Here is a 144,179-nt window from a genome sequence, read left to right as displayed (position 1 = left end):
GAGGTAATTCTTGCAAACCCATCCATTCATATTGTGTAAGGTTAGGTCAACCTGTAACACTTCTAAAGTTTCCCAGCAGTCGCTAATTACCAAGGCGGTTGCGGCAACCCTTGTCGACCCTGAGTTATGGGGTTTCCTAGACTACGATCCAATCCCAAACACTCCAACATGGTGGCCACTTTGGTGCCGGTCCATTCAGAGAGAACTATGGAAACAAACAAAGGAGCACCTACTTAATTCTGTCGCGTATATGGTGACACGTCTAATATTGTTGAAACAACGGCGGACCAGTGTTACCTCAAAACATACACGTGGCCATTGTAATGCCTTTTCTGTCCCGTTTTGTCCACATCTAAACATCTTTGCTTCATCAAACTCCTGCTAAGTTTGTTCAGAAATAGGATGTATTCTTTTTTTCATCTCCTTCGGATCCTTAGCCAGAGAGAGAGTACGCCATATTGTTTTTGGATTATAACTCAACATGACTATTAGTAGCTGCTAGCATTTATACGTTAAGCCTTCTGCTTTACGATTTTTGTGCCAATTATGATACTGATTCTTAGGCTTTTTGAGCCTTAGCCTAAGGCGCTTTGCACAGAATGTGTACACCGTTTTCTAGATCTCACATCTCTGCGCAACTTGCGCTTGGCCAATTGTATTTCCATATAAAAAGGCATTGGCTTTTTATTCTCCAGCAGGGGTTGGGGCATTCCCTTCTTGCCCACATTCCAAGTTGGGATACCAGGGATGTCATTCGGTAAGTGGCCATTAATTTCTATGTTTTCCCACCCAGTGAGAATTGTTTTGCTCGCCAATTGATTCGAGGATTGTGAGCTACCAACCATGGCATTCCCAAAATCAACCGGAACAGTGGTGCCTTAATGAGGTCGAAAATGATAGATTCTTGGTGTCCATCCTGGCACAGAAGGGTTAAAGCTGCAGTGCATTGGGATACTGGACCAGAAGCTATTTCCGTGCTGTCGACAGTGGTAACAGTGTCGGTGGTTGATTTAGGGCGTAACGGAAACCCCATCTTTGCCGCAAGATCCTGGTCGATGTAATTCCCAACGGCTCCACTGTCTATGTACGCTCTTACTGCGTGCATCCGAGATGGTTGTTGGTTATTGATCAAGACCACAGATAGTGCAAAATGGGAGGTCTGTAGTTCACTTTCTTTGCTCGACAAGTGGACCTCTATACCTGCCGGGCTGGGGAGTTTTCCGATTCCTTGATGCGATCTTCCTTGTCCGTGGCCCCTACCGTCCTCCTCGGTGGCTTCACAGGGCACTCTTTAAGGAAATGACCTGACCTTCCACAGTACAGACATAACTGTTTGCATTGAACTGAGTTCTTTATCTGTGTCTTTTAGGTGCCATGACGTTTTCAGCGTGGATGCCGGGTAATGAAAAACAAATGCGGTGGGTAAGTGTGGTATGCGGCGCCTCTAGCTGTTTCCACGCTAACCTGGAGTGTCTTTTCCCTCTTGCAGATGGATGAGAAGTTCCGGAGACAGAGTTCCCCCAGAGCGGTTGGGATTCAGGTAAGCGTTTGAAGCTCGTACAGTATTTAAGAAATAAGCGAAGATTTGCAGAATGCTTACTAATGCCTTTTTTCTGTTCTTTTCCCTTTTCCTTAGGAAGCGGCATTCCGGGATGGGAATGACACCGCCGAAGATGCCCGCAGAACAGAAGGAGCGATGAATGATGGGTAGAAGCGCTGCAAGGTAAGGCTGTTCCTAACGGTGTTCTTGTTCTTGCAGGAGCTGAGCGCAGAAGAAAGATGCAGGCCTACTGGAGACCGATCTGAACATGGTGAGTGTCACGCTGCAGGTGCAGAAAATGCAAAGCATTTTTCTCAGCCTGGGTGTGGCTTAAATAGTCTCTGGGTATCCCAGGTGTCTCTGGGCTGAACCACACCCAAAAGACTAGACCGCACATCCAGTTCTGGGAATCGAAATATGTGGGGCCATCCATCTTGTCCCCATCAATGCACTACAAGTCCAATCCCCAATGTTATCCTATGGGAGTGGGTGAGTCTGGTGCCACAAGCGCCAAGTCTGACTCCAAGTGGGTCTTTGGAGGGATGGAGAGGCCCTTGAGGGCCATGTAGGTGATTGTGGCCTGGCTCCAGCCTGACATCTTGAAGGGCTGGGGACATGAGTGGCAGGAATCATGACACCTTGGGGTATAGTAGATGCATACTATTAACATCTTTTTGCGAATATCCCCCTGTTATAAGCCAACTTTCACTGCCAGAACATTACCACCTACGTCTATAGGATTAATGAGTGTTGAGGGGAAGCCTTGTGTTACCCCTATTAGGAAACCCCCAGAGGGACGGCCTAATGATCCCTTCTTTGCAAGAGCCAGATATATCACATATCCATCTAAGTAAATAGGCTGACATAACCATGTTTCCTGCAACAGAAATATGTAAGAGTTCACAAGGGAGGCAAAGGATCCGCCGTCCGTTGTAAAATGGGAATGACCAGGCGTGTTCCAGGAAATTATATTGATTCAATCATGAGGCAACACAGCACCCGGTATAAGCCTCCTTAGCCAGTCCCATCCCTGTGTATTATCAATATTGGGGCTGCAGTTTTCTTTGGCAGTGATGCAGATTGTTGTATGTCCCTTTTTGAACCATTTTTACATTGGTCACAAACTTTAAGATTGGTCCTCAACAATGGTGAAGCATCTGATTTATATCTCAGAAATTCCAGTGAGTCTGTTTGTGCTTGTATCAAAGATGCCATAGATGGTAGTGAAGAGTGAATTTTGGTCATATCATCATAGATCTGACCCAATGGCTTCACAAAATCAATATCATTAGAAATTAGAATATGAAGAGAAGGAACTTTTACAAATAATTTCAAAATTAGAGTGCACCTGAGTAATAGTTACTATTCGAATGTCAAGTACCAAGTTGGAAGGCATCAGAGTTTGTTGGGCTATAACCCCGATTTCTCGCATTTGCCTATTTATTGTTTGTTTTTTTTGTTCTGATGTAATGCCAATAGAAGTGGACAATGCACATTGCTCACGTGCAGTACAATTCAGTACTTGCTCAAGTTGCAGAGGAGCCTAGCTGATGTTATTGTCTTTCAGTAGCCAACTAGTTAAAGTGCCTCCACTTAGGATTTAATTGTTGAATTTAAGAGTTGAGTATCTAAGCACAGTGTTCGAGTTTGAGGTTTATTGGGAACATTTAGCCGTAGCATTTGGCGTTTTTTAAGCGTCTTTCCTTACATGTGGGGTAATTTAGGGGTGATAAGGCCTCTTCGGTGGGGCCATTTGTAATACCCAATTCCTAGGAATCAATGGTTATGGGTTCCAGTTAAGCCATACCGTTAGCCCCCCTCCCCCGACGGATTTGACGACTTCTTCAATTGTGTTCCTTCAAGTAGTGTACCCATTATATTGCCCAGCCTTGTTACCTCCTCATGGATACACCCACATAATTTCAGTAAAATCTGTATTAAGTGTACAACATCATTATTCAATGCCAATGTTGAATTTGAGGAATTATGCTGTCTATTAATATGGTTGTTCGAGCAAGAGGGAAGCGTATGCAACAATGGTGGTGTGTCGTCCAGGACCATATTTGGTGAAGCTAAAAGACGCTGTGTTAAAAACCCAGAGCCAGGTTTTAGATTTCAAGAAGTAGCTGAGTAATTCATTAGGACCCCAGGGGGCCCAATTGCTTCATGATTTTTAATAACGCCATCTACCTCAGCTGCTGGGCGCATGGAGTTACTAACTTGGTATCACAATTCTAATAGTGAATTATTATCAATCCCACCAAATGTGGAGTGGGGATAAGATTTATTCATATTTTGTGCCTCATGAACTTGTACATTAGTCTCTGCATGCTCCACATTGTTCAAACACACAGTAATGTCCTGTTGTTTGGTAAAAATGAAGAGATTTCCTTTGAGAGCAAATTTGAGAGTTTATTTGAGAGTTTTGGCAGAGACAAGGGGCCCGGTGGAATTTGTTATCTCAGTAGTTTCCTCTAATGACAGGCCTCAACCCCAACATTGGGGCATGCTTGTAGCCGTTGCATTTACCCTATGGTTTTTGTCATTTCTAGGCTTTGGGGGAGCCTTCACCGGCATACTGGTTGGTTATTGTCTGGAAAAGGCGGACCAAATCCCATGTGGCGGCCTCTGTTCAATGTATTTTACCAGATGTGCAAGCAGCCTTATATGCAGAGAAAACAAGAATTCCAAGGTGTATTAAAAGTAGTCTCTTTTCTAAAGATCGTGGCTCAAAGGGACTTTGCCCCACAAGAAAAATGTTTTACACAGTACGATGACAATTTGGTAAAGGTAACTCTCTTTACTAAAATTGTGTCTCAAAGGGACCAGTCCCACAGTAACCATGAAAAAAGTCAGTGTTACTTTGTATAGATGGTTCAAAGAACACACAAGTCTCCAAATAGCTTTGTTTGCCCCACCAGAAGCACATACAGTACTAAGGTTAATACTTCAAAAACTGAGATGTCATGCCAAAAAAGGGAAGGTATTTCATGAGTCACTTACTTATTTTATGCTCTTTCACTTAGGCACCATACCCCTAACATACATAAAAGCTTGTTGATGGCCACACATAAAAAAACCAGGAGAGATCCAATTGCAAAAACACCAAAATTCCAGCAGGGCAGGTTGAAGACAACGCTCCTTTTCCGCACAAAGACATGGAACACTGATCACTCTACAACATACTGCTGTGGCATGCAGTGTAAGAGTGATTTGCTCTGCCTCCCCTTAATAGAAACAGGAGATAGACTCTCCATTGGTGAGAAAACTAAAGTTCCTCGTGCTGCACTGCTCACCACTGAACACTCTACAACACTCCGCCATGCTCTGCTGTGGCTTGGGGCGTAAGAGTGATCTGCACCACCTCTGCTCAATAGAAACAGGAGATAGACTCTCCATGGGTCAGAAAACGAAGGTTCCTCTTGCCGCACTGCTCACCACTGAACACTCTACAACACTCCGCCATCTACTTTGGTGAGAGAAGTGTTCCCCAGATGGGGTGTGTGTGAGATGCTCAAAAGTGACAATGACACTCACTTCTTTAATTAGCTGTTTATAGAACTTGTGGCTCTTTCGGGAATAAAACACAAATGGCTTCATTTATGACCTTCAAGCCAATGGTGTTGTGGAGAGGATGAACAGTCTGTTAAAAACGAAGTTTTCTAAATTATGTGTGGCATTAAAAAACTATTGGGTCCATGGCCTGGCCCTGGTCCTATTTAGCCTAAGGACTCAGCCCTGTAAAGATCATCACCTCTGCCCACATAAAATAGTAACGGGGAGACACATGCACATGCCATTCTCTCCTTTCCATAGTGCATCTCATGCTCACAGAGCTGCGTCAATTTTTGGGGACAAATTTCATTCATATTTGAGTCCTTTAACAAAAGGTGTATAATACCTTTCTCAACAGACTGCTCTACGTTGAAGGGAAGACGGTGAAAACAATGCTGCACCGGAATCTGCATGCTCGCCACCATTACAATTGTTTCCTGGGGACAGGGTTTATGTGAAAAACATTGTCCGCGGGTGGAGCGAGCTATGCTACAATGGACCTTACATGGTGGTGTATGCTACTCCGCTGGTGTCAAACTGAAGGAATTATGGTACTGGGTGCACCTGTCTGATGTTAGGAAGGTACCACAAACATTGCCTCCTACAGTAAGTATCTTATCTGATTGCTTTTAATTCAGCATTTTTTATGTGAACATTTTTTAAAGCATTTTTGATGATTGATTTATTTTTATTTTTTAACATTTTTTGGGAGTGCAATTGTTTTTTTGGGACATTTGTATAGTGTTTTTATTTGTTCAAATGTTCATTTTGCCGGTTTTCTCGCTTTTTTATGTTTAAGGTCTTTTTGCAGTAGGATATTTTTTCCTCTTATGTGCAGATTTGTCCTTGGTTTATTTTTATATGTGTCTAGTGAGTTTATATAGATGGGAAATATAAATGGGGGCTGGGGTGTAACATAAGGGGGGGTGAAAATGAAAACAGTTAATTTATTGATGCTACAACAACAATTGATGATCGTAGGACTATCGTTGTGAATTTTAAAAGAACGCAAATACAGGACACAGTAATATTGCAATTGAAGTTGCTGGTTAAGGGGGGACTAGATGAGGAAAACAAGTACAACCAGTATAAAGGTGTGGTTTTTGATACAATGTCTGATTTGCACTATCCAGAATTCAGTAATATGTGGTACAGACATATACCTCTGTTTCGCTATCAAATTCATAACAGGAGTTGATATGTCTGCTCCATCATCCCCTATGCGTCAGGAGCACCCAAATGTTGTATCCCAGGAAAGTTGCCTTTGGAAGCCCAGTGTTTTGTTCATTTAGCACTAAGTCAGGTTCACAGTTTGTTCCAGGGGCAACAAGTACAAGTTGTACTGAAGGAGAAAAATGTGCCAAAGATGATAGTACACCTCAATGCAAGCCATGGCCCATGTTAAAATTGGATGGAGTATTGTTTGTGTTGAACAGATGGGAAAAGGTGGTGTTGAGCTGTGCGGCAGCGGGGGTTGGCAGGGTTGGAGTAGAAGTAATATGGAATATCAATAAGAACTGTTTCACAACATGGATCGCATTTCTATCGAAACTGACATGGATTGAAGCACGTGAAGCTCCAGTAAATGTTCAACCCATTGAAGAATATCAATTTTGTTTTCGAGGGCATGGGGCTGTTCCTGTTTGTAAGCGCAATAAGACAATGTTGATTCCAGATCTTGCAAATGGAACAGCAGCTCTGATGGATCTGTATTTGGTGTGCGATCATCAGGCCTACCTGCATCTTCCTTCTTTCTGGTGAGGCAAGTATGCACTAACAACATTACACTCAGCTATCCTTGCAGTGCCTAAAGATCATCCGTCCATAGCATCTCAGCATGGTGCACACAATCCATCCCAGCTAAAAGCCAACCCCCCGGGTGAAGAAGAAGAAGCGGTCATTGACGCTGTGAAGGAAGAGATCGAATTATTTGTCAGAAGATTCATCTAAACTGCTCAAAGCAATTCCATACAAATACCGGCTGCACACCAAGATGCAGGTTTTCCTTGCATCCCTCCTAAAGTCAGGGGTCCAGGCTGCAGCCAACGGCTACAGATCATTCGATGGGAAGTGATCCTGTTGGCAAATGATACCGAACAAGGCCTAAATGCCATCAAGAGTGAGTTGAGAGCGATCTGGTTGATGACAATCCAAAACCGGTATGACCTAGATCTTCTGCTGGTGATGGAAGGGAGCGTGTGCAAAAAGATAGGGTGTGCAAGGCCCCATGTAATGTACATCATAGACCCATTCTCTGTGTTATTTGTGGGGCTGTATGTACAACAGGAAAGTTAGATTTGTGATACCAAGTTACTAACTTGGTATCACAATTCTAATAGTGAATTGTGTAGAGGGAGTGCAGGCCGAAGATTGGTTTGGCATGTTTCCATGTGTGCCATCCTAGCTTGGGGCAGTGGTGAAGATATTGGTTCTGAACGTGGTGCTTCTGTTAGTGTTGTTCTGTATGTGCCATATGATGCTTCCATGCTGTACAAAGACTATTACGAACAGTGCAATGATGATGGTGACCATTGGGACAAGAATGGCTTTCCCAGGTACATAGGATACGCAGGCTCAAACCGAAGACCCAAATAAGCCACATATGGTCAGGACTGAAAGGCCCATATATCCCCCATGGGCATTGACCTCTCCCCATAAGTTCCAGAAAACCACACCGAACATTGGGTTGATTTAGTGGGAGATGGGGACTGTATATATCTTACTTGTACTCTGGAGAAATATGCTCGGGCAGGGTGCAGTTTGCATGGGTCCCCAAGGATGAAGCGGATGGGGCGAGGGAAAGGGAAAAGTTAGTTAATGGACGATTAACTAAAGGGGGGAATGTTGGAATGCATGTTAAAATCACAGCCCCTCTCAAACGATTTAGATTGCAGAAAATATATCAACACGTGGGGAACGTGTAGAGGGTGGTGTGGGGGATAGAAACCTCATGGGTGGAGGTGACTGGCTGGAGACACACGTATTGTGGACACTTATACAAGGGAAACTACCGCTTTGCAACAGTGTCATGTAGAATACATTGCATGCACATAAAATCTATAACATTAATTAACACTATAATTGAGAGTAGTCCTGAATCCTCGCAGGCTGTGTTAGAAACATAGAACAATGAGGCCCCCTCTCCTGCTCGACTATTATATTATAATGGCCAGGCCTGGCAGGGAACATGCATGTACACACACATAAAAAAGTATCCAGCTAGAACCTTGTATATTAAGGCGGGAATGCAAGCAGCCAAATGGGAATAGAGCTGCGGCCAAGTATAAAGGCCATACTCATGGGAGCCAGGCAAGAGCTCCTGGGTGCTGCCAAAACATGAGTTAAGATTAAGGACACCAGTGCACCCAGCAGAATAATGGTTATCCTATTAGAACTTCCAGATGCCTAGGAATAATCCTTCATAAATTTGATGGATTAGTGGGACATGTACAGTTTTCAGGCCTACCCATTGCGAGTGGTAGCTGATAAATGGGGGGAGCAGAGAACAACATGGTCCATGATTTATACCAGGGAGAGCAAAGAGTGGTGCCAATGCTTATAAATTGCAGCGAGGAGGCATGATGGGGCGTCTGCGTGTCTGGGATGAGAAAAGAGTGGCTTTGTTTGCAAGGACCAGGTTGACCTCCGAGTTATCTGCCGAGTACATGTTGACGACCAAGTTCACATCACATGGTTAGGCCTCAAGACAGGGTGGTACATTTTAAAATCTAACCAATCATTTTTCAGTGACCCAAAGTCAGGAGGCTGTTACCCATGTGTGATGATGATGGAGGAGAAGATAAGGCCAATGGAAGAAGGTTCTTTATGTGAATATTAGCATGTAAATAGGCGTTAGCCAATGAGGGCGGGGGATGAACACTGTATATTGAATGCTTCATGAAATGACAATTTTTACGTTTATAATGTGATGTTCACTTTGATGAAGACAGAAAGCTCTGCGGCAGGGACTTATAATGTACCCTGTCACTATTTTCCTTTATGTATACAAAATAAAGTTCTTGTTCTTCTCAAAAAAGGGTGCACCAAACCTTTTTCACTAGCGGGTTGTTTCTTCTATGTCTGGTTGTTGTGCAGTTACCCTACACCCGCCTCGACCTGGAATCTTCTTGCCACCCAATAGGTATGATGCAAAGGCAGGACTCCGAGTTTAGCAGCTTCTTGATTTTCAGTGGCTTGGTGAATTGCCCTGAACATGTTTTTATGTTCATTGCTTTTCTGGCACTTCTGTAGCAAGTTGCAGTGGGTGCGTCAAAGAGAGCAATATAGGTGCTATTATGGAAGGTGCAGTCCACAATCCTGCCTTCCGTAGTTAAAGATAAGCAAAATAATAGTTACTGTAACGTTCAGTCGACTTAAGCGCTTATGTACAAATCTGACTCCTCTGAAAAATAAAATGCCATTGTATGCATGACCACTACCTTTATGTGTTATCAGGGTAACTATTATTTTGCACACTTACGAGAGCTAAGAAACAGTTTGTGGCTGGTGCTTGGCAGTTTGGCAACCACAAAACGACTTTGATTCTAGCAAGAGCATCACAACCAAAGTTGCTGTACACAGTGTTTACTCATGATGGGGTCAGGCTAAAATCAGATTATTGAAATGGTCTCATGGGGCGGGCATTGGTTAATGTGATTGGGACAGTGCTAAACGACACACTGCAGATGTTTTTAAAATGTTTATATTACATGTATTTAAAAGCTGGGGCACAGGTTAATAAGTGATTTTCCAAACATCACATGATTTTTTGGTCCAGCAAAGTATACAATTGGGTTCTCCAGATTCCAATATCATCAAATTGGCCACTAGGCCCAATCTTCTCAGATCATTTGTGTACTGCTATATTGGATTTGGAACAAATAATTTCACAGTGTTATAATCATAGCAAAATGTAGGTTATGACTTCTGACACATGTTATTGCTCATATATTGTGTTGTGGACACATATGTAGTGTTATGGAGAACACGGCAACTTGGAAATGGTTACTGGTGCTAATTTATTTCCAAATGTTTCTGTTATTTTGCCATTAGAGGACGACTTTTCTTTCTTATAAAAAGCTATATTCTAATTTCCAACAACCCATATGCACCAACAACCCTGGTTGTACTTTCCCAAAGATGATCCACGGGCTCCCATTAATCTTCCAGTGAGACTCCCACAAATCTGCCTTACAACATTAATTAGCCATATTCTCCCTGTACCTGCCAACATCTCCTTTTAGAGCCACAGATCTTCTGGTAAATTCGGAACAAGTTTGCATAGGCTTCAGCTGATTATTAGGAAACAAATGTACACAAAAAAAGTTTAAAAGGCTGCAGGAAGGGAGAACAAGATTTGAGGAAATAGAGGTATGGGATGATGCTGAGTAGGAGTGTTAGCAAGAGGAAAGTGTGTCATGTGCCTCTATTAATGTTATACGTATAGGACAGCTCATTACACTGTGCAGTAAGCTATCTCAGAGGGTCAATGCACCTACGGCAGATATCTATATCTAACCTGCAGGTCCCAGGTTTGAATCTGGGTAAGAACAACTCAGCCTCTCATCCTTCGAATATTGATTCATTTTGTGAAGGTGAAGTGGGTAACTAAGATTTCATGATACACCAGCAGAGTAAGACGCACGTAGTCATGCCTGCGTCTTCTTATTATCATTCAGAGGTTGATACATTGAGTATTATTAAAGGTTTATAAGGTTACAATTTATAGTACTCATAGCAGAAATGGGGCATTTAATATGCTACCAGGCTGGTCAGAGTCAGTCAAAAATTAGGTGTTCATGAAATTGCATTCTGTCCAGTTTGCTATCATGAGGACTTTCCATTATAACAGGTAAGAGCCCACGGCTGCTGGCCAATGAACTCAGAAATTGCAGAGGGCTGAGGAAGAGTCAGCAAAGCATGTCATGCATGGATGGAACATATTCACGATGCAGACTTTCATCCATCTGAAGCTGCTTAAACTAGTTATTTCTGTTCTGCTAATATTGAGATGTTATGAACTCATTAACACATAATATTGCTGTACAGTAAGAGTTCAATTTCCAAAGCATTTTTAGCACTATTGATGAAAATTGCTAGCTAAGGTAGCGCAATGCATTACAGGGTCCTTTCTGGCCCTTTCATATATTTGCTTTTACGTGGAAAAGCAGAATTAGAACTGCTGCTGTCAAATGTTCATGGCTATCCCACAATCAGGGATAGAAATTTGATTTTCTTTTTTACACATTTCACAATGACAGGCCCATTATGGTAAAATGGGCTTCCAGCAACCACGCTGGGAAGGGCTGGGAGAGCATTGGATGCTGCGGGCCAGTAGTACATTAGTGCCAGGTGTGCACTGCTGACAATCATGTTTGCAAGGCGGCTAGCCAGTGATTCATTTGTGCTGTATCACAGACACTTGGAAATATGCAATTCACCTTTGTGAATAAGGCACCATGTACATTTCTTCACGTAACACAAATAAAAAAAGCATATCCATTGTAATTCTTTTATTTGCAGTGCTCTATGGACTAAAGCTCTCTCGTGAGCTACTCTTACTCCACTCCTTTTCTCGGTATGCCTACCTCAAAAAGAATCCAGTAATCAGAACTTTTTGTGAGAGGTGGCCATTGTATTACCTTTGAAGTACCGGTTCCCAGCTGAACATCCGGGGAGTGTTCTTGTTTCCTGGAGTATGTGATAAGCTTTCTAAGGGAGATCAAAGGGGGGACTTCCTAGGTGGGACCCACATGTTTGTTGTGGGTAGAGCTAGTACAGAAATCCTAATACACACCAAGCCCTGACATGAATGAGTCTCGGTCCACCAGGCTGACAAAAATGACTTCAATTTCTTGTGGTTTCATAATTAAGTTTCCCCAGTAGCACCATGTCAAAACTAGACATGGCTTATATTTAGTTTTTACCAACTGCCACCGAGCTTCTGGGGCACCCAATTGTGATCTTTGAACCAGCCCTGTTGCCAGTGCAAGACAGCTGCTGGTGGAGACTGTCAGACCATCTCAGCCAGATAGATGGGTGCAATATGCGTTTTGTGCATTATGCAAGCAGGGTCGGAGTGGCAGAACCCACATTCAGAAACAACTGATCTAAATATGTTTTGGACTAAGAAAAGGGTCTAAATTTAAAGACACTCCCGTTCCCTGCACACCATTTAAGCTGAAATAAATCAGTCAGTATACTACTTAGATTTTTACAAATAGATTAAAAATAGGTAAACCCTCAGTCCCCTAAGTATGCATTCCCTAGAACCCGCACTAAGGAATATGTCCTTTTCAAAAATTAATGAGATTACCGATAAACACGCCACGACTTTTGCATTTACAAATGAAGAAGCTAAACACATTTTAGCTTTAATTGGCCAAACTGAGAAGCTTCCAGATACACAAGATAATCTGGATCGTCTCATCTCGAAACTTGAATGAATTATTAGACGCGAGATCTCACAAAAACTGCATGCCTCCACTCTTGTCGAGCATTATAAATCACAACGCATACCTAGGGGTCTGAGGGTTTACCTCAGGCCAACCCTATGCAAAGAAAATAAGGATGTTATCATTACATGGGACCAGATATTGAACAAGTGTTCATTAGATCTCATACTCCTGACCATACAAGAGTTAGCAAAATCTTTACATACAATTGATAAGGAGATTGCTGATTTAACGAGTCAATTATCTAAGTTAAAATCTGAACAGAACCTAAAGAGTATCCTAGAGGACATTAATCAAAAGCTTGCTTCATATAAACAAGATATCGAACAACGCAAATTCTGCAAATTTAGGAGGGACACCTTCGACTTTCATGATGATATAGTATATTCCTGGCAGGAATTCTACGCCCTACCTCATCAGGCTCTGATAACACTAGTGAGGGCAGCATAGGTGACCCTATACCAGGGAAAAATATACCTACACGGAAACCAACTGTGAGTGGTCATTCAGAGAAGGCAGGAGCTTCTCGGCCTGTAGCCCCAGGATCACCACCGGCAGTACCTTTTTTAGAAAAAAGACCCGACGTGGGCACAAGATCCAAAAAGAAAAACAAATAAGAGAGTCAATTATGGTGAATATTTCCAATAAATCTCTTACAGAGAATCAGCTTAATATTCTTAACAAAGGACTTTCATTTGTTCCAACAAGTAATTCTACGTTGTTCGAAGAGAAAGTGAATCTCCATCTACTGTGCGTAAAATCAAACTTAAACTATTCTTTGCCACACAAACAATGGATTCAATAGGAGAGGACTTTGATGATGAGTTTGAGATGAAACCCAAAAGTTTGTTTGATCCACTAATTGACAATCCGGTGATCAACATGTTCAAATTCAAAGTTGAAAATGATTTGAAAAAGATCAAGTTCAACTCAAGAGTTCCATTCAATCTTAAGGACACTCAACTTAAGGAATTTGAATCCATGGCGAAAGATCTTGAGCTCACAATTAAACCAGCGGACAAGGGGGGTGCAGTGGTTCTGATGGACTCTAGCTTCTACGACACCCGTAGGGACATGCTTAATGACAACAGTACCTACCTTCGGTTGGATAGAGATCCAACTACACAAATTAGGCGGTAATTGAAGACTGGGTGAACAGAGCATTCGACAATGAGTGGATCAATGTTAAGGCAAGGTCCTTTCTACTGAAAAATACCCTATAATTCCTGTCCTATATGGACTGCCTAAGATTCATAAAAATCAATCCCACCCCCGTTAAGACCAATTGTTGCTGGTACTGACAGCATTTTAGATCCACTGTCGAAATTTGTGGACTGGATTCTTCAACCCCTGGTTCAACTGAATAGAAGAGTCATTGATCCATTGGAATAGAAGATTGTTATTGGAATAGAAGATTGTTATTGAAACTGTAAGTACAAGGGCTGAAGCCTGACTTGTAGGTATATTGAAATCTATCTAATATTGGGCTATTGTTGTTCAACCTATTGAAATGGGCATTTTTTTGGTACATATCCCCTTTGAATTGAACAGCACGTGATTAGGAGTTTTCAAGTAGCCATACACTTTGCTTGAGTACTGGAGCCACATATCCATGACGCCATGAACAATAGATGTTGGTAGATTTGGAGATGTCGCATGGCAAACAGACGACATGACAAGACATTGAGGTAAATGTTACCCTTACTGTGACATTGTCATGTCTGAGTAGACAGACATTGACACCTATACTAATCACAGGTTTAATGTTTTTTTAGGATCTCTTTCATACTAATGGCGCAAGATATCAGGCTTCTCTATTTTTGATCTACACCGTGGGTCCCACATTCTTGTTGGTCCTCAAATTGAGGATTTTTGGAATTGTTCTTTAACTATCAAAGAAGTTGGGTAAGCATCTGGTTCTTTGCCTTACATCTATTCCTGCTGGAGTTGAGTTAGAAGATTTCTCTAAAATCAAGTATCTTTTTGATTTCCAATGGAATACCCCTAGATTTGATTGAGCAGTGGATACTTTTGAACTGCAGGAAATGTGTTCGTTGTGCATAGATTGCACTGTCATTTGCAAATCGTCCATTCTTTTCTATATAGTGTTGAAATCATCCTAACTGGAAGGCACATTAGAGGTATTCATTTTTTTATTACATTACACTTTTAGTTACACTTTTTGGAGTCACACCAGTTTGAAATTAGGGTAAACCATTTATGAAGTAAATTTAAATTATCATGTTTAGAAGAGAGCTAGTTCTTTGCATTGGGTTCAAAGAGATTGTTGGTAATTATGCGTTCAAATCATATTGCAAATGTATTACATTATGAGGTGATTAATGATTTTGTGTATATATGTGATTGCAGATTTTTGTTGCTCCTGAAGAAGGGGAGTTTCCCCGAAACACGTAGAGCTGGAAATCTCATCTCAGTACAAGAACTTTGTTTTCTTTCCTTTTGCTTTTTAGGATGGCCATATGTGAAGTTTACTATTGTTTTTGTACATTTAATTGTTAAATCAAAACTATCTATGCTTGTATTTGTGGTGTATTATTTAAGATTATTAATAATTATATATTTGTAAAAATCTAAGTAGTATACTGACTGATTTATTTCAGCTTAAATGGTGTGCAGGGGACGGGAGTGTCTTTAAATTTAGACACTTTTCTTAGTTCATGTTTTACACAGGTTCCAGTGTCAGGGCTTGTATTCCTCCCCAGCATCCGAAGTTTTCAAAAGTGGTTATGTAATTACTTTATGTATTGACAGATAAATAAGGTGTGCTCCTATTGATAATTGTTCTGCTAAATATGTTTTGGGCCATGCATGAAGATGAATCCTTTTATAACACTCTAGTTAGTGGCCACTTTATCAGTTCATAACACCACCTCTTCCAGTGGTACAAACATAGCTGTCTTGTCTATGTCACAAGAAGTGGTGATTTTATAAAACTGTCAATATAGGCAGGTACATACTCCATAGTAGGGGATCGCATTGTTAGATGAAAACAGTGAATTTTAATGTATTGTATCATTCGGAATTCAAATTATATGAGTGTTGGTAAAATGTAGTTAGTACCTGAAAATCTGTGGTTTCTCAAAAGTAGATTCGTTCATATTCAGACAGTGGAGTTGGTTTTGTTGTAGAGATGTTTATGTATCCTGGCTACCTTTGTCTCGCTGATGAATAGGACACGGATTCTGCTTATTTGACACTCAGTATTAATGTGTATATACAACAAAGAGTTGTACTTCACATATATTCAATTAAATGTTTCTTAAAAATTGATAAAATGATTAGAAGTCGACAAGCTTTCAGGCGAAAACACATTCCTGTAAGCTTACACAAAAAGAGATTTACCAGTGACTGGCGAGTAGGTAATTTAAGACATGCTATGGAAACCAGAAAAACAGGAAAAGAGGAAGAATGCAGCTACCAGCATGCGACCGAAACAAAACACCGTTGCAAAATAACACTAAAGTTGACCTTCAATTGTTTTGAGCTCACACAGATATTGTAACTTGAGAGTAGAAACTCCGTCTGAGCGCACTCGTATTTTCCACAACAAATATGGCGCAGTCCAAGGATTGGTAATTGAAGATAATGGTTGCTGTTCACATGCACGGCCTGAGATAGCCCGCTTTCAAGTACAGCATCAGCAAAGTGCCTTCAATATTGATTTGCAAAATGAATGCCCCTCATGATGGTACTTGAGGCTGTGGCAATATTCCACATCTGGAACACCCCTAGGTACCCCTGTTCAGAACAGGGGTACCTTTTCACTGCATGAAATTCGGCTCCTACCCCTTCACTGGCTTTCATTACCCAGCACCCAACACTATTCACAAAGCTACAGTGGACCGGCTTATGCCACGTTGGTGTAAAAAGAAACATGCAAAATAAAACCTGTGAAATGTAGTCAGTCTTTGTAAAGAACTTCAAAAAGAGGCAGCGCTAACGAACCTTATAGTGAAAATTCGTTTCACTGACTAGGCAGAAATGTATATTACGATTCAAAATAACGATATTATTATTATTATTAGCCTAAGAATTAGCATTGCCATTAACCGTAAACATGACAATAATAACAGTAAGAACGATGCAAAGGGCCTGATTTACAAAGCACTTTCCAATGGGATTGCGTCATTGGAGAACAGCTTTTTTAAATAAGGCCCTAGGAGGATTTACCATGACCGGGAGGCCCTATCACGACTGCGTGTGGAAGGTGTACCACAGCTTGGCTACTTGAGTGATCTCGGAAAAAGCTCAGCGCTCTGAGGCAGCTACTGTCAGGCCGGACCTTGGGGGGTGGATAGGGCGGGCGACTGCCTGGGGCACCACGCTCCCCAGGGCGCCATTAGCCCACGCCACGCCAGATGGGGGGAGTCTTTCAAGGGCTCCCCCGAGCTGGCGTTCCGGGAAAAGGCGCAGCAGGCGGGCGCATTCAATGTCAATCGGGTGCTCAGCACCCCATTGTCACCAAATGCGCCCCTCCGCCATGGGAGCCTTCAGTCGCCAGCTCGGGGGAGTCTTTCAAGGGCTCCCCCGAGCTGGCATAGTGGCAGAAGGCGTGGCAGGCTCCTCATTGTTAGTCAATGTGCCCGTGGCAGCGGGGCGCATTTAGGAACATAGGGTGCTAATGCACTCTATTCATAGAATTACCTCCTTGTGGAAGCAAGGAGGTTTCAAAAAATAAAATAAAAATAAGTGACACTTTGTGGCCACGCCCCTTGTTCACCAGGGGCACGCGGGTAAAGGGGGTGGGGGCGCCAATTCGCCTAGGGCGCTGCTGCCCCTAAGGCCAGCCATAGCTACTGTGGTGATTTGTCACAGAATACACAAATATTAAGAGAACATATGAAATGAACACCATCCTTTCGAGATATGTTTTTAAAAAGTCGCTACACATGAACATCAACGAAATGAAGTACAATTTTTCAGGAAAGTGAGTAGTCTCTAAATATATTTGTTTCTGTTTACTGCATATGAGAGCAAGTAAAGGAACACTTTCTGAGGCACCATAAACCAAGATGGAAAAAAATATATATATTTTTAAAATTGTGGTACTGCTTGTACTCAGACAACCTTACACAAAATAGATGATATGTATACACAAAATTAGAAAAAATGATTAAAAAACAATACATCAAAATGAAACACTCCCAATATATACAGTACAAGTAAGCATTTCATCATACGAATATTAATATGTTCACCACTTAGTTTATAACAAACCACGTAGCTAAGATGTTTCACTGCAGCAATTGTTAAAACCGCCTCTTCGCCACTCGAAATTCTGTTATAAAATTCTATTGTAAATAGCCATTGTGCACATACCTTTCCAGAAATATGTTTTATTTTTATTGAACATTTGTTTGGTCCCTATACAACAAAGTGTTTCTAGGCACCACAAAACAAAAGGGGGTGGGGAGATTGGAGAAAAAAAAGGATAACGGCCCTCGTGCAAGTGCAGTCTCAATAAGGGGGCAGGTCGGGGAAGAAGGGGGAGGGGAGAAGGAGAAGTGCTAAGTTTGGGGCCCAAGGGGCTAGGCAAGTGCAAGGAGGTGCCCAGGAGGACAAGTGCCAGGGGAAGCTAGGGTAGGGTAATAGTGCGAGGGGATGGAGAGGACCAGCTTCATAAGGTTACCCGGGAAGGGTACCTGGGGGAAAGTGCTGGTAGGGGACTGGACGAAGGAGGGCCTGAACCTAGGGAAATTCATAAGGGACACAGGCATCCAGTCATAGCAGAGGAGGAGACAAGCAGGGTAGTGGGGGAGGGAAGGAGTAGGATAAAAGGAAGGTCTTGAGGAGCTTCCGGAACTTAAGGAGATCGGGCTCAAGACATAGAGGGCCTGGGAGGCCGTTCCAGAGGGAAGCTCTAGTCAATGAGAGAGATAGTGTCCTCACTCTCTGCTTTGAGAAACACCTGACCTGCAGAGAGTTGGAGCTAGAGGGCTGAAGGACTCTAGCAGGGAGGTATTTAGGGAGAGAGAGTTGAATGTAGCCAGGTCCCAGCCCCCAGAAAGTCTTGTGGATGAGGCAGAGGGTCTTGATTTTGATCCTTGCAACCACCGGGGGCCAGTGGACAGATTTTAGGGCTGGAGAGATATGGTCCCTGGGCTTGAGGCCAAGGATAAATCTTGCAGTCCTATTCTGGATTAGTTGAAGAAGGCGGATTGAGGAGAAAGGTAGATTAAGGAAGAGGCTGTTGCAATAATCAAGCCTTGAGAGAACCAGAGCTTTGGAGACATTGCGTTCCTGGGGGAAGCTGAGGAAAGGGAGAATGCCTCTGAGGAGATGCAGCTGATAGTGAGCCTTCTTGGCAAAGTCTACAATGTGAGGTAAGAAGGAGAGAGAGCGGTCAAAGATGACATCCAAGTTTTTAGCATCACATGAGGGGGAGTGGAGGGGGTCCAAGGAGGGAGGCCAAAGATTAGGAAGGAAGGAGGGAGTAGGGGTCCCAATGAGAAGGATCTTTGTCTTACTGGCATGAATTGTTACGCTCACCTGGTTCCCACAGGGGCGTCGATCGGACCCGGACAGCTGCGGTCTCCACCAACGGGATGCGTAGTGAAGAGATGACTGTCTGGACTGGCCCGCCTAATCTTGTCTGCTGGACTCGTAGAAGTATTCTCCTGCAAGTGGAGAAAGGGATTTAGCCACCCGTGGACTTTAGTGATGGCCCCCTCAACTGTTCTCGTTCTCCCCACTAATCACCTCCGATATCCCCTCTTGGTAACCTCACCTTATGTTTTTAAATGATGAGCTCTCCATCCTGCATGGCATGCAGGGGCGCGTAGATACCAGTTACTTCACTGGTTTGAAGGTACTGGAGGAGTTCCGGAGGAATATTGACTCCAGTGTCTATAAAGTTCAAAGAGTTCAATATGTCCGATGTTCACTCTTGTTCCATTCCCTCGTTAGGTTGCAGCTGGGTCCAAAAGAATATTGCCTGGAGGCAGCTGATGGCGTTCAGGTAAGAGTCTGTATTACCAAACACTGTCCGGTAAAAGTTGCATGAGTTTAACTTGCTGTTTTCTCTCCCTTTATAGGTGCGGCATAGAAAGATGCGGCGAATTAAAGGATAATACCTCCGGTGGTAAAGCAGGTAAGCCTATGGTGGCAAAGAGATTGTCTTTGTCGGTTTTCTCGGCTCACCTTGTTATTCCTTTTGTTTTCCCCCCAGGTGCTGGGTTTCGACGAAGAAAATGATGGAGGCAGCGCCGAGTTCAAAGATGCGGTGGACTGGTGAGTATAACGCGGTGCTGCTGCTGGCTAAGCGACGCGTGCTGAAATAATGTCCTTTCCAGGCTCGGAGATGTGCTGGGTCTGGAATCAGATAAGGAATCAAATAATGTCCGTGATCTAACCTCTTCTCCTTTCTTTTCCTTTTGTCTAGGAGCTCCGGATTTGAGGCGGGCGTGGCAGAAGACTGGATGCTGACTTGCAGACACGGTGAGCGTTACGCTGCTGGATGCAGAATAACACGAAGCATGAGCTGCTGTTCGGGCGTGGTTTAAATAGCCTGCAAAGTAGTCCCAGGTAAGAACCACACCCGAGTAAAAAATAGTCCCTGTAATAAAATAGTCCCATCCAGGCCTCACGTTGGCTTGGACTCATTTGCAGCATGGTCTGCATAAGGTAAGTAAAGTCTATGAGCCTGGCGCCTATGGCGCCAGGACTGATTTCTATGATGAGCCTAAGGCGCCAGGACTGAATCCAAACAGCCCCCAGCCGGGGCTGTTGGGGTTTTAATGAGTATCTAGATGCCACTCCCGGGGCTGATGGACTCGATCCGGATGCCCGGGGGTAGGCATCATGACATTAATGTAGAGATCGTTAGCAGAACACCATGCCTGAACAGCAGTCAGTTCTATGCACCTGTAACGGCCTACAGTCAATTAATATATGCTCTCTCATTTGAACCAGGCCTTCCACTTTACAGATGTCACATTTACCTTCATCCTTCTTCTGAGGCCTTGACCTAATATGGCAGATCTGCCCGTTGGTAGGACATTCAATCTGTACTGAAGGAATTGATTCCACCAGGAGGCACTCAGGACATTTTTCAGATATGCTGGCATGGTTCTAAACCTGCATGGTTCCAGAAGGTTTGTCCAAAATAGACTCAGGGGTTATTCACCCAAGAACAGGTCATTGGGTTGTGTTCTGCTGTTAGAGAGATTCCCAGACTCCCCTTTGTTTTGCATAAATTAACTTTGGGTCTCACCCTAAATTACCAGGGCGATCCAGATGTGGACCCCTTGCTCATTATTCTAAGAGAGGCACAGCTTCACCTCACTGATGATGCCCAACAAGGCTAAAACACGTGTATGGGGTTGCTGTTGGTACTCTTGTTCAGAGGAGAATTGCCTAGCATTTCAGTGCTGGAATGCCCCTGGGCAAGACAAAGCCTGATATGCGGGGACATTTCTTCTCTGTGAAAGGGACAGTGAGCTAAAGACTTGGTAGAATCTCTCCCAGGGGTTATTCACCCAAGAACAGATCACTGGGCTGTGTTTGTGCTGGTAGAGAGATTCCCAGACCCCCCTTTGTTTTGCAAAATAGACTCTTGTACAGTTTATAGGACCTGACTTTCCCCATGGTCTTTTCCCAATCTTTTTCAAACATAATCTTTTTCACAAGGAGCGGGTTAGTAATTAATTACCCCACAGATTGTCCACTTTCCAATAGAATGAAATCTGACTTATAACATCCTCATCATTATATTTAGTAGATCAACAAATAATGATTTCTCAGGAGGATCCAATATCATTCTATAAAAAAAACCAGGATCCTCTACTTGAACCAGCAATCCATTGAGACAACACCTAGTTCAACACGTAGGGCGGAAATAGGCAAATATGCAGACCAAGGACTCTTTTCCATATTCTGGATTCAACCCTCTCCCATTTTATTGCTCTAGTTGTTAAATTAATCTCCTTACCATACTATAGGGCTGGAATTACTTTAATTTTGTAAAAGTGTTTTAACAGTATTATGGAGAATCTGCAGAATTTAGTCTTAATTATTTCCGTCTGCACTGCCAACTGGTCAGCTTTATCCATAACAATGGCAAAAGCTTGCCCTTTGTACATAATTAAGTCCAGGTAAGTAATACTCCTCACAGGGTCTAACACCCGCTTGCCCATTTCTCCATAAAGCTCATCGGCTTCTTAACATTTTTACAGAAACGTATTATATTGGTGTTCTATTCTTTGACCAACAATTCATTTTTTTGCACGTACAGCCTCATGGAATTTATAAGACGCTGTAGGCCAATCTGAGTTTGATTCAATACTAGGACTTTGTCCACGATTGTAAGCCACAAGATGGGCACATTATGAACTCTAGGCGGAGCAAAGATAGATTGATGCAGTCCAACATATTTCTCATGGAGCAAGGACGCAGCCTTGCCAGAGTTATCTATGCATTAGTAACGTATCTGTTAATGTTCCATGCCTGTTCAATCTAACCCGTAACAAACTCCCCTCGTGCAAGTAGACCAAAATTGCTAGCAATGCACTCGGTAGTTTCCACTCCCTAAGCTTTGCCCAGAGTAATGATTGGTTTACTGAATCGAAAGCCTGGGAGAAATCAACTGCCACAATGTAAGCCGGTGTTGAATCAGACTCCAATGCTTTTTCCTGGAGGCAGCTAACTATGAATCCATTTAGTATAGTAGACAATTTCCGTCTAGAGCCTATTTCAAACTTTTGCAAACGCCCAACCGACAAGGCCCAGGACTCTACTTCCCTCTATTAATGCTGCAAAGATTTTACTATCACAGTCAGTAGGCAAATCGGTCGATGATTTCTTAAAAATAGGTGTGACTATGGACTGTTTCAAGGTTACAGGAGTGGTGTTAGAAGCAATTACTGCAGAAAAGAGCAGGAATAGTACTTTGGCCAATAGTAGGGGGGATGGGCAATTTTTAAAAGTGCATTTCTCATGCCATTTCAACCTAGTGCATGTGAACTCCTTAATGATTTCAATCCATAAGATGAGAAATCAAGGACTTGCACGGCCCAGGCTAGAGATCCGTCACTCAGACTCTCTGCATAGTATCTTAAAGTGACGATCTCCAAATTCCTTCCGCAATCAGGTTATTTTGTAGGTGATCCTGAGGTTTTATGGCATCATTTATTAGTGCCCCAAATTACGAGAATATTTTTCTAGAAACTCCTTGAGCATTTTGTCTCCCTCCATTTGACGTTGGAGGTGTCTATAACATTTAATCCAGTTCTTTAATGTTTGTCTCAGCTTTCCTATCTTTCCCTGTTGCTCACTACCACTAGCACCCATTTTAGCTGGGCCCTGAATAACTTTCTGTAGCTCTTTCTTCGTAGACTGAACCACCATTCATTTCCCAAAAAAACATAAAGGAATTTGTGTCAATAAGATATAACTTTTCCTCTGAAGTGGTATTTATATATAAATTGTAAAGGCTGCAGTTTAACTTCTGTAGGTTGGTTATTCTGTTTACAATCCTATTTCCTCCAGCCTGTACCGTTAGGTTACAAAGATCCCTGTTTATTTCAGCTTTAACGCCAAAGCAAAGTTTTAATGACAACAAATTATGGTCAATCAGTGTTGTGTCGACTACCTTAAACTGTACACAAGAGTCTAAGAGTGATGTGTTCACGACTGTAAAATCTAAACACTTCTTTGTCCCGCTTTTCCAAGTTGGCTGTGCAGGCACGTCTCACTCAACGCAGCCATTTTAAATTCCATGTGTCTAAAAGGTTGCCAATCCTCCGACCATCAACATTTGTTATTTTCTTAATATCGGCCCATTTCTCTCTAGAGGAGAGACCATCTAATGTAGTAGGAAAACATTCTGCTAGAACACAGAGGATTCCAATATATACTCAACTAGCAAAAAGAACCTGTTCTCTGACAGACATGACAACACTCTCATCACAATGATCTTAGGTCGGTGTTATGATTCGCCTATCGCTTGCTATGCTTTGCACTCTGAAGTAAACTGCACTAAGAATGGGCGCATGTGGCTGGCTGACATACCCCAAAGCAGACGTTAGGGGGCGGTGAGAGTTGGTGTACTGCTGCTTACTGGGACCTGTTGTGCTCTCTCCCTATATCTCACCTCACCCTGGCGTGGTGCGGTGCATTGCGGTGGAAATATCTTGGAAACGGTGCATCCTAGTTTCTTGAAACATGGTTTTCTGGGACCTCGAATATTGTTCCTTGTGTTGAGACCAGTCCTTCTGTGACCACATTGATGCTTCACCAATTTGAGGCAACGTCTCATGTGTGAGGGTGTTGAAATACAGGGAAAGGGATGGGGTATCCAAATCTCATTTAGCCACTAGCGTCTGAAGGTTCCTAACAGGTAACTCTCCAAAATGTGGTGCAGATTGGAGAAACAGTGTGGAATTGTATAAGGAACAACATTTCGCCTAACCACAAAGCCACAAACAAATTGTGACTTTTATAAATATAGATAGATAAGACAAAGGGTGATTATACAATATTATTTTTAAGAGCATTTTTACAGCAAGAATACTGTAAATATTATCTGAAATTATTACATATTTCATCAATATTGTATTATTAATTGTGGTAATTAGGTCCTCTGCTGATCTACCCGCTTTAAAAAAAAATATATTGTGAATTGGTCATGCCAGGAACTTCTTACACATGTTTCCTTTTGTTTATCACATTAAAACATAAAAATAAGTAAAATGAATATAACCAATACAATCATACAATGACAAAGAAAAAGAGAAAATCAGATTTAAGTAACTAAATACTCATGATGGATGTGAATTAGCATCTGAACACTATTTTTCAATCACAACGATATTTTAATAAAGTTTAGTTTGTTTAAGAACTTGAGTAAAGCAATGCATAACGGAATCTCTTTCCAAGATGAGATTCGATAACAAAAGGCTTGAGTATAGAGCCAAGAGGGGTCATGGACAAAATGTGCAAAGTATTTGACTCTCAGGGGGAAGGTGGCAAAATGGGATATTAACAAATGTCGACAATCCTGTATAAGCCCCTCACAACAGAGAGAACATTCGTCAGCAGAAGGATCTAAATTCTGTCAAATACGTTGCATTTCATTGGTCTCAATCAGATTGAGTTGAATCGGCAACAGTTCGGCCCCCCAAGCTGGAATTGGAACGTGTCTAATATACGGAAGAACATAATGGCTGGATTTCTAACAAGGTGGATAGCTTTCAGTATACTTCAGATTACAGAGCAAGGCTCTAGCATGAATCCAGTTAGTACGCATTAATGCGTGCTTCACCTTATCTGGATTTTTCTTTGAAAGTATCATTAGTACACTCCCAATTATTGAGAATCCTTTCAGCATCATTATGTAACGTTGTCAAGTAAGAATTCTGGTATGTGGAAACCTTATTATGGATATCCACATACATAGAGGGATATTTGGGCATTGGAATGAGTCTGTATAGGGAAATAACCTTCCATTGGTAGTATGACTGCAACAAATGGAGACCCAGCTCATACCTTAGTTTTGCAATTGGTAAAGATAATGATAGAGATAAGGATTTCTTCCAAATCTGGCTGATCTACCACCAAATCCAGGAACGGCCAACTGCTGGATCACCGGATATCCATCTATACAAATATGCTTAGTTAGCCACACCTCCTGACGGTGGATCAAATCATGGTCCCTTAATATTGCACTTCTGCCATTCGATCCTGTAGCCCCATGTGTTGCAGCTTAGGACAGACAGCCAATGATGATTCAGGGTTTCCACGAAAGCCTCGTCGCTCTGTCCTAGAGTTTGTAAAACTGCCCACCAGAGATTGTAGTAGCCACCACCAAGCATTTAATTCACTTTCCTTTACAACTATGTCAGTGTTCAGCACCTACACTACCCGTTTCTTCTGTGGGCTGGGAGGGGTCAGTAATGTGAGGTGGACAACTGTTTTATGATTTGTTAATAAATGCCATTTTATTCTGAAAGGAAGTGGATTAAAAATGCCTCACTATTCCTGCTATGCTGAGTATATCCCTGCCTAACCACAGCTTAGGGGAAACAATCTAACACTGGATAACTGGCCCTCACACTAAGTAACAAATACACAAAGAAAATATATGGCAATGTATCATCACATGAACAACATTCACACTCTCTGAATATCCTTCTAATGTCCTGTGTGATTTGCCTTCCCCAAGATTCAAAGTCAGGTCTGTTGGTGTTCAACCAAAGAAAGAAGTGTCTCAAATGAGTTCCTGATATTTCAAAGTCAATGTAATGGTTTGTTAACCAAAGGTTCCACTAGCAAATCTCTTCTTCTTGGTGAAATATTCACTTTGCACATTATCCAAATAGCACCAATGGTAATCCCAGCCACAATGCTTTATCACCTTCCTCAAGAAGACTTGCCACAGTTCAAAAGAAATGCAATATCCACAACTACCAGCGATACACAGTTCTTGGTTAACAATTCTTATTCGCTTGGCTACTGATTTGGGCTTCACAATGGTACATTTGCAAGGATGAATTCTTAGTGCTGCTGCTTCAACTTTAACAACGGCACTTCTACTTCATTCAATATGAGAACAGTCACCTTTGTCTCACAGTGCTCCTCTTTGTTTGGACTACTACAATAATGCATCCACTAACAACCAGATAAACCACCCAAGCTTGAGTACTTTGGATTACTATCACAGCTTCAATGATTTGTACTTTTTGACAAGATATACTTCAGAGAACTTAAACAACTTTAAGTGACAAGGAATACTTCCTCTGAATAACTCAAAGGGGCAGTCTCTTTGCCGCTCTTGTCTGTCTGTCTGCCACAACAACAACCTGGGGTTGCTTTTGAGACTCACTTCTCTCTGTCTTCCACAGTCTCTGGCACTACAGCTTGTGTCAACTTCAAAATAATCTTTACAAGGAGCCAGTTTCCCTTCCCCAATGTTACCTAACAGTTGGTTTCAGTGGTTTCAGTGTGAATATGGGGAGGATCTTGGCTTGGGTAATGCTTGTTTTCTTCTTCAACTGTTTTGCACTTGAACTCCTTTAAATGAAAGGTATATTGCGATAGGATAAATAATTGAATTCAGTTTTTCTTTGAAAATCAGAATTAGGCACACGCGACCACTTGATGTAGTTTTCGAGGTTTAAAGATTGGTATATAATTATGCAAATATGACCATTCTTTGATGTAGTTTTCACAAGTTGCAGATTGTAACTCTTGTATTGTCAAGGTTACATATTCTGTAATGGTCTTATCAGCGTTCCTTCTCCTTAATTAGGGACACGCGACCACTCCTTCAAGCAATAACAATTATTAAATAATGGAACAATGGATTTTAATGATAATGATGTGTTATTTATATAGCGCCTTAATCCAAAGCACTTTACAGAGCTCATATTTACATACAATATCACCCAACCAAAGTGGGTACTCATTTATCGACCTTGGAAGGATGAAAGGCTGAGTTGGCCTTGTCGGGATTCAAATCTGCAACCTGCAGATCACCCTCAGATCGCAGCAGCGAGCGCTCAACCCGCTGAGCTTTCTTACCGGCCTTAGTAACACTAGCTTCTCACACGAGTAAAAGACCTTTCACATTATACACGAATGCTACATATCCATTGTTTATGGTATTTTATATACAACAAACAGCTTCTACACACTTAAAGTCTTATACAAGTTAACAGGGAGATGGATACTGTTGCTGGCAATGCTCGCGGAATGTGTTTGAATGCAGTGCTTCACTCACTGCTGGCTTCTTAGCCACTTGTTCTGCGGATCACACTGCTTTCTCGACTTCTATGACAACTTATACTGCTTCTGGCTTGCTGGGGACCCACACCCTTCTCCTGAAAAAATGTCTCCATTCTGGCCACACATTTTGGGAGCTCCTCTCGCTCCTGGGACCCATGGCTTGACAATTGCTTCTTGCCTTAGCCTCCTGCACGTCTGGAGCTCGGCAACCACAGCAATCAGGCTGACATGGAGAAAGACAGCTCTACTGCATGTCTTCCGCTATGTGCAGCCTCTGCACTTCAGAGTTTGGGGGAACAGGACCCTATCAGAACAAGCAGGTGAAATCTGCTAGCCCCACATTCCGGCATCCCTATTGTTCTCCCACTTCTGCCTGGTCTGACAGCCTTGTGCCTTCTTCCTTCTGCTACTACTGCTACAGCTCGCATTCCAGTCACAGTTCCATCTCCTTTCACTCCTTCTAATTGCCTGCACCGGAGGGGGTATTTTATGCTCCCCGGTTCCTTCAGGTGTGGGCTGTTAGGCTTAATATTGGATTTAATACATTTTCACTAGATCCTTTTATATTATAGCTTAGGTAGTAAGGAAGGTATTTATTCTTAAAAGATCCTTCTATTGACAAGGTTTGCTCAGATTTAACAGAGCTTGTACCCCGCGTCACTGATCTTATATGTGTGTCAGGGATACTATAATGGCAATAGGCCATTGCCTGTTTTGGCAACCCAGAAAGGGACCTCCCTTCAGAGGACAAATACTGTGTCTCCTCCTAGGTGATCCTCCCACAGTACACCACCCACAATGTCAGGATCAGGAAGCTTTTGCCTTTTCCTGGCCACCTGGGAGGAGATTTAAGGCAGGGTTTTAGTGAGGGATCTGTAGGATTCTTAATAAGACCCATAGGACAGGTCGTCTTCATAGATTCACAGACCCCTTTTAACCATCTCCCCTTCGACATAAGACTCTGGTTATCAATCGTCCCGTTGTCCACATTATACCATGGTATTAAGTCATAACCTATTAGACGTGGTGAATCTATTTCAGTCATCGGCACGTTGATTTTCACTTTCGACACAAAATCTAACTTGACAATATTTGTTTGACTATCATCTAAAAAGAACACCCTATCACTATCCTTAGAAGTAAGTAAACACAGCTGCAGAATTTCATGAAATAGTCTGAGAGTGTTCGATCAGTTCAACAAAATATCACCATCCGATTAAACAATCCATTTTAATATAAATCTTTTAGGTAACTGCAATATTGAGTGTGGTTGAAGCTCCGTTGAGACACAGTTAATGAAGCTGGACTTGGGCCCGTTGCACTACTGGGACCATTTGCTGCTCTCTCTCCAAACCTAGTCTTGTCATACCCACAGGGGCCACGCACCTAGGTCAAGGCGACACTAATGGATCGTTATTGGTCCATGTATCCTTTTCTAGTGCAGTATTAGACAGAGAACAAGATAGTGCATGTATTACAGGGTCCCTCTGAATACTCCTCTCAAATACCAGTCTTCTTGTATTCCCGCAGATGAAAGCCTGTGACGTCGCTGCCGACTGCTGCATCCGGATTGGATGGCCAGCACGATATGATTGCCCTGCCGGAGCCATGAGGCGCAAGCCGTCCCACTTCATAAGGACCACAAACAAGGACAAATCCTGTCCTGTGCCTGTCTCCCCTAGACAGGGTAGCTGCCCACATGGAGAATGCTCCCCTGGATGCTGCCGGAGCAGTGACGCCTGCACGAAGCCTCCTGAAACATATGCAGTCCATTCTGCTGTTTTAGGAATAGCGTTGTGCATGCATTTCCTTTTCGGTTGCACCCACGAAATTGGATGCTGCCTACTCTCTTTTTGAAAATCTCAGAGCTTTGACTCGCTCCTTCACCCCAGCTGCCTGCTGGAATACTGATGCTCGTGGACTCTTGATGCCGCCATAGGCACCCATGTGGTAAATACCACGCCAAGATGGCTGCTCCACTGAAGTGAGCTGCCTACACATCGCCGAGGCCACCCCGTGACATCGCCGCCGACTGCTGCATCCGTATTGGATGGCCAGCACCATATGATTGCCCTGCCGGAGGCGTGAGGCGCAAGCCGTCCCACTTCATAAGGACCTCAAACAAGGACGAATCCTGTCCTGTGCCTGTCCAGTGACTCTAGTGTCTGTGGCCAGACCCTTTTCGCCTATCAATGCGAACCCATGCGCCCACTGTCCGGTAAGTCTCCTCTCCATTGGAGATGCCCTCGCAATGCCTGCCACCCATACTTACTCACCCCTACAATATCTAACTGTATGCCGGCACTATTCAAACTTACTGCCAGTTTTACCAGTAACCCATGCGTGAACCTCTGAACATTTGCCTTCCCGCGACCTTGCCTGGGGCACTCGTGGGTCCATGTCCACAATATCGTAACTTCACCATTACCCTGCTATCTGATTTGTCTGAACTCGCCTATGACTTCCATATATGACACTTTATAAACTTTGGCTGCTAATGCAATCTGTACTCGAGCCTGACTATTTGCACTGTATGTTGACTATGTATAGGTCCTCATTGATTGCTAATGTGCTATTATCTGCCCCACTTTGACTTGGTCATATTACATGTCAGCCTATGCCTGCCCTGCTGCTGCATATCTGAAACTGCCCTTTTTGCACCTTATCAGCTATTTCGATATTAGCCTATGCCTGCCTTGCTGCTGCATATCTGAAACTGCCCGTTGTGCACCTTATCAGCTATTTCGATTCTAGCCTATGCCTGCCTTGCTGCTGCATTATGCCTGCCTTGCTGCTGCATATGTGAAACTGCCCGTTTTGCACCTTATCAGCTATTTCGATTCTAGCCTATGCCTGCCTTGCTGCTGCATATCTGAAACTGCCCGTTTTGCACCTTATCAGCTATTTCGATTCTAGCCTATGCCTGCCTTGCTGCTGCATATCTGAAACTGCCCGTTGTGCACCTTATCAGCTATTTCGATTCTAGCCTATGCCTGCTTTGCTGCTGCATATCTGAAACTGCCCTTTTTGCACCTTATCAGCTATTTCGATATTAGCCTATGCCTGCCTTGCTGCTGCATATCTGAAACTGCCCATTGTGCACCTTATCAGCTATTTCGATTCTAGCCTATGCCTGCCTTGCTGCTGCATATCTGAAACTGCCCGTTTTGCACCTATCAGCTTTGCATGTGCTCGCTCTGCCTAGCTAAATGAGTGCCTGCAACTCTAACTTGTGACCGCACTACTAACGTTGTGCCCCTCCCCTCTTTAATCTCGGTAACATGTTACTACACCTGGCCTCCCTACAGTCACTGCTTCCCTTACTACAAGTACCACTCTTAGTGTGGGCAATTACCTGGACGTTATACCTACCACCACCCAACTTAGCTGCACTCAGCGCCGTGCACACCACACCCATGGACTCCACACTTAGACTCGTTGATTCCTACCTAAGTATTGCACCGCAAAACAGCAACATCTACCTTAACGATCCGGCTTTATGGCTTGCCCATTTCGCCAAAAAGCCTTCTCCTAACCTACCGTGCTCCATCGCTCTCAGGAACGAAAGACTAGGCTCCAGACTCATGGGCAAGAAGGGTCACCCTATGTACCCGAACGTACATTCAAAAACAATGACGCTTAGCCCGCCCCTACAAACACCCACTTCACCTATGCCCTCTCACCCTCAGACCAACACAGCGTCAAAAAGCAACGCTGGTTTAATCAAAGCTGCCTTGATCAACGCTAGGTCCTTAGCTGCCCATGCTCTGGACATCGCTGATCACATCAATACTCAGGAACTTGACTTCATCGCCATTTCTGAGACTTGGTTACACGCGGCATCTGGCCGTGCACTCTCTCTAGCCATCCCCACACATTACTCTATTATCAGATGTGATTGCACCTCGAGAGGTGGAGGAATTGCATTTATCTCTAGAAACTCATTAGGACTCAGAACCATCCCAAGCACTAAGGTGGAATCCACAGAGGTACTCTCTGTCAAACTCGGACTGTCAGCCAACCAAATGGTCACCATCCACCTCATATACAGACCCCCTGGTCCACCCACATCCTTTGTGGATGACATCGCTGCTTTAGCACTCGACAATGCAAAATCTAACTCGCAAACCATCATTCTTGGCGACCTCAACCTAGGACACCAAGACCCTAATGATACTGCGGCCCTCGACTTTGCTAATACCTTATCAGATTTTGGATTTTCACACCACATACAGAAACCTACCCACATTAAAGAGTGGTCCTTGACTGGCTCAGTGACACCAATTGCAATATTAGCGTACTTTCCAACGCCCCTTGCATCTGGTCTGACCACCACGTCATCACCTTCAGTATTGAAGCAGCCTTACTACCTATGCCTCCGGTCGCCCCAGCCACCCTCACTAGAAATAAAAAGAACATTACTTCGGAAAAATTACTCCCACTCATCCTTCCCACCCTAAACAATGCTCCTGACACTTGTACAGACCCTACCATCTTAGCCGACATGTACAACCAGTCTGTGCTTGCAGCCATCAACTCTATTGCCCCACTCAAACTGAGGAAACCCAAACAACGAGTTCAACTCAATTCGTGGTTCACTCTCCAACTCAGAGCGCTACGCAAAGAGAAACTGACGGCAGAGTCACGTTGGAGAAGTCACCATTCCGACGCCCATAAGGACGGTCTCCTGATAGCTACCCTTAACTAAAAAGTAGCTCTACTTCAGGCAAAAAAGATTCCTACAACAACCGCATTATGTCTGCCCAGTCTAACACCAAGGAACTCTTTCATATTCTCAAGGAACTTGAGACACCTGCAGCCCCCCCCCCCAACTCCTGTACTGAAGATAGCTCTTGGTGCACAAATATTCAGTCAGCTCTCCTGGGTAAAATTGCCACCCTCCAATCTAAAATTAGAGACAAACAGAATGCCTTACAGTTGGACCAACCACTGACCACACCCACACTCAATACTCACCAAGTGAATCCTTCTCATAAACCTTTCACTTTCTCCCCACTCACCACCGTTGAAGTAGAGGGAATCATAAACAACTTAAAACCATCCAATTGCCAAGGTGACCCTTGCCCAGCATCCATTATCAAGGAAGCACCTCATGAATTAGCCCCTTTCATTACAGCTTTCATAAATGCTTCTTTCAAGACAGGTATTGTCCCGGATAACCTAAAGGATGCCTGGGTTATCCCACTCCTCAAAAAACCTACCCTTGACCCTAACATCCCAACTAACCTCAGACCAATCACAACAGTCCCATTCCTACTTAAGATCTTGGACCGTGCAGCTTACCTGCAGATTCAGGATTACCTCGAACTAAACAATCTTCTAGGCTTGAGACAATCAGGATTCCGCCCTAAACACGGCACGGAATCAGCCTTGATTGATTTAAAATCGCAGGTGGATTCACTAAAGGACAATGGGAAGTTAGCCCTGCTCCTTCTCCTCGATCTTTCTGTGGCTTTTGATTTGCTCAACCACCAAATACTATGCCAACATCTTAAATCCGCAGCCCATTTCTCTGACTCTGCCAATGCCTGGATCCACTCATTCCTGAGCAATAGATCTATGAGGGTCTTCTCTCCTATGGCATCAGCTGACCCCTCCCCCATTCATTGTGGCGTTCCTCAAGGATCATGTGTATCCCCTACGTTGTACAACGTATTCACTAAGCCCCTCTTCGACGTGCTTGACTATCTGGGTGTCTCCTATACTAACTATGCGGACGACACCCAGATACTCATCCCTATCACGGGAGACTACACAGCTGACACCAAAGCCCTCAATGATGTCTACTCGGTCATTCAGGTTTGGATGGCAATTCACGAACTCTGCGTTAATGATGATAAGACCGAGCTCCTACTTCTAGGTTCCAACCATCGGCTTTACAAATTAGACCAGACCTACAAGTCATTCACCATCGACGACAACAATATTAAGGTTTCCAAAGACACCAAGACCCTAGGCGTCTATCTTGACACCACGCTTTCCTTGAACAGACAAACAAATGCAGTTAGGTCAGCATCTGCCTATACTTGCAAACTCATCACCGCTTGTAGACCCTTCCTTAACTCGACCAACTGCATCACCCTTGCCAGAACTCTCGTCATGGCCAAAATTGACTACTGCACTGCTCTTTACCTAGGGACCAGCCAGTCTAACCTCAATAAACTGCAAACTGTACAAAATAATGCCTTGAGGGCAGCCTTAAAAATCCCGAGACGTTCCCATATCCCCTCTGTCAGATCGGACTTACGTTGGCTCCCGGTAAAACAAAGAATTGCCCTGAAAACGCTAGCGTTGACTCACAAATGTCTTAACAACAATGCCACACCTTACCTGTCTGCCCGCCTCACACTACACACATCATCTCGCCCAATTAGAGCAGCCCAAACTCACAGCCTCACGTTGCCTAGATTTAAACTCCAAAAAGCGAGCGGGGTGAGCTTCCCTGTCCTAGCCTCCAAACTTTGGAACAAGCTTCCCACTCCCATCAGAACTGAACCTTCGTTCCAATCCTTCAAGAACAACGCCAAAACTTGGCTGTTCTCCCATGATCTATGAGACCCTCACTCTATCTAGTACTCTTGTGTGTTTTAGGTCATGCTTATACACCTCACTGTACTTACACTACAATCTGCTATGGTACTCTTTCTGTATATTTCTGTATGTTACCGTATATTGTGTGTAATTTCCTTGGAATTAATTAATTCTGTAATTAATGTACTTAATGTAATGTAATTATTTGCTGTAACATGTTTTCAAGAGTATGCGCCCGGTTGCCCCTGGGCCTGGTTCTTTGCGCTTTATAAATAAATAAAATACAAATACAAATACAAAGGGATTCCCTCTTGTGACAATGGGGTGCAGGCATTTCTCTTATTGTTTACTATATTGGAAGATGAGGCCCCCTGCTCCGATATCAAACATGGGTCAGCTAGAGCAGATACTGACTCCTCCGTTTGTACAGCAGTTTCAAAGGATTCTCTGTTCCCTGATATTTTGGGGACATATCACTTGTTAGATGCGTTTTGTCCACCCATGCATCGCACACACTGCTGCTGAGACAGCCTCTTCTGTTGTATGTACATTTAGGAGAAATTTCGTTGAACTGGTCTTCTGTCCCTTTTTCTTCCCTTCCCTTTTTTGTTTTAGATACCCCTACTCCAGATGGACTAGCGAGCAACATGGGAGTCGTGGGCAAACTGACAGGGTTAGGGATTTCTTTACCCTTCTCTGGTAGTTTAGAAGGGGGAGAACCTGCTGCAGTTAGGCCTTTCATAGTAACATGAATGTTCTCCAGGTTCATTTTTATATCGCTTAGTTGCAGATTGTGGGCAGTCAGCTCTAATTTAATGTTGTTGTATAAAGTTGCAAAGGAGCTCAAAACCATGCTCAATGCAGGTATTTCCAGGGCCGTTAGTCTAATACGACTATCTAGCTTTCTCAAGATATGGTGTAAGCCAGAGTGTGGAGTTGATGAGTTTGATAAGTTCAACCCATTCAAGGCACTGCTTATATTGGAAGGGGGCTCTGTTAGGCACAATGATTTAGCCTCAAAATCAATCGGGGCATTTAAATCTACACAATCATCACCAACACACTTGTCTATCTGTGTGGGCACTTCCAACACCCACTGTAAATCCAGGCCCAACAAGTTCTGATCATTAATGAAGTTATGGCCTTTCAAATTTCCAGTTCTTATTTTACATGCCGGTCTTATATCTGTGCTTGTACTCTGGCATTCGCGTAAAAGTCTTTTATTTACCTTGGGGGTAGCGACCAGCCTTAGGTACCCCCTCTCCTTCACTCGCAGCATTAAACACCCAGACCCCCGTGATGTTTGGATACGGTCTGCGCCGTTGTTACCATCCTCCAATACTTGATAAGGGACCTTGTGTCACGGCTATTCGCTTTACCCACAGTGCGATGCCTGACTCCAACATGGCGGGTTGCACTGACATGCCTGATTCCAACATGACGGGCCTCGCGGACTGCTACAGTGTGTGTAGCAGTCTAGTCGTTGCGCCCCATCATGCTTTGCGATGTTTCCGGGATGGAACGCCGACGGCTTATCAACCTGCACATCCCAGACAAGGACGCGTTGCTACTCTCCAAGGAGCTGGCGAACGCTACGTGAGTTCGTGTTAGGGAATCTCTTACTCCCTCTCTTCAGACTTGCCTTTGTTAATTTCTAATAATTATGACTGTGCTCCTTTGATCCTTACAGAACCTTGTTGTTGATGTGTGTTTATTGTTTAGGACGTCTCGGTGCCTTTCAGTCTCGTGGGTTCTCTGAGCTTTTCTAAGCTACTCGCCTTTGAAGAATGTGTTTCCTGCCACCGCATCCTACCGTCTTGGTTCCCTTGTGGTAGGCACTTGTTTAGTTTGGAGCATTGAGAGGGGTTTTTGTCTCGTTACTTGTGGATTCTTAGTTTAGTTTTTATTTACAACACAGATCCACCACCCTTTGACTTCATTCCTTCTGGACATCTGTTACCCCTAAATATTGAGAGGGTTTCTGGTCATTCTCGGTAAGATTGCCTTCAGGTCTTCTCCTTGATTATAGGTGGCTCCTAGTTTTCATTTCATTTGTTTGTTTACCATTCTGTGCCTTGCTCTGCTTTGTCTAGCGTGCCCAGTCTCTTAGTCCATCCCTGGTCTTCTACTATTCTCGTTGCAAGGCCGTGTTACCAACTGATCCTTTGGTAAGATTCCTGCTTCAGGGGTTATCTATCTGATTTCTAGGCAGTTTTAAGACTTATCACTCTGTCTCTCTATCTTTCATCAGCCGGCCTGGCATTACTGCTCTGGCCCCGATCTTCTAAAGACACGACCAGTCATCTCCAAAACTCCCGGGATAGCGTAACCTACATCCACGGGACTTCTCAAGGAGTCTACGTTCCCTAGCAGCTCCACAGGGTTTTATTCCCCAAGAGGGTTTCCAGTGCTTTAAGTGGGGTAAGAAATTGAGGGGGGGCCCTCGTTTGGGGGCGTGATATCCGCTGTGGGCGTGGCCTAAAAGTGCACAAATCATAGTAGGGTGCGCAAACAAATATATAAATGTGGTAGAGCATTTATATATTTGTATGCGTACTGGTATGGTTTGTGTATTTTTCAAGCGTTCTTTTATAAACATAGCAACGTTACATATTTCTATGTTTATAAAAGGTGGCTTGAAAGTGTACAAACCATAGTCAGTTACGCACACTTGTGTGCTTACCTTACTATGGTTTGTGTACTTTTCAAGCCGCCTTTTATAAACAGACATTTGTAACATATTTCTATGTTCATAAAAGACGGCTTGAAACGTACAAGCCATCTTTTATAAAGCGTTGAGTTTGTCCGTCGACAAAGCTTTATAAAAGATGCCTTGAATTGTGTACGTTTCAAGCCGTCTGTTATAAACGTAGAAATATTTCTACGTTTATAAAAGATGGCTTGAAACGTACACATTTCAAGGCATCTTTTATAAAGATTTGCCAAAGGAGACAGGCACCTCGGGCTCAGTGATCGCTGCTCTGAGCAGCGATCACAGAGCCCAAGGCGTCTTTCACCCCCTGGGAACCCGCGGGCTCCGTGATCTAATCTACATATTAGATCATGGAGCCTGCAGGTTCACAGAGGGTCAGTGACCTGGCGAAGGCAAACAAAGGAACTGTAAATTCCCTGATGACCCCTCAGATGGGGGGTCATCAGGGAAGTTACAGTGACTGACAGAAGTGCCAGCCAGCCTCAGCGACGCTGTGGCTGGCTGGCACTTCTGTCCACTTGCCTAACGTTACACTGGCGGGCGCATCTCCCGTCGCGGCTGCGGCCGTGGCGGGATAATGCGTCCTGCCATGGCGTGGTGGGACCGGGGGGCCCCGGCAGGGCCCCGGCTCAGCCCCACTTTTTGGAGACTGGCGGGGCCCGGCCCCGGCAGGCCCCGGCCCACTTAAAGCACTGAGGGTTTCCCTGGGAACCTTCCTCTGCCCTGGCCTTTGTGCCGGTTCACTGGGAGTTTCTCGGGGGGAATTCTAATTGTCATCGGAAGATCGAAATAGACATCAATCTCCACCTGGATATTTGTTGTCTTCTAATCCTCATCAATCCTTGTTCCATTTCCCAGGTGAGAGACCCTTTTGTTTCTATGTAATCCTCACACGGGGTCGCTCTGAAAGAGATACAGTGAAGTTTTGTTTAAAGTCATAACAGTTAGCAACGCCCGAAAGAAGAAGAGTCGCTGTTTTCACTTTCAGTTGCCCCTGGTGGGGAATACATTTTGACTTTAAGGCTAGGATGGATCCACAGCAGCAACAGATTCAACAATTGATTGCTGCAGTGCAATCCCTAACTAATGAAGTTCAGCAATTGAAACAAGACAATACCTCCTTGAGACAGCAGCAGCAGCATGCGTCTCAACAGATTGCACAACAAGCTAATATATCTCGCATCCCCCATTGTTCCGAGGTTCCTCCCGGACCTCTTCCGGGTGGGCAATTTGATGGGAACCCGCATAGGGTGAAGGAGTTCCTTGAGGCATGTGCTGTGCAATTCGCATTTAAAGAACATTTTTTTCACACGGACCGGGATCGGGTTGGCTACATGGTATCTCAGATGGTAGGACCCGCATTGGCCTGGGTTACTCCTTTAGTTACAAATAATAACCCATTATTGGACTCCTACACAGCCTTCTGCAATAGCATTCGTACTATGTTTGGGCGACAGGAGATTAAGGTTGCTTCACAAGAACATCTCTTGGATCTCAAGCAGGGCAATCTAGACATACTGGCATATATCACCAAATTTAAACAAATGGCCAGTGAGACCACATGGTCGGATGATGCGCAGGTCACAATATTTAGGAGGGGTTTATCAGAAGATCTCAAGGATGAGGTCTCAAGAGTTCCACGTCCCACCTCTCTCACAGAGTTCATCGCCCTAGTGATGCAGATCGATTATCGTATGAAGAAGAGGATGGCTGAAAGGAGGAAGGGTAGGATCACAAGAACATCCTTTGTCCCTTCAAACTCTAAACCCCCGCCAACAGATGAACCTATGCAACTGGGATCTGCATCTCGTGGACCTTTGAGTCCCGAGGAGAAAAATCGCAGACGAAGCCTGGGACTGCGTATGTACTGTGGCGCCAACTCCCACTCTGTTCAAGAATGTCCTATAGCTCCAGTTCGGCGGTCGGGAAACGCCAACGCCCGGTCGTAAGAGGAACCACGATCCGGGAACCTAAGTCTGATCAAGGTTCCTCACATACTTCACATTCTTTCTATTGCACCAACCTTTCAACCACCAATATGTTGGTATTAAAGGTTTCCTTCACGATAGGAAGTCTCATCTTACAAGATGTTCCGGCCCTAATTGATAGTGGGGCTGCGGGAAATTTCATGGACGACCACTGGGCTGCTTCTTTAAAGATTCCACGTTCCCCTAAAGAGGAACCGATTCCTGTTGAAAGTGTGGATGGAAGCCCTCTGATCTCGGGTCCCATCAAAGATCAGATCGCAGCAATCCAAATGTCCATTTCTACCCATCAGGAGATTCTAACTCTAGATATAATACGAGCAGCTCATCATCCGGTAATCTTAGGATTACCTTGGCTCAGGAAACATAATCCATTTATCAACTGGACCGCTGGGTCCTTCTTTCTTGGTTCGGAGTTCTGTCTGACACACTGCATAGGAAATCACCAAAGGGTCGCCATAGAATCTTCTCCTTCCTCAAGTAATACTAAAGGGGTACATTCTCTCAATCAGATTGCGGGCCTCCCTGAAGTTTACGAGAGTTTTCAGGACGTATTTCTGTCCTCAGAGTTTAACCAGTTGCCACCCCACAGGAGAGACGACTGTGCTATAGATTTGATACCTGATCAACCGCTTCCCTTTGGACGTATGTATATTCTGTCTAACATGGAAAAAGAGGTGCTGCGTGAATATCTTCGCTCCAATTTGATGAATGGACTGATAACAGAATCTACATCCCCAGCTGCCGCCTCTTTGTTCTTTGTAGCCAAGAAGAATTCTAAGGAATTACGTCCCTGTATAGACTTCCGCGGTTTGAACAAGATCACTGTGCCCGACAAATACCCCATGCCACTTATCCCTGACATTCTTGAAGCAGTTAAAGGGGCTACTATATATACAAAGTTGGACTTAAAAGGAGCATACCACCTGATACGGATAAGGCCCGGGGACGAATGGAAGACGGCTTTTAGAACGCCGTTTGGGCATTATCAGTACAGGGTCATGCCTTTTGGGCTATCTAACGCCCCTGCTATTTTCCAACGCTTTATGGACCATCTCTTTTCTGACCTTCTCTTACACAGTATGGTGGTGTACTTAGATGACATTTTGATTTTTTCCTCCTCCATACAAGACCACATACCACACGTTCAAAAGGTGCTTCGACGTCTACAACAAAATCATTTGTTCTGCAACCCCGAGAAGTGTTTATTTCATCAATCCAAAGTTACTTACTTGGGTTACGTTTTATCCGCCAAGGGGATAGCAATGGACCCAGAAAAGGTCTTGGCTGTACGAGACTGGCCGACACCCACGTCTGTTAAAGAAATTCAACGCTTTATAGGGTTCGCGAATTTCTATCGGAGATTCATACCTGAATTCTCAAAACTTACTCAGCCACTTACCAATCTTCTTAAGAAAGGAGTCATGTTTGTCTGGTCGGCAGCTACTGATCAAGCCTTTGACAGACTTAAGAAGTTATTTACATCAGCACCGATTCTTCTAACGCCTAATCAGAACCGAAGATTCATCGTGGAGACTGATGCCTCCCAACATGCTTTAGGCGCCGTCCTACTACAACCGGACGACCTTGATCAGGAGAGACCTGTTGCATTTCTTTCCAAATCTCTTTTGCCCTCTGAGATCAACTACACGGTCCTGGAGAAGGAACTTCTCGCCATCAAGCGTGCCTTTGAGGAATGGCGGCATTTACTTTTAGGAGCCAAATTCTCGGTCGAAGTAAGGACAGACCATCATAATCTCCGAATTCTTCAATATGCTCAAACTTGTAACAGCCGTCAGGCAAGATGGGCTCACTTTTTCTCTCCCTTCAGGATTACGTTTTCATTTATTCCTGGAAGGGAAAATCTAAGAGCAGATGCCCTGTCTCGCAAGGACCATCCTACTGACAATCCTTTCAGATCAGAACCTATATTTCCACCATTAACCATGGGATTGGTGGCAGCTCCAGATTTTCTGTCTCGCCTTAGAGCTCAGTCTGATTCCATTGCAAAGAAGTCACTTTCATTATCTAACCGATCAGTTCTGGTAGAGGAGGATGGATGTTATTTCATGGGACAAAGGGCATACATTCCGACTCGTCCTCTTCAGAAGGAGGTTTTGGACATGTGCCATAAATCCAAGATAGCAGGACATCGAGGCTTCACCTCCACATTGGATCTTGTTTCACGTTTCTTTTGGTGGCCTGCTGTTCGAAGGGACACCAAGGAATATGTGAGTTCATGTCCCACGTGCTTTCAAAATAAGATACCTAGACAAGCACCATTGGGAGAACTGGTCAGAATGCCCTTGCCTTCCCGTCCATGGCAAATAATATCCACGGACTTCATCGTAGATCTGCCCCAATCTCAGGGCTATTCTACTATTATGGTTACAATTGACACCTTGACAAAACTGGCACATTTTGTTCCTTTGGTTGGGATACCCTCTGCATCTCAAATGGCACGTATTTTCATCAGACATGTTTTTACCCTTCATGGCTTACCTGAAACAATCATTTCGGACAGAGGTCCACAGTACACGTCCCAATATTGGAAACTAGTTTGTCGAATTCTGGGGATATCCAGGGCTCTTAGTTCTGGGTACCACCCCCAATCAAATGGTCAAACAGAAAGGCTAAATCAAACATTAGAAGGATACCTCAGAAGTTACATCTCGGCGGCTCAGGGCGATTGGAAGGACCTCCTGCCTCTAGCTGAGTTTGCGTATAATAACTCTTACCATTCGGCCATTCATACATCTCCTTTTCAGTGCACATTTGGGTTCAGTCCAACATCTTTTCCCACTATGAAGAGGTCTGAAACTAAATTCCCAGACCTAAATAAACTGACGGAACAAATCCGTCAAAGACACCGCTCCGCGGTTATCGCTCTACGACATTCCCAGGACAGGAGAAAACACTTCGCTGATCGTCATCGCACACCAGCACCTGTCATCAAACCCGGAGATTGGGTATGGCTTTCTTCAAGGTTTCTACCTAGACATCTTGTTCCGTCTAAACTCTCTCCTCGATATTTTGGTCCCTTCCGAGTAATCGCCGCCATAGGATCCGCGGCCTTCAAACTCTGTTTACCTAATTCCTGGTCAAGAATACACCCAGTTTTTCATGTGTCACAATTGAAGCCCGATAATCACAGTACATTCCATCCCACGGTTACAGACTGTCCTGCGCCCATAATTTCCAATTCAGGGCCTGAATTTGAAGTCAAAGAAATTTGCGACTCCCGATATCACCGGGGTCGTCTTCAGTACTTAATAGATTGGAAGGGGTACTCGCCTGCTGATCGTACCTGGGAACCAGTATCTGCCATCCACGCTCCTCGGCTGATTAAAAGATTTCATACGAGACATCCAGGCAAGCCGGGAGGTGCCAACCCTAAGGGGGGGCATACTGTCACGGCTATTCGCTTTACCCACAGTGCGATGCCTGACTCCAACATGGCGGGTTGCACTGACATGCCTGATTCCAACATGGCGGGCCTCGCGGACCGCTACAGTGTGTGTAGCAGTCTAGTCGTTGCGCCCCATCATGCTTTGCGATGTTTCCGGGATGGAACGCCGACGGCTTATCAACCTGCACATCCCAGACAAGGACGCGTTGCTACTCTCCAAGGAGCTGGCGAACGCTACGTGAGTTCGTGTTAGGGAATCTCTTACTCCCTCTCTTCAGACTTGCCTTTGTTAATTTCTAATAATTATGACTGTGCTCCTTTGATCCTTACAGAACCTTGTTGTTGATGTGTGTTTATTGTTTAGGACGTCTCGGTGCCTTTCAGTCTCGTGGGTTCTCTGAGCTTTTCTAAGCTACTCGCCTTTGAAGAATGTGTTTCCTGCCACCGCATCCTACCGTCTTGGTTCCCTTGTGGTAGGCACTTGTTTAGTTTGGAGCATTGAGAGGGGTTTTTGTCTCGTTACTTGTGGATTCTTAGTTTAGTTTTTATTTACAACACAGATCCACCACCCTTTGACTTCATTCCTTCTGGACATCTGTTACCCCTAAATATTGAGAGGGTTTCTGGTCATTCTCGGTAAGATTGCCTTCAGGTCTTCTCCTTGATTATAGGTGGCTCCTAGTTTTCATTTCATTTGTTTGTTTACCATTCTTGTGCCTTGCTCTGCTTTGTCTAGCGTGCCCAGTCTCTTAGTCCATCCCTGGTCTTCTACTATTCTCGTTGCAAGGCCGTGTTACCAACTGATCCTTTGGTAAGATTCCTGCTTCAGGGGTTATCTATCTGATTTCTAGGCAGTTTTAAGACTTATCACACTGTCTCTCTATCTTTCATCAGCCGGCCTGGCATTACTGCTCTGGCCCCGATCTTCTAAAGACACGACCAGTCATCTCCAAAACTCCCGGGATAGCGTAACCTACATCCACGGGACTTCTCAAGGAGTCTACGTTCCCTAGCAGCTCCACAGGGTTTTATTCCCCAAGAGGGTTTCCCTGGGAACCTTCCTCTGCCCTGGCCTTTGTGCCGGTTCACTGGGAGTTTCTCGGGGGGAATTCTAATTGTCATCGGAAGATCGAAATAGACATCAATCTCCACCTGGATATTTGTTGTCTTCTAATCCTCATCAATCCTTGTTCCATTTCCCAGGTGAGAGACCTTTTTGTTTCTATGTAATCCTCACACGGGGTCGCTCTGAAAGAGATACAGTGAAGTTTTGTTTAAAGTCATAACACCTTGCCGATGTAGTTCCATGTGATAATGTCTGCAAAAATGTCGTCTGACAAAAATGGCGCCCAAAAATGGCAGTGGTTTGCAAGGACATTATAACATTGAACACGAAGGGGACACTCCCGCAACCACCAAAACCTTGGAGGAACACACCCACAACCCATGCTCCCCTTGACCCCATATATATAGTCACCATATATAAAGCTGCCACTGCATTTTCCCGGTGACCATATGTATCGCAACCATATATATGGGAATAATATAACCGCTGATGTTACCATCTTCTAGTATTACAACATCCTGCAATACTTGATTAGGGACCTCACCATAGATACCATCCTCCAATAACTACAACCTCCTGAGTCAATACCTGTACCACTGGCATTGACATTTCTTCTGGAAGGTTAAATCACGTTCCAGCCTTCGGGGTATCATGGTCCACTGCTGTTGTCGTGCAAGCGTCAATTATAACAGAGGGGATAGCATCTTGCTGTTTGCCAGACTCCAAAAGATCTTCTGAGGTCTGAGTAAACTGTCTAACATCCATAGCCCCCCTATCAGCCACCGCCTGGAATTGACCATCACTGGTCGCCTCCCTCAGTCCAATCTCATCTGAGCAATTAGGCTGATTACTAACATTCGTGGGGGAATACCTCAGAGTTGTGTGCATTATTAGGTTTTTTACCAGCATAGCAGTCTCTAACCCCCTGCGTATCACACAATACAACCTCTGGGGTTGATTTACTCTGTACGTTATACATTCTATCAGGAGTGCAAAGGTGTCAAAAAGGGCTTCAGAAGTGTTATCGATAGACCAAACGCGTGATTTGAATCTGTAATTACAAATTTAAATTGGCAGCTTTACAAATTACATTAAACCATATCATGCTGATACAGTTTCATTCACTCATAATCCAATATAATAATACAATTCTCTCAGTATCTAATGAAAATGAGTCTTTAATTCTGATATCGGAACCTTCGACGCGTGTTTCGACCCCCTGGTCGTCCTCAAGGCTGTAATGTTTATAGTAAAGATGGTACAAGTATTGCAATGCGAAGTAACATTGATAGCACGTTAATAAACAGTGAGTGTTCACAAAAGTGTATTTGACCAGTGTGAAATAAATGAAAATGGTTCCATATACATACCCATAGTATAGTGCGTTATCAAGTGAATGGGAAAAGAAAGAACGGAGACAAAAATCATAAATTATTAAACAAATTCTGTTCTGGCCGATATGTGTGCCTGTACTGGTCTAAAACCAGTTTCAGAAAAAAACCCATGCAGTACATCAAAATGTTTAATTCTACTGTTGATACAATTGGACAATATATCACCCAGGGTGTCCATTATCTAGCATAATGCTTCTCTATTAGGTGATCTGCCAGTTCATATCTCTTATTCATACAAGTGATGTGTCAATTCGTTTAAATCTTCTGGCACTGGCGGCAAGCTTCACCTCAAAGTGCCTCACTATATTAGTGAATGTATTCATTATATGTGTGTGATCCTCAACCTCTAAATGGTCATGCGTGCATATGTGCCTAATTAATCTGATGCATCAACTCACCAATTTCATCTGTAATCTGAGTATCTGATTGGATGCAAATATTATGTTAATTATATAAACCCTACATTCATCTAGTCATTCTGTTGAACACCAAAGTGGGGTCAATTTACCCCTGCTGTATGCGTGTATGTTCCCTTTGGAGTATTTAATCTCAAATAATGGGACTCCGTTGGTCCTGTGGTCACTGCTGGAAAACCATAAATTAGAAACTTCTTGGATTATCCGTGCTCGATTGGCACTTAATTTGCCACCTAACCAATAATGGAAGTCATCAATTTATAATAGATTCAATATCTAGAACAAAGTTGGGAAATTGGAATAAAGCATGTGCTGTGTGGTGTTGGCCATCACGTTCCCTAAAAAGAGTGCTAGGTTCTAGATTGAGTTCAGGTCGGCTGATAAATACGGATTTACCAAACAGTCTCATTCTCTTAGTGTAGAATCACGTAAGGGACTGCAATAGTGCATGCAGCATTATGGTGCAAGTATTATGATGGTGACTTTTTGAGAATGTGCAGGCAAACGACATTCATGATTTCATTTCATAATCCATGTTTTGGGCATGCAATGGGAACATTTAGGTCAGAGACGAGGCACATGTTATGCTTGAGCTAAAACATGGCGTTGGTGCGCAGTGTATTCTGGGAGCACTCTGAGCCATGATGGATATTTACTTCATGTCGCAGTGAAAAGCTGTACTCATTTTGCTGAGAGCTAGATTCACGATGCTGAAGAAAACATGCTTTCCAAACCTGGTATGCAGTCAAGGACATTTCTGCTGGGAAAGCTAACTTTGTTATGTCTTGTTATGAGTTACGGGACTGTTTTCCGTGGTGCTTGTTTTTAGAGGAGGGAAGCACTTGCTCCTTGAGCTTACTGTCGGTTGACCCAGCTGGCAACCAACTGCTGCTCATCAATGCGCAAGTGCATTGCCAGAAGGTTCAAGAAATTGCCACCCCTTTTTGAGGAGTGCATATATGCGGAACCCCTTAGCGGTCAGGTGAGACCTCAGCCGGAGGGAGGATGCTTTTGTCCGGCATACCTGTGGGCTGTTGTGCTCTCGGCCTGGCTGTCATTGGGGTCTTCCAGCCGCTTCTGGGGAGATGAGGGATCCAGTTACGCCCACGGTGATTCTTTTGAACTCTCTGTTTCTTCTGTGATTTATTTCTATGTTATCACTTGTTGCTTCCAAGCTTTGAATAAGTAGGCATATAAGGGCTCATTATTTTCTAAGAGTGTGTGTGGTTGCAAGTTAATGCATCTACCTGCGTTTAAAGTATTGGCTCCGTAATTGCACTGGTGATTAATGACTGTCCGTGCACTCTGGACGAGCAACACATTTTGGCGCTGTAAGCAGGATATTTGTGATGGATTGTCCCAAATACTAAAGAATCTGTTTGAACGTAGATAGGCTTTGTATACCTTGCAAGCGAAAGTAATTTGGCAGTGAGTGTTGAACTGTGTTAAGCTGTTTTTTTTTTTTTCTCTCTTTGCTGGTGTGTGCGTGCTTGCGTGAGTGATTGCAGTGTGGAAAGAAAAATAAATATAGATATAAAGAGGTTTTGTACCATTTTGCAGTAATGAATAGTTTGTTCAGGAAAAAGAGCGTTCCCGCTGGCGGTAAATGTTCTGATGTTATCATTCCAGGCTGGACTAAGAGCCCATATGATAAATTGGCCCAGGTGTGGGCATGCAGCGCGGGGCTAAGTGAAACATGGGATCAGGGATTGGGAGATGCTGATTCGTCTGTTGTAATGTTGTGCTTACAACAAGTTCCAGTGGAACTGGGCAGAGAATGCGCTGCACTAGGTAGGCGAGGTTGGGTGCATGCCTATAGGAAAATACATCAAAGGAATTTGGAAATGAAAAATTAGGTTTTGCGATTGGAAAGCGAGCTGGCTGCAGAAAGGCAGACTGCGTTAATGCAGCAGATTCAAATGAAACTTTTTAAAGATAAGGCTAACACATACCAGGCCGTGGCCGAGTGGGCAGCAGTCAGAGTAGCCCGGTATAAGTATAGGAAAAGACGGTGAGGGGTGAACCAAAGAAAGGTGGCAGCTGTAATCACTACCGCCGGTGTGGACTGCGACCCAGATAATTGGGATGGTGATATTTTTGACTCAACCAGTCCAGAGAGTAGTTCCGCAAATGAGTCAGACCCCAAAATGGAAATTAAGCAAAAGACAGTGGCTGCTAAGCCAGTTAGAAGACAGAGAGCCGGGCCCCACCCGCAGAATCCTGCAGGCGGGGTTGTGGATTTAACCACGCTGGAGGATTACACCCAGCAGGAGGTTGGGGAAATTATTACCCGTTTGAGGCAAAAATCAGGGGAACTTTTATTGACATGGATGGTGAAGTTGCTAGATGGGGGTGCTGCAGGGTTATTGGTAGATTCCACGGACTCACCGCGTTTTCTACCCTTGTCAACTGAAACCAACTGATGAGAATGGTCATGATTCACAGGTGTCTTTGTTGCACCTAGCAGCCCATGCATGTAACCGTAAATACCCCATTACCACAGACTGGCCTAGTGAGGAAACAAAGTGGTATACTTTGAAAGAGGCAATTCAAAAGGTCAGAGAGCATGCTATGAAAGAGGCAATTCATGTAGATGCTCCAGGACACAAGGGGGCCGTGCCGCTCTCAGTTTCAACTAGAAACATGGTGATCAGAACTGCACCACCTGCATACAAAAGTGTCATTATGACTTTGCTCGTAGGTATGACGGGCAAACCCACTGATGAGGTAGTGGATGCCATTCGGCAACTGGCAGATTTAGGGGAGTGGGACAAGAGTGATGACAAGCCACGGGAGAGAGAGGGGTGTAGTGAGAGAAGAACTGAAGGCAGGAGGCAAGATAGTAGAGACTTCCAAGTGTCCAGAAAGGACATGTTTCTGGCTTTGTTAAAAGATGGTGTGCTACGAGAAGAAATTGATGGCATTGAAACTAGGGTAATGTATGAATTATACAAAAAAAGAGGACTTGCAGCCAAAGAGCGCTATAAACAGGTTAAGAAACAGGTAGTAACCAAGCCACAGGGGGACACCTCACCTTCCGCTCCTCCTGAGGAAGAACAAGAAGAAAGGTCTATGGGGACACCTTCCCCGTACCAGCCAACATACGCTGATTTGAGGAAGGTGGTGAGTGCAATGCTAGAGGCAGAGTCAGGTCACACTCATTTGAAATTTGACTAGGGCTACGGCCAAGCTCCGGCGGCGCCTGCTCGCATAAAAGTTGATAGGTCGGCCCCATGTTAATGTTAAGATTTTTTGGGGGCCAGGAAATACGCAAGGGGTGCGAGCATTGATAGACACCGGGGCGGAGGCCTCTCTGATTCATGGCAATCCAGCACGATTCAAAGGCAGACAATTTACTATTACGGAGCCAATACTTTAAACCTGCGTTTAAAGTATTGGCTCCGTAATTGCACTGGTGATTAATGACTGTCCGTGCACTCTGGACGAGCAACACATTTTGGCGCTGTAAGCAGGATATTTGTGATGGATTGTCCCAAATACTAAAGAATCTGTTTGAACGTAGATAGGCTTTGTATACCTTGCAAGCGAAAGTAATTTGGCAGTGAGTGTTGAACTGTGTTAAGCTGTTTTTTTTTTTTTTCTCTCTTTGCTGGTGTGTGCGTGCTTGCGTGAGTGATTGCAGTGTGGAAAGAAAAATAAATATAGATATAAAGAGGTTTTGTACCATTTTGCAGTAATGAATAGTTTGTTCAGGAAAAAGAGCGTTCCCGCTGGCGGTAAATGTTCTGATGTTATCATTCCAGGCTGGACTAAGAGCCCATATGATAAATTGGCCCAGGTGTGGGCATGCAGCGCGGGGCTAAGTGAAACATGGGATCAGGGATTGGGAGATGCTGATTCGTCTGTTGTAATGTTGTGCTTACAACAAGTTCCAGTGGAACTGGGCAGAGAATGCGCTGCACTAGGTAGGCGAGGTTGGGTGCATGCCTATAGGAAAATACATCAAAGGAATTTGGAAATGAAAAATTAGGTTTTGCGATTGGAAAGCGAGCTGGCTGCAGAAAGGCAGACTGCGTTAATGCAGCAGATTCAAATGAAACTTTTTAAAGATAAGGCTAACACATACCAGGCCGTGGCCGAGTGGGCAGCAGTCAGAGTAGCCCGGTATAAGTATAGGAAAAGACGGTGAGGGGTGAACCAAAGAAAGGTGGCAGCTGTAATCACTACCGCCGGTGTGGACTGCGACCCAGATAATTGGGATGGTGATATTTTTGACTCAACCAGTCCAGAGAGTAGTTCCGCAAATGAGTCAGACCCCAAAATGGAAATTAAGCAAAAGACAGTGGCTGCTAAGCCAGTTAGAAGACAGAGAGCCGGGCCCCACCCGCAGAATCCTGCAGGCGGGGTTGTGGATTTAACCACGCTGGAGGATTACACCCAGCAGGAGGTTGGGGAAATTATTACCCGTTTGAGGCAAAAATCAGGGGAACTTTTATTGACATGGATGGTGAAGTTGCTAGATGGGGGTGCTGCAGGGTTATTGGTAGATTCCACGGACTCACCGCGTTTTCTACCCTTGTCAACTGAAACCAACTGATGAGAATGGTCATGATTCACAGGTGTCTTTGTTGCACCTAGCAGCCCATGCATGTAACCGTAAATACCCCATTACCACAGACTGGCCTAGTGAGGAAACAAAGTGGTATACTTTGAAAGAGGCAATTCAAAAGGTCAGAGAGCATGCTATGAAAGAGGCAATTCATGTAGATGCTCCAGGACACAAGGGGGCCGTGCCGCTCTCAGTTTCAACTAGAAACATGGTGATCAGAACTGCACCACCTGCATACAAAAGTGTCATTATGACTTTGCTCGTAGGTATGACGGGCAAACCCACTGATGAGGTAGTGGATGCCATTCGGCAACTGGCAGATTTAGGGGAGTGGGACAAGAGTGATGACAAGCCACGGGAGAGAGAGGGGTGTAGTGAGAGAAGAACTGAAGGCAGGAGGCAAGATAGTAGAGACTTCCAAGTGTCCAGAAAGGACATGTTTCTGGCTTTGTTAAAAGATGGTGTGCTACGAGAAGAAATTGATGGCATTGAAACTAGGGTAATGTATGAATTATACAAAAAAAGAGGACTTGCAGCCAAAGAGCGCTATAAACAGGTTAAGAAACAGGTAGTAACCAAGCCACAGGGGGACACCTCACCTTCCGCTCCTCCTGAGGAAGAACAAGAAGAAAGGTCTATGGGGACACCTTCCCCGTACCAGCCAACATACGCTGATTTGAGGAAGGTGGTGAGTGCAATGCTAGAGGCAGAGTCAGGTCACACTCATTTGAAATTTGACTAGGGCTACGGCCAAGCTCCGGCGGCGCCTGCTCGCATAAAAGTTGATAGGTCGGCCCCATGTTAATGTTAAGATTTTTTGGGGGCCAGGAAATACGCAAGGGGTGCGAGCATTGATAGACACCGGGGCGGAGGCCTCTCTGATTCATGGCAATCCAGCACGATTCAAAGGCAGACAATTTACTATTACAGGTCTCGGGGGAAAGGAGACCCCCGCAGTACAAACATAAGTGGAGATGAAAATAGGCAATTTGAATAGGCAGAAATACCAAGTGTTGATTGTCCCGAGACCTGAGTATATAATTGGCTTTGACATTTTGGAAGGGTTGACTTTGGGACTTGGAGGTAAAACGTACCAGTTTGGGGTGAGTGCATTGACCTGCACACCCATTACCGTAGGCAAATTAAAGATGCCCCCAGTGCAAGTGCTTGTGGCAACCAAGCGGGTAGCAATGAAGCAATACCGCATTCCTGGGGGGCACAAGGAAATTTCAGACACCATCAAAGAGTATGTGGAGGTGGGTGTGTTACGCCCTATCACCACCGCATGGAACAATCCTCTCTGGCCTATTAAAAAGGGGGGTGGGTCTTGGAGGATGACGGTGGATTACCGTGAGTTGAATAAACACACTCCTCCCTTAGTGCACGCGGTCCCAGATGCCATTACCTTGATTGAGAATGTCCAAAAGTTTGAGGGGACTTGGTATGCAGTGGTAGATTTAGCCAATGCCTTTTTCTCTGTGCCAATTGCTGAAGAGTGTCAAGAGCAGTTTGCATTTTCTTGGAGCGGGCGTCCGTACACGTTTACAAGGTTAACTATGGGGTACATACATAGCCCGACTATCTGTCACCGGCTGGTGGCAGAGCACTTAGACAAGATACCGTGTAAACCTGACATACAAATCTCTCACTATATTGATGATATTTTGATTCAGGGCAAGGATGAGCACAGTGTGCAAAACCAGTTAGATGTCATTATGGAAGGATTGAAGAAGAAAGGGTGGGAGATTAACCGCAATAAAATTCAAGGCCTAGCTGAAACAGTGATATCCCTAGGGATTCAGTGGCATAATGGGCATCGAGAAATGGTGCTGAAGGCCCGACAGAAAATACTTGAGTTCACCACTCCAATGAACAAAAAGCAAGCTCAGCAGTTTATAGGGCTGTTTGGGTTCTGGAGACAGCACATTCCCCATTTAGGGCAGATATTGTCCCCCCTCTACAAAGTGACATGAAAGAAATATGAGTTTCAGTGGGGGGAAGAGCAGCAGAAAGCATTTGATTTGACGAAAGACACCGTGCAGCAGGTGCTTGATTTATGGCTATTGAAGGAAGGCGAAGTGGAATTGAATGTGTCTGTACAAGACAATTATGCTAACTGGAGTGTGTGGCAGAAACAGGACAGGAAACGTGTGCCATTGGGGTTCTGGAGTCGTAAGTTACCCGATGCTGGTAACTCATACACTCCGTTTGAGAAGCAGTTGCTAGCATGTTATTGGGCCCTTGTTGATACCGAGCAGATGATGGTGGGTCATGATTTCTTAATGAGGCCAGAAATACCAATTATGCAATGGGTATTGAGCTCTCCTAAAACACATAGAATAGGACATGCTCAAGAAGCCAGCATAATTAAATGGAAATGGTACATTCAAGACAGAGCCAAATCAGGGAAGGGTGGAGTTGCGAAATTACATGAGTAAGTAGCCAACATACCGCCCTGAGATTACATACCACCGGAAGTGCCTGAAAATCACGAGTCTCCTGTGAAAAGGGGAGTACCGTACGGCGATTTAACCGTGGAGCAGACAGAGCATGCCTGGTTCACGGATGGCTCAGCCCAATATGTGGGAACTGAGCGATACTGGAAAGCAGTGTCGTACAATCCCAAGACTTAAATGATTTTGACAACGTCAGGGAAAGGGAAGAGCAGTCAGTTTGCAGAGCTTTACGCAGTTTACCAGGCATTGAAACATGAGACCCCTGGTCGATGTCAAGTGTACACGGATTCATGGTCAGTGGCGAATGCGTTGGCGGTGTGGTTGCCAACCTGCCAAAAGAATGGGTGGAAGATTCATTAAAAAGAGTTGTGGGGAAAGGAACTGTGGCAAGATATTGTAGAAATGTTATCACAAAGTGAAGTCACTGTGTATCATGTGGACGCGCATTGTGCCACAGACTCATTAGAACGTTGGTTTAATTCTGTTGCAGATGAACCCACCAAGATTTCATCTGTGGATGCGGAGGCTCAGGAAGATGATTTGGAGGGTTTGACCAAGTGGGCTCACCAGAAATGTGGGCACCTTGGAGAAAAGGCTACTAACAGGTGGGCACAAGCTCGAGGAATCAGTATTCCTTTAGAGGTAGTGAAAATGATCATTTTGCAATGTCCAGTGTGCCAACACCAACAGCATAGGCCTATCCCTCAGATTGTTCGGGGTACATTGCGAAGAGGAAAACTACCAGGTCAAATTTGGCAGATTGATTATATCGGTCCCCTGCCAATCAGTAAAGGTTGTCAGTATGCATGCACTATTGTGGATACATACTCAGGATATATGATGGTTTTGCCGTGCAAGCGTGCCACACAACTGAACACCATTAGGTTGTTAGATCAGATCATATTGCATTACGGAGTGCCCTTGCAGATTCAAAGTGACAATAAGTCACACTTCAAAGGCAAATTAATACAGGAATATTGTCAGGAAAAGAGCATTGAGTGGCTCTACCGTGTGCCTTATTACCCTGCCACTTCAGGACTGATTGAACAAATGAATGGGTTGTTGAAAGAACAGCTGCGCAAATCTGGAGATGGCAATTTGGCAGGCTGGCTTGATCGTGTGTTTGATGCGGTGCAAGTCCTAAACAATAGGCCTGTGAATGAGCATGAAACTCCTTTGATGCGGCTAATTACTCCTGCTTTACAGATTCAACCCAATGCAGTCAGAGAAAACCTATTGTACTGGGAAATTACCCCAGGTTCTTTAGCTCCCTATCGGGCGACTCCAGAGTCAGCAGGGGTAGACTTGCATTCCCATGAGGAAATCAGATTAGACCCAAGAGGGATTGTTGTAATTGAAACAGGGATTGGAGTACAAATGCCCCCAGAGCATATGGGATGGATTGCCCCTAGATCTGGCCTAGCATTGAAGGGAGTTCAAGTATTGGGAGGGGTAATTGATGCCGATTACCAAGGCGAGATCAAAGTCATCCTGATGAATAGTGGGGACCAATTGTTACCGATCCACAAGGGTGATCGGGTGGCCCAATTGATTATCATTCCTGTTAAGTTGTCCATGATTAAGAAGGGGGAGCCTCCTACAGTGTTAACTACCCGTGGGGATCGTGGTTTTGGCTCTTCAGACAGTATGGTACCGGGTGCAAAGGTGTGGGTGGAAAGGCCAAGTGGCCCACCAGTGCCCGCAGATGTCATTGCATCAGGCAAAGACCAAGTCGTTTTAGTAATGGAGCCCGGTAGAAAGAAATGGCAATATGTGCCCACAGACAAATGTTACCTGAGAGAGTGATGTACAACACTGATATCTCTTTTCTGGGTTTGCCTTGTAGATCCTGTGTCTGGCTGGTGTAATTGTGGGACTAAATATACTCTGTTTGGGAGAGTTAAGCGGCATGCTGCTACCAACGTAAAATGTTACATCTGGGCCAGCGATCAAGGGGAAACTGATAATGATGAGTAATGATGTCCAAAAGCAGCCTTATACCGATGCCGAAAAGCCAGCCAGACCGAAGACATGGATTCGTGAAATGCGGCAAACACGTCAGGCGCAAGTGAAAACAACATTGATGCCAGTCATGCGAGAGGCATCTGCAGGACGGCGAAAACATTCTTCCATAATCACCCAAACGGAGAATATGTGGTTATACCTGGCACAACAGGTGCTCAACATTACGCACTTTTGCCTTACTGACGGGCATCACGCATAATGATTCTTTGGTTCAAGATTCCGATATCAGGCAATCTTTTTCCGTCTATGAGTACTGCAGGTTTTGCCAGGAAACAGATTGCAAATGGAGAAATGTAACACATATTATAACCTATAATATAACCCAAGGCGATGTGTGTTACCTTATGACATGCAATGCAAAAGAAATTGGCAAATGCCAACAGCTCAATTTAACCAAACAGCAAAATCACAATTGTGTTCGCGAGTTCCACGCACATGTACTAGCGTGAATAACACTATGTCTTGTAATCATACAGTGATAGCTGCCAGTCATCTGAATCATGTGAAACTTCCAACAGGATGGCTCTTTTCATGTGGCAATATCACATACACTTATATTCCAGCGAACATTTCCGGAGGTCCATATGCCTTAACTCGATTAGGACTAATGATGTTCCCTTTACACCCAGCGATATCTCGAGGCAAAAGGTCAACTTTTGAGTCTGTGGGTCTATCCCCCGATTGTGATTCACATGTGCATTTGCTATCAGAAGCTGAGGTTCTAGCATTAACTCTTTCATTAGTGGGTGTTTGGGGTTTAGCTGCTGGGGGTTACAAAACTTTGATCAATTTAGCATGTTTAGTAGTCAAAGGACTTAATCATACTTCTCAAGCATTAGAGGAGTTACTCCTTAATAGCAAAGTTATTAGAAAAGCAACTTTGCAAAACAGAGCTGCTGTTGATTATCTATTGCTAAAGCATAATTTAGGTTGTAACGTAGTTGAAGGTATGTGTTGTTTCAATCTAAGTGACCATTCACGATCCATTAAAAGTCATATTCGAGGTTTGAGGGATCTCATTTGTCAAGTGTCCCAAGATCATACTGGGAATTGGTGGGATTGGTTATTTTCCTGAGGTTGGGGGTACACTGTGTTATGCTTTTGCTTGCATTTGCATTATATTAGCTATCATAATAGCTTGTTGTTGTTGTATTCAATGCATTCCCAACTTAGTTTTAATATTTCGTCGGTTTCAGAGACCGGCTCCTCTGCCACTGGGCTATGGAAGATAAATATCCAAGGGTGGAATTGTTATGCTTGAGCTAAAACATGGCGCTGGTGCGCAGTGTATTCTCGGAGCACTCAGAGCCATGATGGATATTTACTTCATGCCGCAGTAAAAAGCTTACTCATTTTGCTGAGTGCTAGATTCACGATGCTGAAGAAAACATGCTTTCCAAACCTGGTATGCAGTCAAGGACATTTCTGCTGGGAAAGCTAGCTTTGTTTTGTCTTGTTATGAGTTACGGGACTGTTTTCCGTGGTGCTTGTTTTTAGAGGAGGGAAACACTTTGCTCCTTGAGGCTACTGTCGGTTGACCCAGCTGGCAACCAACAGCTGCTCATCAATGCGCAAGTGCGTTGCCAGAAGGTTCGAGAAATTGCCACCCCTTTTGGAGCAGTGCATATATGCGGAACCCCTTAGCGGTCAGGTGAGACCTCAGCCGGAGGGAGGACGCTTTCGTCCAGCATACCTGTGGGCTGTTGTGCTCTCGGCCTGGCTGTCATTGGGGTCTTCCAGCCGCTTCTGGCGAGATTAGGGATCCAGTTACACCCACGGTGATGTATTTTCTTTTGAACTCTCTGTTTCTTCTGTGATTTATTTCTATGTTATCACTTGTTGCTTCCAAGCTTTGAATAAATAGCCCCGTATAAGTGCTCATTATTTTCTAAGAGTGTGTGTGGTTGCAAGTTATTGCGTCTACCTGCGTTTAAAGTATTGGCTCCGTAATTGCCCTGGTGATTAATGACTGTCCGTGCACTCTGGGTGAGCAATACAGCACATCAGGATTGGCCTCTAGCAGACAGTGTATTAAGCAGCGTTAAATACAGAAAGCCAACCGGCTAGCAAATGGTCAATGTATTTGGGGGCATCCTGAGATGTGGCATTCATCTCATATGATGCTAACAGGTATGGAGCAGGTGCAAAGGTAAGTTGATCATGGTATGTGGAATACAGTTAGACATTGATTTATGGTACAGGTGTCAACACTATCAGTAATGGAATTTCAGGTGAAAATAATTGGTTAATATAGCTGAGAGGAACTGATTTATAGGTGAGGAGGTCTAGTGAGCTACAATAAAAAAAAATAACTTCCTTGCAGGTATCAGAACCAGGAAGTTCTAACTGAACTGTCAATATGCGGAGGCCTAACAGATGGGGACCAGTGACCAGGAAGCTTAGCATTAAGAGAACGAGACTGTTTGGTAAGTCCTTATTTATCGGCCAATCTGAACTCCACTCTTTTTAGGGGAGTGAGTGAAATGTGTGTGTGTGGAGGTCAGAGTGTCCCAGAAGCTCCTTCGTGCCAGTCTTAAAGCCTGCCAGGTGCACAGTATAATGATGAAGTAGCATTGTGTTAGAAGTGTAGTTAATTTGGTCTTCAACCTTTGGCAATGAGAAGAAGCTTATCTCTGCAGCACCCACGTGATGGAAGACAGACAGACTGGGCTGGAACCAATGACCTGGCATCCCTTATGGGGCAGGTGGATCCTGTATAGGTGCACACCAACCAGCCACGCAGGTTTTTACTGTATATATTGCGTCACAATGACCTCTGCTTGTACCCTTTTTCAGTAGAACGTTCTTAGCAACAGAATGTTTTGTTGTTGCTCTCATCTTTGTGTGAGATTAAAACTTTTTATCCTTACAAGATTGACTTGGGCCTTTCTTCCCTGAGACGCAGAGGAGGGTACCCCGGAGGCTGGCAATACGCCCTGTCAACAGGGGCAACTGGCACCATTAAGTGAATTTAATATATATCGGGGGACCCATCCAGCCTTGGGCCTCGTGGACCTCATGGGTTGAAAGACTGGAACTGTGTTTTGAGGCTGTCGAGGTCAGTGATAATGCGAAACAACTGACAATGCTGTACTCTGCGGGCCCAGCAGTCCAAAAGCTGTTTACGGCACTTTGGGCCAGAGTTCTCTCCTATGCAGCTGCCATTGAGGTACTACATGAATACATCATGCCCATGGGCATCCTCGATTATGAGCATTTCATGTTGATGTCTGCAAGACAGAGCGAGGGTGAGAGCCTTGACGCATTTCATGGGAGGCTGAGGCATCCTGCATTGTCCTGTGCTTTGGGAAACAATGAGGATGATGAAATCAGGCAACAGGTCATCTTAGCCTGTAGTTCTGCCAAATTGAGGAGGCAGGCATTGGCCAAAGAGGACGGGAGCGGTTGGGAGTGGTGCTCCTTTACTTCTTTTTAATTTAGTTTTACTCTTTCTATACTTTTTTATTTTAAAGAAAGCAGTCCGCAATTGTTTTGTATAAAAAAAAGTGTAGAAGCAGTTGAAACTTGTACTTAAGTGCACTGCAATGAGTATTCCCTTAAACAGCAGGCACATTTGTTTGGGGGGTTTGTATTGTGCATGGGAGGGGACGTGGCGATGGGATTTGTGGGGAATGGGGCAGGCCAACAGGGAACATAGTTCCATTACCTATACACTTTGACCACTGGAGGTAGGTCCTCAGGAAACCAGGCATAACGCTGGCTAGAATCCTATAGATGGGGCAATCTCATGAACTTGCAGAGGTTAGAGCATCTGCCATGGATGTGTCAATGCAGAGGGTGAAGCTGGAGGAGGTCTGTGAGGTGGGGAAAGCGCAGGGAGGCAAGACATTCAGGAAGGGTGAATGGCACAGAAAAGAGGCTGGCAGAGGACGTTTCCTATCCTGCCCACAGTGTGGATGGGACCTACCACATGTACATGAGTGTCCATCCAAAGACCACACATGTGGAAGGTGGGGGATAGCTGACCATTTCTCAAGGGTCTGTCGAGCCCCATCACCAGCCATCCCCTCAAGGGAGTATGCCAAACCGAGAGCTCGAGGACCACCTCCTAAACAGTCTGTGGCTCAGCTCACGCCAACAGCAGAAGGAAGTACTAAGTGGGAAGAAAAAGAGGATGAGGATATATTCTTCATGTTCACTTACCTGGGAGGATCAACCCAGAGCCGAAACATCCAGCAGAGAACTGGTCACCCAGCCCGGACCACTGGTGAGCTTTCCCAGAGGAGAAAGAAAAGGAGTAGGGAGAAGGTCAATGGCAACAGCAACCCCAACCCTCCAACCAGGCCTGCCTCAAGCCCTCAAAGCTAGGCGGCATGCCTTCTCTAGGGAAGAAAATGGAGAACACAACCACCATGGCCTGGGTGATGGGCCGGAATATTCGTTGGGCAAAGAGCAACTTGATCCAGGCATCTAGGATCACCATTTAATTAGAGGACTGTTGTGCCAGATAGTTAGTGGAATGGGTACAAAGACTTTAATGCATCCACTGCTGGGATGTTAGTTCACATAGTTTATGTATATGGTTACTGTTCATTTGTTTGTTGCGGAAAATAAGCCCGTCTGACCACAGCACTCTCATTTGCTGCGTGCCCGCAGACCTGGTTCCGCTTGCCTGTGCGATTACAGTTCCGGCCACACAACATGTACTAAGAACTCATCCTCCTAACGTCACTTGGAGTTCTTCATTTTATGTAAAGCTTTCACCTCAGACGCTATGGCTACAAAATGGAGTCCTCTCTGAGTTCTTAACAGCGTGCCTGCTTCACTGTTCTCTGTTCTCATTGAACCCGTTCGAATTCTGAACCTGAAAACCATTTTGTTCGCCAGTCCTTTCATCCAAAGGTAAAAAAGTCTGAGGTTCACAACCTATTTATTATACTCGGTGCCCTTTTCTTTGATTATTCACCTGTGATAGATAGTGGCCAGAAAAACGCGGTACTCTGCGTGCCAAGTGCTTACAGCAGCAGGAAGCCTCTGAAAATGTATGACCCTGCCCTCTCCTGATTGAATGCTCCCACAGCAGCCAGGAACCGCACAATCCGCTCTGCTTCCCCGTTCCCGCATCGAACCAGGGCTTCAAAAGGAAAACACGAGGCCTAGGGACAAACACCCAGTCCCACCAATTCTCCCACCCCCTCCAACGCAGCAAACGAGCAGCCGGCACTGCCATATCAGTGACTGCAATTCTGTGCTCCTCGCCCTCGGTATAACACCCTTTCTCGGACCATATGAAAGTAACACCACTTGCAAATGTGGGCATAGGCGTCACTAGAAAGGGCAACGAGTGTCAATTGCCGCTACCTCTATTTGCTGCTTTGCCGCCCCTAATCAGTGCAATGACCCCCTCACAGCCACCCCCACCCCCACCAGCAAATAACTCTATCCAGGAGTCATAAAGATGCTCCTTTGCCTCCAGACGTCATTCGTGCGTTTGGAGGCTCTGTGCTCCACGAGAATCAATGGGCCATGAATATCACTGCGGTGGGGGCATTACTGGTAAAAACAGGCTTCCAACATGCTGGACACAGTGTTGTTTTCCAAATGTGCAACTTACACTGTAAAAAAAAACGAAAAAAGGCATTTACAAACTGAAACATGCTTCTTAAACTTGCTTCCACTAGTTTTCTTTAAACTGTGTTTACTAGTTTGACTATCACACAGATAACCTAGTATGTGTGTGCCTCTTCCTTTGGTTTATCACATGATATATTGCTAAAGATATTCTATGCTTATCAAACTGCTTAATCACAAATAAAGGCTTCTATTGTGCTCACAGCAGTTATTAGGAAACTAAACTGGTAGCTCATGGGTGACAACTTTTGATTTTCACTACGGGAGCAGAAGTCCTTCGCCCCACACCCTGAATATAAATAAGCAAACAACCACCCTAACCCATTCCCTGGCCGAAAAGATTTTCAGCTCTGTTTTCTTTCAGAAGGAATTACAAAACGTCATAAAATTAACAGACAGTTTTAAAAATACCATCTCAGCAATAGTTGCTCAACCTGCTGAGCTACCCGGGTAGCCTTCTACTGTAGGGCAGGTCTACGGCTCCCTTAATGTGCTGCTCAAACCACTGCATTACCAACAGTGAATTTATTGTACATGACTTCAAAGTCAACAGTATTTCTTCTCCAGCCAACCTGACCCTGTGCATCGATTCACTGAGGATAAACCAGTGGCAGCTCATCCATATTGGGTGAAGGGGCACCAATCTACCTGTACCCTCGCCCATTATGGAGGAGCCGACCAGTCAGTCCAGTGTAAAGCGAGGGAGCGCTTTTGGGCTGGCTTGAGCTGTCAAAGGGAAACACGGTTTCCGTTTGACCTTTCTGTTCCTCAACCGCGCATTGTCCAATAGGCCATGCAAAGCCAGGGGTATTTTGCTTCCTCAGACTTGTATGTCCCATTGGAGATGATGGCTGTGGAACCGTTCTTACATGGGGTACTACCACATTTTGGAAGAACAAGCATGGATATGTTTTCGTATAGTATCATGACTCACATTATGTGCAAAGCAAACATCAGTATGTATGTGGTAATACTGGCATATATTGGTACAGCCAGTATGAAAATGTATGGGCACAGCGAGCATGAAAATGTGGTTATACTGGGATATATTGTGGGTAAAGACATTGATTGATTGATTTGTTTATTTATAGAGCGCCTTACACCAAGGCACTGTACAATGGAACAACCAATACAAAGAACAACAACAAACATTGGGAGCAAAAATTATATCATGAATCATTCTACAACAAAACAGTGCAAAGAGCAATTAACTGAGGGGGAGGGGAAGTGGAGTGGGAATAGGATTGGTGAGGGGGGACATGAGAAGGATAGAACGAGTGAAAATGGAAGGGAGAGAGAGTGAAATAGGAGTGGGGAGCGAGGGATTAGAAGAGGGAAAGAAGGGGGGAAGAAGAGAGGACGGGGGGCCTTCAAGGTGGAGAATGGAGGAGGAGGGATTTAAGGGAAGTGCGAAATGAGGGGAGGGTCGTGGAAGAGCGGATTGAGAGGGGGAGTGAGTTCCAGTGCAGAGGAGCAAGGAGTTGGAAGGAGCGGATTCCGGGAGGAAGCACAGGGGGAAGGAGGTACAGTGAGGAGGAAATGGTCAGCGGAACGAAGGGAGCGAGAGGGGGAGTAAAAGGTGAGAAGGGAAGAGAGATAAGGAGGAGCAAGACCATGTAGGGATTTCAAAACAAGGCAGAGAAAGCAAAATTTTAGCTGTAAGTTGGAAGGTAGCCAGCGAAGGTGAGAGAGCGAGGAGGAGATGGAGTCACGGGAGGTAAGGAGACAAAGGGTACAAACAGCGGAGTGGTAAATGGATTTAAGGGGGGCAAGCTGAGATGCAGGAAGTCCAAAGATTATGGAGGAGCAGTAGAAGAGTCGGTAAAAGATGAGAGAGGAGATAAGGAGTTTGGTAGCGTGGAATGTGAGGGAGGGACGGATTTTGCGAATATTGTAGAGGTGGTTTCGGCAGGAGCGGGAGGTAAGTGAAATGTGTTGTGAAAAGGTGAGAGAGGAGTCAAATAGAATGCCTAGATTACGAGCATGGGAGGAGATAGGGAGGTTGGAGGGAGGAAAGTGGATGAAAGGGGGAGGAGAGGGAGGAGGAAGTGTGCTAGAAGGGAAGAAAAGGACTTCAGTTTTATCAGTGTTAAGAGAGAGGAAGCGGGAGGACATCCAGTTCTTGATAGCTGTGAGACAAGAGGAGCGTTTAAGATGGAGGTCAGGTGTGAAGGAGGAGAAAGAGAGAAAGAGTTGAGTATCATCGGCATAGAAGTGATGGGAGATACCAAAGGAGGATATAACAGGGGCAATGAGGGAGGTGTAAAGAGAGAAGAGGAAAGGACCAAGTACAGAGCCTTGACGAACACCATAGATAAGAGGGAAGGAAGGAGAGGTCTGGCCTCCCCATGAGAGGGCAAAGGAACGAGAAGAGAGGTAAGAAGATAACCATTTCAGAACAGGGCCTTTGAATCCGAAGGAGGAGAGAGTGTGTAGCAGGAGTGGGTGATCGACGGTGTCAAAAGCTGCAGAGAGATCAAGGAGAATAAGGATGGAAGATTGCTTGGCATGTCGAGCAGAGAGGAGAGAATTGAGAATAGAGGTGAGAGCAGTTTCAGTAGAGTGTTTGGGTCGACAGCCAGATTGGAAGGGAGGATGGAGAGTGGAAGAAGAGACGAAGGAAGTGAGTTGAGAGTAGGCGAGACGCTCAAGGAGTTTAGAAAGGAAAGGTATAAGGGAGATAGGTCTGTAGTTAGTGGTGAGAAGTGGATCAGCAGAGGGTTTCTTTAGGATAGGAATAATCATTGCATGTTTGAAAGCTGAGGGAAAGGTAGATGAAGAGAGGCAGGAGTTGAAGAAAGTGGTAAGGTAAGGGATAAGAAGAGGGTAGATCTTGGGGATGAGAACGGAGGGGAGAGGGTCAGAGGGGGCGGATGTGGGGTGGGCTTTGGCAAGAAGGGAGGAGACATCCAAAGTAGAAACAGATGAGAAGACAGACATAGTGGGTGAGGGAGGAGAGGGGGAGGAGAAGAGAGGGAGCTAGTGGGGGAGTTAATTTTTTGGCGGAGTGAGATGATTTTGGAGGAAAAGAAGTTAGCAAAGTCAGAGGGAGAAAGCGTGGAGTTGGATGAGGGATCGGGAGTAGGAGGAGAAAGAAGGCGGCTAAGAGTTTGAAAAATCCGACGAGGATGAGAGGCTTGAGACTGGAGAAGGTTAGAGTAGTAAGAGGACTTGGTGGTTGCAAGACAAGAGTTGCAAAGTGCGTGGTAAGAGAAGTAAGAGGTTTGATTAGAAAGCGAGGGAGTTTTGAGCCAGAGTCTCTCTAATCGCCTGAGAAGGCATTGCATAGAGCGGAGATGGGAGGTAAGCCAGGGTTGAGAAGGTTTCCGAGTAGGGCGAAAGAGAGAAAGGGTGTAAAGTTGGTCAAGGGCAGTGGGGATAGAAGATGAAAGGGAAGAGAGAGCATCGTCAGCAGAGAGTAATGTAAAGTCTTGGTGAGATAGGAGAGAAGAAGAGCAAGTGTCAAAGAAGAGGGTAGCGTCAAAGTCCCGGAGGTCACAATGTGAGTAGATTGTGGGAGAGGGATTAGTATTAGTAGGTGGTGAGAGAGGGGAAAGGGAGAAAGAGAGTAAGTCATGGTCAGAGAGATAACCAGGGAGAGAAGAGACAGGGGAGGAGGGGCAGGAGGAGTTAAAGATGAGGTCAAGAGTGGAACCAGAGGAGTGAGTAGAGGGTGAAGGAAGGAGGGAGAGGAGGTAGGAATCAAGGATGGAGAGGAGAGGAGAAGATTGGGGGGGAGAAGGCAGGTGGATATTAAAGTCGCCAAGGACCACTAGAGGAGAGGTAGGGGGAGAAATAAGTGAGAGGAGGTGATCCAGAACTTCAAGGAAGGAAGAGAGAGGGCCAGGGGGATAGACGACCAGGAAGGAAATAGGGTGGGGAGAAGAGAAGGACTTGTAGAGGAATTCAAAAGTAGGGAAAGAGGGGAGAGTTGGAGATGAAGAGGAGGAAATGAATTTGGGGTGGAACAGGAGACCAACGCCGCCACCACGACCAGAGGTACAAGGGGTATGGATAAAAGAGGAAGACAAGGTCGTTAAGGAAGCAGGGACAGAGGTGTTATGAGGTGGAATCTATGTTTCGGTTAGGCAGAGGAAATGAAGGTTAAGGCGAAAGAATAGATCAAGGGTAGCTGCGGTTTTGTTGCAGATAGATCTGGCGTTCCAGAGAGCAGTGTTTATGAGGGCAGAGTGGTTGGCTGTGGGGGGGGGTAGAGAAGGTTAGGGCGGTGAGAGAAAGAAGGAGGTTGGCTAGAGGAGTGGGGGGGAGAATAGTGGAGAGGACTAGGCATCAGGAGGAACGAGTAGAATAGGAGGGAGAGGAGGAGATGGTAGGGAGGGGAGAGGGGGGAGAGTGAGGTGGGAAGGAGATATGGAGGATTGCATACCAAGGACTTAGGTACGGACAGGTAGGTAGGAGCAGTAATAGTAGGAATGGCAATGTAGAGGGTAGAGACCAACGTGTTAGTTATATAAAGGGGGGGATGTAGAGGGCAATGTGGAATCGGGAGTGAGGAGAATTGGCAGAAAGAAACAATTGGAGGAGACCAGGTGAGGATGGCGTTGACGGTGGATTCAAGTCAGAGGTGAGAGGGAGCCAGAAGGAACCAAAAGAGTCAGAGGGTGCAGGATCTTGAGACTGTGGATGGAGGAGTCCAGTGATGCCTGAGGCAGGGCAAAGTAGGTACTCAAAGTTATCACCACAGGAAAGTGAGTACCAGTTAACGGGTGCTGCACCTCAGCCTGAGCAAATAGGCACCGGTTGGCTGGATCGCTGAGGGTGGTGACAGGGTAGAGTTGAGAAAGCAACCACAGTACAGGGCTGCTGTAAGAACACTTAATGACAAAGTGGGCTGAGGAGGGGGGAGAAGTAGCACACAAATCACAGTCAGAGCCGGGTGAGCCGAGAACCGTGGGAGTAGAGTTGGAGCAGAGCCAGTGGAGCAGTAGAATGATCAGGTGCCAGAGGCAAGTAGTGGGCATCATGAACATGTGTTGGGGAAAGGCTCCTGTGCTCTTTTGGTGATTTGCATCTATTGGATTTTTTTCTGTATACCGTCCTTTTGCAGACAGTCATTTTTTCAATGAAATCCATCGAAACACCTCATTGAAATGTATATCTGGTGGGTAAGGTATAAAACGGGTGGGGAGAGGGTTGGGGTTGGGGTAACGATATAGGGAAATGGAGGGTTTGGAGGGACCCCCCAAATTAAAAACCTTTTGATGATTTTTTTGGATGTATTTTTTGTCAGCAAATCATTCATCGAAAAAACGAATGGCAGTAAAATGACATAAAACAATTTTTTCATGAGCTACCCGACAAAACCAATTGCAAACTGCCTGGCTTTTTACCCAATTTTTCAAAGAAAGTATGCAGTAAAATGCACCATTTTAAGCAATTTTAAAAAAAGAATTCTCAGTGGGGGAATACTCCGCACCCCTCCCCGCACTCCTCTTGATCGGTCCAGGCCCCCTCGCTATGCTTGGTCGCTCTGGGATATTTAGGGGAAATATTTACACACTTCCAATTAAAAAATTCACCAGCCACTAATGGGATGTACAGCTACAAAGTCAAAACTGTAAACAATTCTGTAGGGCCAACGTGAGATTCCTGCAAGCATTGCTAAAGAAAGAAGGGATTAATTGCCTGCTTTCTGCTTGTTCGCTGCGCCTGTTGGTGAAATGTCATCACTTTAACAGACTGTCCTTGACTATCATTTGAAAGTAAGTTATGAGTGATAGCCAGTCCAAAAGCGGTTGTTTAACAGAAGAGGTATTAATCAAAGCTGAGCTGGAAGTAGTGTCTCTTCTGCTAAATACCACCTCTATCTACACAATCATTGAAGCTATGTTGGGAGTGATGTCTGCTTGAGTTAAAAGAATGCAGTCTCTTGCTGAGTGCATAATGCGGTTTTGCAACTGCTTAACGTGAGTTAAACTTTTAGGATGTATATTAACTTGACGCAAAACATTGTTTTAAATCTACTCCAAACACGCTTAATGTCAATTTCTTTTAACCAGTTGGTAAAATATAGGTATATTTAAGTCAATTTGCCGCGTTGACCCTCACTTCATATGCCACCACCCCATGCCCCCTTGTTGTATTTTTGTCCCCTGGATTGCACCCCTAATACTGATTTCCAGTGATGCCACTGCAGTGCCAGAAAGTAGCTCAAATATAGCCCAACACCCTCTAACTGCAAAAAGAAAGATCACTACGCTACCTAGCTATCAAAGTGACACAGACACGTGACATGATACAGTACTCCTGATTGGGAAAAATTAAACAAGTGACTATTGGGTTACATTTGCGTAATGGTACAATAAATAGCATTTAGTGTGTAGGCTGATTATGCCACAGCTTTCTGGCGCCCCTTTGCACTCGCTCTTCTCTGTGGCAATGGTGTTGGTGATATTTTGGTGGCTGCACCAAAACCACAAATGAAGGGCGACTCATTAACAGTTTTAAAGGCAAGTGACAAATAAACAGATGGTAAAGAGAAATGTGCATGTTTTATTCAATTGCTCTTTGCCAATGGAAGAAAGAGCCAATGACAAATGTACATCTGTCTCTCAGAAGACTAATCATTAACACCCGGAAAAAAAAACAAAAGAGTATTGTTTCCTATAATTTTGCTGCAAAAGTATAAAAGGAGAGCACCTTTTAGACCTTAAACGCCTAATTCAAATATTCCCTGCACAGGCAAAACCTAAGAATATACTTCAAGGGGTTCTCTAAGCAGACGTCAACTGATGGTATGGTTGTCTCACCTCTAATCTTGACAATCTTGGGTTGAATCCAAGATTCAGCACCAGTTGTAACAGAACCTAACACACTAAATTACGGGAGGAAACTATTTTTTAAATTCCTCAAACACCCGAAAACAAGCATTGGCAACGCCAATAGTTTTGTCTTTTGATTAACCACTGTGATTAATCATATGCTCAGATACTTGTACCTTTTGTCTGCTGTTGGCCACATATATTGAAGCACTTGCATCATGGGATTGACTTCAAATGTCTAGGTAAAGAAACGATTGGCATGAATTTCTCTGAAATGACCAGGTATCCTGCGTGTTTGTCTCAGTGCACGGTGTTGGTGCGTGCAGTGTGTGTTGGGGAATTGTGTGCATGACAGGGTGTGCTAGTGTGTGTGTGTGTGTGTGTTTGTGGGCAGTGTGTGTGTGTTGGCAGTGTTATTGTGTGTGCATGTATGTGCGCTGTATGTGTGTATGTGCTTTTGAGATATGAGTGTGTGTATATGTGTGTACAGCCAGTGTGCATGTGAGGGGCAGTGTGTGGGATACAGTGGGCAAGATGGTTTTGTTGGTGGGGGCTGTGTGTCCGTGTGTGTGAGAGCAGTAGATGTGTGGGAGCAGCATGTGGGGGCAGAGATTTGAGTGGGAGATGCAGTGTGTGTGTGTGGAGGCAGTGTCTTTGTTGAGGGATTTGTCTATGGGGGTACAGTGTGTCTGGTGGTGGTGGTGCCTGTGTGTGTGGGTGCGTGGTTGGGTGGGTGGGTGTTTGTGTGAGAGTATAGTATTTGTGTGGGGGTGAGCAGATTGTGAGTGATGGGGTAGTGTATGCGCGCACCAGGCAGTGTGTTTTGGGGCAGTGTTTGTATGGTGAAGTGTGTGGGGTCAATTGGCGTGAGAGGAGAGTGTCTGTGGAGACAGTGTGTTCATGCGTACAGTGTGTCTGTGTTTAATGGCAGTGCGCCTAGGTGTGTGTGTATGTCTGAGGGGAAGTGTATAGGAGGGGCACAGTGTGAGTGTGGAGGGCAGTGTGCATGTGTCGTGTGCATTGGCAGCGTGTGTGTGTAGGACAGTGTTAATTTGAAGGGGCAGAGTTTGTGTGGGAGCAGTGTTAGTTTGTGAGCAGGGCAGTGTTTCTGAACAGTGTGTGTGTGGGGGCGGTTTTAGTGTGTGTGATGCTAGTCAATTTATTTATTTTATTTATTTATTTATTTGTAACGCGCCGAAGCTCGCAAGCATCAGGGCGCGACAAGGACACAAGGACGAAGAAGAACGGGACAACACATAGAGAGCATAGAGAGGGAGGAAGCAGAACGATGGCAACTAGAAGCGGTGTGGAGGTTGTCTAATTATATGAAGAGAAAGGTCTTCAATTGTTTCCTAAAGCGTTGGAGATTGTTTTCCAATCTGAGGCTGCAAGGCAGTTTGTTCCAGTGGAAAGTCGCCAGGTTCGGAAAGGCTCGGCCGAGACCAGTGGCTTTACCTGGAGGGCTGGGATTGATCAATCCTTGTTTTGCAGATCTCAAGCTACGGCTCGGCTCGTACCAGCTGAATTTATTCTTAAGGTATGCAGGTGCCGTGCCATATAGGCATCGGTGGGTTAGGATCAGTGATTTAGGATTTAGGATGTGTGTGAGGGGAACTCTTTGTATTGGGAAATGTGCACAGGTCAGTATGAGTGAGGGGGCAGTTTGGAGGCAGTGTGTAAAGGGCTCTGTGTGGGGGCAGTGGTAATATCTGTGGGTAGTGGGTATGCATGGGAAGTGATTGGGGCAGTGTGTGGGTTTTGTGTAGGTGTGAAGGGAGGGATTGTGCAGGTGCGAGGACAGTGTGTTATGGGCAGTGTGCATGGGAGCAGTGTGCATGAGGCAGGGTAGTTGTGTGTGGTGGGGCAATGTGGGAGGCAGTGTGTAGCATCAGTATGTTTTGGGCAGTGTGTATAGGAGAGAACTGTGGCTGTGGGAGGCAATGTGTATTGTGTGGGCAGTTTGTGTTAGTGGACAGCGAGAGCAATCATGTGTGTGTGTGTGCCGGCAAAGTGTGTTTGGAGGTCAGTGTGTTTGGTGGGCAGTGGGATATGTATATATATGCTGATTGTGAGTGTGGGGGGAAATGTGTAGTGGGCAGTGCATGTGTGGGGAAGTGTGTGTGGAAGTCGAAGAGTGTGTGAGGGTATTGCTACATGTGTGTGGGGGGGAGTGACAGTGTCGGTGAGGGCAGTCGCAGTGTGTGTGGAGGCAGACAGTTGGTGTGAGTGGGTAGAGTGTGGGGGAAGAATGTGTGTGGTGGCACTGTGTATGCAATGTGTGCTGGGATAAATGTGTGTGGGTCAGTGGGCAGGGGGAGTATATTTGGAGGCTAGCGTGCATTGGGGCGGTTTGTATGGGGGTAGAATATGGTTAGGGGTAGTTTAAAGTGTGTGTGCAAAGCATGTGGTGCAGTGTGTGGGCAGGCAGCACGTGTGGGCAGCAGTGTGTGAGGAGGCAGTTTGTGTGGGACGAATTGTATGTGGGGGAAGTGTATGGGTAGGGCAGTGCATGTGTGGGATAAGTGTAGAGGAGGCAATGTGTGGGTCTGTGGGAGCAGTGTGAGGGGACAATGTGTGTGTGTGTGTGGGCAATGTGGTTGGTCGGCAGTGTTTGTGTGTGTGGAAAGTGTTTGTGGGAAGCATGTGAAGGCAGTGTATGAGGGCATTGTATGTGTGTGTAGTGGGCAGCAGTGAATCTCTGGGGCTATGTGTGTGGAGGGAGTGGCAGTATGCGTGTGGAGCAGTATGTGTAAGGGTATTGCTAACTGTGGCATTGTGCACCAGTGTGTGTGGAGGCAATGTCTGTGTGTACCCATGTGTGCACAGTGGTTTTGGGCTGTCAGTGCGAGTGGGGGCATCTTGTGTGTGGACATTTTGCGTGGGAGGCAGTGTGGGTGTTCAATGTGTGAGAGCAGTGCATTTGTGGGATGAGTGTGGAGGAGGAAGTGTATGGGTGTGTGTGAGTGTGTGTGTGTGTGTGTGTGTGTTAAAAGTTAGTGCTTGGAGGGCAGTGTGTATTTGGGGCCAACCTGTGTGTGAGTGGGCAGTGTGTATGGGGGAGTATTAGTGTGCATGCAGTGGGTGTTGGTGTGGCCAGTGTGTGTAGCAGTGTGCATGGGGGAGTGTTTTGGGCAGTGAGTGTGTAATGGGCAGTATGAGTGTGGCTATTATGTGTTGGGGCAGTTTGTGCAGGGGCAGCATTTGCTTAGTGGTAGCTTACAGAGTGTGGGGCAAAGTATAACAACAGTGTGGGACAGTCAGTGTGTGGTGGTACTGTGTGTGGGGAGAACTGTGTGTGTGAGGCAGTGGGTCGGATGATTCTGGAGGTGGCAGTGTGTGGGTATGTGAGAGCAGTGTGTGAGGTAGAAGTAGTGTGTCTTTTTTTTATAGTACCTTTATCTAATTAATATGGCTTCAACGCAATTGTAGTGGGAACGCCATTAGGGGGCCGAAGTCAAAGATGTGGGAAAGTTGTCAGGAGAATTAGAATTCGTGTATGCATGTGGCCAAGAGAAGGAGTTAGGTGGGCTGGCCAAATTCCAGTAAACTACACATGAAGACCAGGCATGTGGATGGGTACTGAGGTGGCCAGGAGAGAGCGCAAGTGCAAGGGACTCGTTATGTGTCCAGCTAGCCCATGTTTTGTTGTGGGTCGTCACTGCATTCTACTGGCAGAGGTGTTGTGCTGCGTGTTTTAGTCTGTTGAATGGTAGCGAATCATTAGGTGTCCAGCAATACCAAATGTATTGTCATAGGTCATTGCTGTATTCTGATGCATGTGGGTGCGTAGCCATGGCTGCGGCAGATGTCCACCAAACTGTTGCGTGAATACGTACCTGAGGATCGGGTGGAGCATTGTCTTTGCTGTAGCTGTGCAATCAGATCATCTGTGGCATTGTATGGCAGTGTGTGTGGGGGCAGTGTATGTGTGTGATCAGTGTGTTTGGGTTGTCATTGCAAGTGGGGGCAGTATGTGTGAGGGATGTGTGTGTGGGAGCAGTGCATGTGTGGAAAGAGTGTGGAGGGGGAGTGTGTGGGAGTAGTGTAGGGGACATGTGTGTGTATGTGGAAAGGGTCAGTGCTTGGAGGGCAACACTGTGTGACACCACTCAGTGTGTGAATGGGAAGTGTGTTGGGGGAATGTTACTGTACGGGCAGTGGGTGCTGGTGTGCCCAGTGTGTGTTCAAAACGTATGTCAAGGCAGTGTGTGTGGTGGGATGTGTGTGTGTGTATGAGGAGTGGCAGTGTATGGGGGCATTATTAATGGTGACATTTTGTGTCAGCTTTTGTTAGGGCATTGTGTGTGTGTGTGTGTGTGTGTGAGCAGTGTGTTGGAGCAGTCAGTGTTGGTGAGATCAGTGTGTGATGAGGCAGTGTGTGTGGGGTCATTTGGTGTTTGGAGGGGCAGTGTGTGTATGTGTGTGAGAGAGAGAGAACAGTGTGAATATGTATGTGATAGAAATCCAAACTGCTAAATGCTCCCATTAGCTTCTAGAGATTTTCTACACACTTCCCAATTGTGGTAAATATAGCTTCATCCGTGTCGAAAAAGAGCCCAAATAGAACCAGCACCACAAAAAAAGCAAATAGGTTACACAAATTGAAAACTCTAACCGGACCTTTCCTGCCAGTGCAGACTTCCATGGATGGATAGAGACGTGCAGGGACTTCACAGACGGGTTAATGATTGACCTCCTTTGAGACCATATTTCAGGTCCTGCTTCTCGTAATGTCAATCAGTTCTACATCACAGGCTTGCTGATGAGCCCGTGAGATATGCAGCTGATCAGTAACATGGTAAGAGGTCTGCAATGGGCGTTGTTTGGGTGGAGAGGGGAAGGGAAGTCACATAGGCCTTAGCATGGCCATGGGTATTAAGGGGAAGACAATGAACTTAACATCTGCAGTTTGTATGTCCCTCCTCACATGCCTGAAATCTCCCTTGTATCTTCTATTCCCATGTAAATAGTTTCAGCGTGTTAAGTGGTTTCTGATATGATAGGTTATTTATAACCTGCTTAATACCCAGAGGTTTCTAAGCTCAGACACGTTGCCCCTGAGCTATCCTCCCGAGACACCTAATGGCCCCAGCTCAAAACATGGGAAGACGACGTGTTAACTTGACTTGAGCCCTGCTTTCAATGTAGTGTTATTCACAATTCTAACATTATCGTTTGTTTGTTTATTAATTATAATGCGCATACTACCCGGGGGTAACAGGGCGCAGCAGTTACAAGTATATGCGAAGCTTGGTTACACCACAATTATACAGCATACATACAAGTAAAAAAGTTATATACAGAGAAGGCATATTTACAAGCATGGTGTGCAGTAGGAGAGTATACGGACACAGGGATATATATACAAAATAGAGTCTAGAGGAGCGTTAATAACACGCTGTTGTGGTCATAACACTAATGAAGAGGGAAAATCGAGATCAAACCCATGCCCCCTCACCCCAGGCGCATATACAGAAGAACAGCAGGAAGAACAAGGAGCGCACTTATCATTTGAACCAGGCCCCAGCGCACCCATGGGTGACAAATATGCTGAAACACACCCACTTCACCAACAGTGCAATTTCCATGCTACATTAGAATCAATGCTGCAATATCAGAATCTACAAACACAAAAATCCCTGTTTAAAGGCTTGCAAATGCCTATATGAATTAACATGGTCTAAATGCACAGTGTAAAGCCATGTTTCAGGAAAATTACAGCCAAGTTCATTTCTCTCACTGAACACTGGCTGCGGGAGCCTTCAGCAATGTTCCTCGCAAAACCTCTGAGGCTGCCAAGGCCGCACATTCAAGATAAGATTGCTTTCTGCAGACAAACATTTTTTAATTATCCACAAATGCGAATAAATCACGGCAACCCAGTGTGCTTTTTTTTTCTTTCTGGGAAAGAAAGACATTTTCTCAAGGACTCGCACAACATTTGAAACATAAATTGTAACAAGAATGGCGCAGCCCAGCGCCCAGAGCCCAGGTGCGAACTGCTTGTTCAGCTAAAAAGTTATGGGAACAAGGTCATATTGCAACAAGTTAGAATTAGGTAATGGGGGCTGGCACAGCTAAACCAACCCACTGACGCAAAAGGCTAATATCCAATTATCAGGCTCTCTATAAGGGCTACATAGGTAACCTATCACTTAGCAGCCAATAGCAGGAGGAGATAGGTTTCTGGGAGCTGATCCAATTCTGTGAGGTCAGCCTGCAGTGTGATTACAAAGCTGGCTTGCAAGCCAGCCCCGGGGGAGACGGTGCCTGAACTCTCGATGTGCACGATGCTCTGCGTGTTTTTTTCTTTTTTGCTGCCCAGAAATAAACGCAGTTTGGAACATGCTGCTGCCTGCTTGGGACTCTGTTGCATTTCTGGGGGCCATATGGGAGGTGTTGGGGTCTCCCATAGATGGTGAGGGTATGGCTGCTGGCCCCCACTGCCCTGGTGGGGGTCCAGCTTCTCCCCAACAAGTTGGTGCCCTCTGTGAGGCTCATTGCTCATTGTAACATGGGTAAATGAGCACTGCCTGCGCAAGACCTGCGTTGAACTGAACTCCCTGCCACCGACTCAAGGAAGCTGTGGGACCCTCGCCTGCACCTCAAGACCACTGGAAAACGCGTAACCGGCTAAAGGCTTCGGGGGCCACTTGGAAATACCCCGCTTGAGGGCAGGTGAGAGCCCTGCAGGAGAAGGGGTCCGGTGAAGCGCCTTGAGGGGATGTCCAGCAGCGGAGCAACTGCCAGTGCAGCATAGGAAAATGTAAGTCAACCAGCAACATGGGCTTTGAGGGGGGGAAACGTTTAAAGTATTATGATGCATTGTTGATCAGTATGTTGCAGAAATGTTAAGTTCTTTTGTTTGGGTAGAAACTGAGGGAGGCATTGTAAATCGGGTGGTGGGTGATTGTACATTGTCGCAAAATTCAGCGCATTGGTGGTGATCGGCACGTGAATTGTAGTTGGGGCTGGGGCGTTGGCAGTGGTCCCTTCTTGTGTTTTTAGCCTATTGGGTGGGGGAGTGACTCCCCACATATAGGACAGGAGTGTCGCACTGGTTGGTCTGGAAGGCGATTTCATGTACGGGGGTCTGGATTTCCTATGAATTGACGTTATAGATCAATGAGTAGATGAGGTTCCCTGCTAATTGAGCGTTTTATTTCAGTGAGTGGATGATGTTTCCCCGCAGGAGGTAGCTAGATTGTTCCCGAGTGCGGAAGATAGTTGGCTGGTTAAGGTCCCCTGGTGAGGAGCGTATCACACGTGAGGCGACGCAGCGTGTGCAGTCCAATTATAAGAGTTTTTATTATAGTTTACCTTGTTCCAGTTGAGACAGGAAGACAGCTGTGGGGATTGTGGGGTTTTATTTTGGGATTTTTGTGGGGTTGGGAGAAATGGGTTATTGTTCTGTGTATGCACATTTGTCTGTTCATTTGCACTGTGTTTTTAGTTTGGTGACGTCACCTTCAGATTGATGCATAGGACACAGAGTTTTGATGGTGAGGAGATAGTGGTGTGGTTTTGGATTTGGAGACTAGGTGACCCAGAGGCGGTGTGTGGAAGACACATGCGCAAGATTGTGGGGGTGTGCCGGAGAAGGCAATGGTTTGGTGAAGATGGGCTGCACGTGGAGTGCACTGGCTAAGGTGCGGAGCCAAGAAGGCTCACAGAAGTTGAAAAATGTTCAATTATCTTCTAACTTTTGCTCCCTGAACAGCGGACTATTGAAATTTTCGAATTGAATAGAGGTAAAATGTATCACACAATACAGAAATGACTCCCCTTCACCTGTTGTGTAGCACACAGCTTCCATGCCGAAATAAGTAAGTAAAACATAGTGTGCAAAGATTCAAAAGTACTGAAGGTAAATTAAAAAAAGACCATGGCTGCTCATAGGCGGCTTCTCCAGAAGCGTGCAGCAATCGCTAAGGACACACATACACAGCACTTACACGAGAATAGCTTCAAAAGCACATGGCTACAGTTGAACTGTGTGCACGAAGGAAAGGGAAGATGCGAGGGGTCAGCTGATGCTGAACCAGCGCGAGCAGAGGGAAGAGGGGACTCACCCTTCTGAACCTCCGGGAGTGTAATATTTGATGACACAGATGGTAAGCAAGGAATACATTGCATGAGAGAACTGAAAACAGCAGAAGGACATTTAAACACCACACACAGACAATCACAATACACAAACAGGAAGGTGCAGAACAACCCACTAGCAGCACAGGAGTGAGCAAAGGAGGGCTGCAGTGCATGGAAGCAGATTTGAAGGCACAGGTACAGAGGAATTAAATTTAAAGGGAAGATAACGGGGGAGGTGCAAGGAGTAACAATAGCAACAAAGAGGGGGAACTGGAAAGGGAAGAAAGGGATTGGAGGAGGAGAGAAGGACTGAACGAGACAGCACAGCCAAACATGATAGAGGATCAGTAAGGGGTGGTGCAGCATGCATGGGGTTATGGAAGGGAGGAAGGAATGATAGCGCGCTAGACATTGACTGTGTGCATTGTAGATTGTGGCAAGAAAACGCAGGGGCAGAGAAAGGCAGATGAGGACAAGTAGGCACAAAATAAATTATTAAAGTATGCAATGGGAGGGGCAGTTAAAAACAGCCTCAACACACACGCACAAGAATCACAATAGCAGTGTCAACAACCACCACAATATGCACCGCCCATGTGGGGAGGATACATGGGGCAGGATGGGATCATTTCAGCAGACACCACAAGCACCAACGCAGGTACTGTCACCACTACATGTACAGACACAACAAATGACAGCACCACTACCCCGGGACTGACTAGAATCACAACACAGGGGCACTGCACAGCAGCCAGCACCCATACAGAAAACTGACACAATAGCAATGGTACCTGTTACATGACTGGGTGGGGTCTTCCTGATGGGGAACAAACCTTTCAAAGGACATAGATTGACATTCTACCGCTAATAGGACAGCCCAAGACAAACTTGATTTGACTCACTCTGCCACACACACTCATGCTCCACCTCCCTGAAAGAGCAGGCGAAACGCACACTGACACACACACTCACGCACACTCAATAATGCAGAGGACAATTGCATAGGGGTGGTGATAGGTATCAAAACATTTTCTTTTCTGGGTGACAGTGGGGCGACTAGGCCATGCATTAGGGAAGAGACATTTGTGACATCATGAGCGATGTGGACATGACCACCTTATTAACAGAGAAATCCATAACTTGTTAAACACCAGGCATACACATGTTGAAAGTAAGGAAGATTGTTTAAGGATGATGGGGGTAAACGGTACAGAGGGGGGTGCATAATGATAGCGCATCACAAGAGAGTACATTTAGCTACATTTTGAGCACACATCTTTCAGTGAGGAGACTGGGCTCATGAATACACGATTAACACAGAACAATTAAATAAGACACACAAGGTGGAAGAAGGTGCACCTCAGGGGGGAGGCCTACATTTCATTGACAGTTCACCACAGGAGGAGAGAAATAGGGGTAAAGGGTGGATGATCCATGTTCCCAACAGAATTAATTTGGCGACAAAATGACAGTGCAAGTGGTAATGCCACTAGCGCTTTTGAAAATAGCACTGGCACAAATGCATTAGCCAACACACATAGGGAAAGAGGTCATTGCTGCACGAACTGGAGAATGATGGTTGTATTAAAATTTGAGAGCAGATAATGGGGGGATAAATATATTGTTTAAATGTAACAGTAATTAAAGTAGTGGAGCAATAAAATACTAGACTAAATGAGTAATTAACAGAGTAGGTAGGGTTTAAAAAGTGGACATGGGGTGGGATAGAGAGAATGGGAGTAAATTGTGACGGTTGGGTTTGAAAGAAAAGAGGAAGTAAATAAATAACTTAATAAATACAAAAGAGGGGGGAGAGACAGGTAGCGAATAATTGGTAGCGAATTTCATTAGTACCAGTTTAAAGTGCCTGCAGTTCACTGCGAGGCACGCCCTGAAAAGTTGAGAGAGGAGCCATAGAAAAAAAAAGATTTAAAAACCCTGCGATTATCTTAACTAAGTAACATGGTGCACTTAATTTAGAAACACAGCCACTCTATATGACAAATTTACCACCCTGATGTTTCCCTACTTAGCTTGTCAGTGCCTGATGCCCCACGGGACAAAGACACGCACTATAAATAGCTTACAACAAAAGCACAGTAAATATAAAGATCCAAAGGCCCATTTGTACACTAGCACCTAAATTGCATATATATGATCCAAGTGTGTAATGAGTATCTTCACATAAATTAAGTGCCTACCCATTTTCTGGGTACATTTCGAATTGTGTAACAATGTACAGTCAGACCGCCATTGAACGCTTCCAGGTGGTGACAGGATGGTGCATAGGTGTACCATTGGCTCCTCCACTAGGACACTGAATAGTGTGAGAGTAGTGCAGAGAGGTTAGGTCAAGAAATTGAAGAATATGTAAATGCTCAGGTCTCAAGCGCTTCCATTTCATTTCTCGCCAGATATAAAGGACCCAGGGCAGGCCTGAAGACAACGGACAACCAACACCCAATGGCTATGGACTACAGTGGGACATTTTCCCCTCCTGACAGACTTTGTTAGATGTGTGAGGCGTCAAGCCCTACAAAGCGGTGGCCACCCTGGCAACGAGGGAGCAACGATCAACAGGGCCAACGCAAGAGATTTTCATGAACTGCAAAAAGCACGAACACTCCCGAGTTAGGGAAACATGGCCATCCTATGGTCCAACGCACACTAGCAACTAGAATAGGGACCGACACACGCATTTCCAAAGTTTAATTGAGTTTCATATTACATTTTGTGCACCTACAGCTGTAACACTGTTTTGTTCCTTCTCTTTTCCCCGCACATGCAGGTTGTTGCGTATGTATGCTGTTAGAAATGTGTAGGAAATTTCCTTAATGTTATCTTCCATTAGAAACTGTGAGGCCTACTGATTAAAACATCGTGTAGCATTCCCCACTCAATTGCCCACCCTATCAAGAACCTCAGACCCCTAAGAGCATGTTTCCCTGAAGTATATTTCCTTGCTTCCATTGAATAAACAGCCCAAGATTTTCCCTACCCATATTGAGAAATTTTGAAAACACGAAATGTCCAGGGGGAGGTTTGATTTTTGCCCTTAGTGATTGTTTAGTTCGCGGAGCTTGAGGTTACTAACAAGTACTAACTATTAACGCCTTTCTTGCGATTTTCAGGCGGGCAACTTTATCATCTCATCAGCTGCAAGGACCCAGCAGCGTAAGTGGTTATGGGCAAGCAAATAAGGACTTTTACCTTCACGATGGGACTATTAATGATGAACGAAATAATGGGGTGGTAATTTGAAAATTATTTGTAATAGTGAGCATAACCGCTGTATCCCCTGCTAACATTCCCTAACCTAAGCAGGAAGAGCTACGGCGTCAGTGGGTGAGGAAAAGCTGCTGCTAAAGTAAGGAGAGTTAAGGGCAGACACAAAGGGAGTAAAACATACACATAACACACATAGTAGAAGTGACCAACAACATGCACACATGTACAAAATTGGTAGGGACACCGCTGGAGAGAGCTGTCCTGACTGTTCTTTAACATATGCTGGAAGAGAATTGATTACAACATACATTACTACAGCAGAGCACGACGCCCATGTATGCCAAGGTGCGAAGAAGATTGCAAGGGAAGCCAGCAATATTGAGATTGATAAGAAAAAAAAAAAAAAAGGGGTGTAATCCCCTATGGAAGATGATTACATAAAGCAGCTAATTGGAGAACAACTGTATGTGGAAAGTGACCAGAGAGAGAAGAAACAACGAGCAAATGCACCAGTGAGCAAGCTGCAAGAGAAAAAAAAAAAAAAAAAAATCAAGAAAAAATAAATAATAAAAGAAGAAAGAAAAACAAAAAGAGAAGAAAAAAATAAAATAAAAGAGACAAAAATATGATAAGTGCCTAACGGAGTGAGACAAAAGAGCACAGATGGTCACTTGGGTGGAGAATGAAGAAGGATGTATACTGTTTAGGTACCAGCGTTATGGTACCAGCACAACAGTGACAAGAAGTGGACAATCATTCTGGATGCAAGAAGGTTGAGAGAAGTTGCGAGATGAGAGCAGGAACATCACTGCCTATGGACTACTATTGAGCACATGCATCCAAAGATCAAGAGAAACTACCACTGAATTGGGGAGGAGAGTGTTCATTGGTGCGCATCAGCATGTCCTTGTTGGTGATGACCAAGGAAGATGTGAAGAGTGACACATTCACCAAGATGGAAAACAACGGAAGAAGAGAAACAGACAGAGGAGTAAAAAGAGGGGGGAATTACTTCTCGAGCGAGGCAGAAGAATAATTGGATGAAGTACCAGCATACTAAAGAATGATCAGCAAAACTGCACCTGAAAAGAGAAAGCAAAGAACTAGCTAGTGGTAATGGAGGACATCTTGACTGCCTGGTTAATTGAAGGTGATAACGGAAGGACTAGTACCGAGCACAGCATCATTGTGCAAGATAGAGATACATTGCAAGAGAACAACAGAAGAAGTTATCGGAATGCAAATAAGAGACATGGTGAAAGGAAGAGCCGGACTAAGGGAGAAGATAGCGGTGTGCAACATGGTTCCAGCAGTAATAAAGGTGCCCACTCCCTGTGATCAGAGGAAGTACGAAGGGAAGTGAGTGTGGTGGAACACAGAAGGAGAACACTCCTATATGTACTGTTCATCAACAACAATGCAAAAAATTATGGACACTTCAAGGAATTGACAAAGATATGCAGAGCGGAAGGAGGTGAATGTTGGTTGGTGGTGTGGTCGACAAAGTTGACCAGAGGGGGGACTGAAGAGGGAAAATCGAGATCAAACCCATGCCCCCTCACCCCAGGCGCATATACAGAAGAACAGCAGGAAGAACAAGGAGCGCACTTATCATTTGAACCAGGCCCCAGCGCACCCATGGGTGACAAATATGCTGAAACACACCCACTTCACCAACAGTGCAACTTCCATGCTACATTAGAATCAATGCTGCAATATCAGAATCTACAAACACAAAAATCCCTGTTTAAAGGCTTGCAAATGCCTATATGAATTAACATGGTCTAAATGCACAGTGTAAAGCCATGTTTCAGGAAAATTACAGCCAAGTTCATTTCTCTCACTGAACACTGGCTGCGGGAGCCTTCAGCAATGTTCCTCGCAAAACCTCCGAGGCTGCCAAGGCCGCACATTCAAGATAAGATTGCTTTCTGCAGACAAACATTTTTTAATTATCCACAAAGCGAATAAATCACGGCAACCCAGTGTGCTTTTTTTTTCTTTCTGGGAAAGAAAGACATTTTCTCAAGGACTCGCACAACATTTGAAACATAAATTGTAACAAGAATGGCGCAGCCCAGCGCCCAGAGCCCAGGTGCGAACTGCTTGTTCAGCTAAAAAGTTATGGGAACAAGGTCATATTGCAACAAGTTAGAATTAGGTAATGGGGGCTGGCACAGCTAAACCAACCCACTGACGCAAAAGGCTAATATCCAATTATCAGGCTCTCGATAAGGGCTACATAGGTAACCTATCACTTAGCAGCCAATAGCAGGAGGAGATAGGTTTCTGGGAGCTGATCCAATTCTGTGAGGTCAGCCTGCAGTGTGATTACAAAGCTGGCTTGCAAGCCAGCCCCGGGGGAGACGGCGCCTGAACTCTCGATGTGCACGATGCTCTGCGTGTTTGTTTCTTTTTTGCTGCCCAGAAATAAACGCAGTTTGGAACATGCTGCTGCCTGCTTGGGACTCTGTTGCATTTCTGGGGGCCATATGGGAGGTGTTGGGGTCTCCCATAGATGGTGAGGGTATGGCTGCTGGCCCCCACTGCCCTGGTGGGGGTCCAGCTTCTCCCCAACACTAAGGCAAGTGGTTAGGAGTGCTGGTTGTTGGATTTTAGCCATATGATGGTGTTGGCTCTAAACTTGTGGTAAGTTTGGTCTGTTCTAAGGCTGGGAGGCAAGGTGTTCCATAATTTGAACGCTTTCACCGGGAAGCTGTTACCTCCAATTGTGGACTGTTAAACTAGGTATAACAAGACGATCTTTATTGACAAGTCTTACTGGTCTAGTAGAGGTTTGCTTGTGAAATCTCTCAGGCAGGTAAATGGGTGCGGCATTGTTGAGGGATTTGTATGTCAGCGATAAAGTTTTTAGGGTGACTTTGTCGTGGGTTGGGAGCCAGTTATTCGGTCGGCTTGTCTCGGAGATATGGTCTCTTCTAGAGATGGCTAGACTGCTCGAAGGGCATTATTTTGTAGGATTTGGATTCTTTTAATGATGGCTTTGGATGATCCTAGGTAGAGGGCATTACAATAGTCCAGGCGTGACAGGATGAGGGCTCTGGCTAGGGTAATACAGCTGCATTCAGAGAGGAATGGCTTGCCAGTGCGAATCAGTTTGCATGTGTAGGCTGTGGAAGATGCTATGGAGTTGACCTGTTTAGTGAATGAGAGGTGATAGTCGAGGTGGAAACGAAGTGTTTTTACCTCATGCTCTACTTTTATGGTATTACCATCAATTATAAATGAAGAGTATTTGGGACCTAGTTTTTTTTTAGTTAGGCTTTGTGCCCAGGATAATGAGTTCGGTTTTATCATCATTCAGGCATAGACCGTGTGTGGCCATCCATGCCTGGATGATGATATGCACTCTATTCGCCAAGGCCAAATCCTTTTCATAATCCGCAGAAATCTGGAGGAGGATCTGAATATCATCTGCATAATTAGTGTAGGTGATACCGAGATGATCCAGATCATCGAAGAGGGGCTTAGTGAAAATGTTGTAGAGTGTAGGCGTGACACATGATCCCTGGGGCACACCGTAGGTAATGGGTATGGGGTCTGCGGCAGCTAGCGGCGAGAAGACCCTCATTGTTCTGCCATTTAAAAAGGATCTAATCCAAGTAAATGCTTCCTCAGAGAAGTGTGCTGCAGTGTTTAGATAGTTGCAGAGGATGGTGTGGTCGACTAAATCGAAGGCAGCTGAGAGATCTAGGAGGAGGAGTAGTGCTGATTTCCCGCTGTCTTTCAGCTCGTCGATTTGGGTCTTGAAATCAATGAGGGCAGTTTATGTGTCGTGCTGTGGGCGGAAACCTGATTGCCTAGCTCCTAACAGATGTTGTTGTTCCAGATGTTTTTGAATTTGTATGTATGCTACCTTATCCAAGATTTTTAGAAGGAAGGGCACAGTAGTAATAGGTCTATAATTAGTGGGTGTGGATGGGTCGAGGGTAGGTTTTTTTAAGAGTGGGAGTGCCCATGATTGTTTAAGGTTAGTGGGAATGATGCCCGTCGTGAAGGATGCATTAATGAGTTTGGTGATGAATGGAGATAGATCACGGGCAGCATCCTTGATAAGCTGCGCAGGGCATAGGTCTCCCTGACAATTCGAGGGTTTAAGAGACCGAATGATTCTTTCCACTTCAAGGATGGAGACCTTGGTGAAATTGAATTGCGTAGATTCGTCCCTGCTATCCTTATCAGTGGTGCTGGGGTCAGGGGGATCATTTAAGCTAATTATTTTGCATGAAATCCTATTTTGTTGAGTGGCTATTTTATTGGCTAGGGCGAATTGGATATCCTCACACCATTTTCTATCTTTCGTGCAAGTGTCGGGTGGTGCTATTGGAGTTTCTATTTCTTTAAGAATGGTGAACAGTTCCTTTATGTTAGATTTGGCATTGGATATGTGTGAGTCATAGGATGTTCGTTTTGCTAGGCAAATTTCTTTTTTGTATAGGGGTGAAATTTTAGTAAGTTTGAGTTTATTGGCTTCAGAGGGATGTTTAAGCCAAGTAGCCTCGCAGTTTCTTTTCTGTTGTCTTAAATTTTTTAAGAGCGGTGTGTACCAGTAATTCAGATGGGTTTTCTGCTTACTTGATCTTAGTTTCACAGGTGCAATCTGATCCAAGGAAGTGGTCATGATTTTATTAAATTCTTCGACCAATCTCTCAGGGTCCGTGTTGTCATGGAGAGAATTGAGAGTGGGGAGTAGCATCGGGATGAGTTTTTCCACAGTAATGCTCTTTTTATTTCTAGTTAGTGTGGGTGGAGCCCTGACGGCAGTGGTCGGTGGAGGTTTATTGGTGGAGAGCAAGAAGGACATGAGGTGATGGTCCGTCAGGAGCTTTTGAGGTTATTAGTTAGGGTGGAATTAATGTCATCCACGAAGGATCCAGAGAGCCTGGTGGGCGGTATGTCAAATGGATGTTTAATGTTTGGGCATTAGTTATAGGAACTTTGACTGATAGTGATTCGCACGACTGGAGGTCAATCTGGGTAGCAGATCTCATGGCGAGACCTCATTTGTAGATAAAATCGATACCTCCTCCTATAGCATTGGGTCTGTCATGTCTCAAGATGGAATTCCCCTCGGGGACTGCTAGCATGATCATATGGCCTGCAGCAGGGTGTAGCCATGTTTCAGCATTGGCAAGAAAGTCTAGATCCTCTTTCAGGATCAGTTCGGCAACTTCTGTAACATGTGCTACCAGCAATCTAGGGTTTATTAATCCGCCTTTTATCTGGGTACTCAAAGATGTTGGTATGGTAGGCAGGGGGGCAAGTGGGGTTTTAGGTTTGCTGTACTTAGTTGAACTTATTTTAGAAGGCTTGGAGCCGCAATGGGGGACAAAGGGCATGTTAGGGGTCCTAGAATTAGGGGATATGTTTAGTAATCTCGTGAGAGGCTCGTATATTTTGGCTAGTCTCGTTCTGATACGTAGATTTCTATCCGTGGCCGGGCATGGCTTGCATGGGAGGTAGTTTAAGGCATCTGCCATGTCTTGGAGAGACGTGGTAGACGGTTTGGGTAGGGTGGTAGATGTCACGGCTGGCAGTCTCCTATAGGCAGGGGTAGTAGGTGCCATGACGTAGAACGTGGTCCTCAGAACAAGGATTGTTATGTAAAGGGTCTGGTTGGAGACTAGAGGGGGCATGCTGATGCTAATGTAGTGAAGGATTGGTAGTTTGCCTAAGGCTGAGTAACCATGGAGGTGTAATAAGCTGTCTGTAAGTTTGAAATTAATGTCTCTCCTAGATTCAACATAGAATGTGCCGACTAGATGTTGCTAGGCAAGTTGGGATATAGTGTGCAGGTAGGGATATACAATTCAGTAAAAATAGTTTACCTGGATTCTCGTAGTTCTAGATTTAACTATGTATGCTAGTGTGTAGTGTGCAGACGCTGAATGCATAATCAGTGTCCACATTATCATTGAAACACACAGACCAGAAGACGACCAGAAGATTTGTGTGACTTAATACCAAAAAATCTTGGATGCACATTTATTGCACCATACTCCCGTTTTCAACACTTCTGTGCAAGGTGGACTTCCTGCCAGGCAATGCACACATGCTTAATCCCTCAACCACAAAGACAAAGAGACAAATAGAAACACATAAATAAAAACATCAGTTTATATGCACTACGCATTGCTCACTGAACCCTGGTCCAGTGTCTGCCCAAACAAACCTAAGCTCAGCATCTGCGCTCGGGATATTACCATAATAATATTAAATAATAATAATAATAATTTAGCATTTATATAGCGCTACGAATCCTCAGGTATCTGAGTGCTGTTTATTATTACCCACGGTGTGTGGTGCTCATTTATCGACCTCGGAAAGATGAAAGACTGAGTTTGGCCTTGATGGGATTTGAGCCTGCTTCAGCAGGCTCTGCACAGATGTCAAAGCGAGCGCTCTACTCGATGTGCTATCCGACCATGCTTTTTTAGGGGGCATCTGGGCCCAGGGTTGCATCTCCACCGAAAGGCAGGCTGCTAAGGATTTCAATCAGGCACACACCCAGATCTCGCATAGCATGTAGTGCGCAATGAAACCCTTATTTATTTGATGTCTATAAGTTCAATATTGCGGTGCCAATTGCAGTTTGAGGCAGGAAACCCTGATTCTGCCTTCGCTGTTGTTTGGTTGCGGGAGGACCCACTTTTAGCCTTCAAAGAATGATCTTCCTGCAGAGCGAATTGCGGTGCCAATTGCAGTCTGAGGCAGGAAACCCTGTGTCTGCCTTCACTGTTGTTTGGTTGTGAGAGGACCCACTTTCTGCCTTCAAAGAGTGATCTTCCCGCGGAGCGAATTGCAGTGCCAATTGCAGTCTGAGGCAGTCCGCAGCATCCAGGCTCCGGGCTGAGGTGCCGCTATGGAGGACAACTCCAGAACTTTCAGAAGCGGCCATCCCCAGATTACGGAGGCTGGCGGACGCGGCCGAGTAAGGGAAAATGAAAGTGACAGCTTGTCGCCCGGCACCCTGCCTGCAGCCAGAGTGGAAAATACCTGCTCGTTTGAGGACACGGGTTCATTTGAGGACACAGGTAAGAACCCCATTGGACAAACGAGTGGGAGAAAGGGGGGGAAGCAGCAATGTTGATCTGTGTCCCCCCTATGCTGATAATGTTGACAGCGTGTTCCCTTCAGCGCTCATCGGCCAAACGGACGGGAGGAAGAGGGGGGGAAGCACAACTGTAGATCTGAGTACCCCCTCTGCCGACCACGCTGTCAGTGTGCTCCCTTCAGCGCTCATTGAAACAGGAAGTATGCCCTCTACCGGAACTGTCCCCCCACTTAACGACTATTTATACCAACTAAGTCACCAACACAATGTGGGGTGAGACGGGCGGCGTATCCAGGACGCTCGAATACATTGATGCTGAAATTTTGCAGGAGAGAGGGAGTGAGGGGAGGAGAGGGGCTAAGACCCCTGGGGTTCCCATCTCGCTACAGAGAACTGGGTGGGGTGCTCAGCAAGGAGCAGCTGCCACCTGGGCGACCCCCTCGCTACCCTCACAGCACTCCCCGTTGCACAGGGGAACAACATCACTGAGTATGCCGGCTACCAAACTGGTAGTGGACTTCGTGATCCACCGTGGGAGGGAGGGAGGGGAAACCCCTATGTTGACTGAGCAAAATCTGGGGGTGCCTCTGGGGTGCAATCCCCTGGAGAAGGTGGGAGCTCTATTCCCTGAAGCGACGTGCCCTCAGAACAAGGGCAATGAGGAGTCTGTGACAACGGACTCGACAAAGGACATGAATGCGGCACAGAGCCCGCTAGCACAGGCCCTTAGCCCTAAGCCCTAAGAAAAGCCAGCAAGAGAAAATTGAGATGCCATCAGACAAACCAGGAGATTGTGAGAAAATGGAAATGTTACAAATCACAAAAAAATAACTCAAAAGAAATTCTCATCAAAAACTCGTAATGCCACCAACGCACTACAAAGGAAGGGGAAAGAATCGACAAAACAGATGGATGGACCAAAATTGAATCAAACTAAATCCCAGAAGGCCAAACCAATGTCCTTCACTTCAGAACAGAAAAAATTATTAACAACCTCACTTAAACTCTTCTTTCAAAAAAGAAATCATACAGGGGCATCAGGAGTTGATCTCACAGATGCAGAACTAATTGCCGGAACAGAAACCCTTGAAACAACCATCTATCCTCTAACATCAAAAAACAGCGAAAAGACAACAAATGAAAATACAAATCAGAATTCCCAGGAGTTGTAAAAGCCGATTTTAGATAAAGAGATAGTCACTACCCATAAGAGTGCAGGTGTTGGCTATGGGAAACCACGTGAATCCCTTCCTAATGGGAGGACTCCCCGAGATTGAGTAAGTTCCCAGGACCGTGAAGTGGCGCCCACCACCCAAAAATAGTTGGAGGGCAGTCACAAACAAAGAGAGGGGGTTGTTAAGCAGTATGAAGAAATAGGACATAAAAGAATCCACAATGTGGGTGATGAGTTCAAGACCGGACCACCGCCTCCGCAAGGATCAAATGACCCATTAAGGGAACCGTCAGGGGAAAAAGAGAACGACCAGAGGCTGGAAAATACAGACTTAAGGACCCCAGGGCCATTTGCAAAATCTAAGAAGGATGAAAGGAAAAGAGATAGGGAAAAGGACAAAAGTGGTGACCCGAGTCTCCTATTGCCTAGAACACCTTCAACACCTAACGGAAGACGGCACTGCGAAACTTCATCACTACCACAAAGAGACACACCATCACAGAAGATTGACTTAATGTCAATTATGTCTACCATAACAATTGCCTTGAACCCATTTTGCAAACTTTACGAGACACTAGGTGATACCCTGAAAGACCAAACATCCCTAATAGCAGCAATGAACTTAAAATTAATCCTCCTAGAGGGGTAAGTGCTGGCTAATTTGGGTGAAAAGCCCAAGCCGACGACACCCTTGAAGTCAACGAACATGGCATTTCAAACGGAGGATTATCAAGGCCAGCGTGCAAAGGGCAGGGTTTCATCAGTGTCTACAGAAACAGATACCCCCATTTTTATAATTTCTCCACAGAAGTGGGTGCTGGGAACAGGCACGCACCCGAAGGGGGTTTCGGCTCAACAAACAAATGGTTCAAGAGCACTTTCTCAGGTGGATGACACCACAATGGCAAATAACTCCCGACAGAAGCAAAATGCTACGGGTGTAGGAACACGTGTGCCTAAGTACAGAGGAAACGGCTCGATTGTCCTAAACCCCACCATTGTGCATAAGATTGCCTCCTTGCCACCGACTGAACAGGAACGAAACTCTAGAGACCCATGGACTAAGGACAAGCAACCGTCTTATGGTATTTTCTCACAGTAACTCGGTGGCAGTATAAAATACCAGCCGGACAAGGAAGCTATTTTTGATTTCGGAGCAAGGGGCGGCAAATGTAGTAGAAACTTTGGAAAAAGGGAGAGTAAAGTAGTACAACTTGAAATAGGAAAGTCAGAAAGGCGGGAGGCAAAAAAATCCACTGACTTGGAGGAGGAGGAACGTGACTTGGTTGATTTCATGGACCTAAGTCAATATCCATATCAGGACTCAGACATAGAGGACTTTCCAGCAATTCAACTGAAAAGAAAAGCTACACCTCCTCTAGAAATGGACCAAATATGTGAACCAAAAAGAAAGATCATAAGAAGCGACAGAAGGGTCACATATCCGCGAAGGGATCAACAGAGATCAACATCCTCTATTAACGCAACAAACGGAGTCTGGAGAGAATGAAGAGGAAAAAGTAGAGATAGAGTCCTAATTCCCAAGGAAACCCTCAGAGACAAGGGAAGAAGAAGAGAAGAGAGAGAGCTGCGAAGACTCCCCTCAAGGCCAAATCAGAACGAATCAAAAAAGGCTCTGGGGGAGTACTTGGACTATAGATGCAAGGACCTAAATGAAAGAGAAAGGGAAGGAAAAATGGAACCACAAAGTCGTAAATCAGCAATAAAAAGGGCTTTCTCCTTTAAGACCAAATGAAGACAAAAAGAGAGATAATAAGGTGGAATTGCAAGCCTCTCGAGCATTTAAATTAATGAAAAACATCAACAAAAACTAGAATTTGATCTTGAATCGACGGACAGTAATGAAACTTTGCACTCAAATTCCAACCTTAAGCAGTCTTCGCTCTGAAGATCTAATTATTGTGGAACCTATGCATGAAGGAAGAAAAGCTTGTTCATACTGCACATATGTTCAGTAAGAACAATAGACTTAATACGATCCTCCAGTCGAAACTTCTCAAAACTAGGATTCAGCTTAATAGATCTAACCACAGTTACATCACAAGACCATGAGGTAGATCTTAGTGATCGTACACAGACCTGGGAATCACGTCGTCAATTTTCTACACCATTATCAAAAAAGGATACTCCTGGTGATCCTCCACAGTCTTGGAAACCGCGTTGTGACCTTTCAACACCAGTCTTAAAAAAGGATACCCCAAAAGTCTCAAGGAAAGAGTGCGCCTGGGCAGAAACCCCAGGGGTCTATGTAAAAAAGTAAAGAAACTATGTAAGAGAAATAGTATAGAGGCGTTGGATAAGAAGGGACTATGAAGACCAGGAGGAGGACAAATACAGTTGTCATGCAAATAGAGTGGAAGAAGATGAGGGCCTCCACAACGATCACAACAGACATCCAAAAGGCCCGTAATTAAGTAGAAGGACGGCAAAAGAAAGTGATGACATGAGAAGACCTAATCCAGCCATATCTATTAAGAGAAGAAAAGCGGAGACAAAAAATCGAACGACCGACCCAAGAAATTGGACCTGGGTCTCTAAGGCAGTCCAAAAGAAGCCTGCGTTTTAGCCACCAAAACATGATCTGACCATGTCTTAGCTCTTGCACTATCTGAAATGTTGTCAGGCCGAGTACGATAGTTAATTTCCCATCCTTGCGGTTCATGGCCTGTAAGAATGTGGTTGTATTTTCCCTTGTTCCCTCCCTTGCCTTGAAGCACTTTGAAACACATTGTGTATAGGTGCAATATAAATAAACAATCATATCATATCATATCATATATCATATCATCCTCATCCAAACACCCAGTCCTAATAGGAACTGCCAGAGCCAAAAGGACCAGATAGTGATGGGCTCATGGGACACCCGGGGATTTGGCCATCTTACACGGACCTCGGACGTGAATTTTGGAGACTATGACATTCTATGTCTCCAGGAGACATGGCTGACGACAAGACCAAGTATGGATGGCTATGAAATTACGTTCTCTTCAGCTAAAAAAGGGCACAAGGGAAGACCCTTTGCTGGCCTATTGATTGCCATCTGTTCTGGAAGCGGGCTACTTCTAAAATCAACACTGATATCAACAGTTCTGACCCAAGCAGTCCTTATTGAATGGTCAAAATGGACAACTGAAGGAGACCAGGAAACACCCGTTTTGATTTTGATCATCAACTCCTACTGGAATCCTGCTGCAATCAACTACGAAGTTTTCATTCATACAATAAGAAATATTCTGGAAGGCTCAACTTTAACTCAAAAAATCGACCATATCATCGTTACTGGTGACTTGAATGCACAAATTGAGGAAAAGGACTACCCATTGAAAGAAAGTACAAAAACCTTACCCTCCTACAAAAGAGGAGTAAAATGGAAACAACTAATGGAGGCTTTCGATCTTCATAATCTACACACTACAAGACAGCACCAACATCCTATAGTTCCATCTTTGGAACAAAATGGTCAAGGGATGATGATTGACCATACGTTTGTCTCACGGGAGCTGCTACTAATCATCGATAAGTCCGAAGTTATAAGAACGAAAAACAGCGATCATAATATGTTGCAAACAAGGTGTAAAACTACCCAGAAGCTGATGGAAAAAAATGTCATCAGTCTTGGAACTGCATAACGGTAACACTCGACTTCGTTTAAATGAAAAAGCCATTCAAAAGCTAACCCAAAATTATCAAATCCAGTTGGAAAAGGACACACACCAGCAAACAACAGTCCTGGATTATCATCCCCTTTTAGACATTTTAAAATCAAGTAAGAAAAAAGGAACGGAGACCGAATCAATGAAAGTACACGTCTACAATGCCCCATTAGTGGCAAAAAGACGAATAGTCAGAATGCTTAAACGGAAAGCCAATAAGACGGGAGATCCAGTGATCATGGAGAAACTGGAGTAGGAAGTGCGAAGCTACAAAGCATGGGTACAAAACTACAGGTACATTTTGTACCAAAAAGACTCTGAAGATATGCTCCGCTCACTGCCTGGAAAATAATATAGAGATTTCTGCTCACTGATTCGAGCAACAGGAGGTGACCCCAGTGGGAGGCTACAAAATGGTGACGGAAAAGAAACGTGGGTGACCCACTTTAAGGAATTGTATAAAATCGAAGCCGCCACAGTCAACATCAACGCCAAAAAAGAAGATAAATGGAAGATCACATGGGCGACAGAGGAAATAGAATCTAGGATAAGAAAATTGAACAACTCGCGGGCCGCAGGCCCCGACGGAATTATGAACCTTGAACTGAAGAGGCACCTGGAGCCCTGGGCTCCCCTTATAAGTACAATCTTTAAGGAAACAGTAAAGGCCAGTCGTATTCCAACTTCATGGAGAAGGGCACACATCGTACCAATTTTAAAATAAAGCGGTGATAAAGCGGACCCATGCCAGTATCGACCGATTGCTTTGCTCGATACAATAGGGACAATCTTTGGCTCAATTGCCCTGGAAAACCTGCAAGGCTGGATAAATCAATCAGAAAATGTTGACCTATTACAAACAGGCTTCGTGAGAGTTCTGGGTACAACAATTAACATTCTATTATTAAGTGCACTGAAAGCGAAAGTAAAGGATGGGAAACCATGAATGCACTTAATATTTATTGATTTAGTGCAAGCCTTTGACCGGATAGACCGGGAAATCCTGTGGGAGAAGATGGAAAATCGAAACTGTCCAAATACAATCATGGGTCCTATAAGAGCCTTGTATACCGAAACAGCAATAAAGGTGAGACTCAACAGAGCAGGAGACTTATCACGAGAAGTTCCCACCACTCGGGGTGTCAAACCGGGCTGCCCTTTGGCTCGTGTGCTTTACATATTATATACGTCAGACTTTATGGACACCCAGACTTCGATTAGATCCTTTCCTCCAACACTAGTTAATGAGAACATTCTGAGACTGATCTATGCCGATAATATTATCCTAATAGACCAAACACAAGTCGGCCTGCAGAGGCAGTTGAACAACCTTCTCGTTTACCTGGAAAAGAACAAATAAGAACTAAACAAATCAAAAACAAAAGTAATGTCTTTTGAAAAAGGAGAAAACACAAAAAAGAACATCACGATGTCTGCAGAAGGAACACAACTTGAAAAGGTAACAAACTTCAAATACCTAGGAATTATATTGAACAATAGCCGGTTGAACTCCCGATGCAGGAACATCTGTTCAATAAACTTAAAGCCCTGACCAGCCAGTCGAAAATGATTAATCGAAAGTTCGGGCGCTTCTCAATTCTTCCGATGGTGAACCATCATAAGGCAAAAGTTGTGCCAACATTGATTTATGATGTAGAAGTAATGCTGGTATTGCCACCAAATCTATGGCCAAAACTGGAAGGACGTTTTTGGCGCAAAGTCCTAAACCTTCCAAATTCAACTCCCGGTGGCGATAAGGAGAGAACTAGGCCTAAGCTCAATGAAAGTTCTGGTGGAACGAAATCCTTGATGCTATTTAAAAAAGTAACAGACCCATCAGCTAAAACCATTCTGAGAATCATCAAAAAAGAAATGGAAAATTAAGAAAATGGGATGTTACTTACGTGGAGGTCTCAAAACCGCTTGTTGTTAGAGAACATTGGTAGCACAGGAGAGGACCTGCTATCAAATCCCTCATCAATTTGTACAAAACTTCTAGAAATGGACTGGATTGAGACCAGTGCTACAGCAGACCAATGCAAACTGCTCGCTGACCTCGCACGGAACTCAAAAAAATTAAACGAGGTGGTTCCATATTTACTGAAATCCCCCGACCAACGAACAAGGCAAGCCTTTCTGCGGATTAGACTGAACTTAGTCAACACTAATGAAATCCTAGCAGTCAGAGAGAAGGTCCTCTCAAATAAATGCAGATTTTGCCCTCCTTCTACCCACGTTGTCATGGGCAGACCTGGGGGGGCACGCAAAAAGCATGCAGCGAAGCATGCAGCGAAACCTAACGTGAAGAAACTGGTGGGTGCCCAGCACTATGGGCCACGTGTTGTGGATGTGTGTAGTGTTCAGGTAGGATGGGGAAGGGTGCTGCCATACAGGAGACTGCTTTGTCCTCCCTGTAGGCTGCAGGCACTGCAAGTGCATCGAGACTACACTTCCCAGCATGCCTCGCGCACAGACAGCCAATCAGGGATGGATTGGGCGTGGTATGCCCCAACGCGCATGCGCGAAAACACCGGCACGGGGCTTGTGCTCGAGATCGCTGGGGAGAAGGATGTGAGACACCGAGCTCTGCAGGAAAACTCGTGCGAGGGGCCCCGCCCCGCCTGATTGAGAATCCGGCCCCTCGCCTATACTCAGATAAGTTGGGGACGCATATCCAGGGAATCGAAGCCGCGCAAAACTCAGTCCTGAGAAAGCCCGTAGAGAGAGGTTTGGGAAGCGCATGGGGCACAGTCTCCCAGTCCATATCGCTCGCCCCTGCGCCGGCATACGATATAAGTACAAGCCCTGGGATAACAGTGTTTAGCAGCGCGAGTCATGCAGATATGAGGAACGCGACATTGGCATTGTGACACGGAGATTACCTGCGCCCCAAGCCACGCGCGGCGAAGCTCGCGCTGGCATTTTTACTAGCGACTTGTTTGCTAAAAAGACAAACACGGCGAGCGGCATAGTCCGTGGGGAGCCGTATCATTAAGCCTGGGAAGAAAGTATGAGTGCGGCATGGAGTGAATGACCGTGTGTATGTGTGACCAAGAATAACACATATTCTTTCTTTGTAGCGGAAGACGTGACCAGTCTACACCGTTTTCAGAGACGCAGCACAGACTGACAGCTTTCCAAGGACCGAGCACTAGGACCGGACAATGAACCCAAGCTAAGTGTTGCATGCTAGTTAACTGTGACAGTGGTTGCCCACTGCCAATTGCACTGCTCAGAGGGGTCAAATGTTATTTATGTGATTCATACTTCAGAAGGCGTACAGTTTGGCCCAGCCTGTAGGCACTGCAGGAATTATCATGTGGTGTGCTATGAGATGACGATGAAGGTGTGCAGCAGTTGAACCTCACCCAATTTCCCTCTACCTACCCATTACCTCGCCCTACTCCTTTTCCTGGTTTTCCCACAACCCCCCAACCTATCCAATCAACGAGACCCTAACCCTCTTTCCCTGCCCTGGTCGCGAAGGCCTGCGTAAGCTTTGTCTTGCAGGTATCAAGACCAGTGTGGGGGTAGTTGGTTCATCCACTCCTGCGCCAGGTACCGGTGTGCAACCCTCACAGAAGCACAAGCCCACGAATAATTACGGCGCCTGAGTGGGTTTGATACCCTCCCCCGTTTCTCGCAACATGGAGGAGATTGCTAAAGTCCTGCAGGATCTGCAGAACGAATTGGCAGCATCTCGACAGGAATATGCTGCCTTATCGGTTCAAGTCCGAAGTCTGGCAGCGCAGACCTCGCCCTTACCTGGTTCAGCCCCGGTCCCCGTCCAAGTGCAAGTGTCACCAGAACCCACAGTTCCTCTTGCACCCCCAGAGCGTTATGCTGGGGACCCTCAGAAGTTTACTACCTTCATCACTCAGTGCCGCCTCCAGTTTCTTACTAAACCCACGGCCTTCGGGTCCACCCAGTCTAGGACGGCCTTCGTCATTTCGTATCTCACGGGGGATGCTGCGGCATGGGCCAATCCTTTGGTGCATAAGGACGACCCACTACTCTATGACTGGGATAGGTTTCTGGGTGAGTTTGAGAAGGTATTCAATCGACGGGCAGCCACCCTGTATAAGGATAGAGAGCTTTTGACGCTCAGGCAGGGCAACAAGGAACTGGTAACTTACGTTACACACTTCAACCGCTTAGTAGCGGAAGCTGAGTGGCCTGCCGACAAGCGAATATCTCTATTCTATCAAGGCCTGCGGGACGATCTGAAAGATCTAATTGCCCAGGTTGATCCACAGCCGGTGGAATGTTCCAACATGATCGATCTTGCCTTACGGTTGGATCATCGCCAGGCTGAGAGACGGGGCGATAAAAGAAAAGGTGAACCTCGCCCAATGGTCCGGTTAGACCAGTCTCGTGGACCTCGTGGGCCGGTAGAAAGGTCTGGTGGGGATGAACCGATGCAAATAGGTTCTGTCCGAGGACCCTTATCCAAGGAAGAGAAGGAGCGACGGAGGAAAGAAGGTGTTTGCCTTTATTGTGGTTTAGCCGGGCATTTCGTGCGAGAATGCCCCACAAAGCCTAAGAGTCAGGGAAACGTATCCGCTCGGCGGTAGTGGGGGTCACCCGACCGAGCTTTCCGGAGATTAGGGCCCCAGTCACGGACAATCCCGATTATGCTCCCCATATTAAGATATCGGGTCAATTGAGCTATTCAGGGCACCAGAGGATGGTATCCATGCTGGTGGACTCGGGAGCAACGGGAAATTTTATTGATACCAAGTGTGTTGTAGCATTAGGGATCTCCATTTACCCGAAAGAAACACCAGAGCCAGTTCAGGCGGTTGATGGCTCCCCTCTCAGTTCAGGTCCTATTACTCATTGTACCCAAAAATTGACCCTACAATGTGGGGAATCACATTGGGAAGAGATCATCTTTGACGTGATTGCCGCCCCACAGTTCGGGATTATTCTTGGACTACCTTGGTTACGTAAACATGATCCAGATATTCGGTGGCTTACTGGTCGGGTCGCATTGAACTCCACTTATTGCCAAACACATTGTAGACCAAAACCCCTCATAGCTTCGTGCACCATTGGTACTGTAGAGGACCAGCCGGCCAAGACGTGCTTCACAGATCTACCCAAAGAATACTCCGACTTTGCGGATGTGTTCAATAAAAAGGCTGCAGAGACTCTGCCTCCGCACAGATCGTTCGACTGCAGAATAGATCTTGAACCGGGAGCTGTTCTCCCGTGCAGTCGTATCTATGCACTGACAGAGGCAGAAAATGAGCATCTTCGTGAGTATATTGCTACAAACTTGCAGAGCGGTTTTATTCGCCATTCCAACGCGCCTGTCTCTTCCCTCTTATTCTTTGTTCCCAAGAAGTCCGGGGAGCTCCGGACTTGTATCGATTACTGTGGGGTAAACCGGATTACCATCAAAAACCGTTACCCCCTTCCTCTCATACCGGTTCTGTTGGACCAGGTACGAGATGCGGTCATCTACACCAAGTTGGACCTTAGAGGCGCTTACCATCTAGTGCGGGTGCGTGAGGGGGACGAATGGAAAACCGCCTTCCGTACAAAATTCGGATTGTATGAATACCAGATTATGCCATTCGGCCTCTGTAATGCACCCGCAGCCTTCCAACACTTCTTGGACGAAGTCCTCCGAGAGTTTCTAGACATATGTGCAGTTGTCTATATAGATGACATTTTAATTTACTCTCGTAGTCCTCAGGAACACGTCCAGCACGTTCGCGCCATATTATCTAAATTGCGGGAACATCAACTCTACGCTAAGTTAGAGAAGTGCGAGTTTCATCGTACCACCGTTGAATTTTTGGGGTATTTCCTGACACCCACCGGGGTCCAAATGGACCAGAAAAAGGTGCAAGCGATACTAAGTTGGCCATCCCCTACTAACGTGAAAGAGGTACAATCCTTCCTGGGATTTGCCAACTTCTATCGGCGCTTCGTAAAGAATTTTTCGGAATTGGTAACACCAATCACCAAATTACTACGTAAAGGATGCACCTTTGTGTGGGATCAAACTGCTGAACAAGGTTTTTGACTACTGAAGAGCGCTTTTACTAACGCACCTGTTCTGAGGCACCCTGACCTAGCTCAACCATTTATAGTGGAGACCGATGCCTCCAGCTATGCACTAGGGGCCATATTGTCTCAAAGGAATCCAGAATCAGGCTTACTCCATCCAGTGGCCTACTATTCGCGAAGACTGTTACCAGCTGAGGCAAATTACACCATTGCGGACCGTGAATTACTTGCCATCAAAGCCGCCTTTGATGAGTGGCGACATTATCTGATGGGGGCTCGGCACACAGTAACTGTGATAACCGATCAGCGGAACTTGCAATTTATCCGGACTGCTAAAAACTTGAGCCCGCGGCAATTGCGTTGGGCCCTGTTCTTCGCGGAATTTGATTTTATAATTACATATAGGGCGGGCACTAATAACCGCAAGGCCGACATTCTGTCACGATATCCTGATCCTGTCAATAAGACAGAAAGTGTTCCACAGACCATAGTTCCACTGGCACGCATAGTTGGTGCTACGACTGGACTATTTGAGATGATTCAGCAAGAATTATCCATGCAGGATTTGCACAAGTGGTGTGCAGAAGACCCGCAACATCAGGTAGTTGCTGGACTCCCGTATCACGGCCAGCAACTCTTCTTACCCGCTACCAAACTACAGAAAAAAGCCAAGCCTTGGTGCCACGATTCCCCTCTAGCGGGCCATCCAGGTAGGACAAAGACCCAAGAACTGGTATCACGGTATTTCTGGTGGCCTAATTGGCGGCGAGACGTACAACAGTATGTGAGTGACTGCGATACGTGTGCACGTAATAAATCCGACCACGGTAAACCAGCAGGGTTGTTGTGCCCATTACCAACGCCTTCTGCACCCTGGCGCTCCATCACTATGGATCTCATAGTAGATCTACCTGCAGTCCAGGGGTTTACCTCCATCATGGTGGTGGTTGATACGTTTTCTAAAATGGCACACTTTATCCCTTGTATGGGAGTACCAACTGCAGGTCAAGTCGCAGAGCTATTTCTTCAGCATATAGTACGCCTCCATGGACTGCCCTCTCACATAATTACGGATAGGGGACCACAATTCACCTCTCGCTTCTCGCGTGAATTCTGCAAAATCATAGGAATGGATGTGGGCCTGACATCGGGCTATCATCCGGAAACAGACGGCCAAACAGAGAGAGTCAATCAGGGGCTAGAACAGTACCTATGCTGTTTTATTGCCAGTCGGGAAGCAACTTGGTTGCAAAATGTGTGGTTGGCGGAGCTAGCGTATAACAACGCAAAACATACTTCCACGAAGCAATCACCCTTTTACTGCCTTTATGGCTACCATCCCATGGTACTCCCTGTTGCATTGGCAGAATCCAAGCCGACCCTTCCAACCATAATAGGATGGAGGAAGTGCATGGAACAAGTGTGGAAAGAGGCGCAGGAAAATCTTGTACAATCCAAGACCATCTACAAAAAGTATGCTGACAAACATCGTCAAGCCTGCCCTCAATATCAAGTGGGAGACATGGTTTGGCTCTCCACTCGAAATATAACTTTACACAGACCACGTAAATTACAACCACGATATCTGGGCCCATTCCCCATAGAACGAATCATCAATCTAGTAGCCGTGCGTTTGAAATTGCCCCCTCAAATGAGAGTACATCCAACGTTCCATAACTCATTATTGAAGCCAGCCCCCAAGACCCAAAAACCACCACCCGTCCTAGTACAAGGAGAACCTGAATATGAGGTCCAAGCAATCCTAAATTCTAAACGGGATAGGGCAGGACGGGTTTTGTATCTGGTAGATTGGGTCGGGTATGGGCCTGAAGACCGCTCTTGGGAGCCATCCGCTCATGTACATGCCCCAAGACTGCTGCGCACCTTCCATCGTAACTTCCCAGATAAACCCCGGCCTCCACCGGCCTTCTGTGGGGGGGGGGGAGTGATGTCAGGGGCAGACCTGGGGGGGCACACAAAAAGCATGCAGCGAAGCATGCAGCGAAACCTAAAGTGAAGAAACTGGTGGGTGCCCAGCACTATGGGCCACGTGTTGTGGATGTGTGTAGTGTTCAGGTAGGATGGGGAAGGGTGCTGCCATACAGGAGACTGCTTTGTCCTCCCTGTAGGCTGCAGGCACTGCAAGTGCATCGAGACTACACTTCCCAGCATGCCTCGCGCACAGACAGCCAATCAGGGATCGGGCGTGGTATGCCCCAACGCGCATGCGCGAAAACACCGGCACGGGGCTTGTGCTCGAGATCGCTGGGGAGAAGGACGTGAGACAACGAGCTCCGCAGGAAAACTCGTGCGAGGGGCCCCGTCCCGCCTGATTGAGAATCCGGCCCCTCGCCTATACTCAGATAAGTTGGGGACGCATATCCAGGGAATCGAAGCTGTGCAAAACTTAGTCCTGAGAAAGCCCGTAGAGAGAGGTTTGGGAAGCGCAGGGGGCACAGTCTCCCAGTCCATATCGCTCGCCCCTGCGCCGGCATACGAGATAAGTACAAGCCCTGGGATAACAGTGTTTAGCAGCGCGAGTCATGCAGATATGAGGAACGCGATATTGGCATTGTGACACGGAGATTACCCGCGCCCCAAGCCACGCGCGGCGAAGCTCGCGCTGGCATTTTTACTAGCGACTTGTTTGCTAAAAAGACAAACACGGCGAGCGGCATAGTCTGTGGGGAGCCGTATCATTAAGCCTGGGAAGAAAGTATGAGTGCGGCATGGAGTGAATGACCGTGTGTATGTGTGACCAAGAATAACACATATTCTTTCTTTGTAGCGGAAGACGTGACCAGTCTACACCGTTTTCAGAGACGCAGCACAGACTGACAGCTTTCCAAGGACCGAGCACTAGGACCGGACAATGAACCCAAGCTAAGTGTTGCATGCTAGTTAACTGTGACAGTGGTTGCCCACTGCCAATTGCACTGCTCAGAGAGGTCAAATGTTATTTATGTGATTCATACTTCAGAAGGCGTACAGTTTGGCCCAGCCTGTAGGCACTGCAGGAATTATCATGTGGTGTGCTATGAGATGACGATGAAGGTGTGCAGCAGTTGAACCTCACCCAATTTCCCTCTACCTACCCATTACCTCGCCCTACTCCTTTTCCCGGTTTTCCCACAACCCCCCAACCTATTCAAACAACGAGACCCTAACCCTCTTTCCCTGCCCTGGTCGCGAAGGCCTGCGTAAGCTTTGTCTTGCAGGTATCAAGACCAGTGTGGGGGTAGTTGGTACATCCACTCCTGTGCCAGGTACCGGTGTGCAACCCTGACACACGTAGAGACGAGAAGGCATTTACTCCTGGAATGCGTGGGTCTGGTGAAGAAAAGACACATCTGGCTAGGCCACTTCTTCAGGGATCGTCACGTTTGCAGTGAGGACGACTGGTGGGCTCGCCTAATGAGCGGGAAGAGAAAACCAGCTGGCTAATCGCTGTGGTGGGATTCTTTGGACATTTGGGTTTGGAGGAGCAAGAAGGCTTGGCCGTGAAAGTACTATGAAAACTCATTCACCTCGATACCGATGAAACTGCAACTGCCTTTTCTCGCCTCCTACAGGATATTTTTTTTGTACAATTATAAATAAATTAATAAATAAGTTCAATATTCTGAATGATATACCACACATATCACACCTGTCACAAAACACCCACCAGGTCACACTGAACCAGGAGTCAGGCTAGTTTATAAAGGTACATATTTAGTTATTTATTTAATATTCAAATCACACATAAGTTTAATATATATATATATATATATATATATATATATATATATATATATATATATATATATATATATATATATATGGGACAGCAATCACCAAGCGGTGACAATACAATTCAGTCAAGCAATTGAATTCACTTATAATGATGCAGAATAGAACACACAGGAAAAAGAACAATTTTGGGTTGTGAACCTATAGCGTTTAGGTTAATATTCCCCCTGCAAAGTGGTTTAGATACAAATGAGCAATCCTACACAGATGTAAGTAATCAGCAGGTATTCAGGAATGAAAGACAATGTTTAGAGTTTAAATAAATCTTCCCTCCCCAAACAACAGAGAAAACCGTTTTGTAAAATTACACTTTTAAACTGACAGATGAAAATGGCTTTGTAAAATACTGTAAAAGGGTGCAAAAATGCTTAAATGGAGAAAAATTCAGAGGAAAGCAACACTAAACAGGTCCTAACACACATGAACTATAATATAAACAACAGTACCCACTGTAGATCAGAATGGAATTGAAGAAGCATTTTGAACTGGGAAAAAGACACGTGTAAACATTTGAAAACTGCAAATTCGCGGCAAACTTTTACTATGCGATATTTGAGAAAAATGGGTCAAATACACTGTTCAGCGATGCAGTTTTTAGTTGTGGATGTAGCTAAGGGTCTTAGGTATCAATGAGAGTTGAAATGTCTTCAATTTTATTGATAGAAAAGAAGTTATATAGGATTTAGAGAGAGGCGTCTACAAAATAGGCGTGAAAATGAAGCAGAATGTCATGATTCCTGCCCCTCATGTCCCCAGCCCTCCAAGATGTTAGGTTGGAGCCAGGCCACGATCACCTACATGGCCCTCAAAGGCCTCTCCATCCCTCCAAAGACCCACTTGGAGTCAGACTTGGCGCTTCTGGCACCAGACTCACTCACTCCCATAGGATAACATTGGGGATTGGACTTGTAGTGCATTGATGGGGACAAGATGGATGCCCCCACATATTTCGGGTTCCCAGAACTGCATGTGCGGTCTAGTCTTTTGGGTGTGGTTCAGCCCAGAGACACCTGGGATACCCAGAGACTATTTAAGCCACGCCCAGGCTGAGAAACATGCTTTGTGTTTTCTGCACCTGCAGCGTGACACTCACCGCGTTCGGATCGATCTCCAGTAGGCCTGCATCTTTCTTCTGCGCTCAGCTCCTGCAAGAACAAGAACACCGTTAGGAACAGCCTTACCTTGCGGCGCTTCTGCCCATCATACATCACTCCTTCAGTTCTGCGGGCATCTTCGGCAGTGTCATTCCCATCCCGGCATGCTGCTTCCTAAGGAAAAGGGAAAAGAACAGAAAAAAGGCATTAGTAAGCATTGAGCAAATCTTTGCTTATTTTTAAACACTGTACGAGCTTCAAATGCTTACCTGAATCCCAGCCGCTCTGGGGGAACTCTGTCTCCGGAACTTCTCATCCATCTGCAAGAGGGAAAAGAAACTCCAGGTTAGCGTGGAAACATCTAGCGGTGCCGCACACCGCGCTTACTCACTGCATTTCTTTTTCATAACCGGCATCCACACTGAAAACGTCGCGGCACCTAAAAGACACAGAAAAATAACTCAATTCAATACAAATACGAAAGGGTCGCATTGCGCATCGCGCTCTCACTCACCTTCAGCGCTACTCATCTCAGCAGCACGTCGCCATCCCCAGACGCCGGCCATCATCTAAGGAAGCAAAGGAACGAAGTTAGAGAACTGTTCAAAAGACTCATTATACTTACCTGTCGGACTCTTGCCAGTGAAGTAACTAGGCAGCAACGAGCCTGCATCATTCAATGCACCCCTGCGCTGAAAGCAGGACAGAGAGCACACTTTCCAAGAAAACAAGGTGAGCTGTGGATCAAAGGGAAGGGTTGGACCCAGGGGAAGAAGGGATTCAAGCACACAGAGACAATGGGCCTCATTACGACCCAGGCGGTAAGTTACCGCCTGGGTCGTACCTTTACCACCATGGCGTAAACTATGTTTACGCCATGGTGGTTGGCGGACTTACCGCCCCATTCCGAGGTTGGCGGGGCGGTAAGTCCCCAATCCCCATTTACCCTTCCCCATTCCCATTTTTGCCCCATAGGGCATAATGGGAGTGGGGAAGGCGTTAATTATGCCACCGTAAATTACGGTGGCGTAATTAACAACAAGGTCCCTTAGCGCCATGGATTTTAACACCTGCTAAAAGCAGGTGTTAAATCCTCCATGGCGCTAAGGGACCTCGGAATCAGGCGGTAAGGGTCGGCGCTGTTTACGCCGCCGTAAACCCCTTACCGCCTGGGTCCTAATGAGGCCCAATAGGGAGTTAAACTCTACCAATCCTGTGTTTCAGGCCCAGTCTCCAGTCGAGTAAACTCCAGGGAAGGGTTCGAGGTCTTAAGAGGTCAGAACAGGCTAAGTGACGTCCCTGTGGATACCAGGTGAGCGTTACACAGAAGTTCAGTTTTGAAAGTGACACTATTACACTATATTAATGACTATGAAAAAGAGGAGGCCACACATGACTCTTCACAGTTACATGGCCAGCGCAATCATTCATATGGTGGATATTCAATTTCTTTCTGGGATTTACTTTAGTTACTCAAAATCACTAAAGAGTTATGGTTTTGTAAAACAGATGAGAAAAATCAGCGCAAGAAGGATTCTAACAATACTAGGGTTCTAAATTTAAAGATGGGATGCGTTGAGATTGGGATACAATGCAGATATACTATGGGTCACTTCTTCCTATTAATACTTACAGTCCTTTATAATTAAATTGGACTGTCAGCTCTGGTCATTTGATCGGGACAGGTCTACCGATAGCAGGGCACTTCTGGAGGAATTGGATCCGCGGCACAGTTCTGGTCAATTTTGGACTGCACCTCAGACTGGATTTGGATGGGCCCTTCTGGTCACTGGACATGGCAGATTACAGAATGCAAGTTTCAGCGGGCAAGCCTTAATGGTAGCAAGCCAAGCGGAATCAGAATTATTCTTTTACATTCTGGATGTTTGAAAGTGGGTCTAGCTAACAAGAGTTCAGCAATGCTAAAGGCTGGATTCTGCAAGGAACTCTGGATCTTCAAAGAAGTCTGGAGCCAGCTACAAGATGAAGAGTTCTGGAACAAGGTGCTGCGTGGAAATCTGGAGGGGTTCTGGAAGCAATGTCTCCATGTGAAGTGAAGTTCCTATATTTATACTATCAAAGGTCATCACAAAGTTTTACGGTGTGGGCAGAATTTCAAAACACACCCCCACGGCTGAGAGTGGCTGCAGGCATGTGCTTTGTTTCGGTTGGCAGTCAGAAAGAGCTGTCATCTTTACGATGGGATTTAGGAACTCCCACATTGATTTTTACCAAACATAACTTTTGCACAAATGTACGTTTCTAAAATTATGTACCCTAATAAAATTGGACACATACATTTCATATTTGATTGTCTATATTCACATTCAATCCTCATCTTTGTGACAGCTGTGTTTGTCATTCTATGGATTTTTATCAATTTTAACCATAACAGTTTGGATTAATCATTTTTAATTCGATACATCTCTGGGCGCTTATCAGTGGATCATGTACATACAATCTTAGTTTTGCAACATTAATCATTCTGCTACAATGAGAATTTTTTCACAACTTTGGTTCCTTAAATGGTGCAGGTGTCTTCAAATCAAAAGCCTGAAATTAGGTTAATGTCTAGCAATTTTCAGATTTATGCCTCATTAGGTTGCTCAGTAAAAGAATTTCAACTTTAATTCAAATAAGGATTTAAAATAAGGATTTAAAATGTCCCAGCAGCTTTTATTTCTTTGTACCTCCCCTTCAAGGCAACAGCTGTCCAGTACTTTGATCAGGGAGGTGTGTCCCCTTCCTGGAGAGGGAAGCCTCCTGCCCCTCCCAGCAGAGGTCAATGCTCAGCCTGTCCCTTGTTCTTGGCTCAGCCAGAGACGAATATCTGATGCTCTCTTTGTTGTCAATATGCGGGAACCATTAGGCTTCCTGTTTTCAAGGGAGTGTCAAGCTGAGATGTCAACTTTCCCAGCCAGGCACTGCCCAATCAGAATTAAGCAGTTACTTCCACTGGGCTACTGTAAGATTCACAATAAAGTCTTTTCTTTAACACATATAAAAATAAGCATAGTTTATAAGGGATTTGGACATTTAAAAGAATTAAGCCCTTCACAAACATGCTTTAAATAGGTGCATTTTGTAATTTCTTCCAGAAAAAGAAACACATTCAAACTGGGTTTGACAGCTAATTTCCTTAAGTAGCTGTCAGGCAGTGAGACCTGGATTCCTCTGACTGCCTGGAGAATCTATGATTTCAGCACACTTTTCCTTCCAATAATTTAGCACCAAAGCAGCACTTTGGAGTTTGCCATTGATTAGAAAGCTGTGTTTAAGGGCATTTTCGGATTTTAGCCCTTCTGTGGCCTTGCTTCAGGTGACAGGTGACATTCAGTGATTCCTGTTTTCCACCAACTTTGCCTGTGTGTGGCAGGGTGTGCAGCTCTTTTGTGGTTTATGAACCATGCAGTTTTGCAGATTTGGCACGCACAGGGGTTATCGCCTCAATTTTTGGCAGTTTTCTTTCACCATTGGCAAAGGGGTGTAGTAGGGTGCATTGGCATGGATAAAATAATTCCACACATCTCCCCCTGACTCCAGCGTGTTGTCCAGTCATGGGGGAGTCGGGCACTTGGGATTATTTTTCCTTCTGTCCATATGAAGAAATCTGGTTGCTTCTCCTGTCAGCGATGGATGCGACACGCTCTCTTTGCTGGTTCTGGTTGAAAGTGTGGAGCAACACTCGGGGCTCTTGTTTTTTTTTCTTTCCGGTCCCCGAGGAGTCCTCCTTGGTGATTAGGTGTTTTTTAAAAAAATGTATTTGTGTTTAATCAAAAATAGATTTTTACAAAATATGAGTCTGCTGTTTTTGGTAATGTCCATCTAAGAAATGTCTCTGAAGGTCTCTCTAAAGTGGGCCTTCTTGATTGGCTAAGGTTGCGGCAGTTTTGTAGGTTGCTAGTAACCACTGTGTCTTGTCGCCACCAATCAGTCGGGCCCAACACGTTGGTTCATCTGAGAGAATAAAGTCCGAGAAGATGTGTTTTTAGATATCGTTCTCTTATATGTTGGTTGCTGGCACATTTTAAAAGTAGGTGTCGGATGGTTTCTTTTTCTGTTGTGTTGCAGAAGCGGCACTGGTTAGAAGGGGACTTGCCTCTGATGGCCAAGATCTCATTGGTTGGAAGCAGCTCATTTAGTTTCTTTGTGTTTGGCGGGAGATGTGATGTCAGTTTGTTTTTCTCTGCTTCTTTCAGCGTGGCTATCCAGTCTTGGTGTTTCTGTTTTTTTAGAATTTTTCCCGGGTTACCAATTAGTGTATCTTCATCACACTCTATTGATTCCAGTGCTTCAATGTTCTCTCTTTTCCAGAGTGATAAGCTTTTGCTGCCATTCCTCTCCATTTCTTGGTTTATTAGGCTGTAGATTGACGGGGGTTTGCCATCCGACACTTCCTATACAACATCAATGTAGACTGTTTTACTGCTCCTTTTAAGGAGGGCATGCTTATTTCTCGGCGGATGGAAGCGGCTGGAGTGGAATTTGGCAAACTGAGGACTTTCCTCCAAAATGTTGCTTCCAATTTTGGCCAGATGTTCGGTGGTAGGTTTAACATGGCGTCACCTCCGTATATTAATGTAGGCGTCACCTTCTTTTTATAGAATTCCCATACTGGGACCATAGAGTATCTGCCAAATTTCTTGTCTATGGCTCTGCCTTGTGTTGACAGTTTGTTGACTTTGGATCTTAATGATTCTTGCATTGCACGATCTTGCTTTGTGGAATCCAGGATAACCCCCAAGTATTTGAAGTCTAGAATGTTTTCAATCGGAGTTCCTTCGAGGGTTAAACAAGTTTTTTCTCTTTCTTGTAGTTACTTCAAACGTCAAGAACTTTGTTTTTCTTTCATTAATTTCCAGGTTGTTTTCCTGGATATAGCTTTGTAGGTTAGTTAGTTGGCGTTGTAGCCCAATCGATGTGTGATCTAGCAGAACTAAATTGTCTGAATAGAGTAGTCTTGTGATCGCTGTTTTACATAGCTTTGGTGGAAATGCTCTTATTTCTGCATCTGAGCCTTTAATATCACCCATAAATGACAGAAAGAGGGCCGGAGCCAATGGGCACCCTTGCTTTACACCTCGAGATGTCGGAATCGCAGCTGACAATAGGCTGTTTTGGTCCAGGTGAATTCGCATACTAGTATCGGTATGCAGGGCCTTGATTGGGTCCAACAGGGCAGTAGGGCAGTCCCAGGCCTCAAGCTTTGACCATAGTCTTGATCTTTCTACCGGATCAAAGGCCTGAGTGAGATCGATGAATGCAATGAAAATTCGAGGCCCCTCTTCCAAAACTTTGTTCTTTAGGACGTTCAGTAGTAGAATATTTGCCGCTGTGCCTACGTTCTTCTTGAATCCCATTTGAAATGGGTCTTCACAGGGTGTGTTTTGTGCCCAGCTCTTAAATCGATCTAGTAGCAGGAAGCCAAAACTTCCCCCATTACGTCTAGTAACGAAATTAGTCGATAATTCGCCGGGTCTTTTTTGTTGCCTTTCTTAAATATTGGGACCACCGTTGCTGACCTCCACGATGGCGGGATGGTTTTCAAATCAACACATCTCCCAAAGATTTTACTAAGGAGACTCTCCCATTCGTTTGGTCGCATTTTTAGGTCCACATTGGTGATCCCATCTGGTCCCGGAGCTCTAGAGTTCATCAAAGACTTGATCCGGTCTAATATCACACTTTGGTCGTCCACTCTTACCCATGGTGAAGGTTTCACCCTGGCGCTGAAAGTTGTTGTAATTGTTGGAGTTAGGTATAAAGCCGCTAATGACATTTGTCACAGAGTTTTCGGAACCCTTAGCTGTTGTTCTCAAAAGGCTCCAAAATTCTCTTGCTTTGTTGCCGCTTATGGCGTTTATGATGTTTTCGGAGTCCTGTTGGTAAAGATGCAACCGATGAGTTTTAACCCAGGATTTGTATTGCTTTGAGGCAGCTTCTGCCTCTTTGGACGATGACGGAGTGGCAATGATTTTTGCCGTACGTTGAATTTTTCTCAGGTCTCGTCGTTTGTCTTCCAAGGTTTTATCGAACACATGTCTCGGTTGTCCTCTGAAGGTCTGCTTCGAGGTCGAGGACTTTTTGTACTTTGTTAATAATGGTAAATAGTCTGTTTTATTTGGGCAGTTGGTGTAGGTCATCACCTATGTTAAATCTACTTTCCAGCTCTTTAATTGATGTGGCTGACAGTTTTACTCTGTTTCCCTGGGTGTTGGAATCGATCTGAGCTTTCATGTGGTCCGTAGGTGGGGGTGTTGCCCACCAAGTGGTTGAGAGGGGGTTATGGTCGCTGGCGTTGGCTCTCGCGACTTCAAAAGATTTAGTCACTGACAGTATTGATTCTGATACGAATATGTAGTCGAGCGTGGCCTTGGCGTTGTTTCTCTCCCACGACGGTGGGCGATTTAAGTCTGGAAAGGCCTTGTCCAAGTTGTGTAGGTTTCTTGAATCCATCAGCTGCATACACTGTTTCCCACGCTGCCCTGCAGCAGTTTTGTTAAATTGACCATAATCGGCTCCTTTTGTTGGTGGACAAGTGGCATTGAGGCGCGGCATATCAAAAAGTGCTGTGCCAGGTGGCCTGCAAGTGCCTCATCTATTGCTTCTTCTGCCATTTTTAAATAGACTTGAGTATTCATGGTAGCTGGGTTCCAGTACGTATTTGCTATTATTAGTGTTGTTTTTTCGTACGTAGGCTTCTTCTTTCCTTGGTATGTCCATGATGCTATGACCATCAGAATGGCTTGGTTGCTGATTAGTGTCTGTTCCAGTTGGATCCCACATTCGTTCCGACAGGTGATCAACAGTCCAGATGACGGCCGTCCTAACAGGCCTTTTTTTGCCAGGGCCAGGACTAGCTCGTACCCTCGCATTGAAGGGTGCTCTGTCAGCCAGATCTCCTGGAGACATATTATATCATAAGTCCCGGTCTGCTGTTGTTGTTTCATTGGTTATTTGTTAGCCGATTTGTCAGAACTGGCACTGGTACCTCACATTCCTTGTTTTTTGACATGGGGCAGTTGTTGTTTATCTTTTTATATTCTGGTGGCCTATCACTTTCCTTACCGCATTACTGTGGTTTTTGGTTGTCGCGTCCCCCCAACAACTAGGTGTCTCATAAGGATGTTTACTAGACCTGTGGTTGGGCGGCCCCTGCCGCTTCTTTTCCTCGTGGCTAACTGATCTCTTTGTCATACTGCCTTCTGGGTATACACTTAGCTCGTATCCCATCCCTAGTAGTTAATTTGTATTGTCTCTGATGGTACACTTTAATGTTTTTGAAGCAATGCATAGGTGAGTTCTTGCCTTGCTATGTTTTGGCTGGGCTCCACCACTAGGAGATCTTCTGACTTAATGTGGGCCAAGTTTCGGATGTGTCATAATGCCCGCTCCCGGGGAGCCGGTTCAAGCCCTGCGTCCCCGAAAGCAGACATCCAGTCCCCAAGGAACGACCCAGCAACCCCATATAGGGGCCCTTTGGACAGTGTCCTGGCGTCTATGGCGTCAGGCTCATAAAAGACATCAGTCCTGGCACCATAGGCGCCAGGCTCATTATGGAAATGCTTGGGTGCACTTACCTGATGCAGACCATGCTGCAGGATCCCGGCCTCCTTGAGGCCTGAAAGGAACTACTTTACCTGTGGGACTAATTTACCATCCGGGCGTGGTCGGGGAAGGATACATATCTGATTGAAGGAAGGATACATACCTGGAACTTCTTCCAAGGCTATTTAAACCCCACCCGAACAGCCACACGTGCTTCGCGTTGTTCTGCATCTAGCAGCTGGACGCTCACCGTGTCTGCTCCTGCATTCTGACTTCTGCCACGCCTGCCAGCATCCTGGATCACCTGCAAAGGAAGAGAAGAAGAGAACAGAAGAAGGAAAAGTCCTTACCTACTAAATCCGCATCCCGGAGACAGCTCGCCGACAATCCTGAAAAGAAAGACTTTTATTTAAAAGCTCATCGCATCGATCGCTGCAGCGCCGCATTCCACTCACCTTTACAGGGCCCCTCCATGTTCAGCAGCGATCATCCGGATTTGCAGTCACGCCCCAGCGCCTAGGGAGAAAAAGACCAGAACCAAAGATGAGAGAGAGAAGGGAATAAGGAAAGCTAATTCTCCATGTTAAGACTTACCTGTTGATTCATTCCCTCTTCATTTCGGGTCCGCGCCGCATCCTGGCATTTCCGGACCCCGGCCCCTAAGGGGAAAAAAAGACATCCGCGTTAATGAGCGAATGAAAAGACATTAACAAAAAACGCTCATTAAAGACTTACCTGATTTCTACAAGGATTTCACCTCTCATCTCGGGTCGGTGCCTGTTCCCCGGCATTCCGTACCCGGCCCCTATGGGGAAAAAGACACTAGCATTAGTACATTAATGCATGGACACAAGGGGAACCTATTATCAAAAAATGTACCTGAAAGCCAAGCAAGTTTGGTTCTCACCAATCCGAAAATCCAGTGAAGTAACTGGATACCAACGCGCCCCTGCATCAGAAGCAGGATGGAGAGCTCGTCCTTCCAGACCCTATGGTGAGACGCTACGAGGAATCACAGAAGGGTTTCGAGGAGGGTGAGAGGGGAAAGTGGGAGGCTGATTGCATTACCCCGCAGACAGTTAATCCCCTATTTTCGCCTACAGAAGGATACTTCTGCGAGCCAGACAAGCCAGATTTGGGGGCCTGGTCCAGTCCATCTTCTGAACCCTGTGCATCACCTTTGAAGAGGTCACAGCAGCGCGAACTAGGCCAGCGCCTCTGTGGGAGTCAGGTGAGCGTTACATGATGTGTTTAAAGAGTGTTAACACTGAACTCCTATTCAGTGTAATCCTGTCATTTTTTCTTCCAATTGTGTCAGTTTAATTATCCATTTAGACTGTTCCCATTTTCTTGGTTTTTCATTGTAGATTTGAGTTCTGGATCTGTAATGCAGGCCCGTCTCTCTCATTTCCCTAAGTGTGTGGCGGAACGCCGACTCATTCTCTTTGCTCCTGTTGATCTTATCTTTACTGTGGTTACGAGGGGGCGATGGGTTGTATGGGCTATCTCGTTTGCCAAATCGGCCTTTGTGCTTTGGAGGAGTTTCATGTCTCTGTCTCTTCTTAGTTTTTTCTTTTGAGTGGTCGTGGTGCCTTGGCGTATTACGTTGTTTCTCCCTTACAATGATCTGTTCGTCGAGTGCCCTCTTTGTTTAACTTTCGGTTTCTTTTTCAATTACTTGCAACAGATGTTTTTGTTTCGCTTGCCTCGAAGTTTCTTGGTTCCAATGTACTCCTTTGTTTGTTCTTCTACACCTGTCCTCAAGTGTTTGATGGTATCTTTCCCAGTTCTCATCCTTCTCACCTGAGTTGACCTCTGGTGTGTTAGTAGTTGGTTTAGTCGATACCGTGGGGTTTTGTTCCACAGTTGGTTGTGTCAGCGATTGATCTAATAAATGCTGACTCAGGTTCATCAGAGGCTCGTTTTCAAGGAAGTCGTTGATGGTTTTGGGTGACGAACCCTTGTCCCTTTTCGCATTCCCCGCTGTTTCATTTGGCCAGAGGTTTACAAGAGACACCGGAGTTGATTTTTGCTCTTTATTGCTTGGCAGCTGGTTGAAAAGTTGGAAAATCGGTTCTGTCGTTAGAGTGCCTGGTTTTTCCATCGGAAGCATAGTTGTTTTCTTCCTAGTGGTTATGGACGTGGTCAATGCCTTTAGCGACCCACTCTGGGGATCTGCTGTATAATCGGCTATGTGTGATTTCCCTAGGTTTCCGCTTGATCCCCTTGTTGTTTCAGTGGCCAGTTGCGGAGTAGGTCCATCGTTGTCTGTTTTATTGACTGTTATATCAGTCATTGTAATGGTTTGTGTTCCTGTCATATTACAGACCACCCCTGTTTCTTAGCCTGTTGGGGCTCTTGGGGATTGGTGAGAAGCTGTTCCTGGCAGGACGCCAAGGTCTTTTGTCTTGATTCCAATGCCATGATGTAAGCTTCCAAGAAGATTACCTTACTATGGATCATTGCTTGCAAAGTCGTATGGTCAGTTAAGGAGTCAGCCACTGCTTCGTATAGCTTCATGAATGGCGCTAAAGCTATCGTCATGGCAGACATAGTTGAAAGTAAATCTGTCTTTTTGTTGGGAGTCCCCAACGGAATCGCTGATTGTTGCTGGACTGAGGGTCTCCTCGTTGAGGAGTCAGTTCTGGACATTGTCACGCTTGGGTGATGGCTTTTGGCGAGCTGATTTGTGTCCAAAGAACTTCTTCTATTCCTAGTCACATCTGGAAAGGACGGGAAGTAGTCGGTCCCCCCGAGGCTTTGATGAGAGTGCTGAGGATGCCTCATACTTTCCACTGCGCGTTTAGCTGGCGAGATAAGTGGAGTTAATGAGTTCTCTAAGTTTGCGTCGTGGTCCAGCTCTCTCAGATGGAGTGCAGACAGAGGAGAACCTCTTTTCTTGGACTCCGTCATGAGGGAGGTGTTTTTGGGTATACCATTTCCCGCATCTGGCGACAAGTCCTGCTCCATCTGGGGTGACAGTAGATTTTCTTCAGTTGTGGGCAATGATCCTGGTTTCCCACAACCATTCCCCTCATTTAGATCTGGCTGGGTATTTGGCAGGAGAGGTATGTTTTTGGGTATGTCTTTTTCCGCATCTGGTATCAAGTCCTGCTCCCTCTGGGGTGACAATGGGTTTTCTTCAGTTGTAGCCGATGAGCCTGGTTTCCCATGATCATTTCCCTCGTTTCGATCTGGCTGTTTATTTGGTAGGGGATGTGGATCGTTCGGTTCTACCAATGCCTTTGCTAGAGGCGGGGGCTGCTTGAGCGCCGTTTCCCCCTCTTGAAGTTCTTGTTGTTTTGTCACATACTCCCTTTCTTTGGAGCTCGGGAGCGGTATTGAATTCTGCAGGTTAGTTGTGTTAAGGTCCAGCCTACGATGTTTCGAGAAAGGTAAGCATTCTCTAATGGCCTCGAGTATTTCCGTGTTGGATAGCTCCAGTGAGCGTTGTCTGTTTTCCGATCTGGAACTTGCTCGTGTATGAAAGCAATTTATCACAAAGTTCCTCGGAGGTGGCTCCTCAGTTCTTTTTGCCTGTTTTTCAGCAACCAAAGGTGTGGTCGAATTCATTACCAGTGGTTTTTTAGAACACTGGATGTTTATCTTAAGTGTTGTTTTTTCATTTGTTTTTCATATTAGTCCTTAATGTTTTCTTTATTTTCAGGGATACTGAATCAGGCAATCTTTGTCTTTTCCTCAGGTTCGGGGCTATGATGGCAACCTCAGAGGTTGGTGCTCTGTCTAGCTCTCCTGTGTTGTTCAAAGCCGTTTCTGCAGCCACGTGGATCAGTGCCTCCACTCGTATTGAGATTTGCCAAGGGGGCATAGCCAGTTCCTCCAGAGCGTCCAGAGCAAGCTTCTCACTTCCGGCCGCTCCCTCCTCCGGTGCAACATGAGCGTGTTCACCCTCGTTCTCCACGCTCCACCCACACCCTGGACCCCCCTCTGCTCCCCACATGGGCAGCGGCCCCCCTCCGAGAGCCGCCGGTGTGTGGCATGGGTCGCACAGATGCTCTGTGCAGGGTGGGTCCAATCGAGCCCCAGGAGGTCGTTGCGGCTTGCCTGACGGTAAGGTAAGTGGAAGCTGATGATTTTGTTGTTTCTTGTTTTTTCCGCCAATGACGGCGGCGGAACATGGGCGCTGATCGCTGATTCATATGTGTGTGCTAGAAATGATGGAACTGAGTCAGCCTTGTTGGGATTACCGAGGGCAGGTCTCAGCTCCGGCATATTTGCAAGAACGTTGGAGTGGGCAGTAGGTGTGTTTATACAAGGCCAAGAACTTCTTAAACGGCGGCCTTCCTCGTCTTCCTTAGTCGACACAAAAAGTCCACTGGCCAGGGCCTAATGGCCCTGGCAGTCCTGACAGCCATGACTGCAGGACTGCCACTCGTCGTCCACTCTGACTTCCAGTACTAGAAAACAGAACATAGCACGGTTATGGAAAATGTACCCACTACTGTTCCCCGAGGGGTGTAGTGGGGCGGATGCATGCATTGAATACAATTTACAATATTCCCTGACTATATTTAATAAGGGTCCTAAGGCTCTCCCTGCACGTACTCAATGATCATTTAATAATTCTTTTTAGATCTCCGGATTTTCCCCCTCTGGGTTTCCGGTAGGCTCTTCTATTTGCTGCAACGTAGGCCTGGGATGGCAACTCTTTAGCTGATGTAGGGGGATCCACTTGTCTTTCAGCCAGCAAGTCACCTCTGGGAAGGTGGATTCTGTAGGTGAGGCCTGGGATGGTGACCATCCATTTCTGAAATTCCATTTCCTACCATAGCACTAGTGCTGACCGGAAGGCTTTCTTTAGGTCTGCCAGGACCCTGAGATTTACTCTCCAGTTGGGACCGGGCTTGGCAATAACGGGGGTCCAAATTAATCTCCAGTTGGTTGAGGAGGTGACTGCTCATATAAAAGGCGGAAGGAACAGCTCGCACAACCCAACAAGTATGTATTATGCTTTTGTCATCCCTAGAAAATTTGAACATACAACTGCTAAACAGAGGATGTTTGGAGCGGGACATTTCCAGGCTCTATACCCATTGCTGTACTGACTCTACGGTGGGTAGGGTCTGGTCTTTTGGGAGTTTTTTGAATAATTCTTTGCTGATGAAGCTTTCTTCGCTATTCAAGTCAACTCGGACGAGGACAGACTCCTTCCCATCATTTAACTGTATCCGGAGGAAGAGCTTCTCACCCTTCTTTAGAATGCCAGCTGCGTTTTGTGCTGGCTTGATATCAATTTTGGCTATGGACTTGGGATTTTCTGATTGTACTTTAGTATAAAATTTCAATGCATCTCCTTCCACGGTGCCACTTGAGACTGGAAGGGAGGCTGATTTACAGAAATGGAGAGGAGTTCCCATCACCAGTTTGTTGTCCCACAGCTATGATAGTGATGTCGGGTATGTCATTATTTTGAAGATAGAACTTCATTTGGTCCGGTTTTTGTTCAGCCATGTGGCATGTGCCATTTAGACTAACATGTTTGACACTTTGTTTTAATTTGATTGGCCTGTGAGCCTGGGTCCAGAGTACCTTATTCACACAATCTATTAGGGGAGACAGCCTACGGAGGATGTCATTTCCTAATAGACAGGGGGTTCCCTCTGGCATCACAACTAGGACCGGGGTACTTTATTTTGTGTCGCCCAATTTTAATTTCCAGCTCTGCAGACCCCTTGGCAGGAATTTCATTCCCATTGAAGTTCTGAAGTTGTCCAGGAAGAGGGGTGAGAGGGATCTGGTATCTCTTCCCGAATTCAGCTGATCAAAGGCCCTTTTTGACAGAAGGGTGGCTTGGGATCCAGTGTCCACCAGTGCCAAAAATATACATTGCCCCTGTATTTGGAATGGGGCATAAAATCTTCCCTCCTTTTCCTCAAGGGGGCAAATAAAATGCTGCATTTTGGGCCAATTGGTGGGTTAATTTCTTTACTCTTGATTCTGACAGAGGGGTAGTTTGGGCAGTATTCTGTGTGGGAACCTGGGGATCTGTAAGAAAAATGTGGCAGTTGGATATTGGTGGAGCTTTAGGCTCCCCTGGTTCTGATTCTGGGCTGTCCCCCCCCCCCCTTTTTGGAGGCAGTCACCAGAATTGGGTTGGGCAAGCTGATTTTTCAAGCAATCATTCTGGGGTTCAATGATGGGTGGTTTTAACTAAGTCCCCACATTTACCCAGTCTTCATTAGGATCTCTCGGGACCCATTTTTCTTTGGGAGGAGTTCCCCCATCCCTGAAGGAGATGATCCTTTTCCCAGAGTCATCTGAGGATCCCTTGGAAGACTCTAACCTCCTCCACAAAATGGGTCTTTTAAGGCCCTTTATTTCTCCTACCCGCCCTCTGTTCCTTAGGTTGCAGACTTTCGGGGGCAGGAGATTCTGGTTCCGGTTCCTGGGTTTCTAAGGGCTCTTCACAAGTGGGGAAGGAAGCTTCCTCTAAGGCTTTGCACCCCCTTCCCCCTGTGCCTCCTCCTTTGGAACCGGTGGGTTATCGGGGTTTTCTCCCCGTCATTGCTCTGGAGTACCAGACCCTTGATTTGAGGGGTTCTGGGCCGCCATGTTCTTCTGAGGGTTCTGCTGAGCCCTCAACATGCGACCCAGATCCTGTGACAAGGTCTGGACCTGGTGCTCCAGTTGGGACACCCGCTCTGGCTGGTACGGGGATCTCTGGTCCTTCCTAGGTGGATCACGAGAAGGGTAACAGTCCCTTCTCCCATAATACCCTTGGTTGGGATAGTTCTGGTAACCCTCCACCCTTGGCCTCCCATCTCCCGGATTGGGCTGTCTGGGCTCAGGAAAGTGGGGAAAGAAAAGAGGGTTGTTTTGGAGGTTGAAGTTTGGCGGGTACCGGGAAAGAAGCTCAACCCGGCATTTGGGGGATTACCGCCCTCTGGGGAAAGTTAGGAGGGAAGTTTCCTGGGTTGGCAGCTACCTAGTTGGATCCCCCCCTTCGGCTGGGGGAGTCCACACATAGCCCAGGATTGGTCTGTTGCCCTTGTAATGGGGGCTAATATAATCAGGGGAGTTAGGGGTCCCGTTTCTTGGATTACCTCCATGACTACCTGTTTGGGATTGGCCCAAGGGCCTTCTAGGGTCTTTGATTAGAAGGATTTTGCACAGGAATATTTTTAGGCCCCCCCATATCCAGATCTATAATGGGGACAACCTTCACCTCTGCCACCTTAGCAGCAGTAGGGGTGTTGACTAGTTTGGGTTTTTTATTTATATCTTTATTCTCTACCGGTTTCTGCACTTCATAAATACAAGTCGCCTGTTCAATGACCCAGTCTAGTGATCTCTTCTCGTGAAAGTCCCTCACCAGCTGGGTCATGATGTATTTAGGGAGTGCATGAAAGAAGGTATGAATGAACTCCCTCCTGGTGGTCTGCGCAAAGGCATATTTTAATTCTTGCACAAATTCTTGTGGGGCCTGGTCTTCCCCACATTGCAGATTGTAGGCCGCCTTGTGGGCCTCTTGGGGGTTCCTATGTACAGAAAAATGTTTTAAGATGGCCGCCCTATAGGTGGACCATCTTGAGTGGTTCTGATCCTCCAGCCCCGCAAAGAAGCGGGAGTATTCAGGGGAAAATGTCCATTTGACATATTGAATGCAACTCTGGCTATCTTTCAAATGGAAAGTATCCATCATTTGTTCGAATAACTCGAGGTGCTCCCAAACTGAATATTTGACATTTTTATGATAGGGAGTTATGACACTCCTAATGGCCTTGATCTGTTTTAGGGGATCTTTCAATGTGACCCTCTTAATTTTGTTGGCCTTTTTAGTCTTAGTCACCCGTGTCCACTCATCCTCTGACTCAGAGGCACTGCTACAGGAGGTGGCTATCTGATCCTCTAGGCTCTCCCTGATTCTGAGAGCTTGGGAATGGTTTGCAGAATGTGGGGGCCTAGTTTCATGATGCCTGGGGTGCTCAGAAGAGTCTTCTGACTCCCCCTTGCTCCCAGGATTGGCTGAGTAACCCCCCCCCCCACTGCCCTAGCTGGGAAGAGGTCTTTAAGATAGTCTTTGTGGGCCTAGTTTCATGGCGTTCCCCACCAAATTTTAGAGACTGCTCCTTTGGTACGCGGTATTTTTGAGGATCCAGTTCCCTGATTCTCCCCCCACTGGAGTCTTCCTGATCAGAGAGGCTAGCCCTAACATTTGGGAATCTGTACAGAGATGTCCACCCATCCATTTCTGGGAGGCGCTGATCTGTCAGTCCCATGTTACCCATTCTGCTGAAGTCTACCATCCCTGTGGCCCTTGGTTTATATGAACCAGTGGACATGAGGGTGGCAGAGTCCATGGTACTGAAGGGGTTAAAGTCCCTGGTGATAGGGGTCCTGATGTTATGCTCAGGGGTTTCTCTGTCTCTTCCTACCTCATCTCTTTCAGCCCATATTCCCTGGTGACATGCCAAAATCGGACTCTTTTGCTCCTCTATTAAGGCCTTACTGGTGTCAATGATTTGCTCTTGCATGGCTATCTGTTTGTGGAGCCCATTAATTATTTTCATAGAGAGCCTCATTGTCTCTCTGTGCTTCCTGCCTGGATTGGAAATACTGGGCCATTTTTTGCTGCAGGAGACTCACCTGCTGAGTGTTGTCCTTATTGGCCTGAGTGTTCTTTTACAGAGCATCCTCCACCCGCCTGGTGTGCTCTAGTAGCTTCTCATATTCGGTTTTAACTTCACTAAACTCCTGAAGGGCCAGCTTTCTTTCCTCTAACTTAGTTTTTAATTGGCTGACTTCCTGGCCTAAGGCCTCCATCTCCTGACTTAGAGTGCCCTTCTGTTCAGCCAGGTCATCCATCTGTTTTTTAAATGCACTAGATTTCTGGCGCTCCTCTTCAAATTCCTCTTGAGAGTGGATGTCTATAATAATTCATTTATTATTTTTCTCTTTCAAGGATTCTAGGCGGTTTTGGAAGGTGACTATCTGTTCTGCATAGACTCTATTATAATTCAATTGATGGCCCAGTTTCTGTTGACTCTGTTGTAGAGAGTCAACTTTTTCCTGATACTCATCTTGCAGTGTCTGTAATTTGGTATCTTGCTCTGCATTCTTTTGCTGTAAGAGAGCCAGATCTTCTTTTAGTTTGGTGATATACTGCTTAGCCTCTGGTTCTGATTTGTGACTCTTCTGTAGCCTTTGTCCTGCAGAGTCCAGATTAGTTTGGATTTTCTGCAGTATTTCCCCTTGCTTCTTTGCCAGATCTATGTTGTCTGCATGCCTTTCCTGTATTATTCCTATGTGGAGGTACAGGTAGGCCACTAATTTGGCAATTTTACACTGCTCCTCTTATTTTTGTGGCCATATACAGTTCGCTAAGCACTTGGTGTAATGGAACCTTGTCCTGTAATGTATATAGGTCTATGGCAGTGACTTGTTCTTTTATTTCCTGTAGCCATACCTGACATACAGTTTGTGCAGGAATTGTTCCCTAGCAATATTAATCTCTACTGGGATCGCCATTTCAGAAATATTAATTTCCTTCTGACTTATTTCAGGGTTAATTTACTTTTACAAACAGGCCCGATTTTTGGAGTATTTCTTTTGAGATGTGCTTGTACAGTGTAGCACAGTACACCAACCCAGCATGGTGTCTGTATCCTGCAGGCTAGTATGCTGTGTTAGACTGTCACGGGTGGTATTTCAAATTCAGAATCACGGCACGAACCCCTCAAGCTGTTAAGGATTTCAATCAGGCACACACCCAGGTCTCGCCTAGCATGTAGTGCGCAATGAAACCCTTATTTATTTGATGTCTATAAATTCAATAGGGCAGCAATCACCAATCAGTGACGACACAATTCAGAATATAAGTCAAGCAATTGAATTTACTTATAATGATGCAGAATAGAACACACAGGAAAAATAACAGTTTTGGTTTGTGAACCGATAGCGTTTAGGTTAATATTCCCCCTGCAAAGTGGTTTAGATACAAATGAGAAATTATACACAGATGTAAGTAATCAGCAGGTATTCAGGAATGAAAGACAATGTCTAGGGTTTAAATGCAATCTTACCTCCCCAAACAAGAGAGAAAACTGTTTTGTAACATGACACTCTTAAACTGACAGATGAAAATTGCTTTGTAAAATACTGCAAAAGGGTGCAAAAATGCTAAAATGGAGAAAATTCTGAGGAAAGCAACACTATACAGGTCCTGACACACATGAGCTATAATATAAACAACAGTACCCACTTTAGATCAGAATGGAATTGAAGAAGCACTTTGAACTGGGAAAAAGACAAAAACATAAACTTTTGAAAACGGCAAATTCGCGGCACACTTTTGCTATGCGATATTTGAGAAAAACGGGTCAAATAAACTGTTCCGCGATTTAGTTGTTGTTGATGTAGCTATGAGTCTTAGGTATCAGTTAGGGTTGAAATGTCTTTTCTATCTATAAAATTGAAGAAGTTATAGAGGTTTTAATGAGAGGCATTTTTACAAAATAGGCGCGAAAATGAAGCAGAAGTTTGGTTTTGAAAGTGACAGATAGGTTTTATTACACTATATTAATGACTATGAAAAAGAGGGGCCACCCATGAATCTTCACAGTTACATAGCCAGCGCAACCTTTCATGTGGCGGATACTCAATTTCTTTCTGGGATTTACTTTAGTTACTCAAAATCACTAAGGAGTTATGGTTATGTAACACAGATGAGAAAAATCAGCGCAAGAAGGATTCTAACAATACTACGGTTCTGAATTTAAAGATGGGATGAGTTGAGATTGGGAAGATACAATGCAGATATACTATGAGTCACTGTTCTTCCTATTAATACTTACAGTCCTTTGTAATTAAATTGGACCGTCAGCTCTGGTCATTGGATCGGGTCAGGTCTACCAGCAGAAGGGCACTTCCGGAGGGATTGGATTAGCGGCGCAGTTCTGGTCAATTTTGGACTGCACCTCAGACTGGATTTGGATGGGCCCTTCTGGTCACTGGACACGGCAGATTACAGGATGCAAGTTTCAGCAGGCAAGCCTTAATGGTAGCAAGCCAAGCTGAATCAGAATTATTCTTTTAAGTTCTGGATGTTTGAAAGGGGGTCTTGCTAGCAAGAGTTCAGCAATGCTAAAGTCTGGATTCTGCAAGGAAATCTGGATCTTCAAAGAAGTCTGGAGTCAGCCACAAGATGAAGAGTTCTGGAACAAGGTGCTGCGCAGAAATCTGGACGGGTTCTGGAAGCAGTGTCTCTATGTGGAGTGAAGTTCCTATATTTATACTATCAAAGGTCATCACCAAGTTTTATGGTGTGGGCAGAATTTCAAAACACACCCCCATGACTGTGAGTGGCTGCAGGCATGTGCTTTGTTTTGGTTGGCAGTCAGAACAGAGCTGTCATCTTTACGATGGGATTTAGGAACTCCCACATTGATTTTTACCAAAACATAACTTTTGCACAAATGTACCTTTTTAAAATGATGTACCCTAATAAAATCGGGCACATACATTTCATATTTGATTGTCTATATTCACATTCAATCCCCATCTTTGTGAGAGCTGTCTTTGTCATTCTACAGATTTTTCTCAATTTTAACCATAACAGTTTGGATTAATCATTTTTAATTCGGTACATCTCTGGGTGCTTATCAGTGGATCATGTACATACAATCATAGGTTTGCAACATTAATCGTTTTGCTACAATGAGAATTTTTTCATAACTTTGGTTCCTTAAATGGTGCAGGTTTCATCAATGTCTTCAAATAAAAAGCCTGAAATTAGGTTAATGTCTACCAATTTTCAGATTTATCCCTCTTTAGGTTGCTCAGTAAAAGAGTTTCAACTTTAATCACAAATAAGGATTTAAAATGTACCAGCAGTTTTTTTTACTTTGAACCTCCCCTTCAAGGCAACAGCTGTCCAGGCATTTGATCAGGGAGGTGTGTCCCCTTCCTGGAGAGGGATGCCTCCTGCCCCTCCCAGCAGAGGTCAATGCTCAGCCTGTCCTTTGTTCTTGGCTCAGCCAGAGACGAATGTCTGATGCTCTCTTTGTTGTCAATATGCGGGAACCATTAGGCTTCCTGTTTTCAAGGGAGCGTCAAGCTGAGAGCCAACTTTCCCAGGCCAGGCACTGCCCAATCAGAATTAAGCAGTTACTTCTACTGGGTTACTGTAAGATTCACAATAAAGTCTTTTCTTTAACACATATACAAATAAGCATAGTTTATAAGGGATTTGGACATTTAAAGGAATTAAGACCTTCACAAACATGCTTTAAATAGGCACATTTTGCAATTTCTTCCAGAAAAAGAAACACCTTTAAACTGGGTTTGACAGATCATTTCCTTTAGCAGCTGTCAGGCAGTGAGGCATGGATTCCTCTGACTGCCTGGAGAATCTATGATTTCAGCACACTTTTCTTTCCAATATTCACTGGGAAAATGACTGAATTTTGCGCCAAAATAGCACTTTGGAGGTCGACATGGAAAGCTGTATTTAAAGGCATTTTCGGATTTTTGCCCTTCTGTGGCCTTGCTTCAGGTGACAGGTGACATTCAGTGATATCTGTTTTTCCACCAACTTTGCCTGTGTGTGGCAGGGTGTGCAGCTCTTTTGTGCTTTTTGAACCATGTGCAATTTTGCAGATTTGGAACGCACAGGGGTTATCACCTCCATTTTTGGCAGTTTTCTTTCCCCATTGGCAAAGGGGTGTAGAAGGGTGCATTGGCGTGGATAAAATTATTCCACAAACCCTGGTTCCTGATGCCCCCTGGGTCTATTTACCTTAATACTTTTTGACAAACCCCATTTGCAGCTTGGAGGTCTGAAACATACACCTATCTCAACCACAGAAAACCTTGGACTGACTAAAAAGTTAGAAGTGTGAGTTTATCAATAGGTTCTTTATCATCAAGTTTGATACCATAGAGGGCTTTAAATACCCGGACCCCTCTTCCTTTATCCACCATGGGCCTACAATTACTTATCTACCCTCTTAATGATTTATCTCTTGTGCAAACGTACATTATTAAAACAGACCTCTTACACCAACAATGTCCTCTCAGCCACCATCCTTAAAAAGTGTGCCAGTCCTGCCCAATGGCTCTTCTTAGGATAGTCAACATATTCCTCAGTGGGGGCACATTCCCAGACGTCCTAAAAACAGGATGTATAGACCCACTACTCAAAAAACACCAACAAACTGCTGACTAAGTATGTGCCTCCAATTTATTAAGAAGGTAGTTCTTAATCAACAACTTACAAAAATAGAGCCACTTAGCCTGATCTAGGATTACTTACCAGGCTCCTGCCCCAAATGCCTCATTTTAACAACCACCATCCAGGTGGTCGATAACGCCATTCAGATTATTGATAAAGGCGATTCATGCCTGCTAGCACTCGTGGATCTCTGCAGTTGACATGGTTGACCATTACACACTACTCACCCACCTTATCACATGATGGGTTGTTCCGGCACTGTGATGAAATGGTTCACATCCTACCTATTTGACAGACACCAGGCTGGCCAGATGAGCTTCCTCACATTCAAACAAAACACTCAAACAACACTATGACCTGTGGAATCCCTTAGGGTTCCATTCCCTCCCGGGTCATCTTTCACCTTTATATGGAACCACTAGCCAACTCTCAGATGCCTCCAACATCACGATTTACACCAGTACACAAATGATACATTAGCATCTAATGTTATAGGGCAAACAAGTGTTGCTTACCATTGCTCAATATTTGCAACCATTCAAATGTGGATAACATGTGCCTGCATAAAGCTTAACCCCACCAAGACTGACATTATACTCCTGTGCAACCCATCCAAATAGGAATCCACTCAAAGGTAGCAAGATTAAATATTCTTGTATGGGTTCAACCTTCAACTTACCCACTCAGCAAAACACTTGGTTTGGTATTGTATGTCTCTATTCTGCAATATTAAGCCATTCCACCCACCATAGGACTTTCAAAGGTGTGGTGTAGACCCTAATGATCTTGGATATTGATAAGGGTACCACCCTCCTCACAGGGATCCCGGGTACTCACCTGGCATCCCTCAAAGTGGCCCACATGCTGTGGGTCACATCAATACTGTGATAATTATTACTAATGTTTACTTGATGACCTGTTAAATTCTACCATTGTTTTGCTCTATGACCTGTGTAGAGCTCAGTTACTCTGAAGCTATGCTTGCGTTATTAAAATATACAATACTGATGATTGAAATAGAACATGAGGAACACTGGGTGCTTGCCATTGTATGCCTGCTGCTGCACATTGTTACTTGATCTGAAAGGGTTGCTGCTTGTTGCATGCCGCTGGGCATCCAGCTGCAGCTGATTTCAGTGAGGTGGAGAGGCTGAGGGTCTGACCAGGAGAGAAGAGAGGGCTAAGTGTGATAGGGGCAAAAAACAGAAAGCAACTATCTGTCGGCGGCAGTTTAGAAGGGTTCATGAGAGTATATGAGGGTCATCTGTTCTGTTGTACATGCACAATTCGTGGGAATACTTCCACCATCTGCAAATATAATATTGAAATAAAATAGAAGACAAATACATTCGAGAATATAGTAAAGAGAAGGTGAGTTGCTAAAGGATACCATGGCCTCCAAAAAGTGCCTAAAGGCACAGAAGTGGGTGATCCGAGAAATGGGACCACGCCAGGAGATAAACAGAGCGGAATCATTAAGTGAAAACGAACCAAGGTGGTTTTCAACACTGGTACTTAAGTTCCCCTGAGAACCAGCTTGCATAACATAATATGAAATAACATAGCATTAATGTTCAACACTCACAATTGCTACATTCTTAATGGAACCATGATTTTAGACACTTGACTATGTACATTTGAAATATCATTGCAAGACCTTTGAATGCGTACTTTTTAAATTGCATTTGACACTGTAACTTTGAATATGTTGGTCAAATGTTTTATATTAGCATTTTTAAATCTTATGTTTCTGCATGAAAATGCCAAATGGTCGCAATGCATATTTTAACCCATGAGTATGTGCTGACAGAAATTTGCCTGTCTCATGTCTTTTTAAGAATGAAAGATAAGGGACATCTTGTGCATGCATCTCTAGGAAATTGATAAGGCAGTTGAACTGTTCACCAAACCTATTTTCTGGCTATTTTGTGTGGTCTGGCACAACCTATTTCAGAGTATCATCCCTTCATAACAGAACCTAGCAGATGGAAACTTTCAAAAGGACCATTCTAACTTGCAGACCACATTAATCAAATTAGTGCTTCAGCAAAAATGCAACGTTGGTCAAGAGTCAAAATGCCCAAATAATTAATTCATCTTTTGTAATGAGCTAATTAATGGAGACCAGTCTCTAAGTGCAGGACCAGGATTCGGAACTGGGTTGCTCTGCGTTGTCTCTCTTCCAAGACAAATGCGTTGCCCCCAGACAACTTCCAAGCCAAGACAAACCTGTTGCCCCTGAGCTATCCCTCCATGCAAACGAGAGATGAACCTGTAAAAATACAATATTGACGTAATAAAGAAGACTCCATTTTAAAAACATTGAGTAAATATATATTCGATTTCCACATGGGAAGAGAAAGAAAGCTGCAGAGAGAGGTTCCATAAAGCAAGCAGACACCATAGGGATCTCAAGCATTTGCACATGCACCAGCATTAAGCAGGCAGAGCCCATAGAGATCCATTGTACATGCTCCCTGTGCATCTATAAGCATGTTGGGCAGGTTCATTTCAATTGGGAACACTGCTTATCATTGTTATGATTGGGCCTCATGATGAATTGGCCGGTAGTACAGCAGTAATTGGTGTTACAACTTGGTGGGAGCAGGGACACATCACTGGGAGTAACAGGTATTCCGTCTGCCGGAATTTCTCCATGCACTGTAAGGGAAATTTGCATGTGAAGCAAAGGAACCATGAGAAGCACCCATGTGTGCTTTGATGGTCCATGTTGCCAACCACCTCAATGACAACAAGTAATATTGGCAGGCAACGTGCACATGCTTACGCCATATACGCCTACTGCAGACTCTCACCTGTACTCATGGGACTGAAACCAACCAGGCCCATCATAAATAATGTGTGTAGGAAAATCAAACTTCATGTTGCATGAGTCTTTGGCTAGCCCACTTACTTGTATGCATGATGACTGACTGCATGTCATTATCCACCCAACAGGTACAGAGCCGATTGAGGAGAACTCCTTCGTTGGCAGTACATTTACCTCCACCGCTGCACAGGCCAAACATGGAAGTAGCAGGAGGAAGAGCAGGAATGAGGCAGCAAGGCCACAGGAGACAAGCCCAGTGTCAGCCGTGCGAGGCAGGGAGATACTCACTGTACCCACATCTGTGCTCAGTGGCCCCTCCACCAGTCCTGTTGATGGCACAGAAGGCACTGTACCTGCTGCTGCAGGTGCTGCAACAGCTACACCATGGCCGGCACTTGTGGGGATCCCAAGGATCAACATGGTGCAATCCACACACCTGCACCCATTCATCTGCCCCCTACACACCCTTGTCACCTATGTTAGACAGCATCACCAGCACCAGGCTGGGGTGACACGGGAAGCAATAGCTCTCCAGATGAGGAGGAGGAGAAAGACATGGGATTCGGGTTGTCCTGCCTCAGCCACAGCCAGTGTTACAGCACTCACTGGTGTACAGAGGCAGATGTACACATCGTCAATACTGGCCACCCCCTCACCTCTGTCATACTGGCAGAACAGCAAGAGAGCACTGTGTGTGTTAACTGGTATCATCCCACTAACACATCGAAGGTATGAGAGCCGTTATGCACTCAGACAACGTATCAACTGTATCCCCAAACTGAAATGGTAGACATGAGTCTGCAGACACCACTGGATATAGAAGAGCTACAAGTCAAGTTGGACAGAAGCTAAGTGACATCATAAAGAGAGAAGATACATAGACATACTGAATCTGATGTATGGATGTCCAAAGATTGAAGATTTAACTGAAGCAACAAACTAAACATATATGCAAATATGAAGAAAACCATATACAAGAACAATATATATGTGACAAGAGATGCAGTAGATGTATATACGCAGAAATGCAAGGTAGATAAGACAAGGTAGAAGCCTGCTGAATTAGGAGATATAACACGAGTAAAGCAGCCATGTTAAGAAAATGGATGTTGGTATTGTATAATAGTACGCAAAAAATCTCAAGGAGAGAGACCACAGCTGCAGAGCTGACAGGCACTAGAATACAGCTTTGTGCAAGAACAAAGGGTATTTGCTTGGCTCAGGATCAAGGATGCCACAGCAAGAAGCAACTGTAAGGAACGAAAGTAGTCGATTAGAATAAGCCATGTACATGAGACATATTTCTCTCAGATTAAGTAAAGGAGTGAATAATTATGAGTTTCAAGTATTGGATAACCAAAGATGCATAAAGTGCATGCGAGGCAGAGCACCCAAGTCTTCGGAGGACAAGAGGAGTAATAGCAAATAATATAATTGAATTAAATAGCTCTAAAAAAGGTCAGAATGGACACAGTCGTGGTTTCCTAACATTTGATGCAAGTGTAGAAAACAAGGCCTATTCATAAAGCTCCAGACAAAGATACCAATGTACTTTCATTCCCTTAACAAATACGAAGAATAGAACAGCCAGCAAGGTTAACTACAAACAAGAAGCATTGGCTTAGGGCCTAACTGATGAGAGATGGTCAGCTAATTAGCTGAGAAAGGCAGTTATCTCACATTGTTCCCCTGCACCTGGGTTTCATTGCTTACGTGCTGCTAACAAGCTGAATGTCCAAGGTTGGAAGAGAGAGCCAATCAATCACGAGGGCCTATGTGGTGATGAATTATACATTGTTGCAGAAGCCTATCCACTGCTGGCATTATGCTACTATCTGTATTTTACATAGTTAGAGGGTGTTTAAGGCGTGCTTACCAGATAAGAGGCAGCCAATGATGTTACTAACACTTATATAGAATATATAACCAATCTCTTCACCTGATAGGTTTACAGTTTGCCATGTAGGATGCCATGATAGCTGACGTACATTGCAGCATAAAGGCTTTTGTGTAATGGAAATGCAATGAGAGTGTGTGAGCTACATTTTTTTGTTTGCCAGGTTTCCCTACTTTATTGAACTGAGAATAAAGTCGTATTGTTTGTCCTGTTATATGGGCCTGAGATCAGTTATAGGTAATCCCATTCGCCACTACGAATAATCCAGGTGCTATTGCACATTGGCAACGATAGGGGTGAGACTGGAAGCCATAGAGCAGCACCAGGTGTCCATCTGTTTGCACTCTTTTTTTTTTTATAACATATTTTATTGGTTTTTACAACACAAAACCACTGGTCCGAAGCGGGCCGGAACATAACATTACAACAACATTAACGTTTGATGGTAAACATGCTCACATAGATTGCATACATTGCATAACATTTCACATGATGTGATCTCCGCTACATTGTCCATATCTCGTGTCTCCTGGTAGCTAGGCTGCATGGTTCGAGGGTTCATACACTGTCTTCCCAGCATTGCCAAATCTTGTCTGCTTTTTCAGGACATCCCCTGGCTCTATAGACTCGTCTTTCAATGGATATGCAAATTTGAACGTCTGTGATCCACTGGTTCACCTGTGGCGGTTGTGCTGCACCCCAGAGTTGGGCTATATTTCTCTTGATTATTACAGTCGTGGTCATAAAGCATAGTTTTTCATATCTGGGCAGGTCTATTTCACTGTCCGCTCCCAACAGCATCAGTTTTGGGTCTCTGGGGATTGTTTGTCGCAGGACCCTTGTAAGGACATCGCAGCACTGTTGCCAGTAAGGACTGATCTGTGGGCATTCCCACAGTATGTGAAAGAAAGATCCTTCTTCTTCTTGGCAGCATAAACAGTTAGGCTCCGTTATTGTACCCCAGCTGTACAGGGCTACTCTCGGGTAGTAGATCCTGTGGAGTATTTTAAGCTGTACTAGTCTTAGCCTAGACGAGATGGCAGTTTCACGGGGGTACATGAGGATTTGGACCCAGTCTTCTGGCATAATTTCCCCCACGTCCTCTTCCTACTTAGTTTTCAGCCGTGTTAATTCTGGTGTTGCAAAGGAGGTTATAACGTTGTACATCACTGTGGTGACCTTCGCCTGGATGTGATCCTCAATTATATTCCGTTCCAGTGGGGTACTGTCTGGCATGTTGGAGAGGGCGGGGAGGTGTTGTTGTAGAGCGTGTCGTAGCTGCGTGTAGTGGTAACGTTCCGACTCTGGGAGGTTAAAGGACAAAGCCAGATCCTCATAGGGTTTAATGTTGTCATCCTCTACGATGTCTCCCACTTTTCCTATATCACACCTCGCCCATATGGGCCATTGTGGCAGTTTGGATATCTCGGGGAGGTTCCTGTTGTTCCATAGAGGTTGTAATGGTGTAATCTTGTCGTCCCACCCCATAAAAGCGTGTGCCTCTTTCCAGATGCGAGGTGTCTGAGTAGCCATGTCGTCGGTGCCTCTTCTAGGTATCGCAGCATATAACCTCAGCGGGGGTGATGCACTCACATGTGGCAGCGTGGGTTCTGCGTGTAGTGCGTCGTTTATCACCGACATTTGGCCAACCCAGTAGTAGGATTGCAGCCTTGGTAGGCCAATGCCTCCTTCCCATATTGATCTCTGCAGTGTCCGGAGGGCTATCCTCGGTCGTCCTCCACTCCATAGGAGTGTCCTGAGTATACTGTCTATTTTCTGGAACGATGTCACCGGTATGTGGAGTGGGGTGTTTTGGAGTAAGTATAGGTATCGGGGGAGTGTTAGCATTTTGAATAGTGCTGCGCGACCCAACAGGGTCAGCGGTAGAGCTTTCCAATGTCGCACATCTCCACCAAATCGGTCTGTAATGGGCTGTAAGTTATTGGACTGTAGTCCTTAAGGTTTCTTGTGATCTTGATGCTAAGGTACTGAAAGTGGTCAGGGGGCGTTTTGTATGGGCAGGGCTCTGGAGGCTCCATGCCTAGTTGGTTTAATGCGAATATCATAGATTTGGACCAGTTCACTCTCAGGCCACTAAAGGCCCCATATTTCCGGAGTAGTTGTGTCACCACCGCACATGCTGACCTGGGGTCGCTCATATATATCAACAGGTCGTCCGCATATAGTGACACCCTATCCTCCCAGTCTAGTCCGCCCGGGATCCCTCTCCATGTGGGTGCGTCTCTCAGGAGCTGGGCAAGTGGTTCCATCGCTAATGCAAAAAGGAGGGCCGACAGGGGACAGCCTTGTCGCATCCCTTTCCCCAAGGGGAAGGTTCGAGATGTCCAACCGTTCACTCAGACCTCGGCCATCGGTGTGTTGTATAGTAGCTGGACCCAGGCTAGGAACTACTCCTGGAACCCCATCTTGCGCATGATCTCCCAGAGTGCCTCCCAGCGGATAGAGTCAAATGCCTTTTCAAAGTCAATTGCAAGAACTCCTAGGGGAATGTTCAGGGTCTGGGCGCGTTCGACGGCCAAATGTATTCTTCGTATAGTCATTCTCGTAGACCTGCCGGGCATAAAGCCACACTGGTCTCAGTGAATAAAAGATGTTATGACCCGTTGCAGGCGTGTGGCTAGTAGTTTGGCCAATATCTTCGTCTCGGTGTTAATAAGGGAGATTGGTCTATACGAGCTGCACTCATCTGGGGGCTTATTTGCTTTGGGTATTACAATTATTGTGGCCTTTCTGAGGTCCGCCAGTAGGCTACCTGTGGTTCGGGTTTGCTGGTACATTTTGAGTAGATGGGGCGCCAGTTCGTTACCTCCTATTTTCTTCCATGCCTCAATGGGAAAGCCATTCGGCCCAGGTGTTTTCCCGGATTGGACTTGCATCATGGCAGATATGATCTCGTCTTCAGTGATTTCTTTTTCTAGGGTCACGATTTGTTCGGCCTTTAGGGAGGGGAGAGAAATCTGTTCCAACATAGAGGTTTCAGGGGCAGATGTCAATGCTCTATATAATTCCTCATAGTACCTTGCGAACTCCTCGGCTATCTCTGCATCCGTCAGGCATGGCTCCGCTTGTTGGGATGTGATCATTCTCACATGGCTGTGTCCCTCGTCCCTTCGTTCGAGCCAAGCAAGCATCGTCCCTGCTTTGTCACCCGTTTCGTAGATTCTAACTTTCATGGCATTATGTGCTTGTTTTGCATGGTCCAGTGCAGTGTTTTGCAGTTTTTTTTGTGCCAGGATTAGTGCTCTGTTCGTGTCAGTGCTATCTTGGCTTAGATGCTGTCTTGATATGCGCAAAATCTTCCTCGGGGCCAGCCCTTTGAGAGCAAAAAATACCCAATTCAGCCCAAAATACAGGTTCTATTGTGCTGAGCAGTGAACTCATGCTAGTGACAAATGACACCTTCAATAAGTTTTAGTATTTATTCTAAACAGTGAATTTCATATACATTTTGGGATTCAAGTTAGAAAAGATTAAAAAGCACAAAACTTAGAGAAATGCAAAATATAGAGAAACATAGAACTTAGATAAACATAGTGAAACATAGAGAAACATAGAGAAACACAGTTTTACTCCCCTTCAATCAGCACTGGGAGACCCTGGCCCTCATAAGCTAGCTGTAACAAGCCCCGCTCAGAGGACAGCGCTGCTGGGTGCCGTCAGAGCTCCAATTCCGGGCACTTGATCTTGCTCGAACCAAGTCCACAGGGCGATCTCCCACCTGAGTCATGTGAGCATGCATATTTTATAATCTCGTGCTGTCTGTCCATGACGCACAGTTCCAGAACTTTCCCTGTGCAAAATATAGGCTGGCTCATGGAAAAAACCCAACTCTGTTAATTTCCACTGTGCTCCTTCTTCTGAGCCCCTCCCTGGAGCCCATCTGCGCGAAAGCTCAGGAATGTCTTATCAGTGCCTTCCCAGAGAAAGGGAGATTAGTTTACAGGGCTACCGTTAGAGAGGCAGAATATTCTAAGGGAAGCCGAGATGTATTAACCCTATTAGAGCAAGCTCTAAAAGGCATGCACTCATAGTTTAGTGTTCATAGCGCTTAAGAGTGGCTATCTAAGCGCTATATAGGTGTCATAATGTTCCAAACACTCCAATATTGTCTATTAGCTACAGAGCTCGGGGCCCTCACCCTGCCTGCATAATGTGACCTATCACTCCTACTAGGCCTGCATATTCCTTGTAGCTCACTACTGCATAATGGAAGTGCTACAACAGACTACTGTCAGCATTTTTGGCACATACTTTGAATACACTATTGGCTTTCAGCGGCTAATGCTGTCATCTAAAGCCCTGATTGGCAAAGTTGCAATTTTGTGTATCACTACAGATGCGCTGTCTCAGCTTGCTGCACATTTGCTTCCGCCTCCTTTATTGATTCTAAATGCTTCTTCCTTTGTGCTGCAGTCCAGGAGATCATTTCTCCATGTAGCACTGGTTTATAGGCTTCCCACAGTGTGATAGGGCAGTCTACCGATCCCTCGTTCAGCTCAAAGTATGTCGTGCTAGCCTCTTATAGGTGTTCTACTAATTCAGGAGAGCCTAAGTGATAGCTGTTCAATCTCCACGCGGGTGGAGGCTTCGGTTTACATGTCTTTATTGATATAAGCAGAGGGGAGTGATCCGAGATGCCTCTTGGGAGGTATTCTGTTTGCGTTGCTGTATGTATCATTGCTGCGGGTATAAAGAAATAGTCTAAGCGTGATAGTGATGCATGCATCCCTGAGTGATCGGAGTATTGTCTCTCCCCGGGGTGCAGGTCGCGCCATACATCCTTGACGCCAAGTGCCTCCGCAAATGATGCTAGATTGGTTCGGCGGCTGGGGTCTCTGCTGCGTAGATGTGTGCGATCCTCTATGTTGCTTATGACATCGTTGAAGTCGCCCCCAAGAATCAGGATATCAGAGGCATCGTCAGACATCAGAGGAGTTATGTCCTCAAGTAGAGTTGGCTGCAGTGCAGGCGGGGTGTAGATCGCTAGCAGGGATAGTGATTTATTCCAGAGAGTGCCTGTGGCATATGCAAATCTGCCCCCAGTATCCTGCGTTTATTTTGTGAGAGTGAGTGGCAGTCTTTTATGCACAAGTATCAGCACTCTTCTGGCTCCCATCGGGAAACCTGCCTGCGCTGCTGTGCGATAGTTTGAGGGATTCAACAGTGCATTGATGTACCTGCCAAGTGGGTTTCCGTTAGGAAGACTATGTCTGGGCCATGTCTGTTCAGCAATTGGCAGCAATTGGTTTGGGCACCAGTCGCCTTTTCAGGCTGTTGCCCAAACCGTTCACATTCCAGGTAAGGAGCTTCAAGATCCGGGTTTTGTCGACTTGCGGCTGTACTTCAGTGCTCGTGAACCTGGGTGTTATCGCGTCTTCCTGAGATAGTGATGTTGCCTATGTTCATCTCGGGGAGGAGAAACGTCACCAGTATATGATTGTTTTCTAGTGTCTGTATGCTTTGATATTTTGTTGATCTTTCCCATCTTCTAAGTTTACTTCCAACTCCCCCCTCCCCACACTTCATCCCCAACTGAAGTATCTGTCGCCCTTTCATAACTTGATGTATTAATCCAAACTAAACTGATTAAATATCCTGTGGTTTCTACTTTCTCGGGGGGGGGGTGGCTTCGGTGTGGCCGCCAGCTATTGTATACTTATTGCCTCTTATTTACTGTTTGGAGCATGAGCCTCTTTTCTTTACAGTGTGTAGCGGCTGTGTCGGTTCTGGTTGACGACAGATGGTTGTTGCTTGTTTCATTATGGCGGTATTTCTTCCTGCTGTTGTTGGGGTCTGTTCTCTGGTAGTCTCTCAGGATGTGGTCCATTCCCTTCACCTCCTGTTTTCGTCTTAACGCTCCAGTCGTCCGCTATGTGTCTCTCTGCCCAGCTCCACGCTTCTTTCGGGTCTGTGAAATGTAGTGTGGTTCCATTGTGGAATATTTTAAGTTGGGCGGGAAATATTAAACCATATTTTTGTCCCTAGAGCCTGCAGCCGTTTTTTGAGTGGTTCAAATGATTGGCGCGCTTTTTGCACTTCCCTGGTGAAGTCCGGGAAGAAAGGGATTTTCGATCCATTGTAGGTGACGGCTCCCTTCGATTTCGCCATCTGCAGCACAGCGTCCCTGTCTCTATAGTTTAGGAACCTTGCGATGACAGCACGTGGCGGTGTCCCTGGTACAATTCTTCCAGTTGGGATACGATGTGCACGTTCGATAGAAAAGAATCTGGAGAAGGATTTTGCGTTGTGTATATCTGTGAGTCATTCCTCGAGGAACAGCTCCATGCTTCCCCCTTCGGCCTTTTCTGGGAGGCCCAGTATGCGAACATTGTTGAGCCTGGATCTCCCTTCATTGTAGTTGATTCTTGCTTCCAGGGTTTTTATCCGGTCTAGCATTCCGGTCATGCATCTGTTAACCCCTCGAAGACTGTCCTCTGTTTCCGAGATGCGGGCCTCGGCCTCTCCAGTGCGCGAGGTCAATTTTTGCAAGTCGTGCTGCAGCAGTGACACATCAGCCCCAATACTGTACATCTTCTTCTCCATTGATGTTCTGGAGCTGGCGATGGCACACATCACATCCCTGAGGGAGATGTCGTCCTCCATATTTCCAGCTTCCATTGGTGCCAGAGGCTCCAGCGAGCGGGGCATGGATGTCGTTGTGTATTGTTCTATCTTGCTCTGTGTGGATGTCTTCCTTGATCTATCCTTTCCCATACTGGACCAGTGTTGTGATGGAGCTGGGGGGGTCCTATGCTCCAAGGGAGGGTAAGTGGAATTTGAGGATCGGGAATTTCGAAGGGTTTCTGAATTTTGGCGTTCAAGGCAGGGTAAGGCTGTGCGGCTCCCGGAGTGGAATCTTACATCAGTATTGTTTCCCTCCGTGGAGGCATCCGTTATTCGTGTGGTGGCGTATGTGACTGTTTTCATGCAGATAGGGATAGCCGTTGTGGAGCGTTAGTATCAGGGTTGGATCAGCACAGTTCCATTTATATTAAGGTAGGGGCAGCTGATCTGCGTGGATTCGTTATCGGGCCGCTGCCTCGTGTCTCCCACCTCTCTCCCCGCTTACCGTTGGTAACTACAGCGTCGATCCCTCTCTCCAGCACCTGGCATGAAGGAGAATAGGCAGGCGCTCTTGCCGACCGTCTGCGGGACCTTTTATTATTCTCGTGCATGGGAAGGTGTGCACGCCATCCACCCGGAGCAGAACACAGCTCACACAGCAAGTCTCTGGGCTGTAGCAGGTGCCACGGGTCGCGGTCGGTCTTTGCTATCGGTTGATGATGGGGAATCGGCACGCTTCCCCACCCAGTGCGATGCGCTGGGAGCGTTCTTTGCCGTCTCGTGTCGCTGACTGCTCCGCTGTCGGGGGATGGGCAGGGCGGACCCGCTCCGCCTGATCGCAATCACTCCTCTTCACTGCCGGGCGGGGGCCCGTGCAATCCCCTCTCCGTGTAGGCTGGACTCTGCCGTTAGTTACTGTGCTTCGCCGCTCATTCAGCGGGTTCGGTGGCCATCTTGGAAATATATTTCGCGGCCTCTCATCTCCAGCTTATAGTCTCCGTAACTTCATGGAAACACACTGAATCTGGTCCGTCGCCGTGCGGCTCACTGCAGCGGATTATGGTGCTGAGGCGTGTTCAAATGTCTCTAGAGAGGTTAGCAAAGCAGGATGGATTCAGGATAAGGCTGGCGGCCTAGGAGCGACGCGGAATCACGTCTCCATCGGTCGCCCGCTGGCCACGCCCTCCCATCTGTTTTCACTCTTAACTATTTAATACTAGTTCACCTAAAGCAATGTTAGGACATTCTTTATTGTGTGAATGTGATGTATGAAACAGTGGCTGTGCACAAAGGTGAACAGCAGGAGGTTATCAATGTATTCAGAAATAATTGTCAATGCGTTCTTACTGCACCAGACAACCATCCATTTCCTCCTCCCCCTCACTGTGTGTCAGTACTGCACCTGCAGGTAGTGAGTCCTTGTCTTCTGTGTGTGGCATCTCCTCATCAGGGGGAAGGGTGACATTTCACCTAAGACAGATGTTGTGCAGTATGGTACAGGCAAGAAATATTCATCCAACTTTCTGTACATCAAGTCCCATCAAGTCCGGTTTAGACACTGTGATGAATCTAGTGATGTCATTACTCCCTCTTCAGGGAAACTCTGTTTCCATATGACCAGGAAAAGGCTGCTGCTAACTGATCCTGACCCTGGGGGTGGATGCCAGAAGTTGGTACGTATGCGGGGGAGACAACTCTTATGAGGCAGAAAGAGACTCACTCGCAGGAACATGATATCCCCCTTCCGATTTAGGGTATGACATCAACCCCTGTAATTCCCAATCCCGTACGGCCTATTGAAAAGTAGAACCAGACCATTCAATTTACACTGACAGTAAGACTCTTTCCTATACCTTTAGAAAAAGGACTGGGATGAGGATGAGCACTAGAGTAACACTGAGCGCTAAAGCCACAGAACCAGCGGTGCACTCTAGTTATTGGAAGGATCAGATAGGTGCCGGGACATTTAAAAACCCTGCACAGCGAAGGTCTGCGACTCTTGAAGCAGGTTGGGAAATGATGGAGAAGCCAGCTCTGCAGCGGGGAGTAGTAGAGCTCCAATCAATGGCGTCACGAGAGGCTTGGAGATCAGAGGTACGCCGAATTAAGGCCAGCAGCAGAAGGAGCTGTGGAGAGGAGTCCAAGGTGTTGCGGGTACCAGTGAGCTGACAAGTCACCAGCAGAAGAAGTAGGCCCCCTGCTGGAGGAATCACAGGCAACTGAGAATAGCAAAGCAGTCATGAGAGACTGGTGAGCCCAGAGAGTGCAATTGGGGTGCTGGGGTGCTTCGCACAGTGTATAGCACATCGATATGAGACGGTAATACTGATGGGTCGAACCTGAGCAAGGGAGCTGGGACGCCGAGTACATTACATATTGAAGTGGATGAAATAGGGTCAAAGACCCAGTTGCTGAATAAGTCAAACTGTTACATGTTCAGAAAGTCCTGGCGGGAGAGTATACCAGGCAATCAGATTGCGAGTCTGTGACCCACATCCAAATATAGATGAACACCGAGAAAGTCCTGGCAGGAGAGTCTACCATGGGAATTAATTGCGAGTCTAGGACCCACACCCAAAGGTGTGAAATCCAGGAGAAGAGAAAAATACCCCCTTAACTGGAAGGTGGAATTGGCTGTGAAATTGTGAGTCAACTGTGAAATTGTGGAAGTCAAGAAAAATCTCTTGTGTGTGAAATCCAAGGGAAGGCAACAATATCCTCTGGGCTGGAAAGTTGCATAGGGAGGAAAAGAAAGAGAAAAGGAAGAATCATATTCTGTTAAGTACTGAGAACCGTAAGGTGTCTAAGGAACTCAGGAAAAAGGAAGGACTCTTGAGAAATGAGATTGTGAACTGTAAAGAGCCCGAGAAACTCAAGGGAACCCCCTTCCTTAGAATTGTGGAACTTAGATTTTTCATTTCTTTTGACACTTTTGGACTTTTTTGTTGGAACTATTGCAAAGTCTACCAATGTTGAGAGAATATATCCCTTTTCACTTTATTTTGAGTTCAGCATGTAAGGGTCAGATTAGGATTTTGGACACAGGACGGAGAACTCTTTACTTCTGGATATTCTGACAATGACATCCTTTAGTTTCGTTTAGGCATGGAAACCCCTTATAGTGACAGGGCGAGACAGGTCTTTCTCCAACCCTCTTTTTACTTTAAATAAAAGTCTATAACAATCACCACAATGCCCCTGTATCCGAGTTTTACTCCTAATTCCTTACAACACTGAAAATGACCCTTCAGCAGGCCAATGGTCTGCTCTATGCACAGTCGGGTAATGATGCATTTCTCATTGTAGGCCAACTCCTGTGGCGTATGTTGATTGCGCACAGGTATTGATAGCTCTGGTAGAAGGGAGTACCCAGAGTAACTTTCTAAGGTCACAGGTGTCAGTCATAGTGCATTGTGGCTGTGTTGCCTTTTCTAAAGGCATGTTGATGGACACTCTGTGTAGGCATTTTTCCTAAATTGTCGTACAACATGATTTACCATCACAGTAATTGAATGTGGAGTCATTTACTATGCAGGCCCATACGCATTGTAATTTTACATCATGCACACAGGTCACAACCAGCATTCGTCGCTTTCATGGTCTGTGATTAGCATAGCAGAATGCATGTTGCCTGTGTTGGGCCTGTGCGCTGCTATCATGCCTGTGCCCTTATGGGAGATTAGTTGTTCTTGTGCAGGTCTGCAGTGTCTGAATTCCTTCCATTATTGCTTCACATAAATGGTTACCAGAGTACACAGCATTACTTTCTGCCAGTGTTGCATTGTCTTTGTGCAGTGTGACATTCAATGTGTAGATATGTGTTCAATTGTATTGTGGTTCCTAAAGTCCTCTGTTTGTGTATTGTTTACTTGTTGTGGCAATATGCATAGCTGACATACCACTGTATTGTCATGCATGTCCTGGTCCTGTGGGTTGGTGGCTGTCATGTGCGGGTGAGAGGGAAGGCTCTTCATGTACAGGACCTTGATAGGGCACGCATTGATCAGTTGTGGTAATGTCTTCCCTTTGTTCACATAACATTTCACTAGTGCTTTGTGATCAGTTTGAGAGATGATACTTCTACTCACCCAGTATCACAGTCTGTTGGCTTCTGTATTCAGGTGGTGTGCTGTTCCGCAAGACCATAGCATTATGTGTGGAACCTGGGACGCAGGTACCACAGTGTGTGATCATAAGTGCAGCATCGCAGGTTACCTAGATATTCATGGAGTGATACTGTTTCCTGTTGAGTTATACCTCTTTCGATGGCTGGGGGTGACCAATGCATGCAGTACAGAGCAGCAGGTGGGCTGCTGCAGAGAAACATGCTTTTTTGGCATTTATCTGTGCCAGGATGGTGGGCAGGGAGATGTGCAAGAGGGAAAAGCCTCATACCTTTCCACTTTTCCCTCTTTTATCTCAAATTCCTGAGAAGCCTTGTCTCTGTCTCACTTCACCCTGATTGGATGTTGGGTAGAAGGACCATATATTGCGCTCTTGGGCTGCTCTCTGCTTAATTGCTAGGAGCCCTCCCCAAAGACTGTCTGTTTTGGATATACCCCAGGGGTGGGAACTGACTGAATGGAAAGAGGTGTTAACTCACATTCTCTGTTGTAGGTGTCTAGTTTTAGTTGTGTTTCACAATGCCTGTGGTCCTGCCTGAGCCAGCCCTGTCTGAAACTGAGCGAATGCAGCGAAAGGCCATCGCTCTTGGATCTTGACCCTGGTGGTGGATATGTGTGGGAGGGTCTCCTGGGTGGTGTGAACCTGGGGACTGGGGCGAGGAAGTCCTTAGGTGAGACATGGTATCCCCCATTTCCTTTTCTTAATTAACCCTCTGTCCCCCCAAGCCTTCATAGGCTATTGTCAACCCCTTCCCTGCTCTGCCCGTAACAAAATCCCTAAGAAACCCCAGTTTAGTACTGGGACAAAGAAGAGGACAGCAAGAGCAAGACCAGACTACCTTTTCCATAGTCAGCGGTCTAGTCTTTCATGGACTAATTATGCTGACAGGAACTTTAAAAGCCGACATCCTGATGGAAATGGAGTCCGCTTTGGAACCAGTGGTCTTAACTGCTGGTTGCAGGCAGACCGCTCTGGATTATGCGCTGTGGCAAGTGAAGCGCTGGAGACCCGAGAAAGGATGCAGAGTTTATGCAGCGGGAAGCAGACTGAAGGACGCTGGAGTCCAGTAAGAGACCACAGAAGGGAAGCTGGCGTAGCTGAGCGAAGCAGTCATGTCAGTCCAAGGGGCCGCAGAGCGACAGAGAGCTACTGGGAGAAGACGCAAGGCACCGCACAGGAAGAAGAGAAGCTGTGGCAGTCGAGGACCTCGCAGCAAACCCTATGTTATGACTGGTGAGTGTACTAGACAGGGGCAACACCGGGTTGGCAGGCGAATAGGTAGAGCAGATAATGAACAGTTATTTAAACCAAACCAAGCATTACAATGAATGCCAAACTAAATGAAAGCAAAGTACTTTTGAATACCGAACAAAATTAAAGTAAAGGACTTTTGAATACCAAATGAAATTAAAGCAAACTACTTTTGAATATCGAATAAGATTATCACAATTATGAGCATTTTGGAATACTGAATAGAGTGAAAGCAAGTTGTGGGCACTTGTGAATATTAATCCAAGTGAAAGAAAGATTGTGAATCTACGAGATGCACAGAACTGTGTAATAAAAGAAGCAAGCATTGACCAAAGCCAAGAGAAGGCCAATAACTGTATATTATGAGAAAAACCCATTGGCAAGAGCCAGGAGAAAGTGTAACAAGTGCATTGTGAGCAAGAAAGAAACCGGACAGGTCAGGAGAGTGTGCCACAGGTGGATAAATCAAGGGGCACTGTCAAGTTGAAAGAGTGGCATTGTGTTGATGAAAACGCTGCAAGGAAGGGGGACTGGTTGTGTGACCTGTAATGCGTGGACCGTGTGGTCCGACAACTGCGCCTAGACGAAGTTCACCCATGTATGGAAAAGCCACAGAAAAGTACCCAAAAAGAAGCTGTGCTGTTACAACAGACTTTTGTGTGTTTTGAAGAACTGTCTCTGTGAACTAGTGGAAAAGAGCAATATCAGAAGAGCTGGGAAGTGTCCCAAGGAATTGTGTTATTTTGACAAGATGGAAGATTTGGACTCTTGGGGAAGGGAACCCTGTGCATTTTTTTGACTTTTTTTTAACTTTCGGGAAGCTGATTACAAGCCAAGAGCTGGAAGAACTCTGAACTTTACTTTGAACACTATTCATTTCTGATGCTGACATCCCTACACATTGCATGCAGTTAGACGTGAGGATAAGTATAGGTTTTGGAGACAGACAAACATTTGCTTTGGACTTCCTGACACAGAAAGCCCACCTTCGTATAGGGCAAGTTAGGCTTTACTCCACCCTGCAGTTTGAGTTCAATAAAACTTTGAAGATAAAACTTGACTGTGTCTGCTTCATGATGCCTTCACACACCCTCCTCCTCCTTTCCTCCTCCCCCATCCATCAGAAACATGTACCTCCACTCATGCACCTTGGGCCATCCTACCCAATCCTTATTCCACAAATATATTCACTGTCTGCCCAAACACCCCCCTGACTACCCTCCACCAGACACTACACTCACTGACCATCACTCTACTACCTCTCCTACTCATTTAATCTGCACCCTGATCAATGCCAGATCCATCGTAGCACATGCTCCAGACATCTATGACCTCATCACAACTAACAACGTTGACATCTTTGTCATTATCGAAGCCTGGCTCCATGCTGTCGCCAGCCCTTCACTCTACATTGCCATCCCGCTAGGATACTCTATAATCTGCGGTAGGCTCACAAACAGAGGTGGTTGCGTCACGCTTATTCACAGAGACGCAATTGCTCTCTGAGCTACTGCCACAAGCTCCCTCCCCAACTGTGATATACTGTCCACTAAACTCACACTGTCCCCCACCTCCACCACCTCCATTCACCTCCTCTTTCGCGCCCAACCACATTCTTCAAAGATGACCTCACACAACTTCTCTCCACCAATCTCAAGCCCAACTCCAAACCTCTTTCCCTGGGTGACTTCAAACTTGGCTACAATGATCTCTCTGATAAAGATGCCATTGCACTAGCCAACTCTACCACTGCCCTGGGATGTACTCAATGTATTCTATCCCCCTCTCACATACCAGTGCACACACTTGATTGGCTTATAGACCATAACTGCAACACCACTATCCTCTGAAACACACCATGTCCCTTGTCAGATTATCACATCATTGCTTTCCCCATCCCCACCGCCATTCAACCTCCTATAGCCCCCATTCTCCTACCCCTTACCATATCATGCTGAACCCTAAACCTCACCAAAGACCTGCCATTACTTGCCAACCAGCAACTGGCCTCTCTCCCCATGTCTAACCTTAATGTACCTGTTGACCACTAAACTAAACACCCATGCCCCTCTAAAACAGTGCAAGTCCAAACCTGTCAAACAAAAACATTCATGGCACACCCCTGACCTGCAAGCCATTTGAACCAGAAAACATGCCATTGAGGTAGAATGACATCAAACTCCATATGACACTAATAAATCTTGCTTCTCGAATATCTCCAAAGAATACAAACAAGCCATTCATGCCACCAATGCTTCCCTCTCAAATGACAGAATTGCTACTTCCAGTTCGAATTCCTGAGAACGTTTTGCCATCCTATTCAAATTAAAAACACCTTCTACCCCACACTTCACCATCACTAAAGGTAACCCTTGGTACTACAAGGTGCAAGAGGCTCTCTTTGGTAAAGTCACCCTACTACAAAAAAGATCCTCTCTAAACAAGCTACCATCGTACCATCAGCAACAAATCCCAGCTAACTAACCCCTCAACATCAACCCGACCATGTCCCTTGCCACTCTTCAGCTTTCACCCTGTCACTGAATCTGATGTCTCCCACCTCCTCAAAGGTCTCAAACCATCATGTTGTAAAGGCAATATCTGCGGTGCCCCACTCATCAATGAATGCGCTGAACCACTGTTGCCACTCATCACTGTGATCACCCATGCATCCTTTGCCTCATGCTCTGTCCCCTCATCCATTAAGGAACCTTGGATCTCTCCTCTACTTAAAAAAAACATTGCTTGATCCCTCTATTTCGACCTATTACTGGCCTAGCACTACTGTCCCCTTCCTCCTGAAAATGATCAATCGAGGAGCCTACAAGCAGGTCCAACAATATTTGGAACAACACCACATCTTCAGCCCACACCAGTCCAGCTTCTGCCCTGGCTACAGCACTGAATCTGCTCTGCTAGATCTAAAAAAAACAACTTTATGACATCAGAGACTCATGTAATCTCCCCCTCCTCTTGCTCCTAGACCTCTTCGCCACCGTCAACCTCGTCAACCACCCGACACTAGCAGCACCCACTTCACTCCTGAACCCATCAAATGGATCACATCCTTCCTGGCTAACAGATTTTCTCGAGTGTTCTCCAGGGATTCCACTGCCCTGCAAACGCCAATCTCATGTGGCGTTCCACAAGGCTCTTGCGTCTCCCCCATCCTCTACAATGTCTACATGAAGCCTCTCTTCGATCACATGGACTCACTTGGAATCATATATACAAACTATGTAGATGACACACAAATCTTCATCCCTCTCTATGTTGACCACCAGCAAGACACCATCAAACTTAACTCCATTTATGAAACTATCCAAGTCGGTATGGCCTCCCACCTACTCTGTCTAAATGACACAACACAACTGCAATCTTGCCCATCAGGAACCAAGCCTGACTTGTCAAACTTGATCCAGCCTACTGAGTATTCACAATCCATGATCTCACAATTACAGTCTCACCTACAGTAAATACTCTGGGCATCCACCTTGATGCCACCATTAACATGACTTGCCTTGTTAGTGCCATTGCCTCCTCTGCAGCTCACACCAACAAACTAATAAATACCAGTAAACCATTTTTCTCCTTCAACAAGCTCCTCACCATTGCCCGATCTATCATTTGTTCAAAACTAGACTACTTCAATGCATTCCTGGCTGGCACTACGGAAAGGAACCTCAACAAGCTACAAATCATCCAAAATAATGTCATTGCTGCGGCCCCAATTCTCTCTAAACAGGATCACATCACAGATGCAAGAAGAAAGGGTCACTTGCTCTGCATCAATGAACATATCAAATTTAAAGTTTGCCCCATCTCTCCCCGCTGCCATTCTAATGCAGGCCCGTCATACCTCTCACAAAGACTTATAAAGCTTACTGCTACCAGACCATCATGCCCTACCTACAGCCACCGCCCCAATGTTCCTAGGTTCAAAGGCAATAGAGCCGGAGGCTATAGCTTCCCAGTTACTGCCCCCATTCTCTGGAACTCGCTACCACTCCCCCTGCAGGCGGAACCTTCCTACGGTGTCTTCAGGAAACAATGAAAGACTAACTGACAAACCCACTTACGGATTCTTCTCATACCACCTATTTTCTTTCTGCAACTTGTGCCTAGATGCCCTTGGGTTACGCGCGCCGTCAAATGTAAACAATAAAATAAATGCTATTCTTATACCTCTTTCCTTATCCAACAGAACATAGAAATAGCACTTCCTCTCTGCCTCATTCACCTTCAAACAGCCCCTATCCTACTTTCCCCTCTTCCTACGAGCACTTTCTCCTTTCCCTTACGCCACCCTTTTTATTGTTCTCCTTCCATTAGCCTTTACTTTTCCGCTCATCCTCCCCATACCAACCCTTCCCCTCCTTCCATTTTTCCTCCCTTCCTCCCTTCATTTGCTTCTCATATGCCTGCTAAGTGTCCCTATGTTGTGTGTGATACCTGTGTTAAAGATAGCTTTTCAGCCATAATCAGTTTTCATTCTGAGAGTTGTAGATTCATGTTTCCATTCTGAAATATAGGCTTTCAAAAAGCTATAGGTCTGCATGTGCCAGAAGGCAAAGTGCTCTCTGTTGGCTAAAAAGCTAGGATATGGGACAACTAGGAGACATGTTTCATACTTTCTCCTTGATCTCTTCCGTTCTGTTGCATTCTTCTGCAAGGTCTTCATCTCCACTGTCCCTTATCCCTTCCTCTGAAAACCTACCCTCCACCAATCTTCTCTCTCTCATCTCATTCTCTACCGGTCAGCAAATCATTTCCCACTCATCCATTCCTATATCCGCCGTTCACTTTTTCTTTGCTGCAGGCTTTTTTTCGACGTCACACATTCCATCCTTCCATCACCTTCTCCTCTACCCCTCACCCCATTTACACTCTTGTGCTTCCCAAACTTTCTGTATGACATTTCTGGACTCACTCCTTCAGCTCAGCCACCTTCCCCCTTCTTGCAGTGAAGCTCATCAACCCGGAACGATGCATTCAGCTTACTACGCTCTATTGCCCACTCTTCTTACCCTCATAACCTGGCTTGGAAGTTTAGACCTGTAATACAGAGGGGGCATGTTATGCGAAAGGGAGTAAGAGGGCTAGCCTGGGCCATCAAACAGATCAAGCCCAAGCCTCTGCATGCCTGCTGAAGCTAGGATAATCCCTAGCAATCACATACACATGCACATCTATGCACGCAATATGAGTTTAGGGGTAGTGTGTATATTGCTTTGTTTAATATTTATAAGGATGCCTAGTCTGAAAAATAATAAAAATAAACAGACCTGCCTTGCCTGTGCCCAGGCTGCTGGGCTGTTGAACTCTGTGACTTTCAGTTGAGTGTGTGTGTACCTTCAGGCCCTCAGGGTTGCGTGTGGACTGGGCCTGGAGTGCAGTTCACATCCTAGCCCTGTGAAGGTGTAACTGCTACAGTTTCATTTCTTGCTAATTGTTCCTCCATAAAAACATTGCTAGGGTCTCAGGAGAGCAGATGCACAATGCATTCATAGGCGCTCAGCCTAAGCTAAGAAAGGAAAAGGCCTGCTTCCTTACTGTGAGCATTGGAAGGTCCCAATATGCCCTCTCCTCGCCTCACCCTAAACCCCCTCTCACCTCCTTTTTGCCGCTATATCATTGAATGGCTACCTGTGAGGACAATTATGAAAATAAACTCCACAAAGTGAATTCATTTATGAACACGGTGCGAATTTAGAGGAAAGTGCATGATAGCCTCTTCATAGACTGAGTTCTCCATAGGCAAGCACCTAGTTGCTCAAGTGGTAGCACCAGCCCTGACTAAAGGCCAGACAACTGAAGTATGTGACTTAGCACATTCGTGGAATCTCTATTATACCCATGTCTGTTTCCGTTATGACCAGATAGCTTATCTTGGTCAGTTTAAGCTCGACCCATTTAACCCACCTTTACCAGTTTCCGTTGGGACAGTTAGCACATTATTGGCCATTTTCGTTTGACTAATTAACATCTTACATTGTTGTCCCTTATCACGTTATCAATACCTGTTTTCAGTATACCAAGTTAGCACATAATTATGGTGATTTAGTGAATCCTAATATGTCCACGTAGCACATCATTTCCATCTTACAATTGTGCAAGTTGGTCTATTGATCGTTTTATTTTTGGTCAAATCATTCAGCTCAGGTTTTTCTGCTTGAATTTCTCCCAAGAATGTAGATGGGTAGTTGGGGATAGGCAATATTGGTGGATGTGGGAAGAAAATGTGAACAAAGGAATTCGATAAAAAATGATTAGAGAAAAAAAACAATCAACACAACCACAATTTTACATTATGCCATTCTGCCGCATCATGGCCAGCTTACTTTATGTCCGGTC

Source organism: Ambystoma mexicanum, chromosome 2p (genome assembly GCF_040938575.1).
Source record: "Ambystoma mexicanum isolate Mex_15411 chromosome 2p, UKY_AmexF1_1, whole genome shotgun sequence".
In the NCBI taxonomy this organism is placed as follows: Eukaryota; Metazoa; Chordata; class Amphibia; order Caudata; family Ambystomatidae; genus Ambystoma; species Ambystoma mexicanum.
The sequence above is the reverse complement of the archived record's forward strand: the minus strand, read 5'-3'. Positions refer to the sequence as shown.